Raw genomic sequence first — 144,179 nt, forward strand, 5'->3', positions numbered from 1 at the left:
CAAACTTAGAAACATAGAAGAGAAACCTTTTTCGACGCCCCAGAATGACTAACCATATATGTACAGTACAGTAAAATAAACAGGGCAGCTCGCTTGTTTTGTTGAAGCAAGGTTAAGTAAGAAGACCATTTTGCTCTTTAAGTTCTTTTGGGACACCTGCTTTGAAGTTCCATAAGGGAAATCAAACATTGGTGATGTTCCACATGGGTGGCATGAGTTCTCTTAGGATGCAGGACTGCTTGAGGCTCCTCAAAACCATCATCAATTCCCATTAAAAGGGAAGGGCTACACCCTTCAGTCTAAGGAATTGGCTCCGAGTGAAGAAGTTCTTCTCCTTCAAAACCAATCACAGAAAGTGGCCACTTTGCCAGGGAGACTGCCAAAAAGGGCTTTCGAAGGTATTCAGACATTGCCCGCACAGTTTCTTGCAAAAAATCTCTCACTTGGATGAGATGCTGTATAGTCTCCACTAGCATACTGACAGGGACATCACCGAGTTGTGGTGTCTGTCAGATTGGGCTGGAAAAGTAGCTTTAGTCAATAGAGTATAGGTTAAAAGTACCAGAAGGTCAGGGTACCATTTTGCATGGAGTCAATAATGTTATTTTGAAGTTTGGAGTACTCAAATAGGAAAAACACAGATGTCAAGGCCGACCCACGGATGTTGAAAGGAGCTCTCTAGTGCTGCTGCCTGATGTGAGATTGGTGAACAGTAGATCGGGAACTTTCTGTTGAGTACAGTCCCAAATATGTTTATTGTTGGGGAATGCAACAAATTCAAAAGGCTCCTTGCCACTTGAGCATGAGGGAACGATTTTGCTCCAACTGATTGACCCTGGTGACTGAGTTTGTCTGCGATTAAGTTCCTCTTGCCGGGAATGAACCTCGCTGAAAGTTCCACTGCACAGATCAGTCCCCTCCCGAACCTGCATTGCCAAACTTCAGAAGTGCTGTGAAACAGTACTGTACCTCCTTGCTTGTTGATTTAAGCCATTACAGTAATGTCGCTCATCAACACTGAATGGCCCATCAATTATTGTTGGAATGACTGAAGCACCAGAAGTGCTGCCTTCAGTTCTAGCAGGTTGATATGTAGGCTCCTCTCCTCTTGTGATCAGTGATCCAGCTTTCTTTCACTGCGTTCGTGAAAAGCAACCCGAGGGGAAAATAACCCATAGGAGTTATTTTCAAGAGATTCTCGTCATTCAGTCCCCAGTTAAGATTGAAGCTTACTTTTTGTAATACAAGAACTAGATGTTGGGATGGGTTGCTGATTGCTGACCAGTGTCTCTTCAGATACAACTGAAGTGACTGCTGATGTAGATGGCCGTGTGGGACGAATTTCTCTCAAGATGAAAGATGTCCCGTTAACGCTTGTAAGTGACGGGCTGGTAGTTGTTGGTGGAGTAGGAGAGGGTACGCTACTTTTCTGAACCTGCTGACATGATTGTCAGATGGGAAGATTCTTCTTGCCATTGCGTCTATCTGTATTCCAAGGTAATACATCCTTTACTTAGGTGAAAGACTGGACTTCTCTAGATTTACCACAATCCCCAGATCGTGACAAAGGGAAAGGAGCATGTCTTAATGGTAGAGTTGGCTCAGGGAGGATATGATCAACCAATCATTCAGATACCTCAGGAGCTGTATTCCGTTGGCATGCACCTAAGCTGAGATGATTGTGAACACCTGAGTGAACAGCTCAGTGGAAAAGAGTCCAGGCTAGACTTCCTCCACTTTTTCTCTACCTCATTGAGTTGAAAAAGCACTGGACTCTGGTTATTTGAGATATTCCTCAATGTCAGAGCTTCCGGCTGACCAATTTGCTTGGCAAATTTGGAAGCTCCTGTGTCTCTCTGTTTAAGGACCCAGTTGGTTCATTGGTAAGCAGACTGTCGGGCTAGGAAGGTGATCGCCTTTACCATGGACAAAACTACTGTAGATCCATATACTTCTCACTTTCAGGATCAGACAAATCCTAAGAAGAGGCACAGAATGCCACTGTTACTGATCACTGGTCCAACTAGGAGGTTGTTTGGAAGCTAGCCATTGGAGTCGATTATGCCCCATAGTCTCTATATTAACACGAATAGTCTTAGCGAAGTGACAGCCACATCTACTCACAAAAGAGTGGTCCTTAAGGACATAGAATAATCTGCCAAAAGAGCTGAAGAATGGCTCATGCAAAGCGCGTTCTTCCGTTTGGAGAATTTGACGCCAGTGGTGTCTAGTGCTTTCCTTGCTAGTTCTGATCAGAAAAGTTCTAAAGCAGGTCATGACCCCTGTGGAGTGCCAAAATATTCTTTTACGTAGGTTTTTCTTCCTTTCACCTGGTTGGTTCCCCCAAACAGTTGAACTTCCTGATGAGAATCAAAACCTTCAAAAATGTAGACTCAGGGTCTTGTGACTCCCCTGAGTTGGAACCCAAGTCGGAATCCAAAGGGTATATGGTGTATGACTCCAGGGAAAGGTGGCGAAATTCTGACGATCTTCTATCCAGTGCCAGAATCAAGCCTGGTCAGTATTCTACAGAATCCCCTGCAGGCCTAGAGGTTTCCTCTGTTCCTGTGCTAGCCTTGGGTGACTAAGCAATTACCGTACTTGTCCCTCCGAAGGACTATCATGGTCACGTTGGGAAGAATAACGACTAAGCAAACCTTGGGCTACCTGACCCCTGATGACCATGACCTCCTCCAGTGAGCTTGAGGAGTGTTAATGAAGGCGAGTTCTAGAATTACTCGCCATAGATGTCTCAGGGGAATCTCTCACGGTTGGACTACTTATTAGGTCACGTGCGTGGCTATTGTTCTCTAACCTTCTGCCAACCTTTAAAATCCTTCCTTTCCACTGATTGTGCACTATGAGAAAGAGAGAGCATCTTAGTGGGAAATCAATCTCAAGAAGAGTACTTTGTGGTAGCCTTAGTACGACGACTTGAGTGTGACGAATCCTCTCCTCTGAGGAGTGAAGTTCCCTGAACAGGGACTGGTCAAATTGCATCTCTGGAAAGTGTTGAGCACACCCGCCCATAAAAAGGGAGCTAAGGATTTACCATGTGAGTACATCTTACTGGGAGATGTGGGCTCATTATTTGACGAGATGCAGATGTCCAGGTGAGCGATCGTGAACAGCACTTTCTATGAAAGAAGCATGCATAAATAGTAGACCGTGCACGAACAAATGAGTGTATGCTAAGGATTTCTGGAAGTGGAAAGCGCTGTGTAACAGAAGAGTGTTTGTAGGCATGAGCAGATGAAGATTCAGGGTCTGGCAAATACCCTTCAATTGGAGAGCATGCACAAACTGATGACCACACACTAAAAGAAGAACGTGTTAAGTGTGTGTGCATACAACAAAGTGCACCTTAACAGAAGGGTATAAATGCTGACAGGAGAATTTTCAGTTCCTAATGATTGTGTGACAAGTTGGGAGTGCATATGATCAGAAGATTGCGCACAAACAGGTAAGACCTCAGAATCCAATGAATATGTGCTAACTGTTGAGTATGCACGAGCAAGATCTCAAAGTCTGAAAAATGCAGACTAAAAGATTGTTATAGAAGCAGAGCGGGTATGCGAGCATGCGAGTGCTCATAAACAAGAACACGAGCAGTTTTTCTTGTTAGATCTCTCTCTCTCTGTGGTGAGATGCATTGGAAGATTTATCTTCTAATGATGTAAGGATACACCTTCGAATAGCTGGAGGGAGGATCTCTAAGAGAGCTGAAGAAATGCTCTGCATGCTTCAGCAAAGGCTGCAAATTACATTGAAGAGGATCTCTCCTTTTCATCTTATGAAAACAAGCAAAACAAGACGAACCCGTACAGACGACTAGGTTGAAGAAATTGGCTGGGAAGTCAAGGGCGTCTCCTTCCCTTACAAGGACACATCAAATCATATTTTGGACAGTGGAGAGTCAAATCAAGGACTTTTCCAGAGCCAGCAGAAGAATATCATATCAAGAGAGGACTGAGGAGTTGCAAAAGTCTATCTGTTGATGGAATGCCCTCCAGGCCTGAGGGCCAGTGTCCTTAGCCTCACTGTCATGTGAAACTAAATTTTTTAGTTCACCCTGAAGACAGAGCCGAGAGGCAGAAAATAAGAAAATACTAAGAACTAAAAAAACAAACAGAAAAATACATAGGAACTGAAAGAAATGGTAATAATACCTGTGGTGGCGGAGGAAACAGGACTTATGAAGAAAAACCTGACAATACCAAGCATAAATGAGGTTCAGATTGCTGCCATTGAGAGAATAGAGACTTTCTTAAAAAGAGCCCTCGGATACAAAGCTAGTGGAGCATAGAGGTGCAACTATAGACCCCAAGCTTGGGTTCATTGCACCACTGATATAAATGGAAACCAACTAAGATATTAAGACAAAGAAAGAGAAGCAATACCTGCTTCTCTAAGAGAAGCAGATAAATTTACCTCACTCTGGGCTTGCCCTATGGTTAAATAATTGTTGTCATCCTTTGATTTCCTCTACAGAAGAGGGATGCAGAGAAGATTCAGAAGGTACCAGGGAGAAGACAGGTATAGCAGACTTATTGGACTTCGAGAAATACCCTGAATCAGAAAAGTTTCACTTGGACTTCTTCCTCCCACTGCCGTACTCTTCATTCTTTACAGGGTGATACCTGCAAACAATCATGATCTCTGCAAGCAAGGCACAAAGAATGGAGATCCAGACATCTTGCTTACGAAGGTTCCACACCTATGACTGGGAGACCCTGGGAACTAACGAATGCTTACACATGGTTTCTCCATCCTACAGCAAACAAACACTTTAAAGAGAAAACAAAAATTGAAACTGCAAAATTAGGAACACTAAGAGTATAGCATTTCGATACTATTCAGCAGCTTTAGTCAAAGTAGCTTCTCAGTGAGCTGACAGGAGGGCAGCTCACCCGTAACTACGAACACCTTGTTATAAACTTCAACAGCAGTCTCCATCTTCGCTGAAATCTTCCTCCTATTTTAGGACGTGGGATTGTATTAGCATAGGAACAAGCACTATTCAAGACTTCAGAATCTGCAGTATAGTAACATGACAAATTCGAAGATAATTTGTATTTTTCCTAACCATACAAACCTTAGCTATTTACATTGGGTTTACCTTTTAGCGCAGCTGAAATGGCGAGCCATTAGAATTTAACGAGGGTGTATTACCCCCGCGCTAGTTAGCGGGGGGGTAGGGGAGTGGTAGCTAGCTACCCCTCCCCCCCCTCACACACAGATGAATGCTCACTTTCACTTAGAGGTAGGACTTGTCTTGGGGGACAGGGCTGGCGGGCAAATATGTGTAAATAGCTAAGGTTTGTATGGTTAGGAAAAATACAAATTATCTTCGAATTTGTCATTTGTTCCGTAACCGAAATACAAACCACGCTATTTACATTGGGTGACTTACCCATTAGGTAGGGTGGAAAGTCCCCAGCCATACTGGCTTTGGCTTTACCCGGGGACTCAGAATCCGAGTGAGTCACACTCGAGAAAAGGAGTCCCTGCACCTTACAAGTTCCTTGCTCCGCAAGGAACCGTGTGGCCTACATAAGCTTGTGTGTGAAGGAAGAAGTGTGACCCGTCCTAGGCAGTTGACCTGGAGTTCCAGAAGGAACTCTGGGTTAGGACGTTCCCAATACCACCTTGTCAGGGTATGGGGGACGCGACAGTATTGACTCAATACTCGGAACACAAGGAAGCATGGTTTACCTGCAGAGGTTCGAGGTCAGCTATGCAGAGACCAGGATGCTGCCTCCCCGTAGAGGGGATGATGAAGAAAGAAATAAGGGCCAGACATACTTCTTTCGTTCATGCAGACTAAAACCTGATAACAATGCCCTCAACCTTCTGCTACCTGTCCAAAAAGGAGCCTGAGGTTAGACCAGCTGTTGTGTAGCCACCACAGAGCGATAGAAAACGTATCGAGACTCCTGTGGGTCACGCCCTGCGAAGGTCATTAGACGCTTCCAGACTCCAGCTTGTAGCACCTGCGTCACAGAGTAGTATTACTCGAAGGCGAGGGACGTTGCGATGTATCCAACATCGTGCTGTAGGGCGACGTGACGGGGGAGGGTCTGGAGACAGGTCGAGATGAATGTCCTTGAGTCCGGGCTGAAGAGGTATACTGGTGACTCTCCCCTGTGTCCTCCTTGTGCTCCCAAATCGGCTGCAACCGAGGACAAACTGCAGCTGTTCCCAAAGCTAACCTCTCGATTCCTTTACTGGCAAGAAAGAGAAGGTCTTGGGACATCAGATACAGAATGGAGACTCGAAATCTTGAAGGAATTAGACCGAAGGGCCGGGACCCCCAGATTCTGAGTCTAGCCAACAACTCAGGAGCGAACCTGAATGTTGCCTTCCCCTCTTCCTTAGAAAGGGGGAGTCGTACGAGACCCAGAAGATTGCTTACACACTGGCCGTGGCCAGAGTGAGCAGGAGACCCAAGGCGGAATACAATCCGAGGCCTGTCGTAAAGGGTCTTGAGAAGATCTCTTAAAGGACTAAAGAGTCCGGACCATGCTCCAAGTTGGAGGTCTTCCTCCGACTAGGGCAGGGACGATCGTAGCTTCGCATGAGCGAGGAAAGATCCAGCGGGCAGGAAAAAGTTATACCTTTAAGCCTGAAGGTCAGGGAAAGGCTGAGCGACAGGCTTCATTGCCGAGAGCGGAAAGGAGTTTCCTCCCGCCGAAAGGCAATAAGACTGTTATTGCTGGAGAGGAGGCCTCAAGGGAAGAGGTATATCTCCCACAGCACCAACCACCTTAGACGCTTCACTTTGCCTGGAAGACCCCTGCGGATGACTATCGCAGATGGCGCGACCTCCGTACCGCGACTGTAGCGGGTTGTCTCTTCTTGAGGAGGCGGCGTAGTGTCTCCAGGCATGAAGCCAAAGCGACGCCCCGGTTCGGGAGAGATGTCGCAGTGTGGTTGTTTGAGTAGTCTGCGCTGTGGGAGAAGCTCTCCCGGGAGTTCCGTCAGGGGAAGCAGAGGGTCCAGAAACCGTTCTGCGCATAGTCCCAGTGGAGCTCTCCCATTGAAAGGTTGACAAGACAACCTGGTCTTGTTGAGACCCATTCTCCACAGACAAAAAGGAGGGAAGACGCAGGCGTCGAAGTTGTCCCACTATCACCAGAATGCATCTTGCCAGAGTCTCGGGGTCTGAGACTGGGGGGAAGAACAGCGGAAGCTTGAGGTTCCAAGCTGTCGCGATCAGGTCCCCCAGACCAGGACTTGCTGGTTACTGAAGGTCAAAGACCCCCAGGTACACTCTCTCTACAAGGCTCTGCTCGGATAGTCGGAGAGAACATTCCCCTGCCTGGAATGAGACAGCCGATGGTGGTATTGAGAGAATCTCAATCATCCCGGTATCTCTACTGCAAGATGTGAAGGTGTGAAAATGCGTCCCCTGCTGGTTAGAACACGCCAGAATCATGAAGTTGACGCTCACAGGGCGACTCGGCAGGAGCTGTAGGATCTGTAGAGGGGCCAGACTACGGCCCCTAAGCCTGCCTGAATGATGGAGAGGTATCCTTCAGGTCTTGACCATAGGCCTGGACCGGAACATGCCCCCTCCCCCCCTTTCCTTTGACGAGTCCGAGAACAGCATCAAGAATGGGGGGAAAGGACGAGAATATCCACTACCATCAAGAGACTCCATAGGTCAACACCCATTGCAGGTCTAATAGTTCCGCTGGTCCCATAGGGGCCAGGAAGTCCGGATAAACGTTGCCTAAAGCCACCGGAACTTGGACCGCCCCACATGGAACTTATCCTGAGGCGACCGTTCGGACTATAGACGGGTCAATGAGGAAAGGAGAACTAGGAAATGTTCCAAGGTAGGGCTGAATCTCTGCTTGACTGAGAACAGGTACTGCGACTCTCCTCAGTCTTGCCACAGTCAACTGAAAGGAAGGCTCGGAGGATGTGGCAACAGAATCTGGCGTCCCCAGGTGGTCACCCATCCAAGTACCGACCAGAACCGACGTTGTTTAACCTCGCTGGACGGACGAGAAGCGGGGTTTCCAACGTGGTAAGGCCGTTGACTCAATATCATGGCCAGATACTCCAGATGTTGAGGCAGAAGAAGAGAAGGCTCCAAGCAAAATACCATGAACCCACACTCATGGTAAGCATCCGGAAGCTTGTCCCGGCTCTGAAGAAGGTCGAACCCGAGCCTACCGGAGTTGACCAGCCCTCCAAACAGCAGAGGAGGCGGAAACCTGCACCTGAGCGGCCATGAGGAAAGCAGGGAGAGTTCTCTGGGGAAAAAAACCTTCTATGCCACGGCGGGATAGCCACACTGCATCATAAGCAGGAATACTTGCATTCTAGGCTGAATTCGACGAGCTCCCTGGATGATGGATGGAATGGAAACTGAAAGTACCCGTCCTTCCGATCCAGGGTTTAAGGAGTCCTGTCGCCTCGTTACCAGTCTGTTCGATTCTGCTGTTCTACGCTGGCCGAAGTTTGTTCGACAAACTTGATCAGGGCTGAGAGGTCGACTACGGAACTCCCCTCTCAGATCCTTCCTTACAAGAAAGGATCGACTGAAGAGGCCGGGGGTGAAGCCGTCGATGATCCTATGGAAGACCTTCGCCTAAGGTATGGATCATTCTGCCCAACCGGGCAACTCTGCTGACACTATGGCATAGAGGTTCAGAGACACTGAATTCGCTGACAGAGACGGCAGGCGCGATATCCTTGGCTGATCACAGAGATTGTGCGGGAATGGGCATCGGGAAGCTGTCATCCGGATGAGTAACCTTAAGCATCCTCCCAGCAAAAATCCTGCAATCCTAGAGTTCGTGAACTCTGCGGCTCCTTTTAGGACTATGCCCCCCCCGGGGGAGCCTCCCGTACCATCTGTTCCTGACAGGAGGAAACTGCAATTGGACACCTTGTCCCAGTTGTCGTAGCCGATAACTTAGGCCGACGTGGTTGAAAGAAAAGGGCGCTGGAGCCTTGCAGAGTCTGGAAGAAAGCGCCTTGGAGGAGTGAAAACGGAAGTCGATTTCCTCCGCACTGCCGCTGTCTAAGTCTCTGTCCTTGGGCACAAACAGACTCTTCTCAAGGATAGAAGGGTGCCTGAGGTTGTCGACCTCCACAGATGAGACACCCGAAGGAAGCCCTCAATCAGCGCGTCCAGATGGTACAACGTCGAGCTTGTCCGCAAGTTAGATACTTAACGACGAAAGGCCAAGGTGCCTGAGCTCGAGAGGAGGAAAGTACCCATGATCTTCCTGTAGTTTCCTTGAACCAAACCTCGGGCCGTAACCGAGGAGGGAAAGGACCTGGTAAGCCCCCAGAGGAAGGGGTAAGTAGTCACCCCTTGGCCGATGGAGAAATCTCGAACGGAAAGCCCCCCGCCAAAAATCCTTCCAGGGAATGACGGGGAAGGGCTAACCCAGGTTCTGGAAAGAGGAGTGTTGCTCAGACCTCCCTGAAGTTTCTTCCTATTCTTGCAAGTGTCATGCTCTGCATTTACGGGGTGAGGCCGTGTTCTGGAAATACGCTCCAGAAGAACTAGCCAGGCTGGCCATGCTGCGAAAACCCCAATGGGAATCGTGGTCGCAATCGCCCTGGACCTCGCGCGATGGTAATTCAAAGATTTGCGCATGGGCAAACGTGGAAGCGCCCATGCGCGGTCACGCAGGAACGCAACGAAGGTCAGGTAAGGAGCGCAGAAGGAGGGCGAGAGCTGGTGGTCGGCGAGCGATAACCCAAAGACGAGCAATGGATACTGCAAGAATTAGGCCGACGTTCGTGCGAAGAAACACTATAGGTTCGAGCGACGGAACACCGTCGGTTCGCGCGACGGAACACCGTCGGTTCGCGCGACGGAACACCGTCGGTTCGCGCGACGGAACACCGTCTGTCCGTGCGATGGAATACCGTTGGTTCGTGCGCGGGCGAACATTGGAGAGCATGCGTGTGGGCGCGCAGGCGAATGATTGCGCGGGCGCGCAGGCAAGCGGTCGCGCAGGCGAATGGTCGCGAGGGTGGGCAGGTGAATGAGCGCGAGTCCGAGGCGGCAAATGCAAGCGTTAGCGCGATGGCGAGGAAACGCCCTGCTGCGTGGGCGAGGAAGACCGCCGGCGATATGGATAAACAGGCGATCGGTGGTGAGCTGGTGAGAGCTAACACGCAGGTTAGCGATGGCGCGTTGGCGAGCGATGGCGAGCAGCATGCGCAGGTGAGCGATCGCGCGATGGTGAGCAGCATGCGCAGGAGGGCGATCGTGCGATGGCGAGCAGCATGCGCAGGTGGGCGATCGCGCGATGGCGAGCAGCATCCGCAGGTGGGTGATCGCGCGATGGCGAGCAGCATGCGCAGGTGGGCGATGGCGAGCTAGTAGCTGGCGAACCATGTTCCTTCGAAAGCGTTGGAGAACGTCAGTGCGCCGGCTGTAACACACGCGGGCGATCCGGAGATCGCCGAGAGACAGGTGATCGCTGACGTGTAGAACGCTGTTGAATAGGCGATACTAAAATCGCCTGAGCGCGCTGGCGAGCAGGTGATCGCTGGCGAGCTGATGATCGCTGACGAGCAGAAGGCAACGCGTGGAATCCTGCGCATAGAAGAAGAGTCCTTGACCCAGACCTGAACCGAAGTTCTAGATCGCGAGGGCGAACGTGGGCGCACGGGGCGCGTAACAGGAACCAACAGGAACAGCAGGGATGATCATCATGAGAGCGCTGACGAACAGGAGAGCGCTGGCGAAAGGAGAGCGCTAGCGATAAGGAAGCGCCAATGAGCAGGAGAGCGCCTGTGCGCTAACACTGAGCAGGAGCAGGAGAACACAGCAGAAGGGCGCGCAGGGGAACCCTGACACGCAAGGGAAGAACCCCCGTGGGAGGCAACCCTTTGCCCCGAAGGGAACGATGTCCGTCGGGAGACAGATGTCCATCGGAAGACCGTTGCCTGTCCGCTGGGAGACTGATGTCCGTTGGAAGACCGTTGCCCGTCGGGAAGACCGTTGCCCGTCGGAAGACGAGATCAGACTGCTGTCCATCTGCACCAAGGTGGAAGATCAAGAAGGAGGAGTTGTAGGCTGCAAACGGAGATTCAAATAGGCGCCTCTTAGCACCCTTATAGGGAGATGAGAGGCCCTTACGACGAGGCGGACGGTGGGCCTACGGCGAAGGAGGCCAACAGCAACAGCAGCAGAAGAATCCTCCGAAGAGGAGTCTCTGTGAGTGTACTCTCTCGCGAACGAAAGAGAAACACTTCGTAGAAGAGACTGGTCAGCCAGTGACCTAAAAGGAGCAATCCTCCGAAGAGGGGCTCCTGCAGTTGCCCAGCACCTTGAGCGAAACTGCAGGTGTGACCGCTCAGCACCAAGAGCATAGTCGCACGAAAAAAAGGCAAGAGAAGAACCCCCCAAAAGGGGAAAAACTCAAGCCTGGACAGAAAAAACTTCCCTCGGAAGGAAAGTTACCCGCCCAAGGAGCAAGGAGGCAAGCCTCCTGAGAGTTCTAAAATGAACTGGAGAGCTGTCCGTCGTCACGGGAGTACTTCCAGTAGAAGGAGACACGCCCCTGACGAAAATACAAGGGGGGAGGCAGCAACAGCCGAATCCCCAGGCCTCAACAAGACAGCTCACACCGTTGCCATATTACAGAAACGAACTAGATCGGTAACTGTAAAAAAATAAAACAAAAATCATTAGTACACATTCATGCCCCCGGGAAGGCTCCGAAGAGGAATCCCGAGGGAAAGGAAACAAGAATTACACAACAGGCATGTGCCCTCACAACCACTTACACTCACGGAAGGAGAGCTGTAACCAAAACAGAATTATAACAATTATAATTATGAAACTATGTAATTATGTAATTTAAAAATGAATGAACACTAAAGAAAGAACGAAAACCTCAAAATGAATCGTTCTACAGGCTGAAAAATTAACAACCACAATTAGATTCATAAACTAATTGAGACAAACGTACGGCGTAGCAATGCCCCCCCCCCCCCCCCACACGGAAAGGAAGCTACAAGGGCGTAGTAACACGTACTAAAAGGGTGAACGACCTCAAGAGAGAGAGAAAGACATAAGTCAAACTCGATCGCCACCCATAAAATTACGCCGTGGTGGCCTAACTGCCGAGGACTCCACGTAGATATCGTACACTACACACACAACTCTGAAAAGGAAACTCACTGATTTCTATACTCAAATATATATACAAACATGAAAACATGTTTACATATATATTGAGTAAAAGAAAAGTAAGCGATTAAGTAAAGACAAAACAAACAATGGCTGCCAAGAGAGGACCAAGACAGAGACGTCTGTCACAGTCCGAGCCAAAAGTGAAAGTGAGCATTCATCTGTGTGTGAGGGGGGGGAGGGGTAGCTAGCTACCACTCCCCTACCCCCCCGCTAACTAGCGCGGGGGTAATACACCCTCGTTAAATTCTAATGGCTCGCCATTTCAGCTACGCTAAAAGGTAAACCCAATGTAAATAGCGTGGTTTGTATTTCGGTTACGGAACAAATTCATATTTCAAATGAAAACAGACAAATGATTATCATCACTATTGATGTGCTTTTGTAAAAGAAACTTAATGAAGTAGAAAATGTGAAGTTAAGAAATACTACAGCCATGTAAATAAGAACTAAAATCAAAAGAAATTTTGGATCTCTTTACTAAAGGTGCTAAGATTGTCAACTGGGATAGGATAAAAATTATACTAATAAATATGTAATTTTCATAAGTGCATATAAAGGCACATTTATTCACCACATTCACAACTAAAGGAAAATCTAGCATATGGAAGTTGGTAATATCTAACAGGCATTCAGTAAGAAACAAAAAATTGTCATACTGTAACATGAAAATGAATTTCAATAGGATAACAAAAATTTCAAATTAATCAGAAATAGTCAAAATTATTCCCCATAGGACAGATATTGTAAAGGTAAATCAAGCCCTTACAGTTACTATACTATTAAATGATAATTACATGATAAAAAACACTTGATATGTAGATCACATGGATGTACTGTAATGGAAAGAGGCATTCATATAGTCAGTAACATGAACTAACAACAATACTAATGAGAAATTAATATAATTATGATCTTTCTTCCAAGTTAGCAACTCATCGAACAAACAATAGGGCAATAAATTGTTTTTAACAACTCAGCATATTTCTAGATGACTATTAGTTGCAATTCTCCATCATACTACAGTATTTTCCAAATAATAATACAGTATTAACAGGTAAAATAGCTACTGTGAATCTAACAAGGCAAACAACAATTTCCAAATATAAAAATACTGTAACTACTTTGTCTTAAAATGCTTGAATTTGAGAAATACACTATAATGTATAGTAATCAATTTCTTTTCCAAAGCAGCAGGTCTTCCAGGTTACCTTTTAACAGAAAATGCAAAAAATAGGTTTGCTTTTAGGGTTAAGACTTGTTAAATTCCTTTTCTTACATTCAATTAGATTTCTTTAGATCTAACTTTTATTTCTAGAAAATTCTGGGAACTTGTAATAGTGCAACTACAGTACGAGCAATTGAACTTCTGTTACAGGACTAACAAACAGTAAAACCACAGCCCAACATGACTAGTGTTTTAACAGTGAAAACTTTTTTCAAGGTTTATAGCAATGGAAAAACAGATTTCCAAACATCAAATTACTGTCATTTAAGACTGTAATACCAGAAATTTAACCAATAAACTCTCATACAAATATTTTGTAACAAAAATAAGCCAAATAATTTCTACATATTGCACATTACACTTAAAAATTCAGCATATCCAATAGAAATTTACAACCTTTCCTGGCAATTCTAATGATCAAAAACATTGTTATATTCAGAACCTTCATTATCCCTTGAATTATGACCACACAAGAATCTTTCAATCTATCAACTTCTTAATGCCATAACATTTCAGAATGAGGCAGACTCACAGGTACAAAAGTTTCTTGTGATATCTAAAAATAAATAAGGTTTATAAAATTACACTAAAGCAGATACTGTACAATACCATATAAAACAATTAACAATATTACTATTTTGCATGATACTCCCTAAACAATTGGAATCTGTTATACCTTCAAGCACTTACAGCAATCAACTCTTTTACATACACTAGATCTAATGCATTTATGAAATTTGAATAGAAATGTACGAACTGATTAAAGAATTTGTACATACCGATTTCAGTTTTGTACTATAAGTACTAAGTTTGAAAAGTGTAGATAAGTAAATAAAATGACACAATGCATCTCTTCCTGAATGGACATTAAAGTGTGAATCATACCCAAGAAAAATAATTAGCATAGCTACCTAGGTATATAGTTTTTTGAACTTTAAAATGGCAGGTCTTTCGGTAACAGATTACTCTCACATATATCTTGTGCAAATCTTATTTGCTTCTACAAAATACTAAAATCAAAATGTTAAACTTAATTCAATTTAAAGAGGTTCATATAAAACCACTGCTTTCTAACCTAACAAAATATATACTTGGATACCAAAAACTGCAAATATGATTCACAAAAGAGGTAGCCCAATTGAAGTTGTGTCATATTTTGTACTAGGCTAGGAATTTAGAGAAAAAAGGCAGTAGCTTTCTATAAAAGTCTAAATAACGACCAATAATTTACGCTAGGTATCACTTCCAGAATCACTCCCTGTGTCCTTTTCAGAAGTTGATGATGTGGCAATGTTCGGAGAGTCACTACCGGTGTCGTGAATGGGGGAACTGTCCACTTCAGTGTCGCTTACTACATCGTCGAAGGAATTTTCAACTCTTGCACTGGTGTCTGAGTCAATGATTATTTCAGAGTCCTCTAAACACCCGCTATCACTTTGCTTCAAGTGTTCCACATTGTCACTATGAAGTCCATCATAAAACTCCACCCAAGGGTCCTCAACCATATTATCACTAATAAACTTATCAATGGGTATGCTTGAAATTGGACCGCGACCTCTTGATCTGTCCCATCCACCTTTATTATTCCCATTGGAATCTGGAGAGTTAAAGTCATTGTACGATCTATTCTGGCGATCTCTAAAGTTGTCTCTGCGACCACCACCACCACCATGACTAAATCTACCTCCTGGAGTGACGTTAAAGTTTCCTCTTGGTGTCGAGTAACTCATACCAGATGAGTTTGGATTATATCTTCCACCGGGAGTATTACCATACCCATGGCTATGTCCGTGGCCATGGTGACTTCGAGGACTAGGCATTCTTCCAGCAGGAGATTGTTGGTAGGGGTGAGCAAACCTTGAATTGTTGTTGTTGTTGTGTCGTCCACCGCCAGAATTTCTGTTGAAGTTGAAACGCCCATGCCCCTGGCTGTTACCATGTCTGTTATCATTGCTGTTACTGTTGCTTCCAATGTTGGAGAACGGGATGAAGTTCTCTGACGGCGTCGCAGGACTTTGGTATTGGGGTCCCCCAAAACTGTTGTTCCCCACTGGAGGTCGGGTCATCATTAAGAATCCAGGCGTAGATGGACGCTGCGGAGTACGTTGTTGATTTCCTTGACCACTAAGGAACGGATTAGGTAACCGACTCATCACTAAAGTTCGGCAGATTGCTATTTTTCTGATGATTTCACTTCAAAAAGACAACGAGTGAAAACCGATACAAGTCTGTTTGGGTAACGATACTTAAGTCTCGAGCTTCCAAGTTTGAATGATGTTTAAACGCCTCTCTGTCCTTGGCCTCACGCATGGATGTTTGTGATAGTTCTCAGTTTGTAATAGTGGATCTAGGAGAAAGATAACGAAAATAATAATAGATTTCTATTGCATTTTTTGTTTTGTATTCTGGATATTTCAATATTTTTTTTTATTTCTTCATGTAATTACATATACTCCTGTAAAGAAGTTTTGCGCACGGGCTAATTTTTTTCTTTGGTAGTGTTTCTTATGACACATTCATAAACATGATAGATGGTGTTAGATATATAATTATTTTCCAACTGTTTATATAGATTTATTAATATGTAGACTTTGTTGATATTCGGTAAAATATTTTGAGAGTCATTACATTTTAATTATTGAGGTAAGCTACGCTAAAATTCGCAAGGTCGAACGCCCGCACAGGCAGATAATGTGTGCAACAGCAGATGTAAACATACTATTGTAGTGCTTGTGCGCTATCGTAGCAGGAGCAAAGGTCAATTATTATTATTATTATTATTATTATTATTATTATTATTATTATTATTATTTCGTGGTAGGAGACCCTCTTTTAGGCAGGTTGAGTTAAAAGTAATGACTGCATCGACAGAGTTTATTTTCTTATCCAATTTTTCTATTTTCCGGATAATTCTCTTCTCTAGAGCGCTACAATCAGCCAGCAGACTTGAAAAATTCATCAGTCGGGTTAATGACAAAATCGGGAAGACTTTTCAAGTATATTCTCACAAAATACAAGTAAAACTATTTTGTACCAAAAGTTTTACTTGTATTTTGTGAGAATATACTTGAAAAGTCTTCCCGATTTTGTCATTAACCCGACTGATGAATTTTTCAAGTCTGCTGGCTGATTGTAGCGCTCTAGAGAAGAGAATTATCCGGAAAATAGAAAAATTGGATAAGAAAATAAACTCTGCCGATGCAGCCATTACTTTTAACTATTATTATTATTATTATTATTATTATTATTATTATTATTATTACAAGCCCAGCTGCAACCCTAGTTGGAAAAGCAAGATGATATAAGCCCAAGGGCTCCAATTGGGAAAAATAGCCCAGTGGGGAAAGGAAGTGAAGAAATAAATAAACGATGTAAGAAGTAATGAAAAAATGAAATAAGATATTTGAAAAAAAAAACATTAATAACATTAAAATAGATAATTAACATATAGACTATAGATAGACTTATGTTAGCCTGTTCAACATAACATTTGCTGCAAGTTTGAACTTTTGATTGAATTTCTACTGATTCAACTACCCGATTAGGAAGATCATTCCACAACTTAATCACAGCTGTAATAAAAGTTTTAGAATACTGTGTAGTATTGAGCCTCATGATGGAGAAGGCCTGACTATTAGAGTTAACTGCCTGCCTAGAATTACGAATAGGATGGAACTGTCCAGGAAGATCTGAATGTAAAGGATGGTCAGAATCATCAAAAATCTTATGCAACATGCATAATGAACTAATTGAACGACGGTGCCAAAAATTAATATCTAGATCAGGAATAAGAAATTTAATAGACTGTAAGTTCCTATCCAACAAATTAAGATAAGAATCGGTAGCTGAAGACCAGACAGGAGAACAATACTCGAAACAAGGTAAAATTAAAAAAAATAAAAACACTTCTTGAGAATAGACTAATCACCGAAAATCTTGAAAGACTTTCTCAATAAGCCCTTTTTTGTGCAATTGAAGAAAACATTGACCTAATGTGTTTTTCTAAAGTAAATTTGCTGTCGAGAATCACACCTAAAATTTTAAAAGAGCCGTACAAAGTTAAAGAAACATTATCAATGTTAAGGAGCCATGGTCCTTGACCTACTTACAATCATACTTTGAGTTTTGTTAGGATTCAACTTCATACCCCATAATTTGCACCATGCACTAATTTTAGCTAAATCTCTATTAAGGAATTCAGCAACCCCAGATCTACATTCAGGAGATGGAATTGATGCAAAGAGAGTAACATAATCTGCATATGCAACAAGCTTGTTTTCTAGGCCAAACCACATATCATGTGTATATAATATGAAAAGTAATAGGCAAAGAACACTACCCTGGGGAACACCAGATATCACCATCCTATACTCACTATGGTGCCCATCAACAACAACTGTTTGAGATCTGTTGCTTAAAAATTCAATAATAATGCAACAACAATAATCGACCCACTCACTCCCAACTGTTTGAAAACAAGGGCCTCATGATTAACACGGTCAAAAGCCGCACTAAAATCAAGGCCAATCTTACGAACTTTTTGACCACAATCAAGGGATTTCTGTACAGTATTAGAGATTGTAAAATAGGCATCACATGCTCCAAGGCCTTTACGAAAACCAAATTGCAAACTAGGGAATAGATGATTACCTTCAGCAAACCTATTAAGACGTTTTGCCAGAAGACGTTAAAAAACTAGATAATATCGGGAGTTATGGAAATTGGGCAGTAATCAGCTGGACTCGAGCTTCCACAAACACATTTACTTAGTGGATGACATACTAACATTACCAATGCTCCAACAAGTGCTAAGAGTTCCTCTTCTTGCTAACTTGCGAAAAATAACAGATAATTTTGGAGCTAAGAAATCTGCAGTCTTTATAAAAAAAAACCCACAGGAAAAATACCATTTGGGTCTACACCTCCATAAACATCAAAGTCTATCAACAGAGCTTTAATTTCACGAGATCGAAAAGCTAAACTAGTTAGTTTAACTTCAAGAAAACAGGAATGAGGAAGTTCGAGTTTTTCATTACTATGTTTACTGTCAACACATCAGCCAAAAGGGTTGACTTTTCCTTTGGACAGTGAGTGACTGAGCAATCTTGTTTAAGTAAAGTAGGAACTGTTGCATCTACACCAAAGAGTGCAAATTTAAGGATAGTCCACCACGATGTTCCTGGGTTGTACCAGAAAGAGTTTCTTTTATGGTTAGATTGTATTCCTTTTCAACAGAAGCAGAAACTCTGAACAAAATCTCTAAGCTGAGTATAGTTATTCAAGGTCAAATCGGATCTGTTACCCTTCCAAAGTTGATAGGCCTCCTGCTTCTCCAAATACGCACGTCTACAATCGTCATTGAACCATGGTTTGTCCTGCACTCGGTACCTTAGCACACGAGAAGGGATACGCCTATCAATTATATTGACTAGATTCTCATTCAAAGGGACAAAAGGATCAACACTACTATACAATTGTGACCAATTCAAGCCCAAAAGATCGTGCAAAATCCCATTCCAGTCTGCTTGCGATTGCATATAAATCTTTCATGAGTGTGATACATCAGGGACAGGCTGCTCAGTCTTCGCTACTAATGAAATAAAGGCATGATCAGATGTCCCGACTGAAGAACCAACCTTACTTATTATAACGCCAGGGGACTGAAGGGAGTCAGTGTATACGAGGTCCAAGCAGTTACCAGACCTGTGTGTAGCTTCACTTATGATTTGCTTACAGCCTGCTTCAGAGGCAAAATCTGAAGCTCTTAAGCCATGGCGATCGGTAGGAGAAACAGAACTTAACCACTCACTATAGTGAGCATTGAAATCACCATTGCACCAACAAAGACAAAAGAGGCCCTTCTATCTTCTACTTGTATATTAGCCATAATGGTAAGAAGACAATCGAAGATAAAACCATCCATGTCTGGATTCCGGTAGATCGAACACAAATAAAAGTTATGCCTGCCACAAACTTTTATTACCTGAATCTCATGACCTCCACATTCATAGCAGGACTTATGAGAAGCAAAGTACTCGGTCCTGATATACAGCGCCTCCTGGACCCAGGGATGGCATCACGTTTCAACATTATTTGCTTCTTAAAACTAGTTATAAGGAGCTCAGCTAAGGGCCTCATATTAGAAACCAAAGTTTCTGAGTACAAAAGAATATAATACTGTAAATCTTGAATATTTGCATGGAGATCACGAATATTGCAATACAGTAAACGACATTGACGAAATCTATGACGTGCTGGTCCCGGATTTCGCTCAATGTCTCCAGACATCATAAGAATTAATGGTAATGAAAAAAGAAACATCATACTTAAAAACTGAATTGATAAGAATAATAACAAAAACAATATGTACAGAAATATAAATAAAGTGATTGATCATACCCATAAACTACAGAAAAAAAAGGTCGGAAAAACTGGTCATCATGGAGGAACCGATACACCATGCAAGGCTAAATACCCTCCAGGTCCCAGGATAGTCAGTAAAGGGAAGGCAGTAAAGATAGTTTGAGAAGAAAAAGAATCAGATAAGGAAAAATCAACCTCTTGATAAACCACCAGGCATCCATGCCATTCTATTAAGCCTGCCCAACGCACCCTAAAAAAAAAAAAAAAAAAAAAAAAAAATCAGATGGAATAGTGTGCCCGAGTGTACCCTCAAGCAAGGGAACTCTAACCCAAGACAGTGGAAGACCATGGTACAGAGGCTATGGCACTACTCAAGACTAGAGAACAATGGTTTGATATTTTTGGAGTGTCCTTCTCTGCCACGGAGTCTCTTCTATCCTTACCAAGAGGAAAGTAGCCACTGAACAATTACTGTACAGTAATTATCCCCTTGAGCGAAGAAGTGTTTGGTAATTTCAGTGTTGTAAGGCGTATGCGGAAAGACGAGAATCTGTAAAGAATATGCCAGACTATTCGGTGTATGTGTAGGCAAAAGAGAGAAAAAAGAGCCGTAACCAGAGAGAGGAATTCAATGCATTACTGTCTGCCCAGTCAAAGGATCCAATAACTCTCTAATGGTAGTATCCCAACGGGTGGCCGGTGCCCTGGCCAACCTACGACCTCAGGTATAAGTATCTGTAATGAATGTGTATAGAGAAAAGATGAAAGTAATGTAGATATAAGGAAAGTCAAATGCTTTACATGGCACAAGAAATGCAGAAATATGTAGGCATGAAGAGAGTAGGATGTTAGAAAAATACAGCACAGTAGTCTATATGAAAAAGTTGCGTCAAAAAATATATGGTAATGGCGGAAATATAACTGAAATAATAGAGCAAAAATTAAAGATTTAGAAAACATACAAATGATAAGAAATGTATATGAACAACAGGGCTGAATCGATAATAAGGAAAGAAGTGCGTCGTTTGGAATAGTCTATAAGAAAATACAGTGATGCTACTAATACTGTAAGGAAATCGTCTTACCCGCCGTGTTTCCTTCCCCTGGACTCTTTTCTGATAATTATAACTTTATTATTTGCTCCACGCAGTGGATTTTCATGTATGATAATGTATATTTCAGAATAAATTAAAAAATATCAAGGAGGTAGCCTCATGAAATATACATTATCATACAGTGGATTTTCATGTATGATAATGTATATTTCATGAGGCTACCTCCTTGATATTTGTTAATTTATTCTGAATGAAAACACAAATGATTTGGCGGTTGGAAATGTTTCCCTCCCGGCCTACTTATCCGTCCGCACTGTAATATAGTGACCGTTGCATGTTCAGGGTCTTACACAAGGTAAGGCAATCTATACAGACAGACAGCATGTTCAGTAATTAGTTTTTTTACGGGCTGCCCAACGGCAATAGCCCGTGTCTTACAGAAGGTAAGGCAATCTATACAGACAGTAATTAGTCAGTCTCTCTCTGCTCGTCTTGTCCTCACAATAGATATTAATAGCTGAAGAAAATCAATCAATCGAGTAATCGGGAAGGTAATTGAAAATCAAATTAAAAAACCTTGTGTGATATTGCATTAAATAAATTTGCTGTAGATGTCAAACAAATTTAAAAGAAATCATGGAGAAAAGCCCTTAAAGAGAAATTAAGATAAGAATTGTGTAATAATGTAGAAGATAAAATAAAAGAACAGAATAAAGAGGTGAAGGAAATAAGATTTATATAAGCAAATATAATGTAAATAAGATCCTAGGTCAAAGTAGGGAAATTATTACATATTGGATAAACGATATTGAAGAAGTTTAACTAAATCGGGATCTTTAGATATAGGCCTTACTGAAGTTTACGCTTGGGAAAGATAACATCAGAAAAGTGCAGTAGATTATGTGAGATGTAAATTATATACATTTTCAGTGAAATTATGATATATGAAAAAAATCAATAGTTTATATGATCATAATCTGAATCTGATCACCATCAAAATTTGGTATGAAAACAGAGCAACGTTATTCTAACGAGGGAATGTGGGAAAAATGCTTCAGTTGAAATGAAGATAATTTTGATGGAAGAAATCATAAAGAAATCATAGGTATAGACAGAATGGAAAGAAGGTACTTGATAATGAAATAAGTAACATAGAAGGAATTGCTGAAAGTATATGCGAAGATATTACTTGAGGAAAACAACGTACAAGAACAACCCTGTGCGGATGATGAAATAGGATGAATAAAGTGAAGAAAAGAACGGAACAGGAGGAAAATAAATGAAAATATCAAATAGCAAAGGGAAACATTAAAAAGATAGACACGACGAAACGAAGTAAAATTTGTAATGGCTAACGCAGAAAGAAATATCTGTCTGAAAAAATATAGACACCACAAGATACAAAATGAGACGATTATAAAAAAAGATAGTAAAATATAGATAAGATAAGGAAAAAAAAAACTAAAAATTCATAATGTAACATATCTTTACAACGAACAAGGAAAAAAATAGATGGTAATCGTTAGAAGATGCAAAAACATTCGCAAATATTAAAATATAATAGACATAGTGTGGAATGAAGAAAATAGAACAGAATATGAAAATGGGATGGAAGAACTAAATTATTGAAATAAAGTAACATTCTGGAAGTGTAAAGCGAACATTATGACCTAGTCGTGTAAAGAAAACCATAACAACAAAGAAAAAAAGAAAAAACAAAAATAGCTATAGGTAAACAACCACCCCCCAAAAAAAAAAAAAATCATAAATGATTGAAAGTAAATAAATTAGCAGGCCTTGGCGAGCTTAAACCTAACTTCTTCGAAGCGCTAGTGAAGAGTAAAGCATATTCAGAAACGTTACAAACTTTTTACAATGAGGAAACAGCAAAAAAAAAAAAAAAAAAAAAAAAAAAACTGAAAGGGGTGTGAGACAGAAAATCGTTGAAAAGAAAGACATATGACCAAATATTTGAGACCAACAATGGGGGTTACTAGTGGAATAAGACAAGAATGATGATAGTTATATCAGTTTAAGTAGCTGAAATAATAGAAAGACTGGAAGAGGATGGAAAGATTTAAAAACTTAATTAGTAAAGAGTCATCATTATTCTTTTCTTACGATACTTTGGCTATAGCAAAAATATAGAAGAGGCAGCACTTAATATTCAGCTTCCCGTAAAAATACATACATACATACATACATACATACATACATACACACACACACACACACACACACACATATATATATATATATATATATATATATATATATATATATATATATATATATATATATATATATATATATATATATATATATATTGATTTGAAATGAATAAAATGAAGAGTAACACTTTTATACACAATATGAAGGATAGACCAGATCACAAAGGTGGAATCAAAGTGGCAGAAATGTGTTTTATTTATGAATTAATATAGATAGAAAGCTCAATGTATATCAAACGCCCTCCCAAAAATATTAATAAACAAAAACTCGATAAAAGTTATAATTTGTAAGAAAAGGTTTTGGAAAGGTATTACATTATAATCCACTTTATATGAAACATAAGGGAAGAAATTAAAGTTTTCAACTTTTGTGAAATTTTCGAAAATAAAATTCATTCAAAAAAATTCCATGAATATTGAAAAAAAAATGAATCAAAAGAGTTTCAGCAGTCATACAACGAAGACAGAGATGAAATAAAGGTAAGTCATAATTGATAGGAAAGCCAAATTATATACCATATGCAGAGAAAAAGATAGACCGTAATATAAAAAATAAAGAAATGTTAAAAATTAAAAGACAAAAGAAATCACTTTGAGTACCTGCAAAGACAAATTCTTAACTTCATGAACCCTCTATAAAACAATTGCTAATTTAATTACCTTCACTATCGTGAATTTTATATATATATATATATATATATATATATATATATATATATATATATATATATATATATATATATATATATATATATATATATATATATATATATATATATATATATTGATTTGCTAACTTCGAGTGTGAGTTTTCGTATTTTCAACATTTTGCCACAACCATTTTGAAAACTAGTAGAGAACATTCCCAGATTACATTATGTTATAGGTACTTTAGAAGGATGATTAAGTATAGGCATAAGACAGATAACAAGAATGAACAAGGCAGAAATAAAATCGGAAACCAGAAAGTGGGATACTGAAAAGTGAAAAGAAGAAATAGAAAACAAAGTGAGCTTAGAAATATATAGAACGTTGAAGAAAGAAATAAAAGAGTTACTTTATGACAATACATTTGCTTCAGTGATATTTTTTAGAGCAATAAATAATACGATAATACAAAATATTGTAATACTGAAAAGTGAAAAGAAGAAATAGAAAGCAAAGTGAGCTTAGAAATATATAGAACGTGGAAGAAATGAATTAAAGAGTTACTTTATGACAATACATTTGCTTCAGTGATATTTTTTAGTGCAAGAAATAATACAATAATACAAAATATTGTAAAGAGACACAATGGGGGAATGTAAACTGTAATTTTTGTGAAAATGAGGAGGAAAATTTGATACATATTTTGTTGTTTTGCCAGGAATATAGAAAAGAAAGGAAATAAGTAATTGAGCTACAACAACCATACGAGGAAGACCTTAAGGAAATAGTAGGACTATTTTTATTTAGTGAAACAAATACAAAAAAGAAAAAAGAAGTATTAAACCTGATGTGGAGGAAAAGACAAAACGATATAAGAAGATAAACTTTGGAGGCGCTGTTGCAAAGGATACGATGCCTCAACCCAGAACCCGAAGTCCTGAACCTGGCTGACGGTCCAAACTTGAGTGAGGTGACTGAATCAACATAAGATTGCACGTTGCTGCTATTTGTCACTGAGGTAAGTATTATAAATAACAAGGTATTCTGTTATTAGTTGTATCAATGGAAATCAAATTTGTATAATATAGTCAGATTCCTTTTGTCAATTTTACTCTTAAATGTGTTGAGCGCGGAATCATAACATTTACTTGTTAAATATTTGACTATTTGGTATTATTTTACTGTTATTCGTTAGTTTTATTTCATGGCAGAATGTTAGGATTCGATCTTTACTAATAACAGTTTCAGGTATAGATGCCATGGAATAAACTACAATGAAACCTAGATTTACTGAGAATTTTAGAACCTTAATGACAATTGATAAAGGAGATTTTGTAGAAAGGCAATACTTTTAAGAGTCCGTCATATTCAGTCCGTTGTTCTGCAGACAGGGTAGAATATGATAAAATTACAGATTAAAGGTTAAGATTTGATCAATAATGTTGGTTATAGTACTGTTAAAATAAGCTTAATTACAATAATAAACATAAGCTAAGAAGTTTTGCACCTATCTATTATGCAATATAGTTCTTGCAAACTTATTTTGCGGAGTGAACATTTAGGAACCAGGAACCCTTTGTATATCACCGGCCAATTCCTCACGCATTCATTAAAAATAGTCATTAACTAACCTAACCTACAGACTGTGTCCATACCTACTTTTCTAACGGGGGCGTTGGGGGGGGGGGGCGGCTAATGCCCCCTGCAACCCCCCTTACACTGCCATATTCTCAGTTAGACATAATAATACATACAGGTGGCCGCTATCATACATACAATCCCCCTTTTTTAAATATTTAACTTAGCCGGTGAATATATAATAGCTGCAACTCTGTTGCTCGACAGACAAAAAACAGTAAAAACTCGCCAGCGATCGCTATACAGGTTGCGGGTGTGCCAACCAGCGCCAACTGTCGGCCAGATACCACTCTCTCGATGTAAACAAAGACTCAATTTCTTCTCTGTCGACGTGTCGACAAGACGTACTTTACTCGCTGTTGAACCTGGAGTTTTTTCACATCATATTTGGTGAAGTACTTTAATTTGGTTTGAGCTTTTGCAGTACAGGTGTTTTTCTTCAAATAAATCCTTGAACTCTTTTTTGGATCGGATTAATTGTTGATGACTTAGATCGTTTTTTGGAATTTTCCCTTGACTAATTCAAAATGGCTGACCTTTCACAAGTTCCCAAGTTCAGAAAATGTAATGCTAGGGACTGTCATAGGCGTCTTCCAAAGGCTTCTCTCGACCCTCACACTGTTTGTTCCAATTGTCGGGGTAAAACCTGTCAATTGGAAGATCGGTGTGAGGAATGTGTGGGCTTTTCGGAATTCGATTTTATCGAATTTGAGAAATATACACGCAGACTAGAGAGAGATAGGGTAAGGAGAAGTTCTTCTAGGTCGGTAGATTTTTCCTCTCCACATGCCCCTGAACCTAATCCTTCCCCTGTAGTGGTTGTTCCTAACCCCCCTCCTAGCACTCAGGAACCGTCGATGGCAGACATGATGCATGCTATTCATGCCTTGGGGGAGAGAGTTGAGGCCCTAGCAAGTGACCGGAATCAACTCATGGCGGACGTAAAGGAACTAAAGTGCCAAAGTGCCGCGGCGGAAAGTGTTAAAGTGCCTAGTGTTTCTCAAAGTGTTGTGAACAGTGTTGCGCTTGAGGGTTCGTCTGTTCGTGCCTGTCGTCCTCCTAGTCCGGGACCTCTTGCAAGCTCCCAAGCCCAGGGGAGAAGCAATGTCGTACGACTCATGGGTTCGAGAGGCCTTGATCAGCGAACAGACGTTCCCTCTATGGTATCAGGCGTATCTCCCCAAGATCGCCCCTACCAACGTAAGACGAGAGAGCCCATTTTTACCTCGTCGTCCGAAGGTGTTTCTCGTAAGAAACCTTGGACCAAGGTCTCCAGACCTTTGAAACGTAAGTCGGTCCCTTCAGGACAAGTCCAACGTCCCGGTTGTAGCCACTGGGACAGTTTGGACTCGTTGCCGTCATCGGATGACTGCTCGCCGCCTAAGAGAGGCAAAGTTGTGCCGCCTCAGTCGCTCACCCCGTCTGTTGCCGCACCTGCTTCCGTAGACCCTAAATGGGTGTTACTGCAGGACATGCAGTCCAAGCTTGCGTCCTTGATGGAGGACTTCAATGCGGAGAAGGTTGCCGCACCTTCTGGCCAACAACCATCCAAGCGGTCTGTTGTGCGTCCTGTTGACGTTGAGGTAGCTTTCTCGCGTCAACCAGTGGGGGTAGTACCTCCACCGATGCGACCCAGTGTGGGTTTCCAGCCGCACGTTGACGTTAGGCAACGCACGGAGATGGTTGTTGACGTTCAGGACGTTCATCAACCATCAGAGGTGACTTGTTTTGACGCGGTGCGTCAACCTCCGCAACCCGGTATGGTGTTGACTGCACAACCCAGACGGTCTAAACAGTCTCGGGTGGACGCTGTGCGTCCTCGCGCACCTATGGTTGTTGACAGTTCCCAGACTGTTCAGCAGTTCCATGACGCTGCGTCCGGCTCCGTCACGCATGCACCAGTGCGACCGGACTCGGCGAGTCAAACGTTGCCCACTCCTTTGCCGTTTTCTCATCAGTTATCGGATGAGGAACTGTCAGATGAGGACGTTGCTGAACCACAAGAGGATCAACCTTCAGAACTTGATGAGCCTAAGGCAGCTCAACCATCCTTGGACTTTAGAAAAGTCATGGCTGTGTTTAAGGAGTTGTTCCCTGACCACTTTGTTTCTGTGGCTCCTCGTTCGCCGCCGTCAGAGTTTGTATTAGGCGTTCCTGCCTCCGTGCCTGCCTTTACTAAACTCGTTCTCTCTCGCTCATCCAAGAGAGCTTTGCGGCTGTTGGGCGATTGGTTAGAGACCAAGAAGAGTTTAGGGAAGACAGCATTTGCCTTCCCCCCATCTAAACTCTCGTCTAGATCGAGCGTCTGGTATGCCACGGGAGAAGTTCTCGGCTTGGGAGTTCCTGCCTCTGCCCAGGGCGACTTCTCAAGTCTTGTAGACTCTCCCCGCCGCCTTGCCATGAGACGCTCGAAGATTTGTTGGTCACCATCGGACCTGGACCACCTTCTTAAAGGTATTTTTAGGGCTTTCGAAATCTTTAACTTCCTAGACTGGTGCTTAGGAGCCCTGAGTAGGAAAATCTCTTCTGCGGACAAGGATGTTTCCTTACTCATTATGTCCTGCATAGACAAGGCCGTCCGTGATGGGTCCAACGAACTTGCTGCTTCATTCACGTCCGGAGTCCTGAAGAAGCGAGAGTCTCTATGTTCTTTCCTGTCTGCTGGAGTGACGCCATGCCAAAGATCTGAGCTACTCTTTGCGCCCTTGTCCAAGTGCCTATTTCCTGAAGTCTTGATTAAGGAAATTGCCTTGTCGTTAGTACAGAAGGACACCCACGATCTAGTTGCGTCCTCGGCTCGCAAAGCTCCCCCTTTGCCGACATTGTCTGCTAGACCGAGGATAGACACTCCAGCGTCTCGATTTATCCCGCCCTTTCGTGGCAGAGCCTCCAGCAGGGGAGGTGCTCGTGCCGAAGGGAAGCGAGGGAAGAGGAAAGGATCCAAGTCCTCTAAGGGCAGAGTGTGACTGCCCGCAACTTCAGACAGCAGTAGGAGCCAGACTCAAGAACTTCTGGCAAGCCTGGGAGAAGAGAGGCGCAGATCAACAATCTGTGAGGTTGCTCAGAGAGGGGTATAAAATCCCTTTTGTACGCAAACCCCCTCTAGCGACGTCCCCCATCGATCTCTCTCCCAGGTACAGAGAGGAAGAAAAGAGACAAGCCCTGAAACTGGAAGTGTCTCTTTTGCTAGAGAAGGGAGCGGTGGTCAAAGTCTCGGACCTTCAATCACCGGGATTTTACAACCGTCTCTTCCTAGTATCAAAGAAGACAGGAGGTTGGAGACCGGTGCTAGACGTCAGTGCTCTGAATGTCTTTGTCACAAAGACGAAGTTTTCCATGGAGACCACAAAGTCAGTCTTAGCAGCGGTCAGAAAGGAAGACTGGATGGTCTCTCTAGACCTAAGGGACGCCTACTTCCACATCCCCATTCACTCAGACTCCCAACCCTTTCTGAGATTCGTCTTCGAAGATGTGGTTTACCAGTTTCGGGCCCTGTGCTTTGGCCTAAGCACAGCTCCTCTCGTGTTTACGAGGCTGATGAGGAATGTGGCGAAATTCCCCCACTTATTGGACATCCGAGCCTCCCTTTATTTGGACGACTGGCTTCTCAGAGCCTCTTCCAGTCGTCGCTGTCTGAAGGATCTCAATTGGACTCTAGATCTGACCAAGGAATTGGGACTCCTAGTCAATTTGGAAAAGTCGCAGCTGGTCCCATCCCAAACTATTCTGTATTTAGGGATGGAGATTCACAGTCAAGCTTTTCAGGCTTTTCCGTCGGCCCCCAGAATAGATTAAGCCCTGCTCTCCATCCAGAAGATGCTGAAGAAAGAACGCTGCTCAGTCAGGCTGTGGATGAGTCTGGTAGGGACGCTGTCATCCCTGGAGCAATTTGTATCACTAGGAAGACTACACCTCCGTCCTCTTCAATTCCATCTGGCTTTTCACTGGAAAAAGGACAAGACGCTAGAGGCGGTCTCGATCCCGATTTCCGAAAAGATAAAGTCTTGTCTGACTTGGTGGAAGGACAATATCAGTCTAAGAGAGGGTCTTCCCCTGGCAGTTCAGATACCCAACCACGTTCTCTTCTCGGACGCATCGGACTTGGGCTGGGGCGCGACGCTGGACGGTCGGGAATGCTCAGGTCTGTGGAACTCGAGTCAGAGGAGCATGCATATCAACTGCAAGGAGCTTTTGGCGGTTCATCTGGCCTTGAGAAGCTTCGAGTATCTCCTTCGAGGCAAAGTGGTGGAAGTAAACTCGGACAACACCACGGCCTTGGCGTACATCTCCAAACAGGGAGGTACCCACTCACTGACGTTGTACGAGATCGCAAGGGACCTGCTCATCTGGTCAAAAGATCGAGGCATCTCCCTAGTAACGAGGTTCATCCAGGGCGACTTGAACGTCCTAGCAGATTGTCTCAGTCGGAAAGGGCAGGTAATTCCAACCGAATGGACCCTCCACAAGGATGTGTGCAAGAGACTTTGGGCGACTTGGGGCCAACCCACCATAGATCTCTTTGCAACCTCGCTGACCAAGAGGCTTCCAATCTATTGCTCTCCAGTCCCGGACCCAGCAGCAATACATATAGATGCCTTCCTCCTAGATTGGTCACATCTGGATCTTTACGCATTCCCACCATTCAAGATTGTCAACAAGGTACTGCAGAAGTTCGCCTCTCACGAAGGGACAAGGTTGACGTTAGTTGCTCCCCTCTGGCCCGCGAGAGAATGGTTCACCGAGGTACTTCGATGGTTAGTAGACGTTCCCAGAAGTCTTCCTCTAAGAGTAGACCTTCTACGTCAGCCACACGTAAAGAAGGTACACCAAAGCCTCCACGCTCTTCGTCTGACTGCCTTCAGACTATCGAAAGACTCTCGAGAGCTAGAGGCTTTTCGAAGGAGGCAGCCAGTGCGATTGCTAGAGCAAGGAGAGCGTCTACCATTAGAGTCTACCAATCGAAGTGGGAAGTCTTCCGAGACTGGTGCAAGTCAGTTTCTGTATCCTCGACCAGTACCTCTGTAGCCCAAATAGCTGATTTTCTCTTATACCTGAGAAAAGGATGATCCCTTTCAGCTCCAACTATCAAGGGCTACAGAAGCATGTTGGCATCGGTCTTCCGGCATAGAGGCTTAGATCTTTCCAACAATAAAGATCTGCAAGACCTCCTTAAGTCTTTCGAGACCACTAAGGAGCGTCGTTTGGCTACTCCTGGGTGGAATTTAGACGTGGTCCTAAGATTCCTCATGTCAGACAGGTTTGAGCCTTTACAGTCAGCCTCCCTGAAAGATCTCACTCTTAAGACTCTTTTCCTGGTATGCTTAGCCTCGGCTAAAAGAGTCAGTGAGATTCATGCCTTCAGCAAGAACATCGGCTTTTCGTCAGAAAAAGCTACTTGTTCTCTGCAACTTGGTTTTCTAGCCAAAAATGAGCTACCTTCTCGTCCTTGGCCTAAATCTTTCGATATTCCCAGCTTATCGGAGATCGTAGGCAATGAACTAGAAAGAGTCTTATGCCCTGTTAGAGCTCTTAAGTTCTACTTAGCTCGTACTAAACCTTTACGAGGCCAATCTGAAGCTTTATGGTGTTCGGTTAAGAAACCATCCTTGCCTATGTCAAAGAATGCTTTGTCATACTTTATCAGATTGTTAATACGAGAAGCTCATTCACACCTGAGTGAGGAAGACCGATCTTTGCTTAAGGTTAAGACGCACGAGGTTAGAGCTGTAGCAACTTCCGTGGCCTTTAAGCAAAATAGATCTCTGCAAAGTATAATGGACGCAACCTATTGGAGAAGCAAGTCAGTGTTCGCGTCATTTTACTTGAAAGATGTCCAGTCTCTTTACGAGAACTGCTACACACTGGGACCATTCGTAGCAGCGAGTGCAGTAGTGGGTGAGGGCTCAACCACTACAATTCCCTAATTCCATATCCTTTTAATCTGTCTCTTGAAATGTTTTGATGTTGTTTTTATGGGTTGTCCGGAAGGCTAAGAAGCCTTTCGCATCCTGGTTGATTTGGCGGGTGGTCAAAGTCATTTCTTGAGAGCGCCCAGATTAGGGGTTTGATGAGGTCCTGTTGTATGGGTTGCAGCCCTTGATACTTCAGCTCCTGGGGGTCTGTCAGCATCCTAAGAGGATTGCGGGGCTCCGTAAGGAAGACGTACTTACAAGGCAGAGTAATCGTCTAAGTCGACTTCCTTACCAGGTACCTATTTATTTTGGTTTTGTTATATTGATAACTGTCAAAATGAAATAAAAAACTCTTAGCTTATACGATGTAAACATATTTAACTGGTCTCTACCCACCACCCTGGGTGTGAATCAGCTATTATATATTCACCGGCTAAGTTAAATATTTAAAAATGATATTTTAATTATAAGATAAATTTTTGAATATATTTACCCGGTGAATATATAAATTAAACGACCCTCCCTTCCTCCCCAATAGAGACGCAGTGGGATGAGAAGAAATTGAGTCTTTGTTTACATCGAGAGAGTGGTATCTGGCCGACAGTTGGCGCTGGTGGGCACACCCGCAACCTGTATAGCGATCGCTGGCGAGTTTTTACTGTTTTTTGTCTGTCGAGCAACAGAGTTGCAGCTATTATATATTCACCGGGTAAGTATATTCAAAAATTTATTTTATAATTAAAATATCTTATTTAAGCATATTTGGGGGTGTGTTGGTTTGCCAAATGAATGCAATTAGTCTCTGCGCCGCTGTGCCTTGCTTCAGTTGCAATTTAACATTAGCGCCTTGTTCGTCTATTTTGACAGGTGACACCTTTTGTGCTGTGTGAGGTAGTCATGTGGTCAAGTATTTTAGTGTAATTTTACCTGTATAATTAATATCTTACTTCAATTGGTCTTTGCTATCCCGTGGTTCGCTTCTCTCGCGATTCAAAGTTATCTCTTTGCTCCTGTTTTGCCACTTTAATTACCGAATCAATCATTTAGTTCAATTGGGCTTGTTCTCCCATGGCTCGTTTTGTCTACAATTTAATATTATCTCCTTGCTTCTCAGTTCTGGCATGCAGAATTGGTATGTGCATTAGCTGCGAGGATCAGTATTTTTCAATGATCTAATTAATTTCTTGGTTCAATATTATTGATAAGATAAACACAAATATATTGCTGTACTTATTTCTATCCAAAAGACAACTTCCTCTTTTTTTTATGTGGTGGACAAGACTAATCTAGACTTGATGAAGAAGAATGGATAGGACTTAGAATGAACAAATGGGAGATGGAAGTAATTTGCCGGTGTGATGGTCTGAACGATTCCCCGGTCTCAGAATTCTCCTTGATAATCTGCGCATGCGCGAACATGACCGTTTGCCAGTGCATACGAGGTTGATGTTTTATTTTCCTGTAATGTTAGCGTGCGCAGCTCAACATTACCGCTTGCCAGTACATACGAGCTTGATGTTTTATTTTCATGCGAGCGAAGCGAGTTAATGGCCGAAAAGAACCATTATACAATGTCAAGGAGAATTCTGAGACCGGGGGATCGTTCAGACCGTCACACCGGCACAGGGGTTCTTCTGTTGACTTGGTTGGACAGATTTTGAGTGGGTAGACAATTCATTGATTAGATGTATGCCTTTAATCTGTACTGTATCCTTTAGATATTGCGGCTGAACACAGCCTAACTAACATAAAACTGTTATGAGTACTGCACCATTATTAGGTGTTTCCCATCGAAATCATACCGCTTGTCACCACTATTACACTATGTACAAAGGCTTCAGAAGTCAACACCAGACTTTTTCTATAAATAAGAATAAATCACATAAATTTTAGGGTTCTTCGGATTATCGAAAGCATCACTCGTGTAAAAAGGATGAATTAGGTCTCTAACGGAGGGTATATGTTGCCATTTTTATGTTGGGAGTGTCACGATCCAAGCAAGGCCTCACCATACTTGATGCTCCCTTCACTTAGGTTGAATTGCGAGTTATTGACTTCTAATTAGATAATAAAAAATGCTCTCCAGCAATTGTCAAGGTCAAGAAGGGTCCAGTTGTGTTGTGAGTTGAAACAGCTACAAAAATATACTCCATGTTTGTAATCAGTTGGGGAAGTTCTTCACTATTGTGTGTTTCCAGTTGATAATGAAAGGGAATGAAAATCATAAAAAGGCAAGATTTCACTTCAAGTAGGTTAGATTTCACTTCAACTAGGCTAAAATGGAAAAGTCATGTACAGTATTAACATAGCCTAACCTAGGTTAAATTTTTTATGTGGCCTAAGTTATACTGAAGGAGATTCATTACTAAATGTTCTATGTGAATTTTGTTTGGCTTCCAGTTTCATTGATTTCTGTTTTAACTTGCATTTTTCAATATTAATCTTACCCGATAATCATGTAGCTGTCAACTCCGTTGCTCGACAGAATTCTACGGAAGGGATACGCCAGCGATCGCTATACAAGAGGGGGGTGTACTCATCAGCGCCACCTGTGGCCAGGTACTGCAGTACTTCTTGTTGACACCACCTCAATTTTTCCTCTGTCGTGCCTCCGGCTAGACCTACATGGGTACGCTGTTGATTCTGGAGTTTTTGCTCACGATTTGGGGATGTATTTGCTCTAGAGTTTAGCTTTCGCTATTCAGGAAGTTTTATCATTAGCTTAGCTAGCTTTTGGAATTAATTTGATTAATTATGGTGACGAAGAGAGTATGAACTCTCTTTCACTTTTAAATGGCCGACCCTTCCCTTAGACGGAAGTGTTGGTGTCTAAGAGAGTATAGACTCTCTTTCTTCATTTTGCTTAACAAAAGTTATAGATTTATTTTATATCTCTCCGCCTTTTATAGGCCTCTTCGATTAACTTCCTTTTATTATAAACTTATTAAAATTAATTTTTATATTTGTTTATATTCGACCTTTCCTAATAGTAGGCGGTCTTTTCTTGGTACCGAAGTTAATTAACATTGAGCCCGTCATTTCGGTTTTACCTGTTAACATATTATGCTATTTTAATGTTTTTGAAAGAATTTCTTTGATAGTCTCGTACTGTTTTCAAAGTTGAACTAACGTTTTGTTTTGTCTCTGCAGTTGTTGACGTTCAGAACGTTCAACTTGCGCTCTATCGTTACGATAGAGAGAGAATTTTCACGGTGTCACGTTGCAGTAAGAGTAAACCGTTTCTAGCGTTTTGTTCATTCTTTCTTAGCTTAATGGTTTTAATTCTAATAAAGGAACTTTTTATTTGGGAAATCTTTCAGTTTTTTTCCTTTAACAATAATATGTTTTAACGATATATATGATTGGGCTCTTCTCTCAGGTTCTAAGTCAAGAGAGAGAGAGAGAGAGAGATAGAGACGGAGGGAGAGAGAGGAGGATAAACGTTTCGTTCAAGCGAGTAACGTTGTTATCGTTTTTGCTCTTCTCCCTAGTCTCTTTAGGGGAAGAAGGTAAACGTTTCTAGAGTTTTATTCTTGTTCTCAAGCTTTATGCGGTGAGAGATTTTAAACGTAGTTTATTTGATCTAGTGTTTAGTCTCTTTCCAGCCACTGAATTATTTATCTTTCATTAGATTTTTCTGTTACATTGTAATTCTGTTTTCGCAATTACTAACTTTTAAGGAAGGATAGAATTGCGTGTTTCAGGTACAAACCACTTAAAGTTTCGAGTTCAGTGAAATAAGTGCAAACAGAAAATCAAAAGTGATAAGTGATAGCGCAAAGTGTTACAGTGTTGCGTTCGAGGGTTCGTCTGTTCGTGCCAGTTGTTCGCCTAGTCTGGGACCTCTTACAAGCTCCCAAGCCCAGGGGAGAAGTAATGTCGAAGGACTTATGGGTTCAGCAGGCCTTGATCGACGAACAGACGTTTTCCCTCCGTGGTTTCGGGTGTATCTACACACGTTGCCGACGTGATCACCCCACCCACACAAAGACGAGAGAGCCCTTTTATTCCTCGTCTGCGGAAGAGGTTTCTCGCAGAAACCATGGACCAAATCTTGCAGCTTTTAAGTGCAAGTCGGTCCCTTCCGCACAAGTCCAACTCCTAGGTGTAGCCATTAGAACCTGGTCAGTTCGGACTTGCTGCAGTACGACAACTGCACACCTCCCAGAGAGGCAAGGTGGTATCGCAACAGGCAGTAGCTCCGTCTGTTGCCGCACCAGCTGTTTTAGACCCTCAGTCTCAACGGACAGTAGCTCCGTTTGTTGTTGTCTTTCTTAAACTCTAGTGGTCTATGCTGCAGACAATGCAGTCTCAGCTTGCGGTGTTGATGCAGGAGTTTCAGGCAGAGAAGGTTAATACACCTCCTCCTGCGAACGCTCCTCCTCCTCTGCGCAGTACAATCTGCCAGACGTATGAGGTTGAGGTTCCTCAAGCTACCTCCATGCGTGAGCTGCCGCGTTGGGAGTTGCCAGATACCAGCGCTGTGCAGCAACCTCCACTTTCCTTGAGGCAGGAGCCTCTTACCACGCAGCAACCTCCTCAACAATGGGGGCAGGAGCCTTATGCCTTACAACCTCCTCTACCCTTGAGGCAGGAGTATCTTGCATTACAACCACCCTCGAGGCAGCAACCTCTTGAGGTACGACAACCTCTACCATCCTTGAGGCAGCCACCTCAACTCTCGCAGCAACCACCTCCACTTTCCTCGAGGCGAGAACCTCAACTCTCGAGGCAAGCACCTCAAGAACCTCAACTCGTGAGTCAAGAGCCTCTCTCTGCGCAGCCACCTCAACCCTTGAGGCAAGCGCAACTCTTGAGGCAGGAACCTCATGCTATGAGTCAGCCACCTCAACGCATGCATCTGCCACTTTCTCCTCAGCTTGAGCCTCTTCCCATTCAACTTGAACCGCAGTCTATGCAGCATGAGCCTCTCTCTGCGCAGCTACCCCCTCAACCCTTGAGGCAGACGCAACTCTTGAGGCAGGAACCTCACAGGAGCCTCATGCTATGCGGCATCCTCCTCAAACCATGAGGCAGGAGCCTCATGCTATGCGGCATCCTCCTCAACCCATGAGGCAGGAGCCTCATGCTATGCGACATCCTATGGGCTCTCGTGGCATGGTTGGTTTCGACCTGGCCTTTCATTAGAAGGGGCTAGTGTTCGATCCCAAGTATGAGGTAGAAATTTATTTCTATTTGAACACGATGTTGTGTTGATATTTATCCATATTGACTCATTAGAGGTAATTTGAATGAATTACTACCAATTGTGTCACGTGGTGGCCCGGGGAAATCTGGTAAAACTCTCTGGTAAAGAGACTGATGTCTCACCAGGTAAATCCTCGGACAGCTAGATTAGTGTCAGGTTCAGATTTCTTTTAAGCAGCATGAGCCTCATCCCATGCAGCATGAGCCTCATCCCATGCAGCATAAGCCACACGCCATGCAACATGATCTGCTTACCTTACAGCATGCTCTACATACAGCATGCTCTGCATACAGCATGCTCTGCATACCTTACCGCATGCTTCTCAGTCACACATCTTTGGTTGTTGCCAACTCACTAGACTGTCAAGCAGTTTCATAACGTTGCCTTCTAGTCTGCTGCTTTTGCACCAGTGAAACCCTCACTGAGAGAACTTAGCTTTTCTCGGATATGGTTCCTGTAGATGAGAAAGTGCTATTCTCCCTCCTTCTGATATTCCCTTGAGGACTCTGTCATTTGGAGAGGAGCCTTTAGCTGCGTAGCCTCCTATGGACTTTTATTTAAGCATAACATGCTTCCAGGGAAGGTAATGGTTCCACTTCAGTCGCTAACCCCGTCTGTTACCACACCTGCTCCCATAGACCTTGAGCTGTGTTGCAAGACATGCAGTCCAAGCTTAGTCCTTGTTAGAGGATTTTTTGTTTACGGAGTCAGTGTGTCACTGGGAAGACGTTCAACAACCAGCAGAAGTGACTTGTTGTGACGCAGTGCGGCAACCTCAGCAACCCGGTAAGGAGTTGTCTGTACGACCCAGACAGTCTAGACAGCTTCGGGTTGTCACTGTACTTCCTCGCTTCCCCATGGTTGACAGTTCACAGACTGTGCAGCAGTACCATGATCTTGTGTCCGGCTCCGTCAGACGACTGGCTTTTAAGAGCTCCCACAAGTCGTCGCTGTCTGGAGATTCTCAGATGGACTATGGATCTGACCAAGGAACTGGGCCTCCTGGTCAATTTTGAGGAGTCCCAGCTCGTCCCATCCCAGACCATTGTCTACCTGGGTATGGATCTTCAGAGTCGAGCTTTTCGGGCTTTTCCGTCGGCCCCAAGGATCTTCCAAGCCCTAGAATGCATCCAGAGCATGCTGAGAAGGAACCGATGCTCAGTCAGGTAGTGGATGAGTCTAACAGGGACACTTTCATCACTGGCCCTGTTCATCGTGTTAGGGAGACTCCACCTCCGCCCCCTTCAGTATCATCTAGCTGCTCACTGGATAAAGGACATGACGCTAGAGACGGTCTCAGTTCCTGTTTCCGAAGAGAGGAGGTCTACTCTCGCGTGGTGTAAGAACAGCTTTCTTCTCAAGGAAGTCTACCTTTGGCTGTTCAGAAACCCGACCGCCGTCTCCTCTCGGACGCATCAGACACGGGCTGGGGTGCGACTTTGGACGGACAGGAATGCTCGGGAACATGGAATCAGGAGCAAAGGACACTTCACATCAATTGCAAGGAGTTGTTGGCGGTTCATCTGGCCTTGATAAACTTCAAGTCCCTCCAGCTTAACAAGGTGGTGGAGGTGGACTCTGACAACACCACAGCCTTGGCTTACATCTCCAAGCAGGGAGGGACTCATTCGTGGAAGTTGTTCTAGATCGCAAGGGACCTCCTCATCTGGTCAAAAGATCGAAAGCTCACGCTGGTAACGAGGTTCATTCAGGGCGATATGAATGTCATGGCAGATCGCCTCAGCCGGAAGGGTCAGGTCATCCCCACAGAGTGGACCCTTCACAAGAATGTTTGCAGCAGACTTTGGGCCCTGTGGGGTCAGCCAACCATAGATCTGTTCGCTACCTCGATAACCTAAAGACTCCCGTTGTATTGTTCTCCGATTCCAGACCCAGCAGCAGTTCACGTGGATGCTTTTCTGCTGGATTGGTCCCATCTCGACCTGTATGCATTCCCGCCGTTCAAGATTGTCAACAGGGTACTTCAGAAGTTCTCCTCTCGCAAAGGGACACGGCTGACGTTGGTTGGCTCCGCTCTGGCCCGCGAGAGAATGGTTCATAGAGGTACTGCAATGGCTGGTCGACATTCCCAGGACTCTTCCTCTAGGAGTGGACCTTCTACGTCAACCTCACGTAAAGAAGGTACACCCAAACCTCCACGCTCTTCGTCTGACTGCCTTCAGACTTTCGAAAGACTCTCAAGAGCTAGGGGCTTTTCGAAGGAGGCAGCCAGAGCGATTGCCAGAGCAAGGAGAACATCCACTCTCAGAGTCTATCAGTCTCAAGGGGAAGTCTTCCGAAGCTGGTACAAGGCCAATGCAGTTTCCTCAACCAGTACCACTGTAACCCAGATTGCTGACTTCCTGTTACATCTAAGGAACGTAAGATCCCTTTCAGCTCCTACGATCAAGGGTTACAGAAGTATGTTGGCAGCGGTTTTCCGCCACAGAGGCTTGGATCTTTCCACCAACAAAGATCTACAGGACCTCCCTAGGTCTTTTGAGACCTCAAAGGAACGTCGGTTGTCCACTCCAGGCTGGAATCTAGACGTGGTCCTAAGGTTCCTTATGTCATCAAGATTTGAACCTCTCCAATCAGCCTCTTTTTAGGACCTCACATTAAAAACTCTTTTCCTCGTGTGCTTGACAACAGCTAAAAGAGAAAGTGAGATCCACGCCTTCAGCAGGAACATAGTTTTCACATCTGAAACGGCTACATGTTCCTTGCAGCTCGGTTTTTGCTAAAACGAGCTTCCTTCACGTCCTTGGCCTAAGTCGTTCGAGATCCCAAGCCTGTCCAACTTGGTGGGGAATGAACTGGAGAGAGTACTTTGCCCAGTTAGAGCTCTTAGGTACTATCTAAAAAGGTCTTAACCTTTACGAGGACAATCAGAAGCCTTATGGTGTGCTATCAAGAAGCCTTCTTTTCCAAGGTCTAAGAACTCAGTTTCTTACTATTCAGGCTTCTGATTAGGGAAGCACATTCTCATCTGAAGGAAGAAGACCTTGCTTTGCTGAAGGTAAGGACACATGAAGTGAGAGCTGTGGCTACTTCAGTGGCCTTCAAACAGAACCGTTCTCTGCAGAGTGTTATGGATGCAACCTATTGGAGAAGCAAGTCAGTGTTCGCATCATTCTATCTCAAAGATGTCCAGTCTCTTTACGAGTACTGCTACACCCTGGGACCATTCGTAGCAACGAATGCAGTAGTAGGCGGGGGCTCAGCCACTACATTCCCATAATCCCATAACCTTTTAACCTTTCTCTTGAATACTTTTTATGGGTTGTACGGTCGGCTAAGAAGCCTTCCACATCCTTGTTGATTTGGCGGGTGGTCAATTCTTTCTTGAGAAGCGCCGAGGTTAAAGGTTGTGATGAGGTCCTTTAGTATGGGTTGCAGCCCTTGATACTTCAGCACCTTAGAGTTGTTCAGCCTCCTAAGAGGAACGCTGCGCTCAGTAAGGAAGACGAACTTATTAAAGGCAGAGTAATGGTTCAAGTCGACTTCCTTACCAGGTACTTATAATTTCATTGTTATTTTGAATAACTGATAATATGAAATACGGGATACTTAGCTTCTTGTTATACATGTACACTGGTTTTCACCCACCTCCCTGGGTGTGAATCAGCTACATGATTATCGGGTAAGATTAATATTGAAAAATGTTATTTTCTTTAGTAAAATAAATTTTTGAATATACTTACCCGATAATCATGATTTAATTGACCCACCCTTCCTCCCCATAGTGAACCAGTGGACCGAGGAAAAATTGAGGTGGTGTCAACAAGAAGTACTGCAGTACCTGGCCACAGGTGGCGCTGATGAGTACACCCCCCTCTTGTATAGCGATCGCTGGCGTATCCCTTCCGTAGAATTCTGTCGGGCAACGGAGTTGACAGCTACATGATTATCGGGTAAGTATATTCAAAAATTTATTTTACTAAAGAAAATAACATTTTCCTTATGATAACTTCTCACTTAATTGTCAAATTTCTTTAGTCTTACTTTGCTCTTACTTTCACCCCTCAATTCAAAGTAAATTCTTTTGAGCCACTTATTTTAACATTCATCCCTTAGATAAGAATAAATCATTTTGACCCATTTGCTCCAACTTTGTCCCACAATAATAAAATAAAAAAAAAGAAAAAAAAAGTTCTTTAGGGCTGGAACTTTTACTTGGATATTTAGTAAACTAATATTGTGAGATGATGTTAGTACAGTACTTATATTTTTATTCTTCCAGGGAAATAAACGATTGAAGCAAAATGTCTTCTTTACGGAATGCAATGAAAAGCCAGCGGGTTCACAAGGAACGGCACCAACCTGAGGCAAGAAAACATTTAGGACCCCTTGAGAAAAAGAAGGATTACAAGATCCGTGCTGCGTAAGTGTAGTATGCCTTATTTGCTGTATATATTACTGTCAGAAGTATATTATGATTTATGAGTAAACATGATCTGATACTGTACTGTACAGTATATGCCAATGGTTGTTGGGTTTGATAGATATGACTACTGTATTCATGTTTATCATTCTATATTTTTGGGAGTATATGATAATTTGTTTGCACTGGCTTTAGAAATTTAAGAAAATTAATTTTGTTTCATGAAAAAGTTGAGTGTGTACATGTTTGCGTGAAGGAAAATAGTTACTAGTGTGAAACATTACTCAGTATTTTTTAAGACATCTCCCTATGCATGTGAATGGGAGAGTTGTGCATTTTCCTCGTGGTGTTATCTAAAGTAGTTTATTACATAAATACCAACTGCTTATAAAATTCGGCTAATTATTTGTAAAATTATAGAACAGCACGGAACTACATTTGCAATATAAAAAACAACTTTTCCGACAGTAAAATATTGTGCATTCAACGAATTTGACTTTATTTCTACCACAAATAAACTGCGCTCCCATTATTCCTTCCTTCCTGATGGAACTGGAACTTTGGGTGGTGAAAAAAGTAATAAACGTGATTACTGTATTTACCTTTCGAGATTTGTAAAAGGTCACAGAACCTAACCAACCCACCTAACCTAACTTAGTAGTTCCCAGGTCACAGACCTAATGGGGACAAGCCCTCCGGACTCCCTTTCCCAGGTCACAGACCAAACGGGGACAAGCTCTCCGGACTCCCTTTCCCAGGTCACAGACCAAACGGCGACAAGCTCTCCGGACTCCCTTTCCCAGGTCACAGACCAAACGGGGACAAGCTCTCCGGACTCCCTTTCCCAGGTCACAGGCCAAACGGGGACAAGCTCTCCGGACTCCCTTTCCCAGGTCACAGACATAGCTGCCCTCTGGAACCCCCTTCCCAGGTCACAAATCTGTCCCGGTCACAGACCTAGTGTGGGGCCATGTCCCTGGACTTTCCTTCCCAGGTCCCAGCCATGTCAGGGGCATGTCCCCCGCACCCCCCTACCCAGTTCACAAAATATAAAAGTAAATCATAAACCAGAGCAATCAGATTTCTGACTTCTGCCAATGGATAATGCAGTCTTCCATTGCTCAAGATCTATCTGTGGTGGAAATTTTGTCAAAATCATCCAATTTGTTTTGAGATTTTCTCAAAAAATGCAAATCTAGATCTAGAATCCGGATCTAGATCATCTAAAAAGACTAATGGGTCGTCCATGTCCTTTGATCTACATGTGGTGAGAATTTCGTCAAAATCCGTCGAGTAGTTTTGACGTTATCTTTAAAATGGTAAAAATGGAAATCTGAATTTAAAATCGAGATCCGGATCATCTCCAAAATTCAATGGGGTCATCCATGACCTAAGATCTATCAGTGGTGAAAATTTTGTCAAATTCTGTCAAGTAGTTTCATGTAATCGTGTCTATAGACTCTCAGACAAATAAATGAATAGATTCCGGATCCAGATCTTCTTCAAAATTTAATGGAGTTGTCTATGACCTAAGATCTATCTGTGGTGAAAATTTTGTCAAAATCTGTCAAGTTGTTTTGATATCTGTAAAATGGTGAAAAATGCAAATACTCTTCTAGAATCTGGATCCGGATCAGCAATTGTCCACAGACACACAAATAAATAAACTGACTCGATTGAAATGCTGTACCTCCTTCGCAGAGGCAATATTTTTTACTATATGATTGACACCTAGGTTTCTCTTTTTTTTTGTCTTAGCAATCTTCACAGTCAAGTTACAATGAAAATGTATTGTTCTTCCCTAAAAGATAACTCAGAATCGCACTTAGGACACTTTACGAACAGCAGTGGATAGGCTACATGTAGTTTGTAAAATGCAAACAAAAGAGTGAAATAAATATTCAAGGGAATAGAGTGCCATTATTTTTGTAATGTTTCGTGGATTTATTGTGCATCCCAGAGAATAATGTATTATTATTATTATTATTATTATTATTATTATTATTATTATTATTATTATTATAAATTGCCAAGCTACAACATAGTTGGAAAAGCAGGATGCTATAAGCCCAGGGGCTCCAACAGGAAAAATAGCCCAGTGAGGAAAAGAAACAAGGAAAAATTATTTCAAGAACAGTAACAATATTGAAATAGATATTTCCTATTATAAACTATAAAAACTTTTAACAAAACAATAGGAAGAGAAATAAGACAGAATAGTGGGCCCGAGTTTACCCTCAAGCAAGAGAACTCTAACCCAAGACAGTGGAAGACCATGGTTCAGAGGCTATGGCACCACCCAAGACTAGAGAACAATGTTTATAGAGTTTGGAGTGTCTTTTTCCTAGAAGAGCTGCTTACCATAGCTAAAGAGTCTCTTCTACCCTTACCAAGATCAAAGTGGCCACTGAACGATTACATTGCAGTAGTTAACCTCTTAGGCGAAAAGGAATTGTTTGGTAATCTCAAAGTTGTCAGGTGTGTGAAAACAGAGGAGAATCTGTAAAGAATAGGCCAGACTATTCGGTGTATGTGTAGGCAAAGGGAAAATTAACCGTAACCAGAGAGAAGGATCCAATGTAGTACTGTCTGGCCAGTCAAAGGACCCTATAACTCTCTAGCGGTAGTATCTCAATGGGTGGCTGGTGCCCTAGCCAACCTACTACCTATAATAGAGAAGAAGAGGTTAGTTGTTCCAACACTAATATAAACCATTTGCTATTTATAGGGATGTTACTTTCGGCGAAGCGGGATGATGAGCCATAAGACCTTCAGTGAGGGTTAACCACCCAGGGTGAGTGGTAGTCTGCTACCCCAGTCAATCACACACCTGGGCTGAGTAACCAATTTTGCTTTTGGCTCGGTGGAGAACAGACGTTGTCTCTCTCTCTCCCCTATTTAGACTTTTCATTGTTGACTTAATTATTTTTTGAGCTTTTTCTTTTTCAGCGTAAGTGTGTTACTCCTTGACCGTCCTCATGCGGACATGTCCAGCACCTGAGGGCCGCTCCTCCGTGGCTTTCATGTCATGTCCTCCGTTGAGACGGACCCGCATTTGCTGTGTCCGTCTAGCTGAGGGCGACGCTGTGATCAGGACAACACCTTCCCAGAATGCCTGGAGTGGTCTGCCTCCCATTGTGAGAGGTTTTGGTGACGGCGTAAGAAGAAGTCCAAGAGAGATTCTTCGCTTTTGAGGTCTTCCTCAAAGTTGAAGAAACCTTAGCCTTCTTCCTTGAACCCCCACCCCATCTATTCCTGACACTCCTGCTTGATCGATCTCCCCCTGGGGACGATTGAGCAGAAGCGTAGACTGGCTAACACCAGGTCAACCTCAGGATTTGAGGGACAAGACTGCTTCCCTTGGAGAAGCAGTCTGCCCCTTCCCTCGGGCAGAGCCTTTTCTTTCTCTGGCATATTGCAGGGTTTACTGTCGCTGGGTATGTCCGTTCCCCCGTCGAAGGAGGCGTTGCTGGAATTCCCTCAACTGGATGCAGAGAGGAAGCGTACCCTGGCTTCCTCCGAGGTGGAACCCTCCTCACCGATGAGTGTGGTACAGCGCGATCCCATAGTGTCTTCTATCTTGACAGCCGAAGGGTCCCGCTCTTTGCCTTTGCCTGCAGTTGCAGTTATTGCTGAAGACTGCGTTCCTTGTCATTTGTCAGCCTTGTGTTAATCATCAGTCTCTTCACTCTCCTGTTGCTTGTCACTCGCCAACTACTCGTCATTTGCCAGTTCATAGGCGTTGACCCTCAAGTCGTTTGCTGACCTCTCGGCGTTCACCAGCTCCTTATTGCTCTCCAGCTCCTCGTTGTTTGCCGGCTCCTCGTCGTTCGTCAGTACATTGGTATTCGCCAATACATTGGCGTTTGCCAACTCATCGTTCGCCAGCTCTTTGTCGTCCACATAGATCTTTTGCTTCGCCTTGTCGCCTACCGGCCTGCAAGTGCCGATCGCCAGGACTGGATCTTCACTCGCGAAAGCGTGATTGTCACTCTACCTCTTCTAATTCTTACAAATCAACTCGTGATCGCTGCTTGCCAGTTCAGGACAGTTGACCAACGCATGACCCGTCGTCCTTCCCATGAGAGTTCTCCTCTTCCGTGTCAGTGATCTCGCTTTGTCAAAAGGAGCTTCCTGTATAAAGATATAGTCCTGAGCCTTCTCACACTAGGGAGATTCGTTTCCCCTGGTCTAGGCCATTTTTTACCGTCTCAGTTCCTAGAGCCTCTCCACCTGAGAAGAAGTCTCTTTGTGCCCATGGGGACCATTCACTTCCAAAGGATATCCAGCATGGTAAACGCCCAGTCCTGTTCCCTTCTAAGAAGGAATCTTTGAAGGTCCAGCAACCCTCCACATCGAGGACTCCTCACTCATCCAAGTCTGAGCTAGAAGCCATACCAGTGTCAATTTTACCAGGTAAGGAACCTAACCCTGCATCTTTTCAGGATCCTAAACCCAAACCTCCTGCTCTAAGCTGGTCAAGGCAATGCATCAGGCTTTTTCGGGGGTGATTCCTTGGTAACCAGCACGCCGAGGATTCCTCTGGAGAGGTCAGCTCCCCCGTATTTAGCCTCTTCTCTGTCTGACCCCAGACATAAGTCCGTAGTGCCAGCATAACATAGGCCCCTCCCCCTCAGATGATCGTCTCACCCCTCAAGAGGAAGCGTGGAGCAGCTGAGTCTTGTGCGGAAGCCCAGCGGAACTTCTCACAGGTTCATGTGACACCAGTAATGACTACTGTACTAAGCAGGAGAAGAGGAGGATGATACATCTGACACCTCCTTGGGGAGATACTCTGCATCCATATCTAAGCCGAGGCTTTCGGTCTCCGAAAGAGATTTCGTTTGAGGAATCGTTCCTCCTCTTCCCCAATCGAGGTAGTTCCTCTGGAACTACGCCATCTCCAAGAAGACTATCCAGTCAGCCGTAGTTCTCTTGTCAAGAGAGGGACAGAGGAAAGAACACTCCAAACCTTCCCACAGGGAGTCTAAGGACTCAAAGATAATCTCGAAGACCTTGGCAAGGGCATCAGGGCTTCTGCAAGAGAGTCCTCGGCAGTCCTCTCCATTACCAGCAAGGACGTCAGCAAGCGACATGCCCTCTGCTGCCGTACCTGACGACCTTGACTCACCCTGGGCTCCTATGGGTGAGAGCTCGAAGGTGGAAGACGGTTACGAAGATGAATATCTCCCTAAGGCTGCATGTCCCAACTCAGAGGCAGAGTAAAGAAAGCAAGAACACGCCTTCTGGCAGGTCTTGGCCTGCATGAGGGCCATCAACGGGTAGTCCGGTCCAGTGATGGGCCCTCAGGAGGGCAAAGACATGGTCTTGGACCATGTCTAAGGCACTTGGAGACCTCCCAAGGCCAGTGCAGCTGTGCCCTGGTCTAGGGGGTCAACGGGTGCCTGAAGGAAGGTATTTGCCCAGATTGCCGGCTCTTCCAGTTTCCTCCTTGTGGTTTCATCCTCTAAGTTGCATCTGTTGCTATTTGTGCAGCAGAGGAAGTATTATGAGGGACCCAATGAGCCCCTCCGGCCTTGCCTCTTGACCACTCTATAGAGGCTCTGACCAGAGGAGTTACCTTTCAGAGACTCTCCTGACTCTCCGTCTATTTCTCTGCATCAGAGATCCTTAACCAGAAGGTTGAGAAGTATGCCATGCAAGATACTTTGGGGCTAGATCTCGGGTTAGGATCTGTGGGACACCTCATTAGGAACGAGGACTGATCCAAGGAGGCCACAAGGAAGTTGATGGAAACCTTTCTATTATTGGGAACGAGAACCATTGAGTTCCTTTCTCACCAGGTAGTGAACCTGTGGGCAGATAAGATTCTTTTTGGTTCCACCAACAGGTCCCACATGCATAGGTGACGAGACTCAGGAACTCGACTCTTGATGGTTCCTCTCTGTTCAGGCCGGAAGACATTGAGCACGGGTGGCGGAGAGATGGAGGCAGTCCAATCAGGACTCCTCTTAGAGGGTGTCGAAAAAGCCCATTCCAGTCAAGGAGCAGAATGGCTCTTAAGTTCTCCTGTGGAGGCAAAGACAGCAGAGGGGGAGCGGCCGAGGCTCCAACCAACCATTCGATCTCTCCTGCTATTGACTCTGGATCCAGTTCCATCAAGCTCCTATGTGAAGGGATCCGCGAAGATGCTGGCCCTTGGGGCTGAAGTCCAGACCATGTTGGAGAAGGGCACTCCTCAGGAGGTCCTCGGCGGGTCCCCAGGCTTCTTCAGTCGACTCTTTTTTGTGAAAAAGGCATCTGGAGGCTGGAGACCGGTCATTGACCTCTCGCGCTGAACAAGAGTCAGACAAACTCCATTGAGCATGGAGATGGCGGACGGTTAGACAAGTTGTAAGACAACAAGACTTCATGTGCACACTGGATCTCAAGGACGCATACTTCCATATCCCAGTACTTCATGTGCACACTGGATGTTAAGAATGCATACTTCCAGATCCCAGGACTTTATGTGCACACTAGATCTCAAGGACGCATACTTCCAGATCCCAGTCCATCCGTCTTCAAGGAAGTATCCAAGGATCATACTCAACAACAAGCAATACTACGTCAAGTGCTGTGCTTCAATCTTTGCACGACATCTCAGGTCTTCACAAGAGAGTTCGCCCTAGTGTTATCCTGGGCTTACTTGATCGGCATCCGTCTCCTGAGATACCTGGACGACTGGCTGATTCTAGCAGACTGGGTGGCACCCCTTCTTCAACACCGAGGCAGACTTCTAGTGTTTTTGTAAGATCGGGGGATTGTGGTAAACCTTGAGAAGTCATCCCTGCTTCCCTCTCAAAGATTGGTATACTGTACTTAGGTATGATCATCGACACCAACCAACAAAAAATCTTTCTATCAAATGACAGGGTACAGAGGCTGAAGAAGGTACCATGACCCTTCCTCATACGAGAAGAGCTACCAGCCCAGCAATGGTTGTGTCTCATGGGTCATCTATCATCCCTGGCCTATCTAGTGCCTAGCGGCCGCCTCAGGATTCGATTTCTCCAGCGGCAACTGAAGTCCAGGTGGAATCAAATCAATGACGCTCTATACATTCTAGTCCCCATAGGACTAGAGGAGCAGACGGACCTCAGTTTGTGGGTGGTAGACGAGAACCTTCATAGGTGTGTCGGCCTTCTCGTTCTCCCCCGGAGCTGATGCTCTATTCAGATAGATCAAAAGATACACCACACGTCCTCAGGGCTTTGGTCCGAGTCCTAGCACTGAGAGTTCCAGGAAGGTCACTCCATCGTGTTGATGACCAACAACACCACAATAGTGGCTTACATAAACAAACAAGGTGGTACTTTTTCGCAGCCCCTATACTGTCTAGCAGTAGAGATACTGACATGGACAGAAGACAACTTGGTGTCCCTATTGGCCCACTTCATTCCTGGCAAGAGGATTGTGCCCACGGACAGTCTAAGCAGAGCGACTTAGATGTGGGATCTAAGTGGTCTTTGAATCATCTAGTAGCTAGAAAAGTCCTGAATTTGTGGGATTCCCCGACTGTGGACTTGTTCGCAATGTCCCTGAACTTCAGGCTCCTGCTTTATTGCTCCCTAGGCTCTCTGCAAGATGCATTCTAACAACGGGTTGAACAACATTGACGTCTATGCTTTTCCCCCTTTCTGTCTGATGAGAAGAGTACTCAACAAGACCAGAGTATCTGACAATCTCTGTATGACTCTCATAGCTCCTCTATGGCATCACACAGAGTGACTCCCGGAGCTTCTGTAACTCCTGACGAAGCTTCCGAGAGAACGCCCTCCACAACACGATCTACTCAAACATCTTCCATAAAGCCAAAGTTTTGCTACGACTTCACACATGGAGACTATCCAGCACCACCTCATTTAGAGAGGATTTTTGCAAAAGTTTCGAAAACGATGGCTAGACACCTTTGGTGATCTTCGGCTTCAGTCTAACAGGCTATGTGGATTGTCTTCTTTGGTTGGTGTTGTGGAAGGGGTATATCCCCCCTCGATGACACTATTCCAACAATAGTGGAGTTCCTTGTGCACGTTCGGTAGGAAATGCTCCTCTCGGTTTCATCTGTAAAAGGCTACCGCTCAGCTTTGAGCCTGGCCCTCAAGCTGAAAGGTGTCGATTTTTCTTCCTCATTGGAACTTTCTCTCCTCATACGAAGCTACGAGTTTACCTGCCCCCAGTCGGAAGTTATACCTCCTCTATGGAATGTGGTTTGTGTCCTTCAGTCTCTGAAGGGTGCTTCCTACCAACCATTACGCTAGGCAACAGATCATTGCCACCTTACTTTGAAGACTTTGTTCAGCCAAAAGAGTTAGTGAACTGCATGGTCTGTCCTATGACGTCGTCCATTCAAGGGAATGGGATTAGGTAATTACTTCCGCAAACAAAGTTGAAAGGAGGTTATGTTTTACCCCTTGTTTGTGTATGTTAATGAACAACATCCTGGTACAATTTAATTGTTGAGTAATGAAAGTTGCAGAGATTAACTGTTATGTAAAAAACTGGAAATGATTAAAATTTTGGAATATAAAGGTCAAAGATCAAGGTCAGGGTCAATCAAAATGTCCACTTCATGTAATCAGCCATAAGTATGGACATCGTTGTCACAGACTTCAAACTTGGTTCATATATGAGTGTATGAAAATCCACGCCAATTGGTACATGTTAATGTTAAGGTCGAGTCCATGGTCAAGGTCAAGCAAAAGGTCAAATTCTGGCCATTAACCTGACAACCACAATTTTAATTGTAAAGAAATGAAACTTGCAGGGATTTTAAACTGTTATGTAAAGGTCACGGACAGGCAAAACATCCATATCAACTAATCAGTCATAAGTTTTAACATCCTTGTCACAGACTTCAGACTTACTTCATATTTGAGTGTATGAAAATCCACACCAATTAATGTTAAGATCAAAGTCAAGGTCAAGCAAAAGGTTGAGAAATAAGCTGCCACAGCAGAGGTCTGCACTCTACTGAGTGCCTGTCTAGTTCTTGAGTTCATCCCTGAGTTTATAGCTAAGACTCAAAATCTGGGAGTAGCGGATCCTAGATTTGGGCCCTTCTGGATTGAGATTATTTGTGCTGTAACCGATGATCCAGTTCAACAGTTACAATGCCCAGTTAGGAGTTTGAGGTGTTACCTTTAAAGAACATTAGCAGCTTCCCCCAAGTGTCAGCAGTCTTCGTCAGCACAGGGAAGGTCAAGAGGAGTGTCACGAAGAATATTATCTCTGCTTGGATTTGCAGGTCAATGACCTTGCACTAAACCCTGACCCTCCTCCATCACAAAAAACCAGAGCTCATGGGGCATGGGGACATCCCTAGCATTCAAAAAACTATTCTGCGGTGCAGTTATTGCAAGCAGGTGTGTGGAAACGTTTGACAATCTTCACCGTCCACTACCTGCAAGATGTGACCGCAGGAACATAGGGATGTTCTCCATTGGTCCCGTGATGGCTGCACAACAAGTGGTTTGAATACCTCAGGCTCCTTAATGGAGAAGTAGCAGATGATTGAGGGAAAAGGTTACCCGGGATTATTATTATTGTTATTATTATTATTATTACTTGCTTAGCTACAACCCTAGTTGGAAAAGCAGGATGCTATAAGCCCAGGGGCTCCAACAAGGAAAATAGCCCTATGAGGAAAGGAAAAAGTGAAAAATAAGATTTGTTCCGTAACCGAAATACAAACCACGCTATTTACAGAGGGTTTACCTTTTAGCGCAGCTGAAATGACGAGCCAATAGTTTTAACGAGGGTTAATTACCCCCGCGCTAGTTAGCGGGGGGGTGGGGAAGGGTAGCTTGCTACCCCTCCCCCCTCCACACACCGGTGACTTGCTCCACTTCACTTTCGGCTCGGCGGTGATCAGACGTGTCTGCTCATCGTCCTCGTGACAGCCTTTAATTTTCTGCTTTTTCTTTTCAGCGTGTGTGTTGGTTGGAAGTTGACCTTCATTATTTTTTTTTATTTCCTCTTTACAATGCGTACATGCCCTGGAGTTGCCGGCCGTCCTTGTGGGACTTTCATGTCGGACGTAACTACGGATCCGCACACCCTCTGCCCTCAATGTCGGGGCCGACGGTGTGACCAGGAGAACATGTGCCGTGAGTGCAGGGAGCGGTCTGCCTCCCAGTGGGAGAGGTTTGGCCGTCGGCGTAAGAAGAAGTCCAAGAGAGACCGTTCTCCTCCGGGGTTAGCCTTGAAGGAGGAAGGTTCTCGGGACTCTTCTTCCGCCGCCCAAACCTCCTCCGAAGCTCCCCCTCGTCCGCCTCCTAAGGAGAGTCGGCCGAGTGGGAGCGCAGGCCCTTGTTCTGTTTCCCGACCTTCGATGGGGGGAGAGGGCGTCGCCTCCCATAGCGAGGCGGTTCCCCCTCCTCCTCCGGGGGAGGGTATTGATAATGCCTTAACCAATGATGATCTTCTACAGATTTGGTCGTCCTTGGGGCTTAAGGGCTTGCCCTCCAGGGTCGCTTTAATTGACCTTGTCTCGTTGGGGGCCGCTGTTAAGCAGTCGCCGGCGGTAGCAGAGGTAGACCCTCTGTCTATTGTCGACGTCGTGGTGACAGAGGCCTCCGACGTGGCTGGGCAATCCGCCGCAGGTGCTGTTGCGGATGATGGTGCTATAGGCTCTCCTCCCCCTTCCGTACATCCTTCGAAGGGGGAAGTGAGTCCTTCGGTCTCTGCTGCTGCTCAGCTTCCTTCTGAGGGAAGTGCTTTGACGGAGACTCCCCTTCGGAGGACCGATGGTCCCGACGATCTTCCCCGAGGCCGCCTCCGCCGTAAGGCTCACCGTCCGCTACGCCACAAGGGCCTCCCTTCCCCTTACAGGGGGACTAAGGGGCGCCTTTTTGGGTCTTCATCCTCCGGGGGGGACTCTCCTTGTCAGCCTCAACCTACAGCTCCGCCTTCCTTGAACCTCTCTGCAGACCGTTCACCATCTCCTGCCAGATCTTCGCCTTCTGGAGAACTCGTCACCCGACGGGCAACGGTCCCTTCGGGGCTAAGGGATCCTTCCCTTCTTCGAGCAGTGCTAGCGCACAGGCGCTCTCCTGATCTTCAGCGCTCTCCTGCTCGTCGAGACTCTCCTGCTCGCCGACGCTCACCTGCTCGTCGGCTCTCTCCTGATATTCGCCCTCCTCGCCAGCGCTCTCCTGCTCGTCAGCTCTCTTCTGAGCGTCAGCGCTCATTTGAGGACCATCGCCCTGCGGTGTCTGACCACCCTATAGTTCCTGCTGAGCTCCCTGCTCACCATCTGCCTGGTCCTGTGGCTACGCAACATCGTGCTGCGCGTGTGTCAAAAACACATGTTCGCCAACGCGCCAGCGATCTTCCAGTTTCTGCTCGTGAACGCACCGCACCACTTGCCGCGCCACTTGTCCTTTCACATGACACGCATTGACCTTCTGCTCGCCAGCGATCTCCGGCTCGCCAGCGATCACCTACGCGCCAGCGATTACCTCCTCGCCATCGCGCCAACGCTTACCTGCCCACCCTCGCGCCCACTCGCCCGCGCGATTATTAGCCTGCGCGCCCGCTCGCCTGCGCACTCGCGATCATCCACCTGCGCGCCCGCGCTCCCGCGCGACCATTCGCCCTCGCGCGACCATCGTTCGCGGGGAATTCCACAGCCGGTGGTAGCAGCAGGAACGCGTGCTCCTAGACGGCACTCGGGATCACCTCCACCCAAACACAGGTTGGTAGTGCAGGACGAGGAGAGGTTAGTACATCATTCTTCCCCACCTTCTTTTCAGGCAGGTACCGTGGTGTCCACTCCAAAGGATCGCCCGATCCCTTTCCCTTTAGCGAGGATTTCGGACTCTGTGTCCTTGGAGCAACAGACATGGTTTGGTCCTCTGGCACGGGCGTTAGTGAGGGTTATGAAACCAGCACTCGCCGGCCAGGGTAACAAACCAACGGCTGTCTCTCCTACGCTGAAGAGAAAGAGAGGAGTGGACTTCGTGGTGACTTCCCCCAGGGCGAAGTTGGTTCCCAAGAGGTCGGTCGCGAAGGTCCCTTCTCCTGCACGAGTGCTCTCTCCTTCTCCCGTGGACGAGGCCTTTCCGTCCTCAGGTGAGTCCAGTGGGGCGGTAGTCTTCCCCTCGGCACCAGGGGGGGAGACTTCGCTTCATGCAGGAGAATCGTCTCGTGAGGAAGGGGCCCCTCGAACCTCGTTGTTGGGATCCTGTATCCCTCCCAGGAGGGAATCCAAGGACTCCAAGACCGTCCCTAAATCCTCTGCAAGGATTCGTCAGGAACCCACGACTTCCCAGGGGAATGTCCACGTGTCACCCCAGGAAGAGATCCCTGGGGCAGGAGACTAAGCTGCCAGCCCGCAGGGAGGAGAACAGCAAGAGTCCGAACATGCCTTCTGGCAGGTCCTAAGCCTGATAAGGCAACTTAACGGGCTTATGGATCCGGTCATCGCCCCCCGTGAAGGCAAAGACACGATTTTGGCTGAAGTGTTTGACGTTCGGAAGGCCCCTAAGACCAGTGCGGCTCTGCCCTGGTCTCGGGGGCTGAAGAGTGCCAGGGCTAGGGCCAACGCTCAGCTCGCACTTCTTGCCTCCTCCAGTCGTTCCACTGCCGGGAACAAGCTCATCCCTCCTCCTCGTCTTCAGCAAAGGAGGTATTTCGAGATCCTGGGTGAGCACAACCTCGCTCTTCCTCTCCATCACTCTGTGGAGGAGCTGGCGAAGGGAGTTCCCCTTGAGAAACTCACTGCCCGGCAGGTGTCGTTCTCGGCGGCAGAGATCCTTAGCCACGAGAAGGTCGCTAAGTGTGCCATGCAGGCCACTTCGTGGCTGGACTTTTGGCTAGGATCTGTGGGCATCCTATTGCGATCGGAGGACTTGTCCAAGGAGACCAATAGGAAGGCCCTAGAGACCTTCTTGCTCTCGGGCACCCGCTCCATCGAGTTTTTGGCGCACCAGGTTACCACCCTGTGGGCCAACTCGGTGTTGAAGCGTCGCGATGCTGTGTCCGAGAGATTCCATCTGAAGGTCCCCGCCGTGGATGTGTGTAGGCTCCCACATGCTTCCCTTTTGGGGGAGAACCTGTTTGAGCCTCAAGACATGGAGCGAACGGCTGAGAGGTGGAGGAAATCCAGCACGAACTCCCTCCTCCATAGGGCCCTTACAACTCGGCCCTATAAGCCTCCAGCCCTGCTGTAGCCCCGCCACAACAGCAGCAGCAGCCTCGTAAGGCTCCCAAACAGGCACCGGCAGCTAAGAAGGTGGTGTCTAAGCCCCAGCCATTTCCAGCCAAGGTCAAGAGGGGTGGTAAGTCCTCCAGGGGAGGCAAGACTCCTAGGGGTGGCGGCCGCGGCCGCAAGCCCTAGGGGTGGCAGTCCCCCTGCATGTCCACCTGTGGGGGGATGCCTTCTGCGTTGCGTCCGCAGGTGGCAGCAACACGGGGCCGATGCTTGGACGGTCTCAGTGATCGGCCAAGCGAATCCAGTGTCGTTGAGCTCCTATGCCACGGGATCGGCAAAGGGGCTGGCCCTTCAGGCCGAAGTCGAGACCATGCTCGAGAAGGGTGCTCTCCAGGAGGTCGTAGACGGCTCCCCAGGCTTCTACAGTCGACTCTTTCTTGTAGAGAAGGCTACTGGAGGCTGGAGACCCGTCATCGATCTCTCAGCTCTGAACAGGTTTGTCAAACAAACCCGGTTCAGCATGGAGACAGCAGACACGGTCAGACTTGCGGTGAGACCACAAGACTTCATGTGCACACTGGATCTAAAGGACGCGTACTTCCAGATCCCAATCCATCCGTCTTCCAGGAAGTACCTGAGATTTTGCCTAGACAACAAGATCTACCAGTTCAAGGTGCTGTGTTTCGGTCTCTCCACAGCTCCTCAGGTGTTCACCAGAGTGTTCACCCTGATTTCATCTTGGGCGCACAGGAACGGCATTCGTCTCCTTCGTTACCTGGACGATTGGCTGATCCTAGCAGACTCGGAGTCGACCCTTCTTCGGCACCGAGACAGGCTTCTGGATCTTTGCCAGGATCTGGGGATCGTGGTAAACCTCGAAAAGTCCTCTCTGCAGCCGTCCCAACGACTGGTTTATCTAGGCATGCTAATAGACACCAATCTCCACAAAGCCTTTCCATCAGACGACCGGATAGCAAGACTGAGGAGGGTGGCGGAACCCTTCCTCAGGCGAAAAGAACTCCCCGCCCAATCGTGGTTGCGTCTCTTAGGCCACCTATCCTCCCTGGCCCGTCTGGTTCCAAACAGCCGCCTCAGGATGAGATCCCTTCAATGGCGGCTCAAGTCCCGGTGGAATCAAGGATCCGATTCCCCGGACATTCTGATCCCAATGGGGTCTCTGGAACAGACGGACTTGCGGTGGTGGCTGGCCGACGAGAACCTGCGGAAGGGAGTGAGTCTTCTCGTCCTCCCCCCGGAATTGACTCTGTTTTCGGACGCGTCAAAAGAAGGGTGGGGGGCGCACGTTCTGAACCAGAGGGCCTCAGGCCTTTGGTCAGAATCAGAAAAGTGCCTACACATCAACCTGCTAGAATTGAAGGCCGTTTTTCTGGCTCTTCAGCAGTTCCAACGGTCCCTGGCGGGTCACTCCGTGGTGGTGATGAGCGACAACACCACGGTAGTGGCTTATATCAACAAGCAGGGTGGCACTTTTTCACAACACCTATCCCATCTTGCAGTAGAGACTCTGAGGTGGACCGAAACCCACTCGATAACACTATCAGCTCGCTTCATTCCTGGCAAGAGGAATGTGCTCGCCGACAGTCTGAGCAGGGCTTCGCAGATAGTGAGTACCGAGTGGTCTTTGGATCCTCAGATAGCCAACAAAGTCCTGACTTTGTGGGGTTCCCCGACTGTGGACTTGTTCGCGACAGCTTTGAACTTCAAGCTGCCCCTGTACTGCTCCCCAGTCCCGGACCCCAAGGCACTCTGGCAAGATGCTTTCCAGCAACGGTGGGACAACATCGACGTGTACGCCTTCCCACCGTTCTGTCTGATGAGAAGGGTGCTCAACAGGACCAGACTATCGGTCAACTGTTCGATGACTCTAGTAGCTCCGCTATGGCATCACGCGGAATGGTTTCCGGACCTTCTGCAACTCCTGACGGAGCTCCCGAGGGAGCTTCCTCCACGACACGAGCTTCTCAGACAACCCCACTCCGGCGTCCCTCACAGGGCCGTAGCCTAGCTTCGGCTTCACGCCTGGAGACTATCCAGCGTCTCCTCGCGGAGAGAGGCTTTTCGCAACAGGTTGCGGGGAGAATGTCTCGGCACCTGCGAAGGTCCTCTGAGGGAGTCTACCAAGCAAAGTGGAGAGTCTTTTGTGGTTGGTGTCGTGGAAGGGGTATCTCTCCACTCGATGCCACTATTCCAGCAATAGCGGACTTCCTCGTGTATCTGCGAGAAGAAATGCGCCTTTCTGTCTCGGCAGTGAAAGGCTATCGCTCAGCCTTAAGCTTGGCCTTCAGATTGAAGGGCGTAGATATTTCTTCTTCGCTAGAACTCTCTTTACTCATACGTAGCTATGAGCTTACCTGCCCCCAGTTGGAAGTGAGACCCCCTCCTCATACGTAGCTATGAGCTTACCTGCCCCCAGTTGGAAGTGAGACCCCCTCCTTGGAACATGGTTCGAGTCCTCAGGTCTCTTAAGAGACCTCCCTTCGAGCCGTTACGCCAGGCCTCCAACGCCACCTGTCTTGGAAGACGGCCTTCCTACTCGCCTTGGCTTTGGCCAAGCGAGTTAGTGAACTTCATGGTCTCTCGTACGACATCGCCCATTCAAGGGGATGGGGGGAGGTAACGTTCATGTTCGTCCCTGAGTTTGTTGCCAAGACTCAGAATCCTGGAGTGCCGGATCCTCGGTTCGACTCTTTCAGGATCGCGAGTCTCCGTTCTGTAACAAGTGACCCAGACCAGCTGCTACTATGTCCAGTGAGGTGTCTGAGGCACTACTTGAAGAGAACGGCTGCAGTCCGTCCTCATGTGCGAGCTTTGTTTGTGAGCACAGGCAGGACTAAGAAGAGGGTCACCAGGAACACCATCTCAGCTTGGATTCGAAGGGTTATCCACCATGCCCTGAATCCTGACCCTCCTCCGTCACGTCGCCCTCGGGCCCACTATGTCAGGGGTATTGCTACATCCCTGGCCTTCAAGAGAAACTTCTCTGTGGCGCAGGTACTTCAAGCTGGGGTCTGGAAGCGTCAAACGACCTTCACAGCCCACTACCTGCAAGACGTGACCCACAGGAGCCTCGATACGTTTTCTATCGGCCCTGTGGTGGCTGCACAACAGCTGGTCTAACCTCAGGCTCCTTTTTGGACAAGTAGCAGTAGGTTGAGGGCGTTGTTACCCGGTCTTAGTCTGCGTGAATGAAAGAGTATGTTTGACCCTTACTTCTTTCTTCATTCTCCCCTCTCTTGGGGAAGCAGCATCCTGGTCCTCGCATAGCTGACCTCGACCTCTGCAGGTAACCCATGCTTCTTTGTGCTCCTAGTATTAAGCTTAATACTGTTGCGTCTCCCATACCCTGACGAGGTGGTATGGGGAACGTCCTATCCTAGAATTCCTATCTGAAGGTCTCAAGGTCAACTTCATAGGACGAGTCACACTCTCCTCACACTGCTTATGTAGGCCACTCGTTCCTAGCGATGCTAGGAACTTGTGAGGTACAGGGGCTCCCTCTCTCTAGTGCTGCTCACTGAGGGATCGAGCCCCCGGGCAAGCCAAAGTCAGTAAGGCTGGGGACTTTCCACCCTTCCTAAGGGGTAAGTCACCCTCTGTAAATAGCGTGGTTTGTATTTCGGTTACGGAACAAATGACAAATTCGAAGATAATTTGTATGTTTCCTAACCATACAAACCTTAGCTATTTACACATATGTGCCCGCCATCCCTGACCCCCAAGTCAAGTCCTACCTCTAAGTGAAGTGAAGCAAGTCACCGGTGTGTGGAGGGGGGAGGGGTAGCAAGCTACCCTTCCCCACCCCCCCGCTAACTAGCGCGGGGGTAATTAACCCTCGTTAAAACTATTGGGTCGTCATTTCAGCTTCGCTAAAAGGTAAACCCTCTGTAAATAGCTAAGGTTTGTATGGTTAGGAAAAATATAAATTATCTTCGAATTTGTCATATTTTAAGAAGAGTAACATCATTAAAATAAATATCTCCTATATAAACTAAACTTTAACAAAACAAAAGGAAGAGAAATTAGATAGAATAGTATGCCCGAGTGTACCCTCAAGCAAGAGGGTAAGAAAGACTGGTTCTTTCTTTCATCTTCCCTTCTCTTGGGGAATCAGCACCCAGAAGGGTGAATGTCTGCATCAACTGGCTTCATGACATTGACCTTGGGTTTTCTCCGTAGGTGCTCTGCACATAGCTGGTAGAAACCCTTACACCTCACTAAACACTGTGCTACACAGGGCCAGCGACCTATGCAAGCTATATGCTCGGGATACTAGCAATGTGGCTGGTCTAAGTAAGAGTTGTCCGAGTTGTAGGAATCTTTCAAGGGTACCATAGACATTACCTAATTCCCCTCACGAGGGGTATGGGGACGCAACTAGTATTATTTTTATTGTAGGTTACACAAAGAAAAAGGTTATACCTACAGATAGGTGAAGCCAGCTTTGCAGAGGACCCAGCGGCACTAGTGAGGGCAGTCCCCTCCTACTACTGCTACAAATGGGAATATGGCTGTCGAGCTACTGGGCAAGGTGGCAGTATCACAAGGTTGTGGATTGGTTGGTAGACATTCTTTGGGATGGTTACTGTCTCCTGTTCACTGGCTCTCCTCCTCCCCACAATTGGACTCCGACGATATTGTCATCATATCACCCGTGTTCGGAAAAGTACCTTACCCTTTAAGCAGAAGTGAGGAAGATGCTGGACAAAAGTGTACTATAGATTTTATTGGATATATCTTCAAGCTTTTAGATTTGTGTGTTCCTTGTGGAACAGACAAATGACCTTGACCTTGAACACATTCGTGTTACAGACCCCATTTAAAATGGAGACGGTGAGCACTGTACAAGCCATCATAAAGAGGAACGACTTTATGGCTTTTTTTGGATCTGAGGTATGCATATTTCTGGAATCCAGTACATTGGTCTTCCAGGGAGTTCCTCCATTTTATCATTTAAGGGGGTAAGAGTTTCTCAATTGAAAGTCCTTTGCTTTAGAATGTCAATACGCAAGTGTTCACTCGCTTGTTTGCACTCATCTCGTATTGTGCTCCAACGCAATACCTTTACTAAGATACGGACGATTAGGTGATCCTTTCCTCCTCTTGGAGACAGCTCCTTCAACTATAGCAAGCTTATCTCCTTTTGCCATGACCTGGAGATTGTGGTAAAGCTAGGAAAACCCAGTCTCACAGTTAAAGAGAGGATAAAGTGCTTTGGGATGCTGGTGGATACAAGAGTAGTGAGAGTTTTCACATCAGACGACCGTATCAGCAGACTCAGTAGAGTACAACCTTTATTGTTCCAGTAACAACTATTGGCTTAACAGTGGCAGTAGCTACTAGGATGCCTCTCATCCCAGAAGAAGCTCGTGCCACACAAACGTATACATCAGTGGTGCCTTCGGTGATGTCTTTAGAGACATTAGGCAGCAGCCAGCAATTCTTTCACTGTCTTGTCGTGATAGAACAAGTGGTATGAGATGATCTGCTCTGGTGGCTAAAGGATAAGAAACTCATCAGGGGGACTACTTTGGGGTGTCCTCCTCCAGAAATGCTGTTGTTCTTGAGTGTATCAAAGGAAGGGGCGAGGTGCACATCTAAAGAATTAGATTGCTGCAGGATGCTGGTCCCAAAAAGAGAAGAGCTTGCACATCAACTTCTGGAGTTGTAGCCAGCACTCTTGGCACTGCAAGCATTCCAACAGCATCAAATGGGCCACTTGTTAGCGTTAATGAGTGACAACACTTCTGTACTGGCATACATTAACAACTAGGAGGTAAGGTACTGTTTCACAACACCTCTTCATGTTGGCAAAACAGGTTCATATTTGGGTATTAGCAATGCTGTGGAGCTGTCACCAAGAATCATTCCAGTCAAGAGAAATGTAATCACTGAAGATCTCATTGTCCATGGGAAAGTAGTAGGAGCAAATTGGTCCCTTCATCGTCAAGTGGTGAAGAGCCTTTTGACTTTGTGGGATTCCCCAGCTACAGACATGTGACCAGGCTCAACAAAAAGCTGCCAGTTTTATGCAAATCTGTCTCAGTCCAGTCAACAGCACTAGATGCATTTCAAACAATGGAACAACCTCGACGTAGAGTATATGTTTTTCCACTGTTCTGTTAAATTTGAAGGGTAGTCACCAGGGTACTGACTACTCCGAACCCCAGGGCATAACCTTGGTGACTCCCAAATGTGCACAAGCAGGATGGTACCCAGACCTTATGATGCTCTTAACCAAGGTACCAATAAAGTGAACTAAATGGCCCAACCTGCTTTGCAAGCCACAGCTAGAGACACCACAACTCTGTGACATCCCGAGGCTATCCAGCATCTCCTCCGAGCGAAAGGCTATTCACGAGCCACTGCACAAGAGATGTTTGGATACCTCCACAAATCCTCTACAACGTTCTACCAGGAAAAGTGGCCATATTCTGCTGTACGTGTCGTAGAAGGGGTTACTTATCTTGTTGGAGCCTCTATACAACTGATAGCCGACTGTCTCGTCTACCTTCGCCAAGAAAAGTTCGTTTGAGCTTCAATGGTGAAAGGCTATTACCCAACCTTGAGCCAAGTCTTTAGAGTGAAGGGTTTAGTCCTTTCCTCTTTGTGGGAATTGTTAATGCTCATGAGGAGCTTTGAGCAATCCTGCCCTTTTAAGAGATCTCAAACACCCTCCCCCCATGTAGAAATGCTGTGAATGACCCTAGGTTCGTGACCTTTTCCATCTCCTCACTCAGGGAGGCAACCGATGAGGGTGCTAAGACTCTGTTTGAAGCAAACTCTGCTCTTCTTACCGTGACCTCAAAACCTGCTCATTAGTTCAGGCGTGTTAAAAAATAGATACCCAAGAACACCATCCGCTAGAGAGTTGTGGGATCCTTTGACTGGCCAGACAGTGCTACATTAGATCCTTCTCTCTGGTTACAGTTCACTTTCCCTTTGCCTACACATACACTGAATAGTCTGGCATATTCTTTACAGATTCTCCTTTGTCCTCATACACCTGACAACACTGAGATTACCAAACAATTCTTTTTCACCCAAGGGGTTAACTACTTTACTGTAATTGTTCAGTAGCTACTTTCCTCTTGGTAATGGTAGAAAAGGCTCTTTAGCTATGGTAAGCAGCTCTTCTATGAGAAGGATACCCCAAAATCAAGCCATTGTTCTCTAGTCTTGGGTAGTGCCATAGCCTCTGTACCATGGTCTTCCACTGTCTTGGGTTAGAGTTCTCTTGCTTGAGGGTACACTTGGGCACACTATTATATCTAATTTCTCTTCCTCTTGTTTTGTTAAAGTTTTTATAGTTTATATAGGAAATATTTATTTTAATGTTATTGTTCGTAAAATATTTTATTTTTCTTTATTTCCTTTCCTCACTTGGCTATTTTCCCTGTTGGGGCCCCTGGCCTTATAGCATCTTGCTTTTCCAACTACGGTTGTAGCTTAGCAAGTAATAATAATAACATATGCTTGCACACGTTCACTAGCCTTTAGGAAGAACCTTTCAGTTGAGTCTAGAAACTAGAAACACCAGATAACCTTCACTGTCCACTGTCTGCATGAATGTACCCTCGTGTCCTTTAACACATTTTCTTTGGGACCTGTGATAGCTGCTCAGCAGGTTGTGTGGCATACCTAGCTCCTTCACAGGACTATAACCATCTTGTCTAAGATAACAGCCATGATGGTAGTGTAGGATGAGAGGTAAGAATGTCTGGTCCTTTATTGTCTTTTCTTCCTTCTTTCTTTAATTGCAGTGGCCGAACCATTGTTTTGCCGGATTTGACTTGGATGCATTTAAGCTATCATACTGAGAAACCATTTTATTCAGATTTAGATAGAAGTTTCCCCCTCCATTCTCCAAGTGAGGGGGAGGATGGACTGAAATGTAAACCCATCACTTTCAGATCAGCAATACTTGAACATTTCAGACATTATACCCCAATGGGGATATAGATTCCTCTATGATTGTCTCCTGATAAAAACAAAGCCTATAGTCTGAAATATTTTATCACTTTGCTAAGTGGTGGATTGGAGTCAACACATTTGCACCTCTTCAGGTCTGTGTCCTGATATCCCTGGATTTTAAACCAGCCAGTTTAGTCAAAGGGACTTCCTCCATCCTAAGGATATTTCATCTATTAAAGGATGGGGGTTGTATAGTGTAGGAACAAATCTCAATCTTTATAAGTAATTTGCATTTTTCCTTATTATACAAATCCTAGTCCTTCAAGTTACAATTCCCGCCTCATCCACCCCATAATTCCTAAGTGAAGGTTAAAGCTGCCAGTAACTACCAACACCTTGTTATAGATTTTAACAGTCGAGTTCCAGCTTTGCTGACATATGCTCCTTTTAAGGGTCCCAGGTTTGAATAGTTAGGAAAAATACAAATTAGTTATAATATTGGTGATTTTGTACTGTTTTGTTACATATGTTCATTTTATTTGTAGTAGGTGACTTTTTCAATATATCTCTTTGACATTTTCTCCGAATGTACAGATATCTTGGAGGTAATGTGTCTTGACTTGTGGATTGAAGTGTATTTTAATATTGTAATCATAATTTTAAGACTTCTTTTCTTTAATGTTTCAGGGACCAAAATAAGAAAAAGAAGGCTTTGAAAACACTAAGACGCAATGCGTTAAATAGAAATCCAGATGAATACACTCATCATATGGTCAAGAGTAAATTAAAGGTAAAATTATATTTTTCTCTTGGTTGTGAATTTCTTATGTAGTAGTAGTATTAATGAACATTACCTTAGGATAATTTATTTAGCCCTGAATCCCAAAAACTTGCCCAAATTTTAACTGCATTGACAACCCTGCTACCTCCTATTCTCTCCCTTTGATGGTAACTGTCAGCTGAACTGAGAGTTCACTTACCTATACTGTATAGTCTATCAGTTGTTAACAAACGGCTGGACTGTAAAGAGCCTACCACTATTTTGAATTTCCATTTACTTTTTTTGCTCATTAGTTTCTTCATTTGTTTCTGTGTTTATTGGTTCTTATTATGACCAATTACCTGTTTGTTCCATAACGAATACAAACCTACGCTATTTATTAGGGTTATTACTTTTAGCGAAGCTGAAAGAACGAGCCATTAAAATTTTAGCGAGGGTTAACTACCCATTCCGCTAGTTAGCGGGGGTAGGGGGGATAGCTTGCTACCGCTCCTGCTCACATACCAGTGATTTAGCTCTCTCTGCTTTTGGCTCGGATGGTTAATGGTCGTTGCCGTTCTTCCTCCTCACCTATTTTGGACTGCCATCAATTGCTTTTGTTTGTGCTCTCTCTTTGATTAGTGTGTGTGTTGACTTCTACTGACCATGCGTACTTGCCCTGGACTTGAAGGCCGGCTGTGTGGAACCTTCATGTCAGCCATGGACACCGATCACCACACCCTCTTTCCCCCCAGCAGAGGTCAACGATGTGATAGTGATAACAGGTGTAGTGAGTGTCAGGAGTGGTCTGCCTCCCAGTTGGAAAGGTTTGGGCCGCGGCGGAAGAAGTCAAAGCGTGATATTTCTCCTTCAAAGGTTTCTTCGAAAGGGGAAAAACTCTAGGCCTCTTCTGCTTCCTGAATTTCCTCTGACGCTCCTGCTCGTTCGGTCTCTTCCGAGAGATCGTCGAGTAGTAGCGTAGACCTTTTAATTTATGGCCAACCCCGGTCCTCAAGAGATGGTGTTTTCCCCTAGCGAAGCGGCCCCACCTCTACCCCCAGGTGAGGCCTTGTCTCTGTTTCACTTTTTACAGGTGTGGTCATCCTTGGGGCTTCCAGGTCCACCCTCTAAGGACTCCTTGCTGCAATTCATCATTTGTGGTGCGAGTGTGCAGCCCTCGTCGACTTCAGAGTTGGATCCTCTTTCGTGCGTCAATATTGTGGTGTCTAAGGCGTCTTTTGTGATCACTGCCGACGTCCCTGCACATTCAGACTCTCCTGCTGTTGCTGCCGACTGTGTTTCTCCCATTCCTGTTAATCATTAGAGGTGGAAACTAAGTCCTTCGTCTGTCTCTCCTGCGAGTGTTTCTCCTCATAAGGAGGAGTTCACTCATAGAGACTCCTCTGCGGTGGACTGCTGCTTCTAAAGGTCAGCTTGCTGATCCCCTGGCCCCTAGGGGCGTCTTCTATCGCAGAGCTCGCCCTCCGCTTCACCTTAGAGGTGGCCCATCACTGTCGGTGAAAAGGCGCCTCTTCGGCTCTTCAGCCTCGTCTTCGTAGCCGTCCCCCGCAGAGGAGCCTCCGTTTCAGTTGTCCTTCGCTCGTTCCTGAACCTTCTCTTGACGACGCTGCCGCTAGTCCTCGGACTTCGGCTCATACCTGTTCCAGAGCTTCCTTCACGCCGACCTGCTGACCTGCCTTCTCCCTTTCTGTCCCCTCTTCCTCGTCTGCCTGCTCATAATGCACCTCCAAAGCATCATGTCAGCGCCCTCCAGATGACGCTCTGCAGCGCTTCAGCACTCTTCGGTGCAACAGCGTTCGCCTGCTCTCCAGCGCCTTCCAATGTACCAGTAATCTCCCGCTCTCCAGCGCATTCTCCCCGTTCCAGAGACCAGCGTTTTGACAGCTTGCTAGTGCTCGCCAGCACACCTTCTCTCGCCAGCGCAATAGCGCTCTCCAGCTCGTCAACTCTCCCCTGCGCAGCTGCGCTCTCTTACATGTCATTGCTCTTATGCGCAGTGACGTTTTTCTGCGCAACAGCGTTCTCCTGCGCAACAGTGCTCTCCTGTGCTCCAGCCCTCTCCTGTGCTCCAGCCCTCTCCTGTGCACGAGTGCTCTCCTGCGTGCCAGCGCTCTCCTTCACTTCAGCAATCTCCGGCTCGCCAGCGCTCACCTGCACACCAGCGCTCTCCTGCATGCCATCACTCTTGCGCGCAAGCGCTCTCCTGTGTAACAGCGTTCTTGTGAGTGCCAGCACTTTCCTGGGCACCAGTGCTATCCTGCGTGCCAGCGCTCTCCTACGCTTCAGCACTCTCCGGCTCGCCTGCTCACCCGCGCTCACCTGCTCACCTACGTTTACCTGGCCACCAGCGCTCTCCTGCACAGCACCTTACTATGCGCCATTACTTCTGCGTGCAAGCGCTCGCCAACGCACCAGCTTCAAAACGATCTCACAGGCAAAAGGAAATTCATTGTAGAGATTTTGACGGCTTACCGTCGCGCCTTTCACCTCCCCGCAAACGCATTACAGCACGACCGCCGGGGAAAGGGAAAGGAGGCTCCACAGAAGGGTTCAGGATCCCGAAGACTCCATCTTCGAGGGCGGACCCACCACCGCAGACATCAGTAGAGACTCCTCGCAGGGAGGCTTCGGTCCCTTTCCCTTCAGGGGATCTTTCTGACAGTGCATTAGTCAGCAAGCAGCCTTTGTTCAGTGCCATGGACTGAGCAGTGGTGCAAGCCTTCGGGCCTGCCATGGCATCTCGCTCTTCAGAGACCTTCCATCCAACGGCTAGTTAGCGGGGTAGGCTAGCCCCCCGCTCCTACCAGCGCTAGCGACCAACCATCACCTTTTAATTTGGCTCGGTAGAGGAAAAACTTAGTCTTTTCTCTTCCAACAAACCTGTTAACCAGTTTTATGATTAAAAGCAACTGGCCTAAAGCTTAATAAAAAGTCCCTTTTCTTTCAGTGCTGCCTTCTTTGGGGTTCTCACGTTCCCTGTACAAGGCAAGGTAGCAAGAGATCTTTGACTTTGCCTTCTGCTGCTCGCCCGACATTCGCTCTGCTTTGGCGGCTGGGTGTGAGCAGTTGCTGACAAGAACTCCTCCAAGTGACTTGTCGGGTGACCGCTATGGGGTGAACCCAGAAACGAGCTTTGGCTACTTTTCACAGGCAACAATTGATGTCTACCTTCAACTTAAGCTTAACTCGTTGACGGGAAGCAGAGCGTACTGCCAGGAGGTTCGTCTCCGGGTGTTGGATAGTTTTCCCTTTCGAGGGAGAGTTAACCTCCACCAGGTGTTGAGTAACTTTCCCTTCCGAGGGAGAGTTCCTCCACCAGCCACCGTCCAGCAATCTCCTTGCTTGCGGGGAGAATTGCTGACAGCGGCAACAGAGGTTGGTTGCTCTTCCCGTCCATGGGAGAGACTACCTTCATCTGTGGGGTTTCACCTTCGGGGGATTCCTCTGGTGGGAATTGAATTCGTCCATGGCCCGTCCTTGCTCTTCGAAGCTTATCGATGAATGAGTTAGTTTATTGTTTACAATTCCTACTCATCACTGCCATACCCTCAGGGTATGAAATGAGTCTCGTAGCAAATTCCCTCTGGGATTTTTGCTGCAGATAGTGACATTTGCTGGCCGCCTCCTCTCCCATCGACGAGTCTCGCAGGCCTTAACTCTTCAGGGTTATTGCCACATCGTGCCTTTGGGCTTAACAAAGCTATAAAGTTTTGTGAGGTCAAGGCCTTCAGGACCTGCTCCTCATGGTTTCAACCTCTGACAAATGAGAAATAGCTGGTCTTCAAGTTCAGCACAGCCTTTTTCGTTCCCTTCTGGGGGAATGACGTAAGGCTACTCACCACCCCTTTTGGGGAGTAGGATGAGCAGGAGTACTTAGAGGACATTGGCTTTGCAGAGAAGTCATGCAGTGTTGCGCACACCCACCCACTAAGCTCTAGCGAGAGGGGTTGGCGAGCTCTTCTTCCTGACGAAGGTCTGCGAACCCAGGTTGCTCGCCTCGCCTTAGTACCCATGATTTTGTGAAACCCTCGCTTTGCATTAATACCCATGGTGGGTTTGCGAGACCCTCCTCGCCAGCTACTGAGTCTAGCCTTAAAGGTAAGATTCAGTGCAACGAGCAAGCATACGCTGACAGTTTTAAAAGTGACGGTTGGTTGCTAGCGCTGGTGGGAGTGGATGGCAAGCCTACCACGGTCCTCCCCCGCTAACTAACACTGAGTAATTATACCCTGTAAGAAAAAGCTATCAGCTATTTTCAGCTTCGCAGAAATAAATACAGTACTCCACAGTAAAGAGCTCTAGGTTTGTATTGCTAGGAAAAATACAAATTATTTCCAAAGTCATATTCGTTATATCATGGATTTTATTGCTGTCTTCAACTTGTTCCAGATTCTGTATTTAACAGAATATATGTGATTTGTATACTTTAGTGAATAAGGTAGTTTTTGTTTTATTTACTAACCATCTGCTGCTTTTCATAGGATGGGGAACATCATGAAATGGTAGAAGATGAAGAGCTGTCTGTTGGGGATGTTATGCAAGATTTAACATACATAACACATCGCCGTTCTGTGGAGAAAAAGAAAATTGAAAAGTTGAAAGCGCAACTACATCTTTTAGAATCTGAAGAAAAGCCTAAAAATACACACATTCTCTTTGTTGATGATGAGAAGCAAGGTAAGTGTTAGTATAACAGATGATTATAGCTGTGCTTTACTTTATTCAAAGGTTTTCCCATAGACAAGATTGACAGACCTGTAGCCAAAAGATCTTTTTATTTTGCTGTTTTAGTTTAAATTTCCTGTTCACCAGTATGATTTTTAATTTCAGTCAAATTTTTATAAATTTTCATTTATTACCATAATTCTTACCTCAGAATAGAACAAGCTATTGAGTGTAAGTGCCAACTTAATAATGACCTCTAATTGAAATAAAGAAAAGTCCCCCCTCACCCTACAAGCAGATGTCCAGAAGATGTTGGACAAGGACACTATCCAAGTAGTCCTGGGCTGGTCTCTAGGTTTTTACAGCAGACATTTTCTAGTAGAACAGTCAACAGGAGGCTGGAGATTAATAATCAACCTTTCCGCTTTGAATGAGTTTGTTCTCCAAACGGTATTCAGAATGGAGATAGCGAACACTAAGAAATGCCTTCAGGAAGGACGATTATATGTTCTATCTAGATCTTTGGGTCACATACATGTATAGTATATTCAAATAGTGTACCAGTACATCGGGCGTCAAGGAGGTTCTTCCGGTTCTCCTTTACAGGCAAGGTCTTCCAGTTCAAAATCCTGTGTTTCGTTTTAGCGACCGCCCTCCAACTGTTCACGTATCTCAGCTTGGGCTCATGTAAAATGCATCTGGCTATTGAGATACCTCGACTATTGGCTGACTTTATTACCGTCCAAAAGGCAACTCTGGCAACACTGTGACAAACCTTGTTTTTCCAGAATCTGGCGATTATGTTTAAAGAGAACTAGTGAGGGTTAAAGAGTCAATAAAACTGGTGGTAAAAAGTGAATATCAAGAAAGGTTGAAAATGGCATATGACAGAGTGAAAGTAAGAGAAACTGGTAATTTAGAGTAGTGGAAGTTAGTAAAAGAAAATTTTTCAATATTAATCTTACCCGATGATCATGTAGCTGTCAACTCCGTTGCCCGACAGAAATCTAAGGTCGGGATACGCCAGCGATCGCTATACAGGTGGGGGTGTACACAACAGCGCCATCTGTGAGCAGGTACTCAAGTACTTCTTGTCAACAAGAACTCAATTTTTCCTCTGTCGTGCCACCGGCAAGACCTACTTGGATACGCTGTTGATTCTGGAGTTGTTTCTCTCGATTTTGGTGATGTATTCGCTCTAGATTTTAGCCTTCGCTATTCAGGAAGCTTTATCATTAGCTTAGCAAGCTTTTGGAATTAATTTGGATTAATTGTTAACGAACTTTGCTAGTTTTTGGAATCCCCCCTTGACTATTTCTACAATTCAAGATGTCTGACCAGTCTCAAGTCCCTAAGTACAGGCAGTGTAGTGTTAGGGCTTGTACTAGGCGTCTTCCGAAGGCCTCCATAGATCCTCACACCGTTTGTTCCAATTGTAGGGGTAAATCCTGTCAATTGGAAGATCGGTGTGAGGAATGCGCTGGGCTTTCGGAATTCGATTTTAACGAATTCCTTAAAAATGCACGTAGGCTAGAGAAGGATAGGATCAGGAGGAGTTCTTCTCGCTCTGTTGATTTTTCCTCTCCCCATGCCCCTCAACCTTTTCCTTCCCCTGTAGTGGTGACTCCCGACCCTGCTACTAGTGCTCAGCCATCCATGGCGGATATGATGCGTGCCATTCAGGCTCTTGGTGACAGAGTGGAGTCATTGGCTAATGACCGTAATCAGCTTTTGGCAGATGTCAAAGAGCTGAAAGCGAAAAGTGCAGTGGGAAGTGTTAGTGCAAGTGAGGTGAAAAGTGTCAGTGTCAGTGTTGCGCATGAGGGTACATCTGTTCGTGCCAGTCGTCCTCCCAGTCCGGGACCTCTTGCAAGCTCCCATGCCCAGGGGAGAAGCAATGTCGAAGGACCAAAGGGTTCGGCAGGCCTTGATCAGCGTACGGATGTACCCTCAGTGGTTGCGGACGCTTCTCTCAGAGATCGTCCCATCCACATACAGACGAATGAGCCCTATCTTCCCTCGTCTGTGGAAGAAGTTTCAAGGAGGAAACGATGGACCAAGATCTCACGACCTCTCAAGCGTAAGGTCCCTTCCGAGCGAGTCCAACGGCCCAGGTGTAGCCACTGGGTCAGTTCGGACTCGCCGCAGTCTTCCGAAGACTGCACACCTCCCAAGAGAGGTAGAGTGGTTCCACAACAGGCTACTGCTCCGTCTGTTGCTGCTCCAACCACGGTAGACCCTAAGTGGTCCATGCTGCAGACTATGCAGTCTCAGCTTGCTGCATTCATGCAAGAGTATCATGCTGAGAAGGTTGACACTGCCCCTGTTAGCCTACAACCTGCCGCGGTTGTGCGCTCAGCAGATACTGCGGCTGCCTGCTCCCACACTCCACCTGTGAGAGCTCCACCACCGATGCGCAGTCCACCTTGCCAGACGCATGTTCTTGCTGCACCATCCGTTGACATGCGTGAGCTACCGCATCAGCAGTGGGAAGGTGCTGTAGAGCTGCCGTGTTCTGACACTATGCGGCATGCTCCGCAACCCATGCGGCATGCTCCGCATCCCATACGGCATGCTCCGCAACCCACGGCAGTCCCTCCCACGCACCAGCACTCTGCTTTTGTTGTTGCCAGCTCGCAGACTGACCAGCAGCGGCATGATGTTGAATCCGCAGCAGCTACGCATGCACCCGTGCTGCCGGATTCAGCCGTTCAGCTTTCTGCTCCGCCTTTGCCACTTCCTACTCAGCTTTCGGATGATGGAGTATCGGATGACGAAGATGCACATTTGGATGAACCGCACTCCGACTTAGAAGGGCCCAAGTCTACGCCTCCCTCCTTAGACTTTCGTAAAGTCCTTGCCTTGTTCAGGGACTTGTATCCAGAACAGTTTGTGTCTGCAACCCCTCGCTCTCCTCCCTCCGAGTTTGCTCTGGGCATGCAGTCTGCTGCTCCTGCCTTCACCAAGCTTGTCCTCGCACGCTCATCCAAGAGAGCTTTGAGGGTTATGGGAGAGTGGTTGCAGTCCAAGAAGCAACTGGGAAAGACTGCTTTCGTCTTTCCGCCTACCAAGCTTGCTTCCAAATCTAGCGTCTGGTATGCCACGGGAGAGCAACCCGGCTTGGGGGTTCCTGCCTCTGCCCAGGGCGACTTTTCAAGTCTGGTTGACTCTCCCCGCAGGCTGGCTATGAGACGATCGAAGATTTGCTGGTCCTTTTCTGACATGGATCATCTGTTGAAGGGAGTCTTTCGTGCTTTTGAGATCTTCAACTTCCTCGATTGGTGTTTGGGAGCGTTAAGCAGAAAGACTTCCCCTTCGGATAAGGACTCTGCCATGCTGATCATGTCTTGCATGGACAAAGCCATTCGGGATGGGTCTGGTGAACTTGCGGCTTCGTACACGTCGGGTGTGCTTAAGAAGAGAGAACATCTTTGCTCCTTCTTGTCGTCTGGGATCACTCCTTGCCAGAGGTCGGAGTTGTTGTTTGCTCCTCTCTTCAAGTGTCTGTTTCCGGAGGAGCTGATCAAGGGGATGGCTTCCTCGCTGATCCAGAAGGATACCCATGATCTGATGGCATCTTCTGCACGTAAGGCTAAAGCTTTACCTTCCGTGCCTAGACCTTTCTGTCCTGCAGCAGTGGACACACCAGCTACTAGGTTCATCCCGCCCTTTCGTGGCAGAACCTCCAGCAGAGGAGGTACCCGTGCCGACAGTCACCGTGGCAAATCCAAGAAGGGTTCCAAGTCCGCAAAAGGCAGGATCTGACTGCCTTCCTCTCCAGACAGCAGTGGGAGCCAGGCTCAAGTTCTTCTGGCAAGCTTGGGAGAGCAGAGGTGCAGACGCTCAGTCTGTGAAGTGGCTAAGGGAGGGGTACAGAATTCCGTTCTGCCGCAGTCCCCCTCTAGCAACATCTCCCATCAACCTCTCTCCCAACTACAAGGAGAAGGACAAGAGGCTAGCATTGCAACAAGAGGTGTCGCTCTTGCTACAAAAGGGAGCGGTAGTCATAGTCCGGGACCATCAATCCCCGGGCTTCTACAACCGTCTCTTCCTGGTAGCGAAGAAGACAGGAGGTTGGAGACCGGTGCTGGACGTCAGTGCTCTCAATGCTTTTGTCACCAAGCAGACGTTCACGATGGAGACGACGAAGTCGGTCCTAGCAGCGGTCAGAAAGGAGGACTGGATGGTCTCGTTAGACCTGAAAGACGCGTACTTTCACGTCCCCATCCATCCAGACTCCCAACCTTTCCTAAGGTTCGTCTTTGGAAAGGTTGTGTACCAGTTCCAAGCCCTGTGCTTTGGCCTAAGCACGGCACCTCTTGTGTTTACCAAACTGATGAGGAATATTGCCAAATTCCTTCACTTGGCAGACATCAGAGCCTCCCTCTATTTGGACGACTGGCTTTTAAGAGCTCCGTCAAGTCGTCGCTGTCTGGAGAATCTCAGATGGACTATGGATCTGACCAAGGAATTGGGCCTCCTGGTCAATATAGAGAAGTCCCAACTCGTCCCATCCCAGACCATTGTCTATCTAGGTATGGAGATTCAGAGTCGAGCTTTTCGGGCTTTTCCGTCGGCCCCAAGGATCAATCAAGCCCTAGAATGCATCCAGAGCATGCTGAGAAGGAACCGATGTTCTGTCAGGCAGTGGATGAGTCTAACAGGGACACTTTCTTCGCTGGCCCAGTTCATCGAGTTAGGGAGACTCCACCTCCGCCCCCTTCAGTTTCATCTAGCTGCTCACTGGAGAAAGTACATGACGCTAGAGGCGGTCTCATTGCCTGTTTCCGAAGAGATGAGGTCTACACTGACGTGGTGGAAGAACAGCATTCTTCTCAAGGAAGGTCTACCATTGGCTGTTCAGACCCCCGACCACCGTCTCTTCTCAGACGCATCGGACACGGGCTGGGGTGCGACACTGGACGGACAGGAATGCTCGGGCACGTGGAATCAGGAGCAAAGGACACTTCACATCAACTGCAAGGAGCTTTTGGCAGTTCATCTGGCCTTGATGACCTTCAAGTCCCTCCAGCTAAGCAAGGTGGTGGAGGTGAACTCCGACAACACCACAGCCTTGGCTTACATCTCCAAGCAAGGAGGGACTCATTCGAGGAAGTTGTTCGAGATCGCAAGGGACCTCCTCATTTGGTCAAAAGATCGAAAGCTTTCGCTGGTAACGAGGTTCATTCAGGGCGACATGAATGTCACGGCAGATCGCCTCAGCCGGAAGGGTCAGGTCATCCCCACAGAGTGGACCCTTCACAAGAATGTTTGCAACAGACTATGGGCCCTGTGGGGTCAGCCCACCATAGATCTATTCGCTACCTCGATGACCAAGAGGCTCCCGATGTATTGTTCTCCGATTCCAGACCCAGCAGCAGTTCACGTGGATGCCTTTCTGCTGGATTGGTCCCATCTAGACCTGTATGCGTTCCCTCCGTTCAAGATTGTCAACAGGGTACTTCAGAAGTTCTCCTCTCACGAAGGGACACGGTTGACGTTGGTTGCTCCCCTCTGGCCTGCGAGAGAGTGGTTCACCGAGGTACTGCAATGGCTAGTGGACGTTCCCAGGACTCTTCCTCTAAGAGTGGACCTTCTGCGTCAGCCTCACGTAAAGAAGGTACACCCAAGCCTCCACGCTCTTCTTCTGACTGCCTTCAGACTATCGAAAGACTCTCTAGAGCCAGAGGCTTTTCGAAGGAGGCAGCCAGAGCGATTGCCAGAGCAAGGAGGACATCCACTCTCAGAGTCTATCAGTCAAAATGGGAAGTCTTCCGAAGCTGGTGCAAGGCGAATGCAGTTTCCTCAACCAGTACCTCTGTAACACAGATAGCTGACTTTCTGTTACATCTAAGGAATGTAAGATCCCTTTCAGCTCCTACAATCAAGGGCTACAGAAGTATGTTGGCAGCGGTCTTCCGCCACAGAGGCTTGGATCTTTCCTCCAACAAAGATCTACAGGACCTCCTTAGGTCTTTTGAGACCTCAAAGGAACGTCAGTTGTCCACACCAGGCTGGAACCTAGACGTGGTTTTAAGGTTCCTGATGTCATCAAGATTCGAACCGCTTCAATCAGCCTCTTTTAAGGATCTCACATTAAAGACTCTTTTCCTCGTTTGCTTAGCAACAGCTAAAAGAGTCAGTGAGATCCACGCCTTCAGCAGGAACGTAGGTTTTACATCTGAAACGGCTACATGTTCCTTGCAGCTCGGTTTCTTGGCTAAAAACGAGCTTCCTTCGCGTCCTTGGCCCAAGTCGTTCGAGATCCCAAGCCTGTCCAACTTGGTGGGGAACGAACTACAGAGAGTACTTTGCCCAGTAAGAGCTCTTAAGTACTATTTAAGACGGACAAAGCCATTACGAGGACGATCAGAAGCTTTATGGTGTTCTATCAAGAAGCCTGCTTTACCGATGTCTAAGAACGCAGTTTCTTACTACATCAGGCTTCTGATTAAAGAGGCACATTCTCATCTGAAGGAAGAAGACCTTGCTTTGCTGAAGGTAAGGACACATGAAGTTAGGGCTGTCGCTACTTCAGTGGCCTTCAAACAGAACCGTTCTCTGCAGAGTGTTATGGATGCAACCTATTGGAGAAGCAAGTCAGTGTTCGCATCATTCTATCTCAAAGATGTCCAGTCTCTTTACGAGAACTGCTACACCCTGGGACCATTCGTAGCAGCGAGTGCAGTAGTAGGTGAGGGCTCAGCCACTACATTCCCTTAATCCCATAACCTTTTTTAATCTTTCTCTTGAAATACTTTTTATTGTTGTTTTTTGGGTTGTACGGAAGGCTAAGAAGCCTTCCGCATCCTGGTTGATTTGGCGGGTGGTCAAATTCTTTCTTGAGAAGCGCCTAGATTAGAGGTTGTGATGAGGTCCTTTAGTATGGGTTGTAGCCCTTCATACTTCAGCACCTAGGAGTCGTTCAGCATCCTAAGAGGACCGCTAGGCTCAGTAAGGAAGACGTACTTAAAAAAGGCAGAGTAATAGTTCAAGTCGACTTCCTTACCAGGTACTTATTTATCTTATGTTGTTATTTTGAATAACTGCTTAAATGAAATACGGCATACTTAGCTTCTAATGTTAACATGTATACTGGTCTCCACCCACCACCCTGGGTGTGAATCAGCTACATGATCATCGGGTAAGATTAATATTGAAAAATGTTATTTTCATTAGTAAAATAAATTTTTGAATATACTTACCCGATGATCATGAATTTAAGGACCCTCCCTTCCTCCCCATAGAGAACCAGTGGACCGAGGAGAAAATTGAGTTCTTGTTGACAAGAAGTACTTGAGTACCTGCTCACAGATGGCGCTGTTGTGTACACCCCCACCTGTATAGCGATCGCTGGCGTATCCCGACCTTAGATTTCTGTCGGGCAACGGAGTTGACAGCTACATGATCATCGGGTAAGTATATTCAAAAATTTATTTTACTAATGAAAATAACATTTTGTTGGGATTGCAAGTGCTGTGTGTGGTAAGAAGTTTGTTGAGGCAGCATGAGGAAGGGTAGTGAATGGTGGAATGAAGGAGTGAAGGTAAAAGTGGAAGAGAAAAAGAGGGAATTTCAAGAATGGCTGCAGAGTAATAGTGTAGATAAGTATGAAAGATAGAGAGAGAAAAATGTGGAAGTAAAGCACAACGTAACTGAGGCAGAGAGGTTGGCTGACCTGAGGTGGGGTCAGGGATTGGGTCTTTCATATGAAGAGAATAAGAAGTTTTGGAAAGAAGTGAAGAAAGTAAGGAAGGCTGGTTCGAGAATTGAAGAGACAGTGAAAGCTGGAAACAGAAGGTTGTTAAAAGGAGAGGAGGCAAGGAAAAGGTGGGCAGAATATTTTGAAAGTTTGCAGAATGTTGAGGATAATAGGGAGGCAGATATAATTGCTGTTGCAGGTGTTGAGGTGCCAGTGATGGGAGGTGAGAATGAGAGAGAGAGATTACAAGAGAGGAAGTGAGGAGAGCACTAGATGAAACGAGAGTAGGAAAAGAACCTGGTATGGATGGTGTGAGAGCTGAGATGTTTAAGGAAGGAGGTGTAACTACGTGAATAGTTGGTGAGATTGTTTAATGTGTGTTTTATGTTGTCACTGGTACCAGTAGATTAGCTTTGTGCATGTATTGTACCACTATATAAGGGTAAGAGAGATGTGTATGAGTGTTGTAATTCAAGGGGTATTAGTTTGTTGAGTGTGGTGAGAAAAGTGTATAGTAGAGTACTGATTAATAGGATTAAGGATAAAACAGAGAATGCAATCTTAGAAGTACAGGGTGGTTTTAGAAGTGGTAGGGGATGTATAAATCAGATTTGTTCCAACACGAAGTACATACCTCGAACTACTTTCTTAGGAGTATCTGGGATCTCCTCCCATCCGGCCAGAGTTTTGTGTAGTTTACCCTAAACCCATTTTCTATGAGGGGTAACCTCAGGTGGAGTGATACGCGCCCTGAGGCTAACCCCGGGTCAGAGAGCATGCCTGCTCAGGTCTCGACCTCCAGTAAGTTCTCTGGTCGCGTCGCGATATCATCTCGCCGCTCTCCTTAATCCCAGTGTGACTTTGTGTGTCCCCAACCCTTTGTGTCCCACGCGGTACCCACGTGGTCCCTTTGTGCTTTCTCTTTGTGCTTTCCCTGTGCGCGCTTGTGTCTCGTAGTGTTTCTCCTTCATCATGGAGCATCCTCGCCGTTGTCCTGGGCCTATGGCCGGCAAATCGTGTGGAGCGTTCCTCTCGAAACCCGAAGTTGACCCGCACTCTTTGTGTTCCTCGTGCAGGGGCAGCGTGTGTTCCCCTTCCGCTACGTGTCCGGAGTGCGAGTCGTGGAATGAGGTGCAGTGGGTGCGGTATAGCACCAAAAAGAATAAGGCGACGAAGAAGTCGCCTAAGAAGCCCAGCGTCCCTTCCTCCCTTGCTTCGCCGGGCGTCTCGTCGGTCCAAGCTTCTCTTCCAACCTCCCCTACCCAGAGTAGGGGACGAGGTAAGTCCGTTGCGGGGACGAGGTAAGTCCGTTGCGGGGAAGAGGCCCGCGGCCCTTCTCCAAGAGTCTGACCTTCAAGACAGTGGTGTTGTGGCATCGTTCCAGGCGAGTGAGGGGCCTGAGGGAGGGGCGGGAGTGTTTTCGAGAGACGGTGGCCTGGTGCCAGCAGGTCACATCTCCTCAGATGACCCCATGTGGGGGAAAAATGTTACTAATTCCTCTCCAGCCTCTTGGGCGTGTTTTTCAGGCGGTTCAGCAGCCGAGGGCGACGTCGAGAAGGAGCTTTCCCCTCCGTCGGACCCCACTGCGTGGGTTCCCCCTAAGACGCCCTTCAGGTCTCCAATGAGAATGGAGGAAGACTTCAGGACCTGGTCTCCCATGGGAGAGCCTCCACGCTCCCCCTCAGCGCCGTCGGCCGTTTTCCCAGAGGTATTTTTGCAGGTGTCGTCTTCCACGGAGCGTCGCAGGAATCCTCCTACACCAGCGAGGGAGGTGAGGTCTTCGAAGAGGGCCTATAAGTCGTCGGTCTCCTCAGTAGAGGAGCTTTCATGCTCTTCGGAGGACGAGGCGCTGAGGAAGCTCAAGAGACGAAGGGAGAAGTCCCGCAAGAAGTTGTCGTGCTCTCGCTCCCCCTCGAGGTCGCGCCACGAGAGTCGGCGCCCAGGATCCTTCAAGAGCAATGAGTGGGTGATGGTCCACCGCGACAGGCTGCTGGAGCTAGCTGCGGCGCCGGGCCCTACAAGTTGGCGTCCGAGGACAAGCTCCCTGGATAGATGCTCCTCCGGCAGCAGCGGCACCTGACGGAGGGACTCATCATGGCAGGTTCCAGTTGACAGGCGTAAGCCGCGAAGGTTCCGACTCCATCCGCCCAGCGGAGAGAGTCGCCCCTTCGGTCTGGCAGCCGAGTCCTGACCTCCAAAGGCCACCTAGCTCGTCAAGAGCGCAGCCCTCGGCTTTCCTCGACGGGCAGGCCCGCAGAGACGAGAACCTCCGGAAGAGATGTTGGACCCAGGACGGAGGCCCCCGTCCCGACGGCGATGCCCGTCCTTAGACGTGAACCCCCGCGTGAGCGTCGGTCCAGGACTCCCCCACGTGCGAGGTCCTCCGTCGGAGTACCCCCGTCACGTGTTAGCGCGCCCGTTGGAGGATCTCGACGACTATGGAGAGGGGTCGGCAGCTGAGGTATCGGCCTATCGGAGGGTGATAGGCCTCATCAGAAGCCACCACAGGCTGGACGTCCCGGAACCCTCCTCCGAAGATGCATGGCGTTCCAGCCTCAACAGGATAGTGGACGCCCCGGTCCAGCAGCGCCCCTCCTTTGCTCTTCCTTTAGCGAGGGACGTTAAGTTGGAAAGAGCCCACGTGGACAGGATCGTGGCCAACCACGCCGAGGCACCCAAGAGCCAGAGCGCTTCCAAGCTGCTCCAGGGCCTGAAGTCCCAGAGCAAGTTCTACCTCCCAGAGGGACAGCGAGCGGGCGCCTGTGCACTGGAGCCAGCACTCACCATGTTGGGGCAGGGAGCCTCAGAAGAAAGGGCGTCCACGGCTCCGATCTGCTTCTCTCCTTCGGAGGCGGTCATGATGGAGGAGATCTCGAAGGACCTAGTCAACGTCTCCTCCTGGCTGGACCGGTGGGTGTCCACCCTGGTGGGCGTACAGTCATCCTACGACCTGACCGTACCGGAAACCCAGGCCTTACTCAAGGAACTTATCAGTTCGGGAGGTAAGGCCCTGGAATTCCTATCCTACCAGTCGCTAGCCCTGTCCGCCAACTGGGTCCTACGAAGGAGGGACACCGTCTTAAGCAAGCTGACTAGGAGGCTTCCGGACAGAGAGGCCAGATCTCTGAGGAACCTGACCCTGTGGGACGACGCGATCTTTCCCCCGAAGGCAGCGGAGGAATCGATGGAGAGAGTTCGGAGGCTGAAGGAACCGTTCGAGACCAGGCCCCACCCGGTCAGAAGGCCAACGTTCAGAAGGTCCTCCGTCGACGCGCCTCATCCTCCTCGGCCGGCTCCTAGCCAGCCTAGGGGAGACAACTCGGCGACAACATGGTCCCAGTCGTCTCAGCCCTCCCGTAGGAGATCAGCCTCTACCCAAGCCGCCTATAGGCCGTCGTTCGCGGCGTCCAGAAGAGAACGATCAGGCCGCTCCTCAAGGAGAAGATAGGGAGGGAGGCCCCCTACTCCTGCCGAAGCCTCAGGTGGGGGGATGCCTCAAACGTTCTTGGCAAGCATGGGAAGAACACGGAGCAGACCCGTGGACCGTGACAGTAGTGAAGGAAGGGTGCAGGTTGCCCTTCTTAGTGGACCCTCCACCTCTGATGCCAGACCAGCAGACGGAGTGGTTAACCCCCAAGGATCCCTTGAAACAGACAGCTCTGCAGGGAGAGGTCTCAGCGATGTTGGCAAAAGGGGCAATGGAATCTGTCCAGGACCCAGGTCCGGGGTTCTTCAGCAGGCTGTTCCAGGAGGATGGAGACCGGTCATAGACCTCTCAGCCCTCAACAAGTTCGTCTGCAAGACCGACTTCAAAATGGACACTCGGAAATCAATCTTGACGTCCTTGAGAGAAGGGGACTTCATGATGTCAGTAGATCTCAAGGATGCTTACTTCCAAATCCCGTTTCATCCCTCCAGCAGGAAGTACCTACGGGTAAAATGGGAGAACCAAACGTTGCAGTTCAAGACCCTCTGCTTCGGGCTGTCCACTGCCCCCAAAGTCTCTTCACAACGGTCTCAGTCTGGGCACACGAACAGGGCATTCGCCTGATTTGTTACCTGGATGACTGGTTGTTACTTTCAGCCTCAGAGGAAGTACTGAAGGAGCAAGGCGCGATGTTGCTGCGGTTCTGCAATGTTCTGGGGATCACCGTCAACCTAAAGAAGTCCCAACTGATACCCTCCACCAGGACGACCTACCTCAGGATGGTTCTGGATTCCCGGTTAGTGAAAGCCTTCTCCTCCGCGGACAGGCTGGACAACTTAGACCAGGTCCTCCGCCCCTTCCTGACGGACCAACCCAGGAGAGCGAAGGACTGGCAGAGACTGACAGGACACCTTGTGTCATTGGAGAAACTGGTCCCGCAGGGCAGGCTAAAGCTCAGGGAGGTCCAATGGAACCTAAAGGAAAGCTGGAACCAAACGGATTCCCCCCACAGAGTGGTCCCGGTGTTCCCGAACACGAAACGGGTCCTAGAATGGTGGAGCTGCAGGACGAACACCCTCAAAGGGATGCCCTTTGCAGCCGACCCTCCGGAGATGCTTCTGTTCACGGACGCATTGAAGGAGGGGTGGGGTGCCCATCTCATAGGGAAATCAGCAAGAGGGAACTGGACAGCCCTAGAGAAGACCCAGCACATAAACGTGCTAGAGATGAGGGCAGTACAAAGAGCTTGCCAGAAGTTCGTACACCTACTCCGAGGAAATACCGTGGCGTTGATGTGCGACAACGCCACAGTGGTAGCTTACTTAAAGAAACAGGGAAGCCTAAGGTCGAAGGAGCTGTGCGTCCTCACGTTACAACTTCTGGTATGGGCCGAAGTGGAGCAGATCAGAATCTCAGCGAGGTTCATTCCAGGGAAAAAGAACGTCTTCGCCGACGGCCTCAGCAGGATGGGACAAGTGGTAGGGTCCGAATGGTCTCTGCACCCGGAAGTAGCCAGGTCTGTCATTCAGAAATAGGGTTCTCCGGTGATAGACCTCTTCGCAACAAGGCTGAACACGCAGCTCCCCGTGTTCTGTTCTCCTGTACCAGACCCAAAAGCAGCGTTCGAGGATGCCTTCCAACATCTTTGGGACAATCTCGACGTGTACGCTTTTCCCCCCTTCGGGATGCTCAGGCAGGTCCTCAACAGAGTAAGAAGGGCGGACAACCTACGGATGACTTTGGTAGCGCCCTGGTGGCTGGAGAGAGAAAGGTTCGTGGACCTAAGGAAGTTAGCACAACAGCCGCCCTGGCCCCTTCCGGACAGGCCAGACCTTCTCCGGCAACCACACTTCCAAAGATTCCACGAAAATCCTCGGTCCCTTCGCCTTCACGCGTGGAGGTTATCGAGCGCCTCCTGAGGAGGGAAGGCTATTCGTCGAGTACAGCAACGAGGATGTCGGGCTACCTGAGACGGTCATCAACAGCTGTATACCAGGCTAAGTGGGCCACCTTTACCAAATGGTGCGCCGCTAGGGACATCAGGCCCCTGAAGGCCTCCATCCCGCAAGTAGCGGACTTCCTAGTTTACCTCAGGGACGTGGTCAACATGTCCATCCCAGCCATCAAGGGAGTCCGCGCTGCTCTGAGCCAAGTTTTTCTCCCAAAAGGCATAGACCTGGGTAACTCCAGACATATCTCAATGCTCATTAAGAGCTTTGAGCAATCATGCCCCCCGCAAGCTGTGAAGGTGCCACAATGGGACGTGGCAAGGGTCCTGAAAATGTTATCCGAACCTCCGTTGGAACCCCTGAAAGACATCGTGGACAAGGATCTCACTCTCAAGACGGTTTTCTTGCTGGCGTTAGCGTCAGCTAAACGGGTAGGCAAGGTTCATGGTCTGTCCTACGAAGTGGCTCACTCGAAAGGTTGGCGAGAAGTCACGTTCAAGTTCGTCCCTTCCTTCGTAGCTAAGACCCAGAACCCTGCCGTGTGGGACCCCAAATTTGAAGGTTTCTTAATTCCGGCAATCCCCCTGTCGGACGACGTGAAGGATTTGCGCCTGTGCCCCGTCAGGGCAGTGAGGAAATACTTGGAAAGGACAGCAAAACTCTGGCCCGGGATCAAAAGTCTTTGTTTCCACAGGCCTCGTGAAGAAGCCAGTCTCGAAGAATACCATCTCCTCCTGGTTGTGGCAGGTCATCATCAGGGCCTACAGTAAGGCAGGAATCCCCCTGCCGGGGAAACCCAAGCCCCATGACATTAAGGGCCTGAGTACTACATTGGCTTTCGAGAAGAATATGGCAGTGGGCCAGATCCTAAGGGCAGGCACCTGGGCCAACCAGTCTACCTTCACGGCTGACTATTTGAAGGACTATTCAAGAAGATCCCTGGACGGGTTCTTGATAGGTACCGTCGTTTCCGCGCTCCAAACGGTTTAAAGGCTTAGCCTCATTGATAACCGCGGGTAACAAGCACAAGAGACACAGGTTCGTTCCTTAAACCCCCTTTTACCTTCTTTCCCTTTTTCCGCTTCAAGTGGGCTCTGAGAGGGCCCTGAGCCAGAGACGAGTACCTCAACAAGAGGAAGCCATGTTCCCTAGGATGTCTTGCACAGGTGAGTTTCTTAGACACTAAGATGGGTTTTTAAATATTAAACTTAGCCGGTGAATATATAATAGCTGACGTCTCGGACGGCTCGACAGAAACACAAAAACTCGCGAGCGATCGCCATGAAGGTTGCGGGTGTGCCCACCAGCGCCGACTATCGGCCAGATACCGCATATACATGTAAACAGCCTCAGTTCTTCTCTGTCGGTCTTGTCGACAAGTTGATTCCGTTACTCGCTGTTGACCTGGAGTTTTTTTCGTCATTCTTGGTGAAGTACTTCTTTTTGGTTTTGAGCTTTTGCAGTGCAGGTGTTTTTCTCTTCAATTAAAACTCTTGAACCCTTTTTTGGATAGCGTTTATTGTTGATGACTTTGGATTGTTTTTGGATTTTCTTTGACTTTTCAAAATGGCTGACCCTTCTCCGATTCCTAAATTTCGTAAATGTAATGCTAGGGATTGTAACAAACGTCTTCCAAAGGCCTCTCTCGACCCACATACCGTGTGTTCTAATTGCCGGGGTAAAACCTGCCAATTAGGAGATCGGTGTGATGAGTGCGTGGTACTTTCGGAATTCGACTGGCTAGAGTTTGATAAGTATTCTCGTAAGCTTGAGAGAGATAGGGTGAGGAGAAGCTCCTCTAGATCATTGGATTTTTCCTCCTCCCATGCCCCTGAACCTAATCCTTCCCCTGTAGTAGTTGTTCCTGAACCCTCTACTAGCACTCATGAACCATCCATGCGGGATATGTTGCTTGCCATTCAAGCTTTGGGCGAGAGAGTTGAGTCTTTAGCATCGGACCGTAATCAACTCATGGCGGATGTGAATGTGTTAAAGTGTCAGAGTGCCACATTAGAAAATCGTGGGGATAAAGTGATTAGTGCGCAAAGTGTTTTTAGTGTTGCGACCGAGGGTTCGTCTGTTCGTGCTTGTCGTTCTCCTAGTCCGAGACCTCTTTCAGGCTCCCATGCACCAGGGAGAAGTAATGTCGTAGGACTTATGGGGACGAGAGGCTTTAACCAACGAACAGACGTTCCCTCTATGGTATCGGGCGTGTCTCGTCAAGACCGCCCCTACCATAAGACGAGCGAGGCTGTTTTCTCCTCGTCATCCGAAGGCTTCTCGCAAAAGAAACCTTGGAGCAAAGTTTCTAGACCCTTAAAGCGGAAGTCAGTCCCTTCAGGACAGGTCCAGCGTCCTGGCTGTAGCCATTGGGACAGCTCTGACCCTGTGCAGTCATCGTAAGACTGCTCGCCGCTTAAACGAAAGCGTAACACGGGCTCCGAGAGTCTCAGTAAAGGCAATGTTTTGCCGTCACAGATGTTACCATCGTCTCGGCCCGTACCGACTCCCGTTGATCCTAAATGGGTTGTCCTGCAGGATATGCAGAATAAGCTTGCCTCTCTTATGGAGGAGTACTGTATACCGTTGAGCAGGTTCACGATGATCCTCGCCGTTACGCTGATCGAGATCCTGGCCATCAGCCGCCCAAACGAGCCTTTACTCGTCCTGTTGACGTTTCGAAACGTGATGTCGGTAGTTTGTCACGTCAGTCACGTGACTTGGAGCCTCACTCGATGCAGTCAAGTGTTGACTTTCAGCCGCTGCCGCAGTCTCGTGTTGACGTTCAGCCGCTGCCGCATGCTCGTGTTGACGTTCAGGACGTTCGCCAACCAGCTCAGTTGCCTTGTTTTGACGTTGAGCGTCAAGCACCGCAGTCAAGGGTTGTTTTGACTGCTCAATCTAGGCAGTCAAGGCAGTCTCGACTTGACGTCGAGCGTCCTCCCGCTCCTGTTGTTATTGCTGGTCAGTCCTTTAAGCAGTTACATGACGTAGCTTCCTTGACTGCTACTGATGCTCCTTTGCGTGTGGACTTTGCTTGTCAAGCATTGCCACCACGGCAGGTCTCTCCCTTGCTTGAGACTCATCAATTGTCGGACGAGGTTCCTTCAGATGAGGATGTTGCTAATCCTCCGCCTACTGATAATCCTTTGGATGTTTTATCAGACGTGGAAGAGCCTAAGGCTGCGCAACCTTCTATGGATTTTAAGAAAATCATGATGATTTTTAAGGATCTTTTCCCATACCATTTTGTTACTGCTGCTCCTCGTTCGCCTCCGTCTGAGTTTGCGCTAGGCTTAGCTGCTGCCAAGCCTTCTTTTACTAAGCTAGTGCTCTCTCGCTCTTCTAAGAGGGCTTTACGTCTACTAGGCGACTGGTTGGTTACCAGGAGGAGTTTGGGGAAGACGGCCTTTGCCTTCCCTCCTTTTAAACTAGCTTCTAGAGCGAGCGTCTGGTATGACACAGGAGAAGTTCTCGGCTTGGGAGTCCCTGCCTCTGCCCATGGTGACTTCTCAAGCCTCGTAGACTCTCCCCGTCGCCTGGCCATGAGACGCTCTAAAATTTGTTGGTCCTCCTCGGACCTTGACCATCTCCTTAAAGGGGTTTACAGGGCCTTCGAAGTTTTTAACTTTTTAGATTGGTCTCTAGGAGCATTAAGCAGGAAGATCTCGTCTGCCGACCAGGATGTTTCCGTGCTTATTATGTCTTGTATGGACAAAGCCATCCGCGATGGCTCCAATGAGCTCGCCTCCACCTTTACGTCGAGTCCTGAAGAAGAGGGAAACCCTTTGCTCTTTCCTTTCAGCAGGAGTTACTCCCTGTCAAAGATCGGAGCTTCTCTTTGCTCCCTTATCGGCTGCCTTGTTTCCTCAACAGCTGATCAAGGACATTGCTGCTTCGCTTGTACAGAAGGATACACATGACCTGATGGCTACTTCTGCTCGCAAGGGAGCTCCTTCTTCATCCTTTGTTGTGAGACCCAGAATCGATACTCCTGCGTCTAGGTTTATCCCGCCCTTTCGTGGCAGAGCTCCCAGCAGGGGAGGTGCTCGTGCCGACGGAAAGAGAGGCAAGAGGAGAGGATCCAAGTCCTCCCGTGGCAGAGTCTGACTGCCCACGTCCTCAGACAGCGGTAGGGGCCAGACTGAACAACTTCTGGCAGGCCTGGGAGAAGAGGGGTGCAGACCAAGAGTCTGTGTTGTTGCTCAAGGAGGGGTACAAAATACCTTTTGTACGCAGACCTCCTCTAATAACAGTTCCTCTAGACCTCTCTCCCAGGTATCGAGAGGAGTCAAGGAGACAAGCTCTACATCACCAGGTGTCTCTGTTGCTAGAGAAGGGAGCGGTGGTGAAAGTCTCGGACCTTCAATCACCGGGATTTTACAACCGTCTCTTCCTAGTCCCAAAGCATACGGGAGGTTGGAGGCTAGTGCTGGACGTCAGTGCGCTCAACGTTTTTGTTACGAAAACAAAATTTACGATGGAGACCACGAAGTCCGTCCTAGCAGCGGTCAGAGAGGGAGACTGGATGGTCTCTCTCGACCTGCAGGATGCGTACTTCCACATTCCTATACACCCGGATTCTCAACCGTATCTGAGGTTTGTTTACAGGAATGTGGTGTACCAGTTTCGAGCACTGTGCTTCGGCCTCAGCCCTGCTCCTCTCGTGTTTACGAGGCTCATGAGGAATGTGGCAAAATTCCTTCATTTATCGGGAATTCGAGCCTCCCTGTACTTGGACGACTGGCTTCTCAGAGCATCGTCCAGTCATCGCTGTCTGCAGGACCTTCACTGGACGTTGGGTCTGGCAAAGGAGTTGGGACTTTTGGTAAACTTAGAAAAGTCTCAACTGATTCCATCCCAGACGATTCTCTATTTGGGGATGGAGATTCGCAGTCTAGTTTTTCGGGCTTTTCCGTCTGCCACCCGAATAGAGCAAGCCCTGCTCAAAGTCCGACTCATGCTGAAAAAAGACCGTTGTTCAGTAAGAAGTTGGATGAGCCTCGTAGGGACTCTCTCATCCCTGGAGCAGTTTGTCTCGCTAGGGAGACTTCACCTTCGCCCTCTCCAGTTCCATCTAGACTCACACTGGAACAAGAGCAAGACTTTAGAAGCTGTATCAATCCCGGTCTCCGAGCCAGTAAAAGCATGCCTGAACTGGTGGGACAGCAACATAAGTCTGAGAGAGGGTCTGTCCCTGGCAGTCAAGAACCCAAACCACGTGTTGTTCTCAGACGCGTCGGATTTGGGTTGGGGTGCGACTCTGGACGGTCGGGAATGTTCGGGTCTTTGGACGTCGGTTCAGAAGAGCATGCACATCAACGGCAAGGAGCTATTGGCGGTTCACTTGGCCTTGATGAGTTTCGAGAGCATTCTTCGAAACAAAGTGGTAGAGGTCAATTCAGACAATACCACAGCATTGGCGTACATCTCCAAGCAAGGAGGCACTCACTCCCACACACTGTTCGTCATCGCAAGGGACCTCCTCATCTGGTCAAAAAGTCGAGGCATCTCCCTGTTGACAAGATTCATCCAGGGGGACTTGAACGTCTTGGCAGACTGTCTCAGTCGGAGAGGTCAGGTGATCCCCACGGAATGGACCCTCCACAAGGACGTGTGCAAGAGTCTTTGGGTGACTTGGGGTCAACCCTCCATAGACCTCTTTGCCACCTCGTTGACCAAAAGGCTCCCGACCTATTGCTCGCCAGTCCCAGATCCAGAGGCGACCCACATAGATGCTTTCCTACTGGACTGGTCTCACCTGGACGCGTACGTATTCCCACCGTTCAAGATCGTCAACAAGGTACTGCAGAAGTTCGCCTCTCACGAAGGGACAAGGTTGACGTTGGTTGCTCCCCTCTGGCCCGCGAGAGAGTGGTTCACAGAGGTACTTCAATGGCTGGTAGACGTTCCAAGGAGTCTTCCTCTAAGGATGGATCTCTTACGGCAGCCCCACGTAAGGGATCTTCATCAAAGCCTCCCCGCGCTTCGTCTGACTGCCTTCAGACTATCGAAAGACTCTCAAGAGCTCGAGGCTTTTCGAAGGAGGCAGCCAGAGCGATTGCGAGAGCTAGGAGAACTTCTACCATCAAAGTATACCAGTCGAAGTGGGAAGTCTTTAGAGACTGGTGCAAGTCAGCATCTATTTCCTCTTCCAGTACCTCTGTAGCCCAAATCGCAGACTTTCTCCTACATCTGAGAAATGTTCGCTCCCTCTCAGCGCCCACTATTAAGGGCTACAGGAGCATGTTGGCGTCTGTATTCAGACATAGAGGCTTAGATCTTTCCAATAATAAAGATCTCCAAGATCTCCTTGAGTCTTTCGAGACCTCTAAGGAGCGTCGTATGGCAACTCCTGGATGGAACTTAGACGTGGTCCTAAGGTTCCTAATGTCCGACAGGTTTGAGCCATTACATTCAGCCTCCCTGAAGGATCTCACCCTCAAGACGCTTTTCTTAGTGTGCTTGGCTTCGGCTAAAAGGGTCAGTGAGATCCATGCCTTCAGTAGGAACATCGGCTTTTCCACAGATAAAGCCACATGTTCACTTCAGCTTGGTTTCTTGGCCAAAAATGAACTGCCTTCTCGTCCTTGGCCTAAGTCATTTGATATACTTTGCCTGTCAGAGATCGTAGGCAACGAGCTTGAAAGAGTACTGTGTCCAGTTAGAGCTCTTAAGTTTTATTTAGCTCGTACCAAATCCTTACGAGGTGGATCTGAGGCCTTGTGGTGCTCAGTTAAGAAGCCATCATTGCCTATGTCAAAGAATGCTTTGTCGTATTTTATTAGATTTTTAATCCGAGAGGCTCATTCTCACTTGAGTGAAAAAGACCGTTGCTTGCTTAAGGTTAAGACGCACGAAGTAAGAGCTATAGCAACTTCCGTGGCCTTTAAGCAAAACAGATCTCTGCAAAGTATTATGGACGCGACCTTTTGGAGAAGCAAGTCGGTATTCGCGTCATTTTACTTAAAAGATGTCCAGACTCTTTATGAGGACTGCTACACACTGGGTCCATTCGTTGCAGCGAGTGCAGTAGTGGGTGAGGGTTCTACCACTACATTCCCTTAATTCCAATATCCTTGTAATCTGTCTCTTGAAATGTTTTTAATCTTGTTTTGGGTTGTACGGAAGGCTAAGAAGCCTTTCGCATCCTGTTTGATTTGGCGGGTGGTCAAATGTCATTTCTTGAGAGCGCCCGGATTAAGGGTTTTGATGAGGTCCTGTTGTATGGGTTGTCGCCCTGGATACTTCAGCTCCTGGGAGTCTTTCAGCATCCTGAGAGGATGGCTGGGCTTCGTGAGGAAAGCGGACTAACAAGGCAGAGTAATCGTCAGAGTCAGCTTCCTTACCAGGTACCTATATTTATTTGGGTTTTGTTATGATATAACTGTCAAAAACTCTAAGCATATACGCCTATATTGTATTAATACTGGTCTCTACCCACCACCATGGGTGTGAATCAGCTATTATATATTCACCGGCTAAGTTTAATATTTAAAAATGATATTTTGATTATAAAATAAATTTTTGAATATACTTACCCGGTGAATATATAAATTATAGGCCCTCCCTTCCTCCCCGATAGAGACCCAGCGGAATGAGAAGAACTGAGGCTGTTTACATGTATATGCGGTATCTGGCCGATAGTCGGCGCTGGTGGGCACACCCGCAACCTTCATGGCGATCGCTCGCGAGTTTTTGTTTCTGTCGAGCCGTCGGAGACGTCAGCTATTATATATTCACCGGGTAAGTATATTCAGTAAAAACAAAAAAAAAAAACGCGAGAGTCCCACTCGAACCAAATGTAAAACTAGGTGGAGCGTAATAAAACTAAAAGGTTTAATAATAATAAGTGAGATGGTCGTCTTCCTAGAACTAGCGAAACAATCTCAATGGTGACGCAATCCACCAACATGCACGAATGCAGGTATACCAACATAACCTACTCCTTGATGAAACGCTAACACTGATATCATAGGATAACATAAAATTAATGCTAGATGAAAGCATAAAGACGGTGTACTATATAAATGTAAGGAAAAAACTCCTAAAAGTTCGAACAAATATTAATGACGGACGAACTAACGAGAAAAAGGGCAGAGCCGAACCATGAACGGTAAGAACGGGGACGCCGTTCATATATAAACACTTCTCAATTAATAAAAACAGAGGTTACACTGCCCAATCTCGCTAAAACTCATGGATAAAGTACTTAACTTCGATGGGGTATCTTGGGAATCGGCCATCGATTATAAAATAATGATAAATCCAAGGGTAAACGCGAGAAAAAACATGTTGGACTTAATAACAACAAGTGCTATAAAGGAGTGACGTCACTGGCGTGGGTTGGGTTAGTGGTAGTAGTGTTGATCGGCACCTCGCTGTGGCGGGGATTTTGAAGAGGAGATATCTAAATAGTGCGAGACCTCTGGTTGTGAATTATCACGCCCCAGTATATTATACCGACACCTTTTATAGGTGAGCGAGCTGGGTTCAACCTGGCATTCCTATGCTTTTTTTCTCTGGTAATATATAGCAGTTATATTCCTTGGAAATAGTGCTCTAGGAGTATTTCACTGGGCAGCACAGCTCGGAGCCCAGAAATAGATTTTTCCTTCGTCAAAATCCCTTTTATAATCAAAATATAATTTTTGTGTAGTTTCCTCTCGATCAATTTTTTATGGGGTTAACACGACCTAGCCTCCTTTCTAGGTCTCTGGTTTTTCCTAAGTACAGTCTCAAGAACTTGTAGGGCCACGCCCACCTCCTTAAGTATAAGTCTCCTAAGAAAGTATTTCGAGGTAAGTACTTCGTGTTGGAACAAATCACAAATTTTAGGTAATTTGTATTTTTCCTAACAGTACTTACCTCGAACTACTTTCGGGTAATGGCCCACCCTGCCTTCCCCGAGTGTCCCCTGGTATCCTTAGAGACCTTAGCTGTCAAGAACTTACTGGAGGTCGAGACCTGAGCAGGCATGCTCTCTGACCCGGGGTTAGCCTCAGGGCGCGTATCACTCCGCCTGAGGTTACCCCTCATAGAAAATGGGTTAAGGGTAAACTACACAAAACTCTGGTCGGATGGGAGGAGATCCCAGATACTCCTAAGAAAGTAGTTTGAGGTAAGTACTGTTAGGAAAAATACAAATTACCTAAAATTTGTAATTTTTACAGTTAGGCAGATATAGGAGAAATATTTAGCAAAAGGTAAGGAGGTGTATGTTGCGTTTATGGATCTGGAGAAAGCGTATGATAGAGTTGATAGTGAAGCGATGTGGAATGTGATGAGGTTATATGGAATTGGTGGAAGGTTGTTACAAGCAGTGAAAAGTTTCTACAAAGGTAGTAAAGCATGTGTTAGGATAGAAAATGAAGTGAGCGATTGGTTTCCAGTGAGAGTGGGGCCGAGACAGGGATGTGTGATGTCGCCGTGGTTGTTAACTTGTATGTTGATGGAGTGGTGAGAGAGGTGAATGCTCGAGTGCTTGGACGAAGATTAAAACTGGTAGGCGAGATTACCATGAATGGGAGGTAAATCAGTTTTTGTTTGCGGATGATACTGTACTGGTAGCAGACACAGAAGAGAAGCTTGACCAACTAGTGACAGAATTTGGAAGGGTGTGTGAGAGAAGGAAGTTGAGAGTTAATGTGGGTAAGAGTAAGGTTATGAGATGTACGAGAAGGGAAGGCGGTGCAAGGTTGAATGTCATGTTGAATGGAGAGTTACTTGAGGAGGTGGATCAGTTTAAGTACTTGAGGTCTGTTGTTGCAGCAAATGGTGGAGTGGAAGCAGATGTACGTCAGAGTGAATGAAGGTTGCAAAGTGTTTGGGGGCAGTGGAGGGAGTGGTAAAGAATAGAGAGTTGGGCATGAATGTAAAGAGAGTTCTGTATGAGAAAGTGATTGTACCAACTGTGATGTATGGATTGGAGTTGTGGGGAATGAAAATAACAGAGACAGAAATTGAATGTGTTTGAGATGAAGTGTCTGAGGAGTATGGCTAGTGTATCTCGAGTAGATAGGGTTAAGAATGAAGTAGTGAGGGTGAGAACGGGTGTAAGAAATGAGTTAGCAGCTAGAGTGGATATGAATGTGTTGGGGTAATTTTGCCATGTTGAGAAAATGGAAAATGGCTGTCTGCTAAAGAAGGTGATGAATGCAAGATTTGATGGGAGAAGTACAAGAGGAAGGCCAAGGTTTGGGTGGCTGGATGGAGTGAAGAAAGCTGTGGGTGATAGGAGGATAGATGTGAGAGAGGCAAGAGAGCGTGCTAGAAATAGAAATGAATGGTGAGCGATTGTGACACAGTTCCATTAGGCCCTGCTGGTTCCTCCGGTTGACTTGGATGACCGCGGAGGTAGCAGCAGTAGTGGATTCAGCATTATTAAGCTCCATCTGTGGTGGATAACGGGGGAGGGTGGGCTGTGGCACCCTAGCAGTACCAGCCGTACTCGGTTGAGTCCCTTGTTAGGCTGGGAGGAGCTTAGAGAGAAAAGGTCCCCTGTTTTTCATTTGTTTGATGTTGGCTACCCCCCAAAATTGGGGGAAGTGCCTTGGTATATGGATGGTAAATATGAAGAAGTCCAGCCTCACACCCAAGCAAAAGCTGGATTACCTAACAATAGGAAAAGTTTTTTCCATCCAACAATTGAGTAACTACACTCAAAAGGGTAGCATGCCCTTTTCTAAATCTCCAACAACTTCTGTCTTGTCAGGGGCAGCAACTTTAAGGCCACTGTCATCTTTGGAAAAACTGGATCCCCACAACTGTGTTCATGTAAGTTCTCTGCAATGGTCTCGAAAGACACACTGGTCTCAAAATAAAGATGCTCCTCAATGTCAAAGTTCCTATGTAACAGGAAGTCAGATACAATCTGGATTAAAGTCTGTTCAAAGGGTCTCCATTTTAATTCCATAGTACTGTATAGAACTTCTCTTCACAGGTACATAGAAGGAAGGATGGGGCTTATCTAAGGGAACATGTAATCACAGGCCTCTGGTGAAAGATAGAGAGGAACCTTAATATAGATATCCTATAAATGAAGACAGCACAATTAGCTCTTCAGTCTTCAACAGAGTTTGATAGGCTGCTCGGTAGTGTTGATTACTGACAACTCTACCCTTAATACCGGTCAAGTCAGGTGACAGGATGATGACCAAGCAGAGAAGGATGATGAAGTGTGTCACACCACCATGCGCAGATATCCATCCGCGTACAAATAGGGACATTGGTTCTCCTCGGGAGATCGCCATTCACCCCTTTGATCCCAAACCCATCAAAGTTGTTCCTCCAGATCAACATCCTGTTTCTCTCCCATTTAAAGAGACGAAAGTCATGGCTCCCGAACTGCAGAAGCCTAAAGAACAGCAACTTTCTTTGGAAACAGCGGTCCTGGCAAAACACTTCCCTCCCAGGAAGTAATATAAAGGTTCCAAAACAGTTCCAAAGAATTTTAAGACCAGGAAAGCAGGAAGAAAGGAACAGGCGAAGAGGTCTCCCGAGGCGGGACCATCTCAAATTCCAGTTGATGACTTTGACCCACCTCAGGCTTTCTCAGACGAGAGCCCAGATGTAGATGAGTTCAGGGACACGGACAAAGAATTCCTCCCTAAAGCGGCAAGTCCGAAGTTTCACTCTGAGGCCAAGCTCAAAGAGTCGGAACATGCCTTCTGGTAGGACCTTCAACAAGTTGTCGGATCCCTACTCTGCACCACAAGAAGGCAAGGACAATGGTCTTGGATCAGATCCTTGGATCCCAGAAACCACCCAAGACCAGTGCAGGTCTACCCTGGTCAAAGGGACTTGCAGCAGCCAGAAAGAAAGCAGGCACCTCTAGCTCTCTGTCACTTCCTTTTGTACTCTGAAGGAAGTATTACAAGATCCAGTACGATCCTCATCCTACCCCGATTCTCGACCCTTCGGTGGAATCTCTCACACCTAATGTTCCACTGCAGAGACTAGCCTCTGTGTAAGCCTCCCTTACAGCCTCTGAACTACTCAACATAGAGTGATGTTGGAGGTACGCCATGCAGGCTGCTTTGTGGCTTGACCTATGGTTCAGGTCTCTGGGCCACATTGTTCGCTCCGCGGACCTTTCTAAGAAGACGACCAGGCTTTCCTTGGAATCCTTCCTTCTCTCCGGCACCCGGACCTTGGAATTCCTTTCGTGGCACGTGGTCAACATGTTGGCAAATGCGATTCTAAAGCTAAGGGATACAGTCATAGGAAGGTTCCACAGGCAGGTGGCACGCCTTTGAAACTCGACCCTCGAGGGACCTTCCCGGACACCCTAGGGCCAATATGCCAGGCACAAGTAATGCATCTACAATGGTGGGTGGCAGAGGAGAACTTCCGCAAAGGTCAAGATCTTCTCGTCCCTCCGCCGGGTTTGTTACTCTAAACAAACGCATCAAAAAAATGGCGGGGAGCCCACTTGCTGCACCACACCGAATCCAAAAAGTACCAGCACATAAATCTCCTAGAGATGAGCCTTCCTAGCTCTCCAACAGTTCCAATAGTTGCTGGCGGGTCACTCTGTACAGTGTTGATGAGCGACAACACCACAGTAGTGGCTTACGTAAAGAAGCAAGGTGGTACCTGTTTGCACCAACTATGCCATCTTGCAGAACAGATACTATGATGGGCAGATGATCATTCGGTAGCACTGTCTGCTCTCTACATTCCGGGCGAGAGGAATGTGCTCACAGACAATCTGAGCAGAACGACTCAGATAGTGGGTTCCGAATGGTTTTTGAATACTCTGATAGCCAACAAAGTCCTGACTTTGTGGGGTTCCCCGACTGTGGACCTGTTCGCACCATCCCTGAACTTCAGGCTCCTACTTTACTGTTCCCCAGTTCCGGACCCTCAGGCTCTATGGCAGGATGCATTCCAACAACTGTGGGACAACATCAACGTATACGCCTTTCTTCCATTTTGTCTGATGAGAGGCTTGCTCAACAAGACCGGAGCATCCAAAAATCTAAATCTAATGATGACCCTCATAGCTCCCCTATGGCATCATGCAGAGTGGTTTCCGGACCTTCTGCAGTTGGTAGTAGATCACCCGAGAGAACTTTCTCCCCGTCCACATCTTCTCAGACAACCACACGCCAACATATATCATAAGAACGTGCAGTCGCTTTGACTTTTCGCCTGGAGACTATCCAGCATCTCCTCTCATGGAGAGGCTTTTTGCGACAACCTGCGAAAAGAATGTCCAAACACCCACGTAAGTCCTCCATGGCAGTGTACCGGGCCAAGTGGACAGTCTTCTGTGGTGGTATCATGGAAGGGGTGTCTCTCCCCTCGATGCCGCTATTCCTGTAATAGTGGAATTCCTTATTTACCTTGAGAGGAAAAACTCTTTTCAGTCTCTGTGGTGAAAGGCTATCGCTCAGCCTTAAGCCTGGCCTTTAGATTGAATGGAGTAGATCTTTCCTCTTCTTTGGAACTTTCTTTACTCATACAAAGTTATGAGATCACTTACCCCTCGTCGGAGACCAGACCTCATCCTTGGAACATGGTTCGCGTCCTGAGGTTCCTTAACTACCCTTCTTACGAACTACCACTACATGCAACAGACCGTAATCTCACTTAGAAGACGGTATTCCTACTCACTTTAGCATCGGCAAAGAGAGTTGGTCTTTCGTATGCATCACCCATTTAAGGGGATGGAGGGAAATGACACTCGGCTTCTTCACCGAGTTCATTGCTAAAACTCAAAATCCATCCGTCACGGGTCCTAGATTCGGGGCCTTCCGGATAGCAAGTCTCATTACTGTAACCAATGACCCAGATCAATTGTTACTTTGCCCAGTAAGGAGTTTTAGATATTATCTTAAACACACTGCAGCAACAAGACCCCAGCTTTCAGCCTTGTTTGACAGCTTGGGCAGAACGAAGAGGAGAGTCACCAAGAACACGATCTCTTTTTGGATTTGCAAAGTCATAGAGTTTGCCCTCCAACAAGACCCTCCTCAAGCTCGATGACCTAGAGCTCATGATGTCAGGGGCATCAGGACGTCCATGGCATTTAAGCAAAACTACTCGGTTTCTCAAGTATTACAAGAGGCCTTATGGAAGCGGCAAACAACCTTCACTGCCCACTACCTCAAAGATGTGACCCACAGAAGGCTCGATACGTTTACTATCTGGCCTGTGGTGGCTGCACAACAAGTGGTTTAAGATGACCTCAGGCTCCTTGTTGGACAAGTAGCAGCTGGTTGTGGGTTTTGGTTACCTGGTTCAAGTCTGGAAGGAATGAGAGTATGTCTGGCATTTTTCCTCTCTTCATTTTCCTCTCTCTTGGGGTGCAGCTCCTTGGGTCCTCTGCAAGCCGGCTTCAACCTCTGCAGGTAAGAACCACTTTCCTTGTGTATCCTAGTATAGATAATAATTAATTATATTATTCACGTCCTCAATGTTTTCTTGCGAGGGATCATTGGGAACGTCCATACAGCATATGTAAGACTCATGTTTTTTTGAACTCGTCTTACCTAGACGTTCAGATGCTATTTCTACAACCACTTTTTTTTCTTTTGCTCAGGCCACAATAACACACAAACTGTGATTTATTAGTGAGGTGTCAAGGTTTATCCTCAGACACAATCTAATATTGTTCCAGGACAACCCGGGTCAATGGCTAAGCCAGAAACCGGACTTACACCCACCTAAGAGTGACTCATCCTACGTAAACAATGGAAGGTTTGTTAGTGTGGGAACAAATAACAAATTTGGAAACAATTTGTATTTTTCCCTAATTAATACAAACCTGTAGTTGTTTACAAAAGTTGTCCTGCCATCACCTGTCTCCCTGAAGTACTGCCTGCAATTGAAAGTGAGGCAGCTGTGTGAGCTGTGAGTAGAGATAGGTGGCTGGGGTACCCCACAGCCACCTCCTACCAACCCACAACAGTGGGAATGTAGGGCTGCTACCTCACATTTCTTTTTAGTGCATTGGCTGCCTTCCAGCTTTGCTGAAAGATATATCCTATGTAAACAACTACAGGTTTGTATTAGTTAGGAAAAAATACAAATTGTTTCCAAATTTGTCATATTGTTGGGTCTTTATCCTCAAGGGGCAAGGAACCTCCTGACATTGTGGGGATTCCTGATAATCAACATGTTTGTGATGAAGCTAAACCACAAGCTCTCAGTGTAATAATCACCAATATCAGATCAGGCAAGTTGTGTTGGAGGACGCCTTCCAACTCTTCTGTTTTGCTTGGTCAGAAAAGTAATCAGCAAAGTATGGAATACCCCAAACCTCAAGAGGGCATTGGTGGCCCCCAAGTGACAGCATGCAGAATGTAATTTTTGTATCAGAATATTCAATTTTTGTTAAAATTCATGTTTTCTTCCTTCTACAATTATGAAATTGTACTCAGACCTTATGTTTTTAAGAATCTGGAAAACTTTCATAGAATTTTAGATTTATTATAGTATTTTGTGAAGTCTTCTGCAAAACCACATGATATTCCAGTTCATAGATGACTTTGATTAAAATCTTACAAAACTGAATCTCTTCTAAATATGGTTCAGCATTAAAGATTCTTGTACAGTGTTGTAAGCAAGCACAGAAAACAAATAGCCATGTAAATTTGTTAGCGCATTCTTGTATTCTTAAGTTCAATATTTTCTACAGCTAAAAAAACTAGTGCTGCCAAGATTCTTGACACCCATCCAGCACTTTTGGGGAGGAGTTTTAACCGGGTACGACTATCCCAACTCGCTCACATGTCTCTAGATATTGATGCCAATAATCCTGATGTAAAGGTGAGTTTAGCTCTGTATGTGTAACATTGTCTTTCAGCTACTTAGATCAGACCTCTGATATTATTTTAAATTACAATTTAGATTAACTATGTATTTTTAAATATTTAACTTAGCCGGTGAATATATAATAGCTGCAACTCTGTTGCTCGACAGACACATACATAAAAAACTCGCGAGCGATCGCTATGCAGGTTGCGGGTGTGCCCACCAGCGCCAACTGTCGGCCAGATACCACTCTCGGATGTAAACAAAACCTTCAATTTCTTCTCTGTCGACGTGTCGACAAGACGTACTTTTACTCGCTGTAGAACATGGAGTTTTCTCAACATATTTGGTGAAGTACTTCATTTTGGTTTGAGCTTTCGCAGTGCAGGTGTTTTATCTTTATCTTAAATCTTGAACTACGTTTTTGGATAGATTTAATTTTTGATGACAAAGAGAGTATGGACTTTCTTTGACTTTTAAATGGCCGACCCTTCCCTTAGACGGAAGTGTGTTTAGGCTTTTAGCAATTATCTTATCACGTTATAAATTAATTATAGATTTTCCTCTATATATTTTATATCTCACCGCCTTTATTAGGCCTCTTCGATTAACTTTCCATTTATAATAAACATAAAAATAAATTTTTAATGATTTGTTTATATGCGACCTTTCCTGAGAGTAGGCGGTCCTAACTTGGAAACCGAAGTTAAACAGCGTTGAGCCCTTTCAATCGTAAATAGCTTTTAAAGAGCTAATGATTTAAAACTTTTTAAATGAATATTTTTTAATAGATATTTTATGAAAGATTTTCTTTGAATAGTCTTCGTACTGTTTCAAAGATGAACTAACGTTTAGCTTATTTATGCTACGCAGTTTGCGCTCTATCGTTACGATAGAGAGAGAGAGTATCACGGTTTCACTTTGCAGAAAGAGTAAATCGATTCTGACGTTTTGTTCATTCTTCTTTCAAAGCTTAAATGTTTTAAATTCTATTTTAAAGGAACTTTTTAATTGAAAAACCTTTCAGTTTTTTCCTTTGGTCAAATAACATGTTTTTTTGACGAAACGTAAGTGGGCTCTTCTCTTAGATGCGAAATCAAGAGAGAGAGAGAGAGATAGAGACGGAGGGAGAGAGAGGAGAGAAAACGTTCCGTTCAAGCGGGTAACGTTGTTCTCGAGTTACTCTCGTCCCTAGTCTCTGTACGGGGAGAAAGGATAAAACGTTTTTAGTTTTTTATTCTCGTCCCCAGGCAATGTACGGTGAGAGATTGAAAACGTAGTTTTGAATGAACTAGTGTTTAGTCTCTTCCCCTGCCACTGAATTTTTTATCTTAAAATTGTTTACTGTTTTTTGCTGGTTTTAATGTGCTTGCATTATAAGACTGATTTCGCAATTACTACCTTTTGATGAGGGTAGAATTGCGTGCTTCAGGTAGAAATCAGTAGAAGTTTCGATTTCAGTGAAATAAGTGCAAAACAGAAAATCATAGTGATAAAGTGATATTGCTCAAAGTGTTATCAGTGTTGCGACCGAGGGTTCGTCTGTTCGTGCCTGTCGTTCGCCTAGTCCGGGACCTCTTGCAAGCTCCCAAGCCCAGGGGAGAAGTAATGTCGTACAACTTATGGGTTCGAGAGGCCTTGATCAGCGAACAGACGTTCCCTCTATGGTATCGGGTGTATCTTACCAAGATCACCCCTACCATAAGACGAGAGAGACGATTTTCTCCTCGTCATCCGAAGGCTTTTCGCATAAGAAACCTGAAACAAGGTTTCGAGGCCCTTAAGCGAAAGTCAGTCCTTTCAGGACAGGTCCAGCGTCCTGGTTGTAGCCATTAGGACAGCTCTGACCCTATGCAGTCATCGGAAGACTGCTCGCCGCCTAACAAAAGCGTAACACAGACTCCGAGAGTCTTTTTGTAGGCAAGGTTTTGCGGTCACATACGTTACCCTCGTCTCTTACCGCAACCATTTCCGTTGATCCTAATTGGGTTGTACGGCAAGACATGCAGAATAAGCTTGCCTCCCTTATGGAAGACTATTCTGCCGATAAGTCTGTTGAGTCTAGCTGTTTATCTCATCGAGATCCTGTCTTTCAGCCACCCTAACGTTCCTTTGTGCGTCCTGTTGACGTTGGCGTAGCTAAGTCACGTCAGTCAGGTTGTTTAGAACCACACTCGATGCGGTCTCGTGTGGATTTTCAGCCACATTTGGACGTTAGGCCACTTGCTGATGCTCCTGTTGACGTTCAGGACGTTCGCTAACAATCGGAGTTGACTTGTTCTGACGCTGAGCGTCAACCTCCGCATTCTAGAGTTGTTTTGACTGCTCAGTCTAGGCGGTCAAAGCAGTCTCGAGTGGACGCTGTGCGTCCTCACGCACCTGTTGTTGTTGACAGTTCACAGACTGTCAAGCAGTTACATGACGTTGCGTCCTGGTCTCTCGCACCTGTTGTTGTTGACAGTTCACAGACTGTCAAGCAGTTACATGACGTTGCGTCCTGGTCCGCTACTAATGCATCAGTGCGTGTGGACTCTGCTTGTAAAGCATTGCCACCACGGTAGGTCTCTCCCTTGCTTGAGACTCTGCTATTATCGGACAAGGTTCCTTTAGATGAGGAAGTTGCTGTTCCCCCTCCTACTGATATTCCCTTGAGGACTCTGTCAGACGGAGAGGAGCCTAAAGCTTCTTAGCCCTCTATGGACTTTAAATAAATCATGCTGATTTTTAAGGATCTTTGTCCGGATCTTTTTGTAACTGCTGCTCCTCGTTCGCCTAAACGTCAGAGCTTACACTAGGCCTAGCTACTTCGAAGCCGTTGTGTTATAAGCTAGTGCTCTCTCGCTCTCCTAGAGAGCTTTACGTTTGCTAGGCGACTGGTTTATCACCAGGAGGAGTTTGGGGGATACAGCCTTTGCTTTCCCTTCTTTTAAACTGGCTTATAGAGCGAGAGTCTGATATGACACGAGAGAAGTTCTCGGCTTGGGAGTTCCTGCCTCTGCCCAGATAGACTTCTCAAACCTCATAGACTCTCCCTGGCGCCTGGCCATGAGACGCTCCAAGATTTTACAGGTCAACTTCACAGCTGTTTTCGAGCCTTTGAAGTTTTGCTGTACAATTATGTCACGCATAAACAAGGCTTTCAGGGATGGCTCCAATGATCTGACAGCCACGTTCTCTGCAGGAACAAGTCCCTCAGGGATGGCTCCATGATTTGGCAGCCATGTTCACTGCAGGAGTACGTAAGTGCGCTCAATGTGTTCATTGTCAAGACAAACTTCACGATGAAGTCTACCAGGCTGTCTTGACAGCATTTATGGAAGGCGACCGGATGGTCTCTCTCAACCTTCAGGAGGCATACTTCCACATTCCTATACACCCGGATTCCCAACCGTTTCTGAGGTTTGTTTACAGGAATGTGGGGTACCAGTTTCGACCTCCCTGTACTTGGACGACTGGCTTCTCAGAGCATCGTCCAGCCTTCGCTGTCTGCAGGATCTACATTGGACGTTGAGTCTGGCCAGGGAGTTGGGACTTGTGGTCAACCTTAAAGTCCCAACTGATCCCATCCCAGATTATTCTATTTTTGGGGATGGAGATTCGCAGTCAAGCCCTGCTCGAAGTCCAACTAATGCTGAAAAGAAAACGTTTATTCAGTCAGGAGTTGGAACAGTCTCGTAGGGACTCTCTCATCCCTGGAGCAGTTTGTCTCACTAGGGAGACTACCCCTTCTGCCTCTCCGGTTCCATCTAGCCTCTCACTGGAACTAGGACAAGACATTAGAGACGGTATCATTCCCAGTCTCCGAACCAATAAAGGCATGCCTGAAATGGTGGGACAGCAATATCAGTCTGAGAGAGGGACTATCCCTAGCAGTCAAGAACCCAAACCACGTGTTGTCCTCAGACGCGTCGGGTTTGGGTTGGGTGCGACCCTGGACGGTCGGAAATGCGCGGGTCTGTGGACCTCAAGTCAGAAGAGCATGCACATCAATGGCAAGGAGCTATTACCAGTCCACTTGGCCTTGATGATATTAGGAAGCGTCTTCGAAACTAAGTGGTAGAGGTCAACTCAGACAACACCACAACTTTGGCGTACATCTCCAAGCAAGGAGGCACACACTCCTTCACGCTGCTCGAGATCGCAAGGGACCTTCTCTTATGGTCTAGAATTCGAGGCATCTCCCTGTTGACGAGATTCATCCAGGGGGACTTGAACGTCTTGGCAGACTGTCTCAGTCGGAGGGGTCAGGTGATACCCACGGAATGGACCCTCCACAAGGACGTGGGCAAGAGTCTTTGGGCTTCTTGGGGTCAACCAACCATAGACCTCTTTGCCTCCTCGTTGACCAAAAGGTTACCAATTCTTTTGCTCTCCAGTCCTAGATACAGAAGCAATCTACATAGACGCGTTTCTACTGGATTGGTCTTTTATGGACTTATATGCATTCCCACCATTCAAGATAGTCAACAAGGTACTGCAGAAGTTCGCCTCTCACGAAGGGACAAGGTTGACGTTGGTTGCTACCCTCTGGCCCGCGAGAGAGTGGTTCACCGAGGTACTTCAATGGCTGGTAGACTTTCCTAGAAGTCTTCCTCTAAGGGTAGATCTGTTACGTCAGCCCCACGTAAAGAATGTCCATCAAAGCCTCCCCGCTCTTCGTCTGTCTTCCTTCACACTATCGAAAGACTCTCAAGAGCTAGAGGTTTTTCGAAGGAGGCAGTCAGTGCGATTGCAAGAGCTAGGAGAGCTTCTACCATTAGAGTATACCAGTCGAAGTGGGAAGTCTTTCGAGACTGGTGCAAGTCAGCATCTGTGTCCTCGTCCAGTACCTCTGTAGCCCAAATCGCAGATTTTCTTTTACATCTGAGAAAGGTTCGCTCCCTTTCAGCTCCCACGATTAAGGGCTACAGGAGCATGTTGGCTTCGGTCTTTCGACATAGAGGCTTAGATCTTTCCAACAATAAAGATCTCCAAGATCTCCTTAAGTCTTTCGAGACCTCTAAGGAACGTCGTTTGGCAACTCCTGGATGGAACTTAGACGTGGTCCTAAGGTTCCTCATGTCAGACAGGTTTGAGCCATTACATTCAGCCTCCCTGAAGGATCTCACCCTCAAGACACTTTTCCTAGTGTGCTTGGCTTCGGCTAAAAGGGTCAGTGAACTTCATGCCTTCAGTAAGAACATCGGCTTTTCTACAGAAAAAAGCCACTTGTTCACTTCAACTTGGTTTCCTGGCCAAAAGTGAACTGCCTTCTCGTCCTTGGCCTAAATCTTTTGATATTCCTTGCTTATCAGAGATCGTAGGCAACGAACTGGAAAGAGTATTATGTCCTGTTAGAGCTCTTAAGTTCGATTTAGCTCGTACTAAGTCATTACGAGGGAAATCTGAGGCATTATGGTGCTCAGTTAAGAAACCTTCATTGCCTATGTCAAAGAATGCTTTGTCATATTTTATCAGATTTTTTTAATACGAGAAGCTCATTCTCACTTGAATGAGAAAGACCGATGTTTGCTTAAGGTTAAGACGCACGAAGTTAGAGATATAGCAACCTCCGTGGCCTTCAAGCAAAATAAATCTCTGCAAAGTATTATGGACGCTACTTTTTGGAGAAACAAGTCAGTGTTCGCGTCATTTTACTTAAAAGATGTCCAGACTCTTTACGAGGACTGCTACACACTGGGTCCATTCGTTGCAGCGAGTGCAGTAGTGGGTGAGGGTTCTACCACTACACTTCCCTAATTCCAATACCCTTTTAATCTGTCTCTTGAAATGTTTTTAATATTATTTTATGGGTTGTTCGGAAGGCTAAGAAGCCTTTCGCATCCTGATTGATTTGGCGGGTGGTCAAAGTCATTTCTTGAGAGCGCCCAGATTAGGGGTTTGATGAGGTCCTGTTGTATGGGTTGCAGCCCTTGATACTTCAGCTCCTGGGAGTCTATCAGCATCCTAAGAGGATCGCTGGGCTCCGTGAGGAAGACAGACTTACAAGGCAGAGTAATCGTCTAAGTCAACTTCCTCACCAGGTACCTATTTATTTTGGTTTTGTTATATTGATAACTGCCAAAATGAAAAAACTCTTAGCTTATACGCTGTAAACATAATTAACTCTGGTCTCTACCCACCTCCTTGGGTGTGAATCAGCTATTATATATTCACCGGCTAAGTTAAATATTTAAAAATGATATTTTAATTATAAGATAAATTTTTGAATATACTTACCCGGTGAATATATAAATTAAACGACCCTCCCTTCCTCCCCAATAGAGACGCAGTGGGATGAGAAGAAATTGAAGGTTTTGTTTACATCCGAGAGTGGTATCTGGCCGACAGTTGGCGCTGGTGGGCACACCCGCAACCTGCATAGCGATCGCTCGCGAGTTTTTTATGTATGTGTCTGTCGAGCAACAGAGTTGCAGCTATTATATATTCACCGGGTAAGTATATTCAAAAATTTATTTTATAATTAAAATATCATTTTGATATACATTTTGATGATCCACTGTAATAGCTTGTTTAATCCTTTAAGTGCCCTCGAATACATTCAACGTCTGAATGTTTCTACTCTCTTTGGCGCCATTGGGATGTATTCTATGTCCAATTATTACTAATTTCTTTTTCTCTATTATTTTCATACAGTATATGAAGTTTACAAAATGTGTATTATACTGTATACCAATGGAAAGGAAATTTATTTGTCTACACAAAAGAAAAAATTGTAAAGTCATCTCTTGATGAGTTATGTAAAATGTCACAGAAAAAGACCTAGGTCTTGAGTACCAAATATTTTGGTGAAGGGGAGGCACTCAAAGGATTAATACATATACTTGAAATGCTAATCAAACAAAGTACTCATTATTGTAACATTATTGAAAATAAGGTAGTTTTAATTTTTGACTTATTATATTACTCAAAATAGATAATCTTATAGGCTTTGCTTAAAGTTCAGATTCCTTAAAGATCAATAGGAATCTAAATATACTACTCCTCAATTGTCCCTAGGAAATGAATGGCCTAAATTCTGAGAAAATCCTGTCATTGTGTTACATATAAGTTCAGCATATTTTCAAAGTGGTAAAGTATTGTATTTTATATAATAAAATTGCACAAATAGTAATTCAAAATTGATTCTTTATCAATTTCAGAAACTTCTTAAGTCAAAATCACGTGCCTACAAAGAGCTTGCCCAGAGAATTGAGAGGGAAAACAAGTTACGCATAATGCAAGAGAAATTAGAAGTCCGCAAAAAGCTCATGGTAAGTGCAGTAGTTTTGCGTACCAGTGCTATTGATTCCTTATTTGGGATCAGTATCATTTTTTGAAGAGTACGTGTATTTTAACAACAATTTTTCGGTATTTATCAATATCACAAAACTCAGATATTACTTAATCTGTACAGAGATTGTGTAATTAACCTATTGTATACTGTAACTACTGTACTTTGAAAATCTAATATTAGATTATAACCTTTCCTTCGGCTATGCCATAAAAGTAAGGAAGCAAGGATCCCTACATCATACCATATGGTTGATATTCTGGTACTGAAATGAGACAACTCCTTTAAAAGATTTAAAGCTTCTGTTGAATATATAATCATGTGCATTTACATGTATGGAATACAGTCTTATATATTATGTTTAGTACGTAAGCATGTCTAGGAGTTATTGCTCATATGAGAAATATATGATACATACACAAAAAACAGAAGGGAAAGTTAGTAAAATGCCCTTGCAATTGGATTTAGATTTTATCTCTTATTAAACTACTTGTACACTCGTTTGTCACCACAGGCAAGCAAAAGCAAAGATGAGGAAAAACCAAAACTTGTTGCGGAAGGTACTAGTTCAACGGCTCCAGTGTACGAGTGGCCTCAAGTTCGAAAAAAATAATTTTTTTTAATGACAAAACCCCTCTCCTTAAACTCTAAACCTGTTACCATGATTCCTTTAACCCTTTTGCAAACAGACATTTACAGATTAATTAAGGTAAATAAATATTTTAAAGAAATTATCCTGTTTAAATCTTATATTTCTCCAAGTATTTTAATATCTAGAAACTTAGTGCTTTGAAGATGAGACCACTCAATTCATATGTTTACTCTATTTGGAGGTAGTGATAATATACCTTTATTGGGAAATACTTTAGTACTCACAGCGTATCATCATCAGCTACGCATTCCAGGCTACATTATTAGACTACTGTAGTCTTCATCAGGGCTGAAGCTAATATCTAGCAGCTTACAATACCATCTTTAGAGTATTTCTTCCTCCATCTTTTCTTCAATATGAAATTGTGGTATCGACCCTGGTACAGTACTAAATTATACTCTGTTCAGAGTTACTTTTTCAGTCAAAGTATTTTGTTTAAGACCATAAAATTAGGCAATGAATGAGGAAATTTAGAAAAATGTTCCTGAGTTACATGATATTTCTTTATTTATTGAAATTAAAATTGCTTATTACTGACATTTAGTAATAGAAAATAAAAGCAAAAATTAAATGGAGGAAATTACTGTAAATTCCAACCTCATTTGTTCCTACATGAACACAAACCATCATCTTTTTATAGTATGACCTAAGCTAAGCTGAGATGGCTGTTAAAAATGTGACATGGTAGTTAAAACCTCCATCAGGTGGAGAGTAAGCCCCACCCATCCAGCAGTCAGGTAGACACTCACTTTGGACTTCGGTCGAAAACAGTATAGACGACTTTTGCTGCCTCTTCAGTCTTGGCTGGTTTGATTTTTTTATTTGTAGTAAAATGGTAATCTTTAGTACAGTATTAGAGCTGGCAGTGCCTGAAGTAATGCTTAAGAAACTTGCACCTTCTTTTCTTCCAGCACTGCTCTACTTCCTGTGTTGCCCTTGGATTCCTCTAAAACTGGGTCCTTTTAAGGAATTTGTGGGGAGGAGGATATGTTAGCTTGTTCTCAGGCTTTCCTTAGGAAAGTGAAAGTACTCTACAGACACCTTTCCCTAGTTATGGTTTTCCTAGGGCATGTCTGGTGTTCTGTCGGTGTCAAAGCTGCTGAAAGTGTTAGCTACTGCCAGGACCTCTGAGGCTTTTGCTGTATCTTCCCTCGTCTACTGTTTGACTTGAGGTACTTGTTTTAGTCTCAACTGCTACAAGGATCTTCCTCTGCGGGATTGTTTTTACTAGCCTCCAAGACTTCGACCCTATAGAAGATTAGCAAGAAAAAGGAGCACGTGTGCTCCTCTTCCTCCTCCATTTCCTCTTCCTTGGTTGATCCTTTGGACATTGCTACTTCTGCCCAGAAGAAGAAAAAGAATTCATTGAAGAAGTCCAGGAAGACCAATCTACAGGTATGTGACTCCAACCAATCTCTCCCTTCTTATGAACGAGAGAGTTGGTGCCTTTCTGAGAACCAATCCAGAGCGGGAAGAAGTATCAGTATGTAATGGGTATTAAGGTCCTGCTACCAGTGCTTGGTCTCATACCGAACTGATCACACACGCTGTCAGTTGGGATGAAGGGTTGCTGCCCTTCTCTCCTTCCTACCCCTGGATGATCGAAGTACAGTCGTCCCTTGCTTTTCACGAATTCATGAAAAACCAAGTTTTCTGTTGCAATATGGGCCTAAAATTTGCTGCGATTCTCAAAATATGCTTAATTTTGCTTAAAATATAAATTTTTAAGAATTCATTATTCCATTAATTTTCTATATTACCACCTTATAAAAATTAAAATTTTAAAAAGCTAGATTGAAACACATGAAAAATATCACAAACAAACAAAGAATGGCTGAACAAGAGCATGATGAAAAGTACCCTAAGCCTGCGTCTGCTAAAGCTGTGCTGAGTGTGAATATCACTAGTGTTGCTTATGCAGGATAGTATACTAACACGATTGGTTGACAGATGAGTCAGCCAATCAGGGCCTGGTAATATGTATACTGGCTGTTGAATGGCCCACAGAGTGCAGCGTCACCCAAAGGAGTGATGCTATGTTGTCAGTATCTTCCCTTGTCTAGTTCTACTTTGTGTTGCGAGTTGTACATCTATAAGTATTACTTTGTTATTGTGTGTTTTATTATACTTTTGTTAAAGTTTTCATTTTAAATACTATAAATCAAACTATGATGCACCTACGATTACCTATGCTGTTAAGTATTGTCGTCATCTACTGCACAGCTAATTCATCATCATTATTTTAGTTTCATTAGAGTGAGTATATTAGGTGAGTACTGTATCCCAGATTATCATTATTATTACTTGCTAAGCTACAACCCTAGTTTGAAAAGCAGGATGCTATAAGGCCAGGGGCTCTAACAGGGAAAATAGCTCTGTGAGGAAAGGAAACAAGGAAAAATAAAATATAAGAACATTAAAATAAATTTTTCCTCTATAAATTATAAAAACTTTAACAACACAAGAGGAAGAGAAATAAGGTAGAATTAGTTAGAATTAAGTAAGAATAAGATCAGGTATGTATCCAGAATAGCAAAGTATTTTTTTTTTTTTTTTTCAAATAAAATAGTTTCAGAGAAATGTTTCATGTCCTGCAGCCCTGAGTTACATAGCACCATTTTAGCGAAATTCTCATTGTCCCGCAACTTTAAGATATATGTAGTGCTGTAAGTATATGCATTGAACATGTACAGTATAGTATAATGTATAGTACTCCAGTCCCGTACCTGTAAGCTAATTTAGGCTAACCTAACCTTGTGTACTGGTTATAGTAGTGCACTTACAGTATATGTATAGCAAAATTCCTGTATAACAAAGTGTTCATAGGAGTGTGGAAAGTGTTATGAGAGTGTGAGAAAGGTTTGTAACAGTTTAGGGAGAGTTTATAAAGACTTTAAAATGCCCGTAATTAGCAAAAAATAGGTTTCTAGCTTTTTTGCTTTGGTTCCTGGAGTGTAACCCTGGTGAAAAGCGGGGAATGACCACACACCTTGGTTCCTCTCCATAATGATGCTTTGGTTCCTTAGGGAGACAAATTTGTTTGTTGTAGGGGGAGAGGAATCGCCAATCAGTCGGCTTGCTTTTACGAGTGGCAAGACATTCCGTCACATGAGCGTGTTCGGGATTATGATCCTTGGTTGCCTCGTGATCTCTCGCTCTCTGATTAGTCTATGAGTTCTGTTCTACCTATCGTAATTGGTCTGATCTTGATTGGTCAATCCGAGATTGTTTGGTGCGCGATTGACCATCGCAAGGTTGGTTGCCTCAATACCGTCATCTTCTCGAGCCATTGTGTTATATGCATGTGAGAATGAGATCACCTGTCCCATATGCTGGGAATTTTCCAAGTGCTCACTGGACCGGAAACAAGAATAAGTGTCCACCAAAGACTGTTCATAGCATTGTTATGAATACTGAAAGGGGCAATGTTCTTCACAACCAAGTGACCAGTATCCATGTTTACATGGTGCCTGATACCATGCTTACCTTTACACTTTTCAGAGACTAAAATAAGTGTTACTTCATTATTCTTGGAGTGTGAGAGCCAAAGGAGATTCTTCTGAATGGAAAGCCAATTGTCAGTCAGGGGCCTCTTCTTGGTAAACTTCCGGTTCTGATCTTGGGAGGAAAGAACTGTTTCCTGATGTATGTTTTGAGACCTCCTCCCTGTCAAAGTTTCACTGCTCTTACTGTGCCTCTTATTATTATTATTATCACTTGCTAAGCTACAACCCTAGTTGGAAAAGCAGGATGCTATAAGCCCATGGGCTCCAACAGGGAAAATAGCCCAGTAAGAAAAGGAAAAAAGGAAAAATAAAATATTTTAATAAGAGTAATAACATTAGAATAAATATCTCCTAAATAAACTATGTAAACTTTAACAAAACAAGAGGAAGAGAAATTAGATAGAATAGTGCATCAGAGTGTACCCTCAAGCAAGAGAACTCTAACCCAAGACAGTGGAAAACCATGGTACAGAGGCTATGACACTACCCAATACTAGAGAACAATGGTTTGATTTTGGAGTGTCCTTCTCCAAGAAGAGCTGCTTACTATAGCTAAAGAGTCTCTTCTACCCTTACCAAGAGGAAAGTGGCCACTGAACAATTACAGTGCAGTAACCTCTTGGGGGAAGAAGAATTGTTTGGTAATCTCAGTGTTGTCAAGTGTATGAGGACAGAGGAGAATATGTAAAGAATATGCCAGACTATTCATTGTATGTGTAGGCAAAGGGAAAGGGAACTGTAACCAGAGAGAAAGATCCAATGTAGTACTGTCTGGCCAGTCAAAAAGACGCCATAACTCTCTAGTGATAGCATCTCAATGGGTGACTGGTGCTTAACTCCAGTCCAGCACTGGACAGAGAATCCTGAGATGGAGTGTTTGTTTGTCGATGATTTTGCACTCTTGTGAGTGCAATGAACTTGGAGAGGCTACCATGGCTCCTGTGAAGGGGGCTAATGGTCATTGGTCATTGATTGTCATTTCAGCTCCCCTCATGGATTAAATATTTTCCTGGAACTTACTTGGGGAGTCTTAGATTGAAATACTCAAATCTCTGGTCATGAGATTCACTGATGTCTAGCCAGTTGAACAAGATCCATGCTGCCCTCTGCATTCTCTTGACAGAGCACTCAATGTGCTTGAGGGCGCAATCCTGTATCTTTTACCCATTGATTCCACCCTGCCTGCGTTGATGGTGGGTTTGCCTTTGGAGAGACTCGAGACTGAGGGCACAATCTTCTCAGCTTTTGAGTCTGCTACCAAGGAATCCTCTTCCATAGCCAGCCTTCAAGCAGCTTCCTGAATCTGCCAATATTACGGTGCAGTCATCTACTTTACCACTACAGGTACTCAGGGTAAGATGTTGGCAAAGTACAGCAAGTTGGTTCTGTCTGGTGTGATGGCAGTAACCTTCAAAGCACACTAGTCAGCAAACCAATGGGACAACTGGGTCCTGAAGAGGAGGGATGTTATTGTTTACAGATTCTCCAGCCAAGTTGGACAAGATACCATGTTAGCATTGATTAACGACCCAATGCTAGAGACCATCTCTCATTTCTCAGAGAGATGTAGAGGTGATAATGGAGAAGTGGTGAAAGACTAGTCATGAGTCCCTCATGCACTATGCAGTTACCTTCAAGGGCCCAGGCCCTTCAAAGGCAGCTGTGGAATGACCTCCTGTCTCTAACGTTACTTTGAAACTGGCTTTGAAGAAAGCTGCAGCTGCCTCTAAAAGTTGATTAGGATCTCCAGCCACTTCTTCCTTTTAAGAAAGTTGCAGACAGTGCTCCACCCTCTCATGTCCTACCAAGCCAGTTCAGGATGGGAGATAAAGGTAATAAGGGAAGAAGAAATGCTGAAGTTGGCTTTCGCCTCCCCCAGCTGCCATGGCAAATGTAGCAGTGACATGGAGTAAAGCAGTTGATTGTAGAAGTTCTTCAGGATGGATACCGTCTGCAAGGATTTCCTGAGGTATTTTCCCTAAGAATGAGAGATGTGTGGGTACACTCCAACGTGGTGATGGTTTCCTCTCAGTTCAAGAGGCAATTAGGACAGCAGAGTTCATTACTCAGCAGACACTCATTAATCTGATTTTTGTTGTCTTCTTATGAAGTTGGGGCTGCTGGTGATTGCAGAATGTCTGTTCAGCTTAGGCAGAATTATTGTGCAAACCTATATTCTAGGCATTCCAGAAGTTTGGCAAGGCAAAATTTTTGGCAAGATGTTATGCACTGGCATCTTTTGTAATGGTTAAGGTTTAAGTATATGAGCTTCTTTATTGTAACCCTCTCCGTTAAAACCTTTCCTCCAATCCTTAGTAAAAAAAACCCAAGATGAGTGCTTTAACAGCTAATACTTTGCTTCCTGAAAAATGTAGGGAAGTTTGTTTTTACTATTGAAAACAAACAGTTTTCAATTATTAGGGTCAGATCTATATATAACAAAGATTAGCAAGAGTATCAGAGGCAGCCTGGAAAAAAGGCATCATAGGCTCAACCCAGCTAGCAAAGCTAGCAGCAAACACCTTCTCAAGCAACGGCCCAAGCCCTGAGTACTTTGGGATTTTTCCAAAGGAGAATGAGGAGTAGGAAGCAGACTACGGGAGATCAAAGTTGTAGTTCTGTCCACTAAGACGAAAGAGTTCAACAATGAGTGTCTTTGGGTTGGATGTCGCCTTCATTTTCAAGAACGATGGAGCTTTTGTATGTGGGCATCAGAGTCTGGTCTCGAAAGGTTTGGATTCATCATGGATATCCAAACCTCTGCCAAAACAATATATTCTTTCTGGTCAAAACCATGGAGCCCAACTCTAGTCAACAACATTCAAGAAAAGAGCTATACAAAAGTTCATATTCCTAAAATTCTAGGACAAACTGTTCAATGTCTCGAAAGAAAGACAGCCAAGAGAAGGGAGATCTTCGACCTATCTAGTCTCAACAAACACATCAGATGTCACGCATTCGACAGGGTGACCATTACGAATGTTTGCCGCTTTTTACCCAAAGGGGCTTGAACCCATACTATAGATCTAAAAGAAGACACTCCTTTTTGGTCATACCTAGGGTTTTGGCTTGCGAGTTCTCACAGATGCAAAGTAATACCATTCAACCTCAGTATAGCTCCAAGGGTGTTCACAAAATAGCAAAGTCAGTTATTAAACTACTGTACAGTACTGTGGTTGCATGGAATTTATGTTTTTACTTATTTGGACGACTGATAAGTCTGGGCAGAAACTAGAGATTTATACCACATGTACTGTACTAATCAAGACTAGTTTCTGAGGATATTCAGGTGATTATGTCTTTCCTGATACATGTCAAAATCCACCCTAGACCTTCCAAGGCTCTTAGAAAAGAAACTTATGTATGGTAAATATTTTTCTTGAAGTCTCTTATCCTCCAAACTACAAAGGGAAAAGGTCTTATGCCTTCTCTAGTTCACTTCAGTTGTCAATCCAGTTCTAAAGACCAGGTTGAAAGACCTCAATTGGGTATGTAGCAGGACAGTTCGGAATGGCCTTTTGAGACAGACGGTCTCTGTTATCCTGTCACTTCCAAAGGATTCTCAGACAATGGACCTCATCAAATGCACTCTCCATGTAAGAACTGTTAATCCCTCCCCCAATATCCATAATTTTTCACACACGCATCTAACTCAGATTGGGGAGTTCATACAGAGGAGACCTATGCATTCAGAAAATGATCCCCTCAGTTTGCCACATTTTATATAAATTTGATGGAACAGAAAGCAGTACAGTGAACCCTCGTTTATCGCGGTAGATAGTTTCCAGACCCGACCGCGATAGGTGAAAATCCGTGAAGTAGTGACACCATATTTACGTATTTATTTAACATGTATATTCAGACTTTTAAAACCTTCCCTTGTACTTAGTACTGTTAACAAACTACCCTTTAATGTACAGAACACTTAATGCATGTACTACAGTACCCTAAACTAAAACAGGCACAAATATTAAAGGCGACTTTATATCATGCGTTTCCTAAACGCGCCAAAAAGCACGATGAAAAATGGCAACCAATGTTTTGTTTACGTTTATCTCTGATCATAATGAAGAAACAAACGCATTTACACATCTGTGTATAGGTTAGTTTTTGCATCGATTATATTGATTATTCAGTACAGTATGTTGATTTTGTTATTACCAATGTTTTACTTAATTTTTCTTAGGACTTCCAAATGAAATGTTTTTCTTTATGACGCCGCCTGAAACGACGGCGTCGTCATAAAGTACGCTCAGTAAACAAACGAAGGCATTTAACGCGCATGATGAAAGTGATAAATAATGATATTACAGTAAAAGCTTTTATAAAATATGTTGTTACAAATATTATTTACCGTATCTATATAAAATCATACATACGTAGCAAAGCAGGAAAACAATTTACGAGAGAGAGAGAGAGAGAGAGAGAGAGAGAGAGAGAGAGAGAGAGAGAGAGATTGTTTTACATCCGTAAATGTAAATTTTAAACAAAAAAAAATAGCCCCATTTCATATAAAATAGATTACAAATATTTTACTTTATCATATTACAGTAGTCTGTATAATACTGTAAAGTTCAGTACAGTATGTTGTTGTTATAGTCGTGGCGATGAAATTCTCACGAAACAAAAACACGCCATTTGATTACAACAGCTGATTCATTCTCTCTCTCTCTCTCTCTCTCTCTCTCTCTCTCTCTCTCTCTCTCTCTCTCTCTCTCTTCGTGTTATACAATACTTACATTTAGATGAAGAAACTAAAATTAGTTTTCTTAGTGTCAATTAAATACGAAACGAAAAAATTATGCCGAGTCTACATCCATTTCAATCATAGCTAAAAATACGGCATCCGATTTCATCAGCAAACCACTATTTTTTGGGAAACATCATTTTATTCTAGAAAATTGCTACTCTTTAGATAGTTAATTGCACATTAAGAAAGCGTGTACTTTTGTTTTTAAATTTCGGGTGTGTTTTAAAAATCGAGTATTGTTGACTTCTTTTTGTTTTACTTTTGGCTGTGATTAGATCAGCTGACATCTAGCTGCCACTCTTGAGAGTGTACGAATACACTAACAAAGTATCGTTTATACCATTTCTTAACTTATTCAAACCGTCTACTGTATACAGTTGATATTACATAAGCACCAATGTGTTATAACCTATCAAATTTTTTTGTTTATTACATTTAAACCCCCCTCTTTCTCTCTCTCTCTCTCTCCTCCTCTCTCTCTCTCTCTCTCTCTCTCTCTCTCTCTCTCTCTCTCTCACGGCATCAATGACCTTAGATGTCAGGATGCCTGAAAACTTTAAATCATTCATTCATTCATTCTCTCTCTCTCTCTCTCTCTCTCTCTCTCTCTCTCTCTCTCTCTCTCTCTCTCTCTCTCTCTCTCTCTCTCTACTTCTCTCTCTCTCTACTTCTCTCTCTCTCTCTCTCTCTCTCTCTCTCTCTCTCTCTCTCTCTCTCTCTACCACTCTCTCTCTCTCTCTGTGGGCTACTTTTCACTACCTCCCATTCCTTACCTCTCTCTATCTCTCTAACAAATGATATCTTTGTTGCTCCTCAAAGTTTCATTTATATTGAAAATCAATCATGATTCAATTTTCCTTACTTTCTCCAATCTCGCACCATCAGTCACATCGTGGTATTTTCGAAATTTCCAGAAAATCCGCGATATATGTATATACATGGGTTATGAAAAAAATCCGCGAAGTGGTGAATCCGCGATGGTCGAACCGCGAAGTAGCGAGGGCTCACTGTACTGTATTTCTGATGATGAAGCTCAGTCCAAGAAGGAACTCGCTATATCAAATTTTCATCAACAACCAGACAGCAGTCTGTTGTCTTTGGAGAAGAGGGTCTTGTTGAAGACCTTTAATTGGAATTATTTTTCCAATTATGACGTTTTGGGAGGGGAATTTATTCCTCACCACAATTCACCTATCAGGCTCTCTCAATGTGGTAGCACTTAACTTGTCCAGTCAAATTGACCTGAACACAGAGTGGATCTTAGATCAGAGCTCTTTCCAAGAGATTCTCCAGTTACCTTGGATGTTCAAGTGAGCCTGTTTGTGATAAAAGTGAACCACAAACTTCGACATCAAATAGCTCTGAATTTGGATGTTTAAACATCTGACTTAGCCGGAAGTTATATATATAGCTATACGTCCCTGACGTGGCAGAAATTTCAAAACTCTCGGCACTTGCAGATTGAGTAGTCAAGTGTACCACCTGTGTGCCCTCTAGTGAGGTACCTGGAACCATTCCATGATTTCTCAGATCTTCCCTGCCGCTCACGCTGGCAACATCGTTGGATTTTTCACTCTCTGTAACCTGTATAATTGCAGTCATCTTGGTGATGTACAATTTACTGTTGGCTTTCGCTAGTTTGGTTTTATTTTGACTGAGAGTAGTGGTTGGGTTATGATCGATATGTTCATAACTTGAAAGGGGTAGGATTAGGAGTTTTTTCCTCCTACTGTAAAAATAACGAACCTACTCTTAAAAACATGATGGTGGTAGGTGAACACTCCGCCAACAATATGACGTCACAATCATATGACTTAAACTACGTAGTTACTACGTAGTATGACTTGCATATTCATTTCTTTTTCTATGCAGAGAATGAAAAGTAAAATTCTACTTACAAACCAAAAGTATTTTAAAGGGAATATATTTTTAAGAATATATTTGTCCTATTAGTATACTTTCTTTAGATAATCATCGATCTATTTTCAGAGTTTAAATAAAACTAGCGTACAGTTAAAGTTACGCTACGTAGTTCTCAGACAATCGATACAGTCTCACAAATTACTTTGTATCTTTATTTATTTTTGGTTTCAATATTGGGATTTCTAATTTTAATCAAATAACCTATTGCATTCTCATTTAAGTCCTTGGCGGAAGAGTAATATATCTCGCAGCGGGCAGGTCTATTTATGGTCTTATGTGAAAGAGTATAAAAAGTGTAATTTTCAGTGCTAAATTAGTACAGTGAATTTAATCAGTCAGTGGAAAGTGCGTCTGCTCGACCCTGTCGTTATCCTAGCCTTAGACCTCTTCCAAGCTCCCCAACCCCTGGGAGAAGGAATGTCGATCGGCGAAAGGAAACGAGAGGCGTTAGCGCTCGAGCAGACATCTCGAGCGTTCCTGTTGACGCTTCCCAGAACGCTCGCCCTCGCCGTAGGAAAGGCGAGGTAAAAGTGTTATCTTCGCCGTCGGTTGACTCAGCTCACAGGTAGGGCTGGCGTCTTACGTATTTCCCTTCCTTCTAGACAAGAAGAGAGTTGCTCGTCATGTCGCCGAGCGTTTAGATGCTTGACACCATAAGCTAGCGTCAAGAAGGATGCCGAGCGTCAAGGAATGGATTACATCACGCCAAGCGTTGAGTAGCTGGAAGTCATGACATGTAACACCAAGCATCAGAGCATTGGATGGCGCACGTCATTGTTCCGAGAGTCACGTGGCACCGAGCGTCAAGCAGTTGCATGGCATCTAGCGTCCAGCAGTTGGACTTGACATCAAGTGTCAAGCAGTTAGACGTGACGCTGAGCATCAAGCAGTTGCATGGCGTCAAGCGTCCAGCAGTTGGACTTGACGTTGGGTGTTAAGCTTAACGCCGAGCATCAAGCAGTTAGACGTGACGCCGAACGTCAAGCAGTTAGACATGACGTCGAGCATCAAGAATCGGACGTCGTGCTTACACCAGTCGAGCCGAACGTCGAGATCGCGAACGTCTTAGTTCCGATCGTAATGACCGCGAGCGTCTAGCGTTGGAACATAGCTACGCCAGGCGTTATAACTGAAAAGATACAGAGAAAAATATTAACTGGAAAGAAATTATTTTCACACTCCCAGGCCCGCCTGTACAGACTCTTGGTGTCTGATGGAGGGCGAGAAATAAACCCCTAAAAGTAAGTAAAAGTAAGTAATGATCTTGGACCCATTGAGGCCAGAATTACAGGACCTTAAGGAGTTGACTCCTAGGAAACAAGACGTCTCTACCTCGGTTAGAGACTTGTAGGAGGAAGGGATCGACGATCTCCTTTCCCCTATTTATCTTTTAGAGGAATTCTCGTAGGAGAAGATCTTAAGATCCTTCATCCTTCGGTTGACATATAGAAACTCAGGGTTTTTTCTGAAGAGTTTCCGAATTATTTTGTGCCTGCTGCTCCTCATTCCCCGCCTTCAGAGTTTATGCTATGGAAGGCGTCGAAGGAGTCTCTGTTTACAAAGATGGTGTTGTCCCGATCATCTAAAAAGAGCTTTGAGGATGAGGGGAGACTGGATGCAATCCAAGAATATCCAGGGTAATACTGTTTTTCCCTTTTCCCTTGACTAGATTGGCCTCCAGATCTATTGTTTGGTTCGAGACGGGAGAAGTTCTCAGCTTGGGAGTTCCACCTCTGCCCAAGGAGATTTTTCGAGTCTAGTAGACGCTCTGCGTCGGATGGCCTTAAGAAGGACCAAATACTCTGGTCAACGTCAGAGCTTGATCATCCTCTCAAAGGCGTCTTCAGAGCTTTCGAAGTATTCATTTTCCTTGACTGGACTCTGGGAGCCTTGGGGAAGAAGGTTTCTGCCTTGAGGGATGTGGACATTGATAGTCTCAGCCTCATTATGTCAAGCATGGATAAAGCCTTAAAGAATGGTTCCAATGAGTTAGCAGCCCTTTTTCTCAGGGGGGGTCTTTAAGAAAAGAGCCCAAATGTGTTCTTTTCTGTCCATTGGGGTTACACCCATTCAGAAGTCAGAATTGAGGTACGCACCCCCCTTTTTTTTTCTTCCTCTCTTCTTCCTCAAGAGTTGGTCAAAGAGGTCTCTTCCACTTTAGCCTTAAAGGTCACACAGGATTTGGTGTCTAAATCAGCAAGAAAGGTTCTGCATACCTTTTTCTCTAAACCGCACAGACAACAGTAGGAGCCAGACTAAACAACTTCTGGCCAGCCTGGGAGAGGAGAGGAGCAGACCTTTGGTCCGTACTATTTCTAAAGGAGGGATGCGAATTCTTTTTGCTAGTGAAACCTCCTTTAATAGTAACTCCGATAGACCTCTCTGCCAGATACAGAAAGGAGCCAAAGAGACAGGCTATGCAACATCAAATGTGTCTCTTATTGGAGAAGGAGGCTATTGACTGGTCCTGGATTTAAGTGCTCTCAACGCCTTCGTTCAGTAGACAAAGTTCTCCATGGAGACATCGAAATCAATCCTAGCAGCAGTAAGAAAGGATGACTGCATGGTCTCTTTAGACCTCCAGGATGCTTTCTTCCACATCCTCATGCATCCGAACTTCAAGCAATACCTGAAAGTTCGTGTATAGGAGGAAGTTGTCCAGTTTTGGGCTTTTTGTTTCTGCCTAAGCACCACCCCTCAATAGATGGTGCATCTGCTAGGATCTGTCGTTCTTCTAACCATAGACCTCTTCCAAGCTCCCCAACCCCTGGAAGAAGGAATGTCAAATGTTCTAACCATAGACCTCTTCCATGCTCCCCAACCCCTGGGAGAAGGAATGTCGACCATAGACCTCTTCCAAGCTCCCCAACCCCGGGGAGAAGGAATGTCGAACGACAAAAGGAAACATACCTGTTGACGCTTCCCAAGACGCTCGCCTTCTCTTAGGGAAGGTGAGGTTAAAGTGTTTTTCGTCATGGAAGATGACGCAGTGCCCAGACGAGGCTGGTTTCAAGCTTCCAGACCTCTGAAGAGGAAGATGGACATGGTCAATCAGCGTCCTATCATGACACCGCAAGCTACTGGTTGTAGGCTTTGGAGCAGTCCTGAGCGTTTTCATTCTACCGAAGAAAGCTCTCCTGCCAAACGTCCTTTAAGGACGTCAGCAACTGTCAAGAAATGTCCAACTCACCCAGTTGCAGGACAGTTGTCTGAGCCTGGCATGACCTCGGTTAATGCTCCTCCTCCACCATCAGACTGGTTATTGTCCTCTGGACGCTCTGCGCGTTCTTTAAACGGTGTAGAAAGCGAGCTTGTGGTAGACGTGACGTCTCGTGTACCACAACAAGTGGACCCTAATTTTAATATGCTGCAAGATATACAACAGAAACTCTCTTCGCTCATGCAAGTTTATCAGCCTGCGGACAACAAGAGAGTAGCAGGCCTGGACCCTGAGCGTCAGGAAGCTTCACATCTGGACGCCAAGCGTCGTAAGACTACTAGTTGAGAAGTTCTTGACGACAAATGTCTTTACAACTCCCTCGTTAAATGGCGTGTTTCAGCCGCTTTAATCAAAAGGAGTCAAGCAGCCAGACGTGATGTTGAGCGTCCAGCTAATGTGACGTTGAGTGTCCAGCAGGACGTAACGTCGAGCGTCTAGCTTAAACGTGACGTTGAGCGTCCAGCTTAAACGTGACGTTGAGCGTCCAGCTTAAACGTGACGTTGAGCGTCCAGCAGGACGTGACGTCGAGCGTCCTGCAGGACGTGACGTCGAGCGTCAAGCAAGACGCGACGTCGAGCGTCAAACAGCTCGTAACATGGACGTGTACGCATTTCCACCGTTCAAAATTCATTATAAAGTGATGCAAAAAGTTTGGGTCACACGAAGGGACCAGATTGACTCTAGTGGCCCACTTTTCACCCTCAAGAGATTGGTTCACAGAGGTACTGGAATGGATGGTAGACACTCCAAGAAGTCTTTCATTAAGAGTAGTTCTACTCAACCCCACTTGGAAAGGTACCATCAACAATCTCCAAGCTCTTCATCTAACTGTCTTCAGATTATCGAAAAACTCACAAGAGCCAGAGGTTTTTTCGAAGGAGGAAGCTAGGGCTATTGCAAGAGCAAGGTTGATGTCTTCCTTCTAGGTTTACCAATCCAAGTGGGAAGTTTTTAGAGAGTGGTGCAGAGTCAACTCTGTTTCCTCATCCAGTACCTCTATAACTCAGATTGCTGACTTCCTGTTATATCTTCGAAGGAAACGTAATTTTTTCATCCTCTACCATCAAGGGATACAAGAGTAGAGTATGTTAGCAACTGTATTCAGGCCAACACTTAGACCTTTCTAATGTTAAAAGACCTACAGGAACTTCTCAAACCATTTGAAACATCAAAGCAACAGCACCAGGATTCACCAACTTGGAATCTGGGTATAGTCCTGAAGTTCATTATGAGTGACAGGTTTGAGCCCTTGCATTCAGCTTCATTTAAGGACCTCAGGATGAAGACACCGTTTTTGGTCAGTCTGGCAACAGCTAAAAGAGTCAGTGGGATTCATGCTTTTAGTTAAAACGTTGATTTTTCTCGAGATAACAAAGCTATCGGCTCATTGCAGTTAGGCTTTCTCGCCAAGAATGAACGCTCTTCTCAATCTTGGCCCATGGCTTTTGAGTTTCCGAACCTTTCGGATGTGGTTGGCGAGGAGTTGGAGAAGGGTCCTGTATCCAGTAAGAGCCCTGAAGTTCTACCTGGACTGAACGAAAGAGTTGCGAGGCAAGGCAGAAGCTCTTTGGTGCTCGGTCTAGAAGCCCTCGTTACAGAGGTTGAAGAATGCACTTTCATTCTTCATCAGGCTCTTAATAAGAGAAACTCATGCACATTGCAGTAAGGCAGACCTCAAACTTTTAAAAGTCAGACGCATGAAGTTAGAACTGTAGCAACTTCGGTGGCCTTCAGGCAGAATAGATTGTTGCAGAGCATTATGGACACAATCTTTTGGAGGAGTAAATCTGTGTTCGCTTCACATTATTTTAAACGTGTCCAGACTCTTTATGAGGACTGCTTCACTCTGGGACCATTTGTAGCAATGAGTGCAGTAGTGGGGGAAGGATCCACATCTACATTCCCATAATCCTAATACCCTTTTCTTCTCTTGGAACTTTTGTATTTTTATGGTTGTTCGTGGAGATTGCGTCAGTCTTCCACAATCATTGATTTTAGTCAGGTGGTCAATTTGTTCCTTGAGAGCACCTAGAACAAGGGTATTGGAGGAGGTCCTGTCACATAGAGGTTTTTGGACCGGTTTGACAGCTCCTAGAGGTCTTCAGCCCCCTTGGTGGATCGCTGGATCTCATAAGGAAAACGGACATAATGAAAGAATTCATTGAAGTCAGCTTCCTTATCAGGTACGAACCCTTAAGCTTGTTTATTAACTCTTAAGTAAAATTCAAACAATGTTGGCTGTCTCTGACCCTCCACCAAAGGTGTCAATCAGCTATATATATAACTACTGACTAAGTCATGTTTAAAAATGATATTTGTTCCGTAATCGAAATACAAACCACGCTATTTACATTGGGTTTACCTTTTAGCGCAGCTGAAATGGCGAGCCATTAGAATTTAACGAGGGTGTATTACCCCCGCGCTAGTTAGCGGGGGGGTAGGGGAGTGGTAGCTAGCTACCCCTCCCCCCCTCACACACAGATGAATGCTCACTTTCACTTTTGGCTCGGACTGTGACAGACGTCTCTGTCTTGGTCCTCTCTTGGCAGCCATTGTTTGTTTTGTCTTTACTTAATCGCTTACTTTTCTTTTACTCAATATATATGTAAACATGTTTTCATGTTTGTATATATATTTGAGCATAGAAATCAGTAAGTTTCCTTTTCAGAGTTGTGTGTGTAGTGTACGATATCTACGTGGAGTCCTCGGCAGTTAGGCCACCACGGCGTAATTTTATGGGTGGCGATCGAGTTTGACTTCGGTCTTTCTCTCTCTCTCTCTCTCTTGAGGTCGTTCACCCTTTTACTACGTGTTACTACGCCCTTGTAGCTTCCTTTCCGTGTGGGGGGGTTGCTACGCCGTACGTTTGTCTCAATTTGTTTATGAATCTAATTGTAGTTGTTTTTTTCAGCTTGTAGAACGATTCCTTTCGGGGTTTTTGTTCTTTCTTTAGTGTTCATTCATTTTTAAATTACGTAATTACATAGTTTCATAATTATAATTGTTATAATTCTGTTTTGGTTACAGCTCTCCTTCCGTGAGTGTAAGTGGTTGTGATGGCACGTGCCTGTTGTGTAATTCTTGTTTCCTTTCCCTCGGGATTCCTCTTCGGAGCCTTCCTGGGGGAATGAATGTGTACTAATGATTTTTTTTTTATTTTTTTTTTTACAGTTACCGATCTAGTTCGTTTCTGTAATATGGCAACGGTGTGAGCTGTCTTGTTGAGTCCTGGGGATTCGGCTGTTGCTGCCTCCCCCTTTGTATTTTCGTCAGGGGCGTGTCTCCTTCTACTGGAAGTACTCCCGTGACGACGGACAGCTCTCCAGTTAATTTTAGAACTCTCAGGAGGCTTGCCTCCTTGAGCGGGTAACTTTCCTTCTGAGGGAAGTTTTTCCTGTCCAGGCTTGAGTTTTTCTCCTTTTGGGGGGTTCTTCTCTTGCCTTTTTTTCGTGCGACTATGCTCTTGGTGCTGAGCGGTCACACCTGCAGTTTCGCTCAAGGGGCTGGGCAACTGCAGGAGCCCCTCTTCGGAAGATTGCTCCTTTTAGGTCACTGGCTGACCAGTCTCTTCTACGAAGTGTTTCTCTTTCGTTCGCGAGAGAGTACACTCATAGAGACTCCGCTTCGGAGGATTCTTCTGCTACTGTTGCTGTTGGCCTCCTTCGCCGTAAGGCCCACCATCCGCCTCGTCGTAAGGGCCTCTCATCTCCCTATAAGGGTGCTAAGAGGCGCCTTTTTGAATCTCCGTTTGCAGCCTACAACTCCTTCTTCTTGATCTTCCGCCTTGGTGCAGATGGACAGCAGTCTGATCTCGTCTTCCGACGGGCAACGGTCTTCCCGACGGACAACGGTCTTCCAACGGACATCAGTCTCCCGGCGGACAGGCAACGGTCTTCCGATGGACATCTGTCTCCCGACGGACAACATTCCCTTCGGGGCAAAGGGTTGCCTCCCACGGGGGTTCTTCCCTTGCGTGTCAGGGTTCCCCTGCGCGCCCTTCTGCTGTGTTCACTCCTGCTCCTGCTCAGTGTTAGCGCACAGGCGCTCTCCTGCTCATCAGCGCTTCCTGATCGCTAGCGCTCTCCTGTTCGCCAGCGCTCTCCTGTTCGTCAGCGCGCTCCTGTTTGTCAGCGCTCTCATGATGATCATCCCTGCTGTTCCTGTTGGTTCCTGTTACACGCCCTGTGCGCCCATGTTCGCCCTCGCGATCTAAAACTTCGGTTCAGGTCTGGGTCAAGGACTCTTCTTCTATGCGCAGTCTTCCACGCGTTGCCTTCTGCTCGTCAGCGATCATCAGCTCGCCAGCGATCATCAGCTCGCCAGTGATCACCTGCTCGCCAGCGCGCACAGGCGATTTTAGTATCGCCTATTCAACAGCGTTCTACACGTCAGCGATCACCTGTCTCTCGGCGATCTCCGGATCGCCCGCGTATGTTACAGCCGGCGCGCCAACGTTCTCCAACGCTTCTGAAGGAACATGGTTCGCCAGCTACTAGCTCGCCATCGCGCGATCGCCCACCTGCGCATGCTGCTCGCCATCGCGCGATCGCCCACCTGCGCATGCTGCTCGCCATCGCGCGATCGCTCCCCTTCGCATGCTGCTCGCCATCGTGCGATCGCTCACCTGCGCATGCTGCTCGCCATCGCTCGCCAACGCGTCGACATGCCACAACCCACCATCGCCAACCTGCGCGTCAGCGCTCACCAGCTCACCACCGATCGCCTGTTGATCCACATCACTAGCGGTCTTTCTCGCCCACGCGGCAGCGCGTTTCCTCGCCATCGCGCTAACGCTTGCGTTCGCAGCCTTTGACTCGCGCTCGTTCACCTGCCCACCCTCGCGACCGCTCGCCTGCGCGCCCGCGCGACCGTTCGCCTGTGCGCCTGCGCGACCGTTCGCCTGCGCGACCGTTCGCCTGCGCGTTCGCGCGACCGCTCGCCTGCGCGCCCGCGCGCTCACACGCCCACGTGCCTGCACCTCTATGCTCATGCGCGTCCGCGCACATGCTCTCCAATGTTCGCCCGTGCGCGAACCAACGGTATTCCATCGCGCGGACGGACGGTGTTCTGTCGCGTGAACCTACGGTGTTCCGTCGCGCGAACCTACGGTGTTCCGTCGCGCGAACCGACGGTGTTCCGTCGCTCGAACTGACGGTGTTCCGTCGCGCGAACTGACGGTGTTCCGTCGCGCGAACTGACGGTGTTCCGTCGCGCGAACTGACGGTGTTCCGTCGCGCGAACCGACGGTGTTCCGTCGCGCAAACCGACGGTGTTCCATCGCTCGAACCTACAGTGTTTCTTCGCACGAACGTCGGCTTAATTCTTGCAGTATCCATTGCTCGTCTATGGGTTATCGCTCGCTGACCACCAGCTCTCGCCCTTCCTACCACGCTCGCCCTCCTTCTGCGCTCCTTCGCTCACCTTCGTTTGCATTCCTGCGTGACCGCGCATGGGCGCTTCCACGTTCGCCCACGCGCAAATCTTTGAATTACCATCGCGCGAGCTCCTGGGCGATTGCGACCACGATTCCCATTGGGGTTTTCGCAGCATGGCCAGCCTGGCGAGTTCTTCTGGAGTGTATTTCCAGAACACGGCCTCACCCCGTAAACGCAGAGCATGGCACTTGCAAGAATAAGAAGAAACTTCTGGGAGGTCTGAGCAACACTCCTCTTTCCAGAACCTGGGTTAGCCCCTCCCCGTCATTCCCTGGAAGGATTTTTGGCGGGGTGCTTTCCGTTCGAGATTTCTCCATCGGCCAAGGGGTGACTGCTTACCCCTTCCTCTGGGGGCTTACCAGGTCCTTTCCCTATTCGGTTATGGCCCGAGGTTTGGTTCAAGGAAGCTACAGGAAGATCATGGGTACTTTCCTCCTCTCGGGCTCAGGCACCTTGGCCTTTCGTCGTTAAGTATCTAACTTGCGGACAAGCTCGATGTTGTACCATCTGGACGCGCTGACTGAGGGCTTCCTTCGGGTGTCTCATCTGTGGAGGTCGACAATCTCAGACACCCTTCCATCCTTGAGAAGAGTTTGTTTGTGCCCAAGGACAGAGACTTAGACAGCGGCTGTGCGGAGGAAATCGACTTCCGTTTTCACCCCTCCAAGGCGCTTTCTTCCAGACTCTGCAGGGCTCCAGCGCCTTTTTCTTTCAACCACGTCGGCCTAAGTTATCGGCTACGACAACTGAGACAAGGTGTCCAATTGCAGTTTCCTCCTGTGAGGAACAGATGGCACGGGAGGCTCCCCCGGGGGGGCATAGTCCTAAAAGGAGCGGCAGAGTTCACGAACTCTAGGATTGCAGGTTTCTCGCTGGGAGGATGCTTAAGGTTACTCATCCGGATGACAGCTTCCCGATGCCCATTCCCGCACGATCTCTGTGATCAGCCAAGAATATCGCGCCTGCCGTCTCTGTCAGCGAATTCAGTGTCTCTGAACCTCTATGCCATAGCGTCGGCAAGAGTTGCCCGGTTGGGCAGAATGATCCATACCTTAGGCGAAGGTCCTCCATAGGATCATCGACGGCTTCACCCCCGGCCTCTTCAGTCGATCCTTTCTTGTAAGGAAGGATCTGAGAGGGGAGTTCCGTAGTCGACCTCTCAGCCCTGATCAAGTTTGTCGAACAAACTTCGGCCAGCGTAGAACAGCAGAATCGATCAGACTGGTAACGAGGCGACAGGACTCCTTAAACCCTGGATCGGAAGGACGGGTACTTTCAGTTTTCATTCCATCCATCTTCCAGGGAGCTCGTGGAATTCAGCCTAGACTGCAAGTATTCCTGCTTATGATGCAGTGTGGCTATCCCGCCGTGGCATAGCAGGTTTTTTTCCCCAGAGAACTCTCCCTGCTTTCCTCATGGCCGCTCAGGTGCAGGCTTCCGCCTCCTTTGCTTTTTGGAGGGCTGGTCAACTTCGGTAGGCTCGGGTTCGACCTTCTTCAGCGCCGGGACAAGCTTCCGGATGCTTACCATGAGTGTGGGTTCATGGTATTTTGCTTGGAGCCTTCTCTTCTTCTGCCTCAACATCTGGAGTATCTGGCCATGATATTGAGTCAATGGCCTTATCACGTTGGAAACCCCGCTTCTCGTCCGTCCAGCGAGGTTAGGCAACGTCGGTTCTGGTCGGTACTTGGATGGGTGACCACCTGGGGATGCCAGATTCTGTTGCCACATCCTCCGAGCCTTCCTTTCAGTTGACTGTGGCAAGACTGAGGAGAGTCGCAGTACCTGTTCTCAGTCAAGCAGAGCTTTCAGCCCTACCTTGGAACGTTTCCTAGTTCTCCTTTCCTCATTGACCCGTCTATAGTCCGAACGGTCGCCTCAGGATAAGTTCCATGTGGGGCGGTCCAAGTTCCGGTGGTTTCAGGCAACGTTTAACAGGACTTCCTGGCCCCTATGCGACCAGCGGAACTATTAGACCTGCAATGGGTGTTGACCTATGGAACCTCTTGATGGTAGTGGATATTCTCGTCCTTTCCCCACATTCTTGATGCTGTTCTCGGACTCGTCAAAGGAAAGGGGGGGGGGGGAAGCATGTTCCGGTTCAGGCCTATGGTCAAGACCTGAAGGATACCTCTCCATCATTCAGGCAGGCTTAGGGGCCGTAGTCTGGCCCCTCGACAGATCCTACAGCTCCTGCCGAGTCGCTCCGTGCGCGTCGACTTCATGATTCTGGCGTGTTCTAACCAGCAGGGGACGCATTTTCACACCTTCACATCTTGCAGTAGAGATACCGGGATGATTGAGATACTCTCAATACCACCATTGGCTCTCTCATTCCAGGCAGAGGAATGTTCTCTCCGACTATCCGAGCAGAGCCTCGTAGAGAGAGTGTACCTGGGGGTCTTTGACCTTGAGTAACCAGCAAGTTCTGGTCTGGGGGACCTGATCGCGACAGCTTGGAACCTCAAGCTTCCGCTGTTCTTCCCCCCAGTCTCAGACCCCAAGACTCTGGCAAGATGCATTCCGGTGATGGTGGGACAACTTCGACGCCTGCGTCTTCCCTCCTTTTTGTCTGTGGACAATGGGTCTCAACAAGACCAGGTTGTCTGTCAACCTTTCAATGGGAGAGCTCCACTGGGACTATGCGCAGAACGGTTTCTGGACCCTCTGCTTCCCCTGACGGAACTCCCGGGAGAGCTTCTCCCACTGCGCAGACTACTCAAACAACCACACTGCAACATCTCTCCCGAACCGGGGCGTCGCTTCGGCTTCATGCCTGGAGACACTACGCCTCCTCCTCAAGAAGAGACAACCTGCTACAGTCGCGTCATCTGCGATAGTCATCCGCAGGGGTCTTCCAGGCAAAGTGAAGAGTCTTCGGTGGTTGGTGCCGTGGGAGATATACCTCTTCCCTTGAGGCCTCTTCTCCAGCAATAACGGTCTTATTGCCTTTCGGCGGGAGGAAACTCCTTTCCGCTCTCGGCAATGTAGCCTGTCGCTCAGCCTTTCCCTGACCTTCAGGCTTAAAGGAATAACTTTTTCCTTCCCGCTGGATCTTTCCTTGCTCATGCGAAGCTACGATCGTCCCTGCCCTAGTCGGAGGAAGACCTCCAACTTGGAGCATTGCTCGAACTTTTTAGTCCCTTAAGAGATCTTCTCAAGACCCTTTACGACAGGCCTCGGATTGTATTCCGCCTTGGGTCTCCTGCTCACTCTGGCCACGGCCAGTGTGTAAGCAATCTTCTTGGTCTCGTACGACTCCGCCCTTTCTAAGGAAGAGGGGAAGGCAACATTCAGGTTCGCTCCTGAGTTGTTGGGTAGACTCAGAATCTGGGGGTCCCGTCCCTTCGGTTCAATTCCTTCAAGATTTCGAGTCTCCATTCTGTATCTGATGTCCCAAGACCTTCTCTTTCTTGCCAGTAAAGGAATCAAGAGGTTAGCTTTGGGAACAGCTGCAGTTTGTCCTCAGTTGCAGCCGATTTGGGAGCACAAGGAGGACATGGGGGAGAGTCACCAGTATACCTCTTCAGCCCGGACTCAAGGACATTCATCTCGACCTGTCTCCAGACCCTTCCCCGTCACGTCGCCCTACAGCACGATGTTGGATACATCGCAACGTCCCTCGCCTTCGAGTAATACTACCCTGTGACGCAGGTGCTACAAGCTGGAGTCTGGAAGCGTCTAATGACCTTCGCAGCCCGCTTCCTGCAGGGCGTGACCCACAGGAGTCTCGATACGTTTTCTATCGCTCTGTGGTGGCTACACAACAGCTGGTCTAACCTCAGGCTCCTTTTTGGACAGGTAGCAGAAGGTTGAGGGCATTGTTATCAGGTTTTAGTCTGCATGAACGAAAGAAGTATGTCTGGCCCTTATTTCTTTCTTCATCATCCCCTCTACGGGGAAGCAGCATCCTGGTCTCTGCATAGCTGACCTCGAACCTCTGCAGGTAAACCATGCTTCCTTGTGTTCCGAGTATTGAGTCAATACTGTCGCGTCCCCCATACCCTGACGAGGTGGTATTGGGAACGTCCTAACCCAGAGTTCCTTCTGGAACTCCAGGTCAACTGCCTAGGACGGGTCACACTTTTTCCTTCACACACAAGCTTATGTAGGCCACACGGTTCCTTGCGGAGTGAGGTGCAGGGACTTCTTTTCTCGAGTGCGACTCACTCGGATTCTGAGTTCCCGGGTAAAGCCAAAGCCAGTATGGCTGGGGACTTTCCACCCTACCTAAGGGGTAAGTCACCCAATGTAAATAGCGTGGTTTATATTTCGGTTACGGAACAAATGACAAATTCGAAGATAATTTGTATTTTTCCTAACCATACAAACCTTAGCTATTTACACATATTTGCCCGCCAGCCCTGTCCCCCAAGACAAGTCCTACCTCTAAGTGAAAGTGAGCATTCATCTGTGTGTGAGGGGGGGAGGGGTAGCTAGCTACCACTCCCCTACCCCCCCCCCCCGCTAACTAGCGCGGGGGTAATACACCCTCGTTAAATTCTAATGGCTCGCCATTTCAGCTGCGCTAAAAGGTAAACCCAATGTAAATAGCTAAGGTTTGTATGGTTAGGAAAAATACAAATTATCTTCGAATTTGTCATTTTCATAATAAAATAAATTTTTGAACATACTTAGCCGGTAGTTATATATAATTTAATTCCCACCCTCCTCCCCTCTAGAGACTATGGGCGAGAAAGATCTGAGGAATCATGGAATGGTTCCAGGTACCTCGCTAGAGGGCGCGCAGGTGGTACACCTGGCTACCCTATCTGCGATTGCCGCGAATTATGAAATGTCTGCCGAATGTCAGGGGCATATAGCTATATATATAACTACCAGGTAAGTATTTCCAAAAATTTATTTTATTATGAAAATATAATTTTGAAGGATTTGTAAGAGGTACCTTCAACCTGGACTAGAACTGATGATCCCTAATCTTTGTTACCTCCAATGTGTTTGATTTCATAGGTTTTGAAGATCCTATCAGACTTATGGATAGCTGTACTTATTACTCCATTGTTGCTGAAAAGGCCATAGTTTTGACTCCTTCAATGTCTGAGACCAAAGTCACACCCTCTTTAGTCAGCACAACTCTGTTGAAGAGTAGGGAGTTGGAATGTCTTTGCTTTCTCCATTCTGACCTAGAACCTTCACATCTTTATTTTCTCTCCTATATACAGTACAATATACAGAAGATAATTTTTGGCTAACAACATGTTGTATTTATTGGAGGTGTAAGAGGTAATTTTCCACTAGACAGCACCAGTCATTGTTGAAGGCATGGATAACCCAGAGTCTACCTCTTTAAAAATAAGAAACTTAAATTGTTAACAGTTTTGTAATACACATCTGGATTGACAGAACCCTTTAAGGGGCCTTTAACTTGTATTTAGGTCTGAACATATTCCACATGATTACTTTGTCTTTTGCTTTGCAACGGCTATCGTTACCAACTCCTATAGTGGCCCTGGTCAGTAGATATAGAGGTCCAGAATTTTTGGTCAAAGATAAATCTCATCACTTTAAAGGAACTGCTTCAGGTTATATCTTGAAGAACTTTGGCCTCAAGAGAAAGAATCCGTGAAATTGTAGCATTTTTAAGAGTACAAATTCTCAGACTCATTCCAGGCCATCTTTTGATTTTGACTCCAGGTCTCCTATCTTTGGTTTTGGCCATAAACAAAGAGCCCCTACAGGGCAGGACCCTCTTGTTACTAATTCCAAGACCAACAAGTCCCTTTTTACAGGGCTATCCATGTTCTCATGACATCCCTCATTAAACAAAGCTGCTCCTTTCCATCCCCAAAAGCATTAGTGTGAGAAAAATTGCTTCGTCATTAGTTTTTTTTTTAGTCAATATGCAGTTTCAGGACATCAAAAGCTTTTCAGGTCAGTCTGGGCATAAAGTCTTTATAAGGCACTACCTGAAACTAACCCAAGTGGTACAATTTGCATGTGTGCTGCTTTGCTTGTTCGTGGTATATGGGATCTATGAGGGGACAGTGTTGAAAAGAGGGCCCTCAACCAGGTCCCTTAGCAGAGGCTTTGAGATGGTTGTTTAGCTCCTTTCCCAGAGAACTTCTTTCAAGAGGTGAATGACTGACTTGTTAGTCTATCCCTTTCACATATGGACATATGAATGGGGTATTTGCTTTTTTGTCTGTGACCTGATCTTTGTGGTCCACAAGTCCACTTTAGTCTTATTCCTTTGGGACCACACAGCTGCTTAATCCCAGAAAAGTGTTTTTTGATGAAGGGAAGGCAAGTGGGGTATAACTGAGACTTAATCCTGAAATGGAAAGATGGTTGCCTGGTGAGAAACAAATACCCAATTATACATTGTCTCCAGTGACAGTGTTGATTGTCGGTGGGTGACGCGTTATCAGTTAGCAGGGGATTTTAGCATTGGAGATGCTGTGACGGGTTCAATGGAGCTTTAACCCGTAGGTCTCCCTATTACATACTGAGTCCGTGCTTTGCCCGTTGAGAGTACAGTACACCAACATTAGGGCAGGGAAGACCATATTTCTTTGGTATATTATGTCAAATTGGATTCTCTATTTTAGCCTTAACAGGAAACTCCTTCAGGACCACACAGCACCTCCCCAAAATTAGGTTTTTCCTTCGTCAAAACCCCTTAATTAGTTTAGGATAGTGTTTTCATTTCGCCTGCCTTTAGTTGATTGCTTAATATCAGGATTAAATACTGATTTTTTATTTTTTGCTTCCTAATCCTTTAAGAAAGTCCTTTTGTATGATGTCATGGCATAGTGATTGAACATCTAATAAGCCTTATTTTTTATATCCTTATCTTTAAGAGGCAACTTTAAGGTGATAGAGATGGAATTGCCAATGACAGATGAGGGCAACTAGTATACAGTCAGGCGCAAATTTGCATATGTTTGGTGCCCCAGGGTTAGATAACTCCTAACGTAATTTAACGACTGGCTGCCCCTTGCCTACGTTCAGATAATTAAAACACTAAAAAGTACTGCCTAATATTGTTTTTACTTAGTTTTTATCACAGTGTAGATAGTTTGTAATTAAATCAGTAAGTGCACAGTACAGTACTTGTGCACATATGTACACTACGTACTGGACAAGGTAAGGCTAGAATACAGTACGTAGTTGTTGCGCTGACCGAAACTATAATTTTACTGAGTATTCATCATACAATTATAGGAAAACACGTTTGTTCCTATCTAGTAATACTGTATCGTATAATACTTGCTGATACTGAAGTGTATATTACTGTAATATATGTAGAATAATATCTCTACAGTACAGCTTAACTATATCTCTATCTTGAGCTTTTCTATCATTACTTCTCCATTTATCATCTACTTCACGTTCATAGTCCTCAGCCACGTAGGCCATTATTTTTACATAATCAATACTTGGTAAGATATCTGTTGTTACGAACGCTATCCTATACACAGATGTGTAAATGTGTTCGTTTATTCATTATGATCAGTGATGGAATATAAATAAAACAATGGTTTCGGTTTTAGGTGGCATGTTTAGCAAAGCAATGATATGAAATAGTCTTTATTTAATTTATTTTCGATTTCTAAGTATACAACAAAAGCATTTCAAACAATCTGGACGGAACGGCGGATGATGCACTATTTGAGGATGAGAGTGCTAGTACTGTATTACAAACGAAAGCAATGAAAATGATCCCCTTGATGATGCTGTCTTCATAAATTTTTTTGAGACTTTAATATTTTAAATGAGTGTTGATTTTGATGGTTTTTAATTTCAAGTTTATTCAATGAAGTTTTTTCCTTTCTTTAAACGTGTTTGCATCATTGTTTTCCTGTATACTATAGGATAGATACCGGTAACCTACAAATTTTGAGGATAGGTTTCGGAAAACCACTTTGTACCGCCATCTCTTGGCAATTAATGTCAACAATCCTAGTGTTCCGAAACAAATAATTTTGGCGACGTAAGTATTGTAAAATTAATTCTTATTTTTATTTTACTTAAACACGCAACTACAGTATATAATTATACTGAGCATGTTATATGCTGTTAAGTCAATCCTTCCTAACTACTATGTAATTAGAAAAATTAATTACAAATATGGAAAATTCTAGGCTTCGGATAATTAGGGTAGCCTACAGACAAGTTCACACAACAGATCCCGAGTACTATAAATAAAGATAAAGTATTCTTATATTACTTAAACATAAAATTATATACTGTACGTAAAATGAGTACAGTATATTACTGTATATGATTTTAAGTCGATCCTTCCCCACTAATTACCTATTAATGAACAATATGCGATTAGAAAACCATAACATCAACGCAACAGAGGTCAAGAAAATAAATATTTTCATAATTCGAAAAGTATCTCCTGTAATAGGCAAACCCTGACTTTTTTCATCCAAAACTAGTCTTAAAATTTTGCCTTTTACATGGAAATATACAGTAATATTGCAAAAAAAATTGTTGGGTAAGGGAAAGTTAAAATACTGTAGTTTTTCATTTTATTCCAAAAGAAACACAGGTACATTCAGTTCCACACATACAACCGATAATTCTGGTATTTGCTGATACTGTATTGCAAAAACCAACAAATGATATCATTCATAGATTATACAACGCTTACAACCCCTTTCACAGCAATGTCAGCTTTACTCCCTTTACACTCATTAGATTTAAGGTAATGATATGTTCACAAATAATTATATGCATTGTAGTACAGTACTGAAATAATTACCATCTTACTCTAAGCACCTGGGAGTAAAGTTTTGTTGAATGATGAAAACCACCTTTAGTGTTATGGCTGTGAAATATTTTGCCCAACAGTTTCATCTGCAGAACAATGTGAATTTGTTTCTCCAGGTTATAACAGTCTTGAAAGGTTTTGGAAGTTACTGTCATTGTGATAATCATATAATCTTATTTTCTTCTAAGATTAGCTCGTGGAAAATTCTAAATATTCAGTGAGCAAGAAATTAGATCTAGACATAGAATTGATGGTTATAAGGATAAAGTCCTCTTTTCATTGAACTTTTGAGTTAATACAAGGTAGTTTAGTCATCAGTCCCTTTTGATCATCTAAATGTCATTTAATCTAATATACCATAAAATGCTGTTTGTTTAAGCTTGGAAGAAAACCCTTTCTATGTAGTAATCTGAGGGGTTTTGCTAAGCAAATTAATTAAATTGAGAATTTTCATGCAGTTTCTATCTGTATTTTAATTTATTGTGCCCTATTTGTAAATTTAGTGAATCTTGCGTACCACTGGCATTTTGTTTTTATATAGCTGGAGATGTTTGGTAATTCAGGGTATTGAAATTAATTGTGAAGCCAAGGAATCATTTGAATGTTAATGAAAAGAAATCTATCTTTTAGGTCCTTTTATGTGATGACACTTAATTGCACTGCTATTCAAGATGATACTGTACAGTATTATATCTCACTATTGATCTTGTGACTTAGTCTTACTCTTCCTACTCACTGATTCTTACAATGATTAGGAATAGTAGATTAGGATTCACAACCTGTTACAATGCTCAGGATATGGATATCATATTGTCCTTAATGCCATAGAGGTGTTATCAGAGTTCATATTGCTTGCATTATATACCAACCGATTTTGTTTTTAGTAATTAACTGATAATTACCAGTACTTCGTACCTTTGAAGAAGTTTCTCGCCTTCTTTAAACGTTGTTTAGTTGTCAAGGTAAGATTAGCCTGATTGTTTAATCTGTTATATGGATAGTAGGTCTTTCATAATTTATTGCTGTGATCATAAAACAGCGACTGTTTCAAGGTAACGGAATTCATTCCTTATGAATCATGGAAAATATTTAGCTTCTCAAAATGGAAGATGAAGCAGGCTGCAGAAATGAGAAATATTTCATATCTTGCATGTGTATAGATTAGTTATTGTATGTTTTCACTTCTTAACTTAAATTCCATTAATATCCAGCTCCCACAATAAAGGAAGTTACTTTTGTAAGTTCATTTTTATGTTGTCTACAGATAGCATTTATCAGCTTTTACTTCTCAGATTTAGATTTAATTTTTTTTTTTCAAGTAGGCCTACTCCTTTAACAAGCGTGACAACCATTTTGATTATTTTCATATTTGCAAAGATCTTTCTTGTATGCAACATCCAGTATTTATTGGCCACATTATTATCTCTGTCAAAATAAAAAAATAAGGAAGGAAATGTACTTTATATGTTTGCTACATTGCTACCTACATATAAGCATATATATGCTTATGTATGTATAAGTTTTTATTTGATTACATTTATATAAAATCTGCTATGTTTCAGTAATTTACTACACAGTTAGCTGAATTGTTGTAACTCATAAGGAGTGTAGCTTACAGCTGGTCGTTTCTTTGCTAATCAAGCCTATCTAACTGCATGCTGCAATTCTTAAGGAATTAATACCTCTAGATGTCACATTATGTATACAATAAAGATATATTGTACATTATAGAAACAAATGAATAGATACCTCATGAAATTTCAATTGGCAAAGTTCACTATGCTGAATATCGTATATTTTTCATGAATAAGAATTCATAAGTTTTATGGAAATTTAGGTGCTTTTGCAAAGGTTTTTTTTTCTAGGATATAGTTGTTGATACAAGAATCCTTTTGTCCAATTATTAAAATCTCTCATATTTGTTGACACAAATCCTTTTACTGTACTTTAAGTAAAACACTGTTCTTAGCCACTAAGTCTACACAAGATTGGCATGTAAACGAAAAGTTTTGAGACCACAGCTCCAGTATACTGTATTTTCTTTTGATTATTGGCGAATCAGTTGCTTGAAGAAACTTCTCCAAAGGTTAAGCATGACTTCAGTTCTTCCAATGAAGTTCAATGTAGCTTTCCTAATCTACCATTGTCTTTATGCTGGAATGAGAGAAAATAGATTAGTTTTCCAGTGTGAGGAAGGTAAATAGCTGTAGCAAGACTCAGATTAAAAAGAAAATAAGGTCCACTTTAAAGAAAAATGAAGATGTTACTGAGTAAACTTGAAAACTAAAAATAAATGGAATTAAAATGCATGATGCAATCTAAATTAATATTGCAGAATGTAACAAAATCTAAATATCATTAAGGCAAAAATCTTTGTTAAACAGTACTGTATTCTACTATGTTGAATACAGATATAGCTTTACAAAAGTCAAATAAAACAGTAATGTGAATAATACATTACATTATCTTTATTCTATATCTTTTTATGCATTCGTCTCCCACTGACTAAATCATGAGACGATTGCCCTAGAAAATTGAAAAATGTACTTTTTTTTTTTTTTAGAAGTCCCCTATGTAAATCTGTGAAATTTTGGACACCTCTATTTTGTATCAAGTACAGTACAGTACATGTAATATATTCACAGCCTTTACCATGATATTATTATTATCACTATTAGCCATGCTACAACCCTAGTTGGAAAAGCAGAATGCTATGAGCCTAAGGGCTCCAACAGAAAAATAGGCAAGTGAGGAAAGGAAATAAATAAATTATATCAGAAGTAATGAGTGCTCAACATATAAACATTAGCTGCAAGTTTGCCAAGTTTGAACTTCTGAAGTTAAAACAGAAAAAAAAGGCAGAAATGGTTGCGGAAAATAATAATGAACTTAAAATCCAAAATTGTGCGTTTAAAAGATTAGTTATACATTTTGCGTGACTTAATTGTTACCTATCTCAAGTTATGTTCAAAATTTGCTATATAACAATTAGTTAACGATGCTGTTGTTCACTGGCAACCTTTTATATAAATAATATACAGTACTGCTATTCCATGGCACAAAGATTACTTACACCAGCAATAGTAATGATTCCTTTTAAAGTCAAATTAACCTCCACATACTTGAGATCAAGTTGATAGGTGTACAAGCAATGCTAACTTTTACGCTCTCCAAAAAAGAAAGAATTTAAATATGAATGTCTCCCAAACATTAAATTTGTCCCTCTGTTTTATACCATATGCACAAGAATATTTTTGCAAGTCAGGAGTTTAAATGCTTGTAAATATGAACCAAATTATTGCTTTATAATGTTACAGTATATACTACACTACACTTACAAATACTATATACTGTACTTCAAAATTGTACAAATGATAATCAAAGCTTCCTAGCATAATTTCATCATTCAATAAGCTATGTTTATTATGATTAATAATCAATGGAGAAAATATTTTCATGACTTGCATATGAAATTAAGTAGAATTGTAAACAAAAGGCTTATTAATCAAATAATGAATCAATGAAAAATGTGAACAAGCCCCAAACAAATGAATTAGCTTTTGTGTCTAAGTGTGCTTAATATTACTGGTAAACTGAAATTTTATTTATAAGAAATTAATTATGCAGATGTACTTCTAGAGTACTTTTTTTTTCTAATTAAAAGTTATCAAGAAACCCTAACAGGAATTTGCAAATGTACAGTACAGTTGTTTTGCCCTGTTAGAATTTTACTTTAGCAGCAGTCGTGCATTACCAACATCATTGTATTTATGTACTATCTTTTTATTAAACATAACTAAACCATTGATATATTTTTAAGAACATTCATATTAATTTTAATGCTTAAAATATAAGTTTTAGAAACCTTGATTAAATATTTGCGTATGTCAATTCAAGTACAGTACAGTTCATTAGTTTGGATTTATTTTAAGTATCTACTGAGTGAGGCTACAAATATTTTTATTTAAAAGCTACCCATCTGTCTAGAAAAATCTATGACTTTTAAACAAAACTCATGAAACAATGATAGTTTTCGTAAAAAAAGTGGTTCTCTTATGCATGCAGATATTTTTCAAACAAACATCACTTTGAGAAAACATGTAAAACTTGACAGCACCTCTAAAGTTCTTAACATCTTATCCAGTTATGCTGCATCAGTGACTGGCTTATTTAAAAAAAAAACTATAGCACCAGACGCACACAGGATACACTCAGACATGATGGCCAATGCCACCAAAGCACTCTTAATGAGTTAATGCGTCATCAGAGTTTGAATGTCAGGGATTGTCGGACAGAAAATGGAAGACAATCTACCAAGTTCAAAGTCTGTAAATGTCCACATACCCAGTCAGCTCTTTGTGGTTTAGTCGCGCTAGTTATTGGTCTGTTGCTTTTTCTTTTGCATTTCAAGCTTGACCTCCTCAATAGCAGATACCCCATATACCGTAGTGAGCTTGTAAAGGCGGGAAGCCCCTTTTTGTTGAAGAAAATAATCATTACAAATGTCCTTTCAGGCATAGTATCTCCAGTACTAAGGTAAAGTTCCTTGTTAAATTTAACTCTGACATGCTTGTTTTGAAAGTCCTGAAGAAATATTGTTTACAATAGTTTCTTAGCTATACTGTATTATTAATCACTTGATTCTTTATTATTAACAAGGATTTAGATTATTTCTATGCTATAAAGCTAAAGGTTAAAGGCTTCATTAGGATCTTCTAATGGTTCCTTTGACACTTCCATGCAAAATGAGTTATCCATGCAGTTATATTCTACACAAACACCTATGTTATAGTTTTCTAATATGTTACAGTAAGTTATAGTCTGTTGTATGAGGAATTGGATTTTTTATTATTTGTTCTTTTGTGAAACTTTTTTGAAATAGATCTAGCATTAAGAAAAGAATTTACATATTCTGTTTTTCTAAACTTTAGTTCATAGTCCTATTATTGGTTACTGCCTTGTAGAAAAAGTGTAATAATTATTTTGATTTGCTGATACAATATATAAATATTGTAGTGTTGCTATGCAAGATAATCTTGCTGCATTCATATGCATGTGAAAGAATTGAAAATATTCTTTTGGAAAAAGTATCTTTTGAAATAGTTTTCATATTGAGATAGATAAAGATTCTTAAAACTCAGATGTTTGAAGGTAAATTAATTAAAAATGGACAAAATTTATCTCTTAAACCTTACAGTAGCTAAGCATAAAAATGTGTCAATTAAGATGACTCTCAGGATTTGAGAATAATACCTTACCTTTATTCTTATCCCTTATTGCACATTAGTATAGGTATGATATATTTTCTTTTCTATATTTTCACTTGGGAAATAACTTAGAATTGAGTGCAGATGCAAGGTTTGTAATATATGGATACTCTACTGTGTATGGCCTTTTAATTCATTAGCTCTACCTCTGTAAAAAGAAAATGAATCAACTTTTGGGAAAAGAAAGATATCCCTGATACAAAAATAAATTGTTCCTCGCCATGTTCAACTGATCTAGCTTGTACGCGTACTATAAATAGTCACTATTCCATTTCAGTATCAGATTTGTCACTAGTCAAAGTTGGATATTTTACTATCAGTCCTGTGTAACCTAAATGTCGGGCTAGTGATTTTATTTTATTTAGCTTATAGAGATAAACTACATATTTAAGCACCTTAGAAACATGAACTTTTTCTACCTATATGAATTTTAATTGCATTTTATATATCTTTCTATCTTTTCTGTGAATTCTATTTCTATTCTCTTTAATTTATTCTATATATATTTTTTTATTTTTATATTTTCATGGTGTTAGTCTATGTTTTATGGAAGATTTCTTTTCAAGTCAATAGCTATTGGTTTTATTCCATAGGAATACAGTATATGGTCAGTATATGCTTCTCCATTAAACTGAAAAATATCTGATTGACTAAGTGTCTGGGTATAAGATTATACTTTTGTCCAAAGTGTCTGTCAGTCTCAGAAGAAAAAAATGAAGAAACACAGACGTACTGGCCTAATATTATTGAAACAAAAGATAGAAAATAATATTTGAAGAAATTGAATTGTTCAAAATGAAGAACATTCACACACTTAATAAAATTATAAAAAGGACTTAGTTTATTGGAAATAATTAAAATAAATTAATTGGTTGTGGAATTTGCCTCCCATAGAAGTATTTATTAGATACTGTATGTCAATATTCATTTAACTCAAGGGGACAATTATTAGGGTACCTGAGTAAGTGTATACAGTAGTATAGGTAGAAAAATGAAGGTCATTCTGAGTAATTGGTTAAAAAATTTGTATACAGGTATCAGTGATTATTCTGCTAAATTTATTTCCTTATGTTAATACTCTAATGATAGTGTTATAGTCTCAGAAAGATCAATCAAAGTCCTCACTCTCACCAATTTAAAAGTGATCACATAAAGGTTACCTAAGAAGGAAAAAAGTAAAATCTATTTCAAACAATAATACTAAAGATAAAAATACCTCAAAACATATCAGAATGAAAAACAAGATTTCAGATGGTACAGCAATCACCTTAAAAAAAATCTAGCATAACCTAAAGCTGAATTTGAAGCTCTGAAAAATAAACTGGAAGGAGTTAAACCCCACTTACAGAACTTGAACTAAAAAAGCTAGCAGACAAATTGACAACAGGTGCAATAAGCTATGACACTGATTAGGGCAAATTTAAGATTATCTACAGAATTGTTGCTGCGGCTATTTAGGATGCTATTATTTGCAATGAATTTAGCAGTTTTTCATCTCCCACCTGAAGGTTCGTGAACCCCTTTGTTGTCCTCTTCTTTTCCCTCTTCCTTCACCTCCTCCTCCTCCTCCACCTCCCCCTCCTCTTCAACCCCTTTTTCTTCTGGTGCATCCGTTTCCACATGGTCTTTCGTTACATCATCCTCATTTACTTCCTCAGGTTTTGTTTCAACTTCCCCATCTACATCTTTAGTTTCTACCTCATCTGGTAAATCTCTTGTATTTTCTTTGTCTGTGATTAAGCATGCAAGGATTTTAAAATGGAATTATGCAAAGATTACTATTTTAATTCAATTTTATAATGGGTCACAAGATGCTGGGAAGAGAACTCAATTTTGGAATGAAATATTGTTGAGAGGGTATGCATGAAGTTTTTATTTCAAATATGACCTTTGATACATATTGCAAGCTGGTTGGAGGAGATTGGCAAATTAAATATTTCGTGCTTTTCATTATTACAAAAATTCATGATATAAATCATAATGGTAATATTATATACCATTTTGATTGTTTCTAACCTATTACTTGTATAAATCTCTTTGGGAAAGTAAATGATTTTTATATTTCTGCATAAATGTGAATAAGAGGTCTGTACAATTAATGTATTCTTATGTGACCATACTCAAGATAGGGAAAATAAGAAAAACCTTTCACGATGTAAATCTAATAACTGCAGTACTGTATAATGAAGCTACAGTATACAGTATACAAATGTATCATTCTAAAACTGATTTAGAAAGGTTTGAAACCTATTTAATGTACAATAACTTATACTGTACTGTATTTACCAGTAGCATGCCAGGAATGGGAGGCTTAATATACAATAGGAAAGGGTACATGAGGCAAAATCTATTACAAATAAATGTATTTAGATTGTTATGTATAAAGAAGAAATTTATACCCATGCAGCTATAACTCTTAAATATTTCAAATGGTATAAAACCTCCAAAATATTAAATGATGGCATAACTATGTGGTAATTTAGGTATGTTTTATGGAAAGACTACCAAAATTCTAAACATTTTCCATAGGTATTACACTTCTAAAAGGCTGAAGATATTCCTGAGGTTCTATCAGACTGATGTTTGCTTTCTAATTGCAACTCTCAATTTAACATAAAAAACACCACTTTTCACAAATGTAAACAGAAAGTGCCGTAAGAGTTTGAAAGTATCACCGTTGATATTACTTGCATAGGGACATTAAAACCTCAATAAATCTGAGTATGAAATTTGAATCTAACAGTATCAGTCTACAATGTACTAGGCTATGACAGACTTCATTATCCCTAACTAGGCACCAAAATCTATCTGATCTTTCTTCTTTATACTGTATATGTACAAGGCATCCAATATTCAACTTGGTAACTATGTGAAAAAGGAATTTTTTTAATAATTATTAATACAGTACAAGCAAATGTTTTGTGTACAGTAACCATAGATTATGTTTGAAACTTGATATTTGAGAGCTTTTGTCAAATAAAGATATTAGATGCCTTGGAAATCAATCGTTATTTCATGTGCTCATTTGATTCAGCATTGAAAAACCATTCATAAGATTATAATAATGCAATGCAACCATTATCTTTACTATAGTAATTGCCTTACTACTAAATATATAGACACCATGGATAGATTAGAAAAAGATTTTATTGCATATTCACAAGTCCATAGTCTTTCAAGGATGCGAGAAAGATCTAGATATGTGAAGAATAATGGAAGAAATAAATACCTTCAATTGCAGTTTCAGCAGGAGTAATCACAGACACTGGTGGGACTTCATTAACCTAGAAATTACAAAGTAGTCATTATTTCATTTGAAAAAATTACCATACATATAAAAGTTCAGCAAAAGGTCCTTTGAAATAAGGTTGATATTTGGAGATTTACAATTTTGTCTTCATAATTAACATAGGTTTTTCCCACTTATTGGAACCTTGCGCAGAATTGTCTCCCAGCCGCAGCACCTTGCTCTTTGACCCAAATCCCATATAATGTATCTGTTGCTTTGGGGACTGAAGCCACAATTGGTTGTAATACTGTATGCTTTTATGTGTAATCATTATGTATGATGACAATGAAAACTTTTCCTTTAATTAAAGCATTTGAAAAAAAATTAATTTGGAGAAAATTCTCAAGGGGTACTTTTATTTCACTTTCATAGGACTGTACTTTTGATGTCATTAACTAGTTTTAAAAATCTATTATGCCTCCCAAATGAGAAGACAGTTGACAATCCTATAGTAATTCAGTGAGTAGAGTAGTTTTCCATTGTTCCTCTTTGAATCAATCATTGCTATTGACTACATTGATTCTTAAACAAGACATCTTTTCTGCACATTATTACCCTCTTGAATGTTGTAGCCATTTCTATATTTTCTTCTCCCCTATTAGCTACATGTAGCATATAGTATACTGTGCTGTAAAATTAATATACTGTACCTGAAAAGGTGGGTGAAAGAGAATTAGCCCATAGTCTTCCCTCATCTGCGTATTTGCTATTTGTGGTTTCATTAGTACACTGTCAGCTAAATACTACCATTGATAAAAAATATATGTGGAAATTAATTTATATGCTGTGTAAACTGCTTGGTAAAAATCTCAAGTCAAGTGCCATTTAGACATTCTGCTCACCACCCCACCAACTAAAATGGCAGTTGCCCACATGCGAGTGTTGTGTCATCTGTTGTGTCCAGCATCAGCATTTCTCAGCAATTGTTTCATAAGATCATTTATGTGCGTTACAAGGAGATTTTGACACATTAGCAGTGATTGGGATAACATAGTCTCTAAATTTGTTCTGAGAGATTTGAGTCTCCGAGTCACACCCAAGAGGATCTGTTGCATGTTGCTTAGGTAGAAATTTGTAATTTGGTAGAAGAGTAAGAAAACTTGTTTGAGGAAAGCTTCCTGAAATTGAAAGTGATCCAGGTGATTTTTCTGGTGTTTTGTTAGAGGATGAGTAATAGAAAACACTTTCATTAGGCCAGACCTATCATCCACTTCTTCAGTGTAGGCTTTGTATGATCATCATTTTCATAATTATCTTGGATCATTGCAATAATGAAAATTTTTTTTGAAGGATTTTATTCATGTATATACTATAAACCTTCTGTAATAATGCATTAGAATGAGTGATTTTTGGTACAGTATTTGTAACAGATTAATCCTATTTTCAGTCACTCTTTTGAAGCAGTTTAACTGAATTCAAGAAAATTGGGTTTTGTATGGCCTTTTATAAAAAAAAATGTTTGACCTCGTAGGTTCCACTGTACATTATGTGTACAGTATACTGTTTATCTTAATCCATCGCATAGTGTTTCTACGCTTTTCATACATGCATTCTGCCATAAACTCGCACTATTGAGTGCAAGCCTTTGTTCATCTGTACCTGAAGGGAATGTAGAAAGTGAATATGACTGGATGTACTGCGAAATAATAATCCAATTTTCAGTTTAACTTGATAAAATGGTATACAGTAGATTTTTGGAGTTAGGCTGCAGTGAGGTATAAGGGAAACCCATGAGTTCAGGCTCTATTGAATCTGTCACAGTACCTCCAATGTTGGATCCATCTGCTAACTGCTGATACGTCAACCACTGAGAACCATTACTAAAACTGAAGACGTTGTTTCTCACCCATCAACCAAGGTGTCACTATTTGGTTGCTTACTTTGTTTCAGTATGAATGTTCTGTCATGTATCGCAGCCATTTTCTGGCTACCATTCAGCATATAATGTATATATGTAATCATCATTATCAGCATCACCTGTCACTAGACCACTGCAGGACGAAGCCCTCAGACATGTCCTTCCTATTGTGTCTGTTTATGTTCTTCCTATGCCAACCAATACCCGCAAGTTATCTTAGATGTTGTTTCTTCTCTTCCTTCCCTGCTTCTCTATGGACCCATTCTGTTACTCTTAATGTTCATCTATTTATCTGTCATTCTCCTCATATGTCTTGTCCACCTCCGTTTCTCTTCTTACATGTCAGAATATCCTCTACTCGTATCCATGCTGCTCTTTTTTTGTCTGCTGTCAATGAGTTGACCTAAGGAAGTTGGGCTTCCTTAGATATTCCAGGTAAGCTCTCCATTACCTGAGGGAGTTAGTCTCTGAGGCTACTTTTTTCCAGCTCCCCCTGTGCTACTTGTGCTCAAGTGTTTGCAGTGACACCAGTGGTGATGGGTGGGATGGTTCCCCCAGTGTCAGAGAACCTTGTAGCACTAGAAGATGGGTAAGTTTTGGTTGCTTCCGGCATTGCAGGGAAGGAGTTAGTGTTGGGAGCAGGCCCCTGCACCCCGCAGGGGCCATGGTTTTCAAGGTAAACGCTACCCTTGTCCCTAATTTTTACCTGGTCCCGTTTAACCTCCCTTCTTCCTCTTTGGCAGTTGCCCCGACTCTTGTGCTAGGGCATCCAGGGCTGCTGCCCTCCCTCAGTGTCAACGACTTTTTGATGGGTAATCAGATGGTTTTTGCAGTGTAGAAGAAAGTGTAGATAGGGCATACACTACTACTTTATTTGTATGGACATTGCTTGCTTCATGTTCTTGTAAAATGCAAGTGACCATAGTCCTTATGATATCAAAAGACAAGAAATTGGAGCATATTTACCATTGATTATTAATTATACTATCAGTGTCAAGATATTGTTTTTCCTTCTAGTTACAGAGTACATGCACTTTTGCTTTCCTAAGGTGTTTTAATTTATATACAACAAAAATCTAACTCAATATTGCATTAAAATTATAAATCCTTTAAATAGTTCCGAATCAGTATATCATATATTGTCTCTTGTTATTATCATAATTAACACTAGATCATTACAATGGTAATACTGTACAGTACTATACTACTAGGTAAAGCTGAAAATAGTTGTACACCATGCGAAAGTAATTGTTCATCTAAATAAAAAGGATGGTTGATTTCCAACACTCTCGGTCACCCAAAGTTAGGTTGGGAAGTTCAAGTTAAGATGTGTATCTGCTGAATTACAGTATGCACAATCAATCTGCAGTTTTACCCTGTACAGTACTCTTGTTATTTAATCAAACTAAACACTGAACAATAAGTTTCCTTATCTAAGAAAACACTTAGCATCCTGTATACTAATTATCTTAACTTACTATACCTAGTTTGGCATAGTGTATGCTGTAATTTTAAAGAATGCACTACTTGGTTATTTACCTTTGAATATTTTGTACACAATGCCATATCTTTGAATGAACACATTTTGATGAGAGACGCTGGAATAATATCATAAATATAATGTAGACTATATACAAGTAAGTACATCTATTTCAAGCTGTATCAAATACATACAGGAATGGCACAAATTTAGAAAGGTAATAAATGATGTATACTGTAGTTGATAATGCCTGGTTAACTTTGACTGTGACACAGGTATGAAATGTAACTAATGATAAGTATTTATAACACCACTCACTTCTTCCAAAGTTTTTTCTTCTGTTTCCTTTGGTTCATCAGCCGCTGGATGCTTCTCCTGTGAAGCCTGGATTAGTAAAAAAAATAAGAGAGGACTTTCAAGCATTTTATTTCTATATAAGGTTTAACCCATTAATCATGTTTACCAGTATCTAAATTGTACTATAGAAAACTGGTACAGTATTAGGTACACTAAAAGCTATACAGGTATTCATAAGTGATTTAATAATTATATTTCTTTATCTAGG

General features: G+C 44.5%; 3 protein-coding genes and 1 pseudogene across 4 annotated transcripts in view; 1 reads left to right on the forward strand and 3 right to left on the reverse strand.

The window, feature by feature from the left end:
- Nucleotides 1-7,930: 7,930 nt before the first annotated feature.
- On the reverse strand, nt 7,931-8,049 carry LOC137653867 (5S ribosomal RNA; annotated as a pseudogene).
- Nucleotides 8,050-12,709: 4,660 nt separating this feature from the next.
- LOC137653615 (uncharacterized protein DDB_G0292186-like) lies at nt 12,710-15,704 on the reverse strand. The gene has a single exon (XM_068387169.1). The coding sequence runs from the start codon at nt 15,554-15,556 to the stop codon at nt 14,636-14,638; it is 921 nt and encodes a 306-aa protein (XP_068243270.1). The 5' UTR covers nt 15,557-15,704; the 3' UTR covers nt 12,710-14,635.
- An 8,906-nt stretch (nt 15,705-24,610) lies between these two features.
- Nucleotides 24,611-104,222, forward strand: LOC137653224 (probable U3 small nucleolar RNA-associated protein 11). The gene is made up of 7 exons (XM_068386591.1): nt 24,611-24,718; nt 40,703-40,843; nt 62,619-62,721; nt 67,194-67,389; nt 96,102-96,232; nt 103,360-103,470; nt 104,005-104,222. The coding sequence occupies exons 2-7, from the start codon at nt 40,725-40,727 to the stop codon at nt 104,101-104,103; spliced, it is 759 nt and encodes a 252-aa protein (XP_068242692.1). The 5' UTR covers nt 24,611-24,718; nt 40,703-40,724; the 3' UTR covers nt 104,104-104,222.
- Nucleotides 104,223-131,461: 27,239 nt separating this feature from the next.
- Nucleotides 131,462-144,179, reverse strand: part of LOC137653616 (SH3 domain-binding glutamic acid-rich protein homolog) — a 45,642-nt gene continuing 32,924 nt past the window's right edge. The window contains exons 3-6 of one of the 2 annotated variants that reach the window (XM_068387170.1): nt 143,933-143,998; nt 140,217-140,271; nt 138,490-138,717; nt 131,462-133,874 (exon numbers count right to left, since the gene is read on the reverse strand). In XM_068387170.1, coding sequence (XP_068243271.1) covers nt 133,870-133,874; nt 138,490-138,717; nt 140,217-140,271; nt 143,933-143,998 — 354 coding nt within the window. In that variant the 3' untranslated portion in view covers nt 131,462-133,869. The remainder of the gene's footprint in view (nt 133,875-138,489; nt 138,718-140,216; nt 140,272-143,932; nt 143,999-144,179) is intronic. The other variant, XM_068387171.1, reaches the window with a different exon arrangement.

Source organism: Palaemon carinicauda, chromosome 14, assembly GCF_036898095.1.
Source record: "Palaemon carinicauda isolate YSFRI2023 chromosome 14, ASM3689809v2, whole genome shotgun sequence".
NCBI lineage: Eukaryota > Metazoa > Arthropoda > Malacostraca > Decapoda > Palaemonidae > Palaemon > Palaemon carinicauda.

Bases quoted from the DNA above. Each gene is read 5' to 3' on its own strand.
- LOC137653615 (XM_068387169.1), bottom strand. From the start codon at position 15,556: ATGAGTCGGTTACCTAATCCGTTCCTTAGTGGTCAAGGAAATCAACAA.
- LOC137653224 (XM_068386591.1), top strand. From the start codon at position 40,725: ATGTCTTCTTTACGGAATGCAATGAAAAGCCAGCGGGTTCACAAGGAA. The intron at 40,844-62,618 runs GTAAGTGTAGTA...TTAATGTTTCAG, and splicing joins GATTACAAGATCCGTGCTGC to GGACCAAAATAAGAAAAAGA. The intron at 67,390-96,101 runs GTAAGTGTTAGT...TATTTTCTACAG, and splicing joins TGTTGATGATGAGAAGCAAG to CTAAAAAAACTAGTGCTGCC.